This window comes from Oryzias latipes, chromosome 15 (genome assembly GCF_053564925.1).
Source record: "Oryzias latipes strain Hd-rR chromosome 15, Olatipes_Hd-rR_3.1".
Classification (NCBI taxonomy): domain Eukaryota; kingdom Metazoa; phylum Chordata; class Actinopteri; order Beloniformes; family Adrianichthyidae; genus Oryzias; species Oryzias latipes.
Genome location: NC_136251.1, coordinates 24,908,475 through 25,028,564, shown reverse-complemented (window position 1 = coordinate 25,028,564; position 120,090 = coordinate 24,908,475). Strand labels below are relative to the sequence as shown.

At 38.2% G+C, this 120,090-nt stretch overlaps 5 protein-coding genes across 8 annotated transcripts; 3 read left to right on the top strand and 2 right to left on the bottom strand.

Annotated features, from left to right (window-relative positions):
- Window positions 1-4,810: 4,810 nt before the first annotated feature.
- hpse2 (heparanase 2) lies at window positions 4,811-68,903 on the bottom strand. The gene is made up of 12 exons (XM_004077148.5): window positions 68,487-68,903; window positions 66,965-67,119; window positions 64,359-64,520; window positions 25,763-25,936; window positions 24,280-24,451; window positions 22,201-22,248; window positions 16,211-16,304; window positions 14,031-14,137; window positions 13,793-13,907; window positions 10,552-10,697; window positions 8,540-8,686; window positions 4,811-6,228 (listed from the first exon to the last, which is right to left on the bottom strand). Exons 1-12 carry the CDS (start codon window positions 68,759-68,761, stop codon window positions 6,066-6,068), a joined length of 1,758 nt encoding a protein of 585 aa, XP_004077196.1. The 5' UTR covers window positions 68,762-68,903; the 3' UTR covers window positions 4,811-6,065.
- Window positions 68,904-70,583: 1,680 nt separating this feature from the next.
- On the top strand, window positions 70,584-94,125 carry cnnm1 (cyclin and CBS domain divalent metal cation transport mediator 1). Its single transcript, XM_004077385.4, has 10 exons — window positions 70,584-73,077; window positions 80,141-80,284; window positions 81,550-81,690; window positions 81,774-81,943; window positions 82,104-82,203; window positions 83,852-83,997; window positions 84,948-85,191; window positions 86,966-87,070; window positions 90,869-90,964; window positions 91,232-94,125. The coding sequence occupies exons 1-10, from the start codon at window positions 71,607-71,609 to the stop codon at window positions 91,309-91,311; spliced, it is 2,697 nt and encodes an 898-aa protein (XP_004077433.2). The 5' UTR covers window positions 70,584-71,606; the 3' UTR covers window positions 91,312-94,125.
- Window positions 93,016-105,170, bottom strand: got1 (glutamic-oxaloacetic transaminase 1, soluble). Of its 4 annotated transcripts, none has more exons than XM_078932202.1 (10): window positions 103,860-105,170; window positions 96,339-96,520; window positions 96,131-96,254; window positions 95,715-95,827; window positions 95,530-95,634; window positions 95,299-95,449; window positions 94,545-94,710; window positions 94,307-94,449; window positions 93,885-94,015; window positions 93,016-93,317 (listed from the first exon to the last, which is right to left on the bottom strand). In XM_078932202.1, the coding sequence occupies exons 3-10, from the start codon at window positions 96,210-96,212 to the stop codon at window positions 93,192-93,194; spliced, it is 1,017 nt and encodes a 338-aa protein (XP_078788328.1). In that variant the 5' UTR covers window positions 96,213-96,254; window positions 96,339-96,520; window positions 103,860-105,170; the 3' UTR covers window positions 93,016-93,191. The 4 variants fall into 4 exon arrangements, with proteins under 4 accessions (XP_078788328.1, XP_078788326.1, XP_078788327.1 ...); XM_078932200.1 differs by lacking the exon at window positions 103,860-105,170 and adding an exon at window positions 97,683-98,089; XM_078932201.1 differs by lacking the exon at window positions 103,860-105,170 and adding an exon at window positions 97,585-97,667.
- A 1,657-nt stretch (window positions 105,171-106,827) lies between these two features.
- Window positions 106,828-109,739, top strand: nkx2.3 (NK2 homeobox 3). Its single transcript, XM_004077146.5, has 2 exons — window positions 106,828-107,444; window positions 108,493-109,739. Exons 1-2 carry the CDS (start codon window positions 107,054-107,056, stop codon window positions 109,125-109,127), a joined length of 1,026 nt encoding a protein of 341 aa, XP_004077194.1. The 5' UTR covers window positions 106,828-107,053; the 3' UTR covers window positions 109,128-109,739.
- Window positions 109,740-111,792: 2,053 nt separating this feature from the next.
- On the top strand, window positions 111,793-114,392 carry nkx3.3 (NK3 homeobox 3). The gene is made up of 2 exons (XM_004077384.5): window positions 111,793-112,218; window positions 112,719-114,392. The coding sequence occupies exons 1-2, from the start codon at window positions 112,008-112,010 to the stop codon at window positions 113,228-113,230; spliced, it is 723 nt and encodes a 240-aa protein (XP_004077432.1). The 5' UTR covers window positions 111,793-112,007; the 3' UTR covers window positions 113,231-114,392.
- Window positions 114,393-120,090: the final 5,698 nt, after the last annotated feature.

Below are 120,090 nucleotides of genomic sequence, written 5' to 3'. Positions count from 1 at the left end.
TTTACAGTCACAGACCCGTTCACCCATTCACACACACATTCACACACCAGAGGCAAGGTGGAGTTCAGTGTCTTGCCCAAGGACACTTCGACACATGGGTGTGCAAGGCGGGAATCGAACCTGCAATATTACAATCATTGGTCGACCGCCCTACCGCTGCACCACGGCCATGTGTGCAGGACAGGTAAATACATTTTGAATGCTGTTGGCAATAAACCCAACAGGTTTGACATTACCCAATACACACTGTGTGCAGTAGAAGGAAAAATTCCCTTGTACACTCTTAGTTCACAAATGTCATAAATAAATCTAATTTAAAAATTTACACATTTTATTTTCTTTTTTTTTATATTTTCATAAAGAGATGTAAATTAGACGTTTTTTTATATGGTGATGTGTGGCTGTGGAGGAAAATCCATGCATCAACAATTGACCAAAATCATCCACAAGATGGCGCCAAATTTCAATATTTGAAGCTGATTCCATCCTCACCCGTATTGTTTATTTATTTGGTCTTGGGTTGCAAGGACAGCAATCTAAGAAGGATACCCAGGCCTTTATCTTCCTGGTCACCTCTTCCAGCTCTACTGAGAGATACCAAAGTGTTCCCAGGCCAGTCAACAGATACAATCCCTTTAGCATGGTTAGGGCCTCCCTCTGGTTGGACAGAACCAGAAGGCGTCCTGCTGGCTTTCCTGCCACATGGACAAATCCCCTCCTATTGATATTTCTTATGGTGGAGTTGTGGTAAATTTTCCTAGCAGGCTCTCCAGTGGCTAATAGATCCTAAGCAACAGAAAATACTGTTTTCCTTCTATGAGCAAAGATTGCCAGGGCCCTACTTTGAAGCCTGGAGGTGGCGCTCTTCTGTGAGACCCTGGTGGCTGGATCTGCACTCTCGGAACCCCCCTCCTTCCCTCCGGCGCCTAAGTAAGCGCAGGGGTTTGACATTCTTTTGGAAGGGCTGTGGGGTTTTAGTGTACCATGGATTGGAAAAGTGGAACCAAGCAATAAAATAAACCATAGTAAATATTTTCCCTAGAATTTAAAATCCTTGAATTTACAGCTTCTTACATGCTGTACACCATTAGACGCTACTAATCTTGATTTTTTTTTAAATACTTCAACCATGCTCTAGGTCAGTGGGAAGCCTTTTAACCCACAAATGTATTGCCCTCTACATCTTTTAATCCATGTTCTTTTAGAGCATGGATTATAGTCCCGGGAAGTTCTGTAAAATTTACAATAAGCATTCAATTGGAATGAGGACATAGGATATTATTTTATGTTTGCATAGACTCTCCTTCATCCAGGTTGAAGTAGTAACATTATTTATTTTATGTGGGATATTTGTTTATCTAACTGAAAATTAATTTTCTCCTATTACAGCAACAGTTTCATCATGCAAAAAACAAAAAAAAGTTTTTTGATCCGGACCAAATGAGGGAGCAAAGGTTAAAGTTCAAATATTAAAAGCTAGCAAATGATCTGCCACTACATTTCTTTTTAAGTGTACCACAACAAAGGAAGTAGAGGTGACTCTAAATCCTAAAATGCTCCTTGTATGGAGGGAAATTCTTATATAGCTATTGGAGCCGTTCATTGTACTTAAACTGTATTCTCAAGTGTTCGGACACTAGGCCGGTTCTCACATAAGGATCTGATGGATTCTGAAAATCTGTGTTATATCATGTATCTAACCAGACTATTTGGCCTCTGAATGAAGCAAAGAACCCAAAAGCAACATAAATATTTATGTTTTACTACCTTGCTTGGGTCAGAATGGACCAAAAAGCCAAGACTTCTTCATTTCAGACCAACAATCTAATCTGGTACATCAGTTTTTCCGGGGATCCAGTATTCATGAAAGTCTTATTTATGCAGACTCCTGTATATACAGAGTAAACAGCATGAAATCCCCCGTGTTTGCTCACATGGTAAAGGGGCCTTGCACGTCTCAAAATGGATCATTGAGTATAAACAGTTTTAGGTGGGCCTGGGTAACAGTTACCTTCTCTAAAGAGCCACTGTCACGCAGCAGCAGACAGACATGGTGCAGTCCTCTGAAATCACAGAACATTTGGATTATATATAGAATACAAACGAACGAAGGACATTTAAAAAATACAGGAATAGATTAACCCCTTAATGTCTGACATTATTTCCAGCCATAAAAAGTAAAACTCACTTATCTCTTTGCTTTTGAGTAGATGCTAAATTAAAGTAATTTTGAAGCCAAAGTGGTATGATGCTTATTTGCATCAATAGGTGTCAGGGGATTGAAAAAAGTAATATTTAATCTCACCAAAATGTCTTCTTTTTGGTCCTTTTTTTATCATTTAGCCAAATGGTCATTTCTGTTGCAATTTTAAAAAGGTCATATGGAAAATAGAAGCTTTAAAGTCTCTCTATAAGCTCATGTCACTAAATAATCCATAAATGTATTTTTGTATTATCAATATGAAAAATATTAAATTCAGGAATAAATTTATAATAAACTATTTTGAATCATTTTTCTTATTTTGAAAGCCCTCAGTTTTTTTCTTTAATGTCATTTTACTATTACATTTCCAACCTTACCTTTAACAGGTAAAAAAATATTAGCTCATTACATGTCGACATTTACAGTTTGTAAACGTATTTTTCTCTGTTTTAGTATGTTTTTTGTTAAAAAAATTTGCTTCATTTTTTTACAGGTACAATATTGCATTTATGTGTTGGATTATAAATTATCGGATATTTTACAAAATACAATGTAAAGATGTACTTAAAAGAAACAAAATGTCCCCTGTTTTAAAACAAAAGAGAAATGTTTTAGACATATGTAAAATAATTAAAGAGAAAAACTTTTCTTGCAGGTTAAGAAATGTAACATAAATCTGTTATTTGGTGGTTTTTGTTTACCAAAGCTCTAGAATTAATACATCTCATATATATACAGCATTTAGCTGTATGTGTGGTTTATATATGGTTTATATTTATAGTTTGAATTTCTAACTGTTTTTTTTAAATACACATGAAGAGTTTGAGAATGAGAATCTTCTCATTCTTCAGCAGATATAAACAGTTTAAAAAAAATATTTTATAACCATGTTATCCCTCATCTCAGTGTTTGCATCTTTCACAAAAGATTTGTCATCTTTTACAGATTATTTGGTTGCGGCTCTCTGACTAAAGTGGATGATGATGGTTTTCATAATTTTAATATTTAGGGACAGAATCAACTTTACAGTTGATGATTGGACTTTACCTCTCAGTGAGCAACCACTGAGTAAACTTTCAATATAAAATGTCATTGTCATTTCCATCATGAAGAAAAATCCCTACTTTTAACTGAGGTGTTTGTCAAAACATTTAAAATGAATCGGTCAGTTGTGTACTTCGCATCATGTCTAACTATACAAAAACAACTTTGATTTAAGCAGATTGAGTTTTTCATGGTCAAATTTATTTAAATCGTTTACTATTTGACATCATTGTGATAGACAATCTCTATATTTTTGTAAATGATCCCAGCAGGTGAGATGTGAAAGAAAAAAATCTGACTTTGATAAACCGTCTAAAGAACAGGATTCCCCAGTTATTTTATTAAAAAATAACTAATGAGAACCACAGAAATATAAGAAATAGAGACTTAATTTGGGTCACTAATGTTTGACCTCCTTGGTTTGCTTAAGCTTTTGAAAAGTTTTATTTATTTTTTAAAGATGACTCAGTAAGCAGTTAAAAGCTGCAGCAGCACCACTGAACACATTTGAATGCATTCAACAGTCCTATTTAGCCTGATTATTTTCCCCTGACCATCCTTATCTGCTTTCCCTCACCAGGGTTTAAAAATAAACCACAGTTGCATAATTATATAAATGTGCCTTTATCTTTGGCCAACACTGTAATGAGTAATAGACATGAGACCGTCCAGGTGTTAACGAGTCTGCTTAGTCTCTTTCACATCAACACGGCCTGTTTAAAGTGAACCACATGTTAGACGGGGCCCTTCCTGGAGTTCATTTCTGAAACTAAACATTTCTGCCTCTTGCATGAAAGCAAAGCGGCTATTACACATGACTGGAACAAAAATGAAATTACAGGTACATGCTTTGGATCATGGCCTCAAATCGTGTTGGCCACTCGCTGTCATGAAACACTATGCGGCGCTTGTTTTTTGAGCCAAGTTAGACAAAAGACCTACCCGACATCCTTCACCTCCCTTCTTCTGCCCATCAAGCCGATCCCGACTGTCGGTGAGTTAGCTGATGCTGAGCCAAGCGTGGTTCAGGTTTAGCCCATCTGGACCAAAGCTGAAGTCTGGACCTTAAATCCATGTTGGCTCCATGTTTCCCATCAGCAGCTGCCTCATGCAGTGACAAGAGATCACTACAAAGGCTTGCTCCTGCAGCTCCAACATCTGGGCCAGAGAATGTAGCAGTTTGTGTGTGTGCATGAGTGAGTGAGCACTCCATAAACAGTAACTTAAATATAACAGAACCTTCATGAAAGGATGCTGCAAGAATATGACAGCTTAAATTTATAGACTCTGCAAAGTATTGGGTATCTGCTTCTCGTCATGTTTCCTCAGAAGCATAAATCATTTTCTTTCATCTCAATGTTTCTTTTTTGTTCATAAGCTCCTGAAAATCTTGTTAGGGAGTCTAGTTTTTTTATTTTTATGTCAGATTTTCTGAGTGGCATGGCCATTTATGCATCAGTGGCACTTTCCCCCCCTCCCAATGTGTCTTTATTGTTCACTTCATTTACTGCAAATCCTCCAACGATAATGTGAACGGACATAAGCAAAAGAAGCCATAAAGGTATTTGTAAATATTTTATATCAATCTAAACCTTTTTAAAAACATTACAGACTTTACATATTAAAATAATGCTCTCTAAAAAATTATGAACACCCGCAATATTAAGTTAAAAAAAACAACATTCAAAGGCAAATCCTCTGTATATATCATGTCATCCTTCACAACGTTTGAGTTCAGCCCAAAGAAGTGAGCAAGCTGTGGTTTGAGAGTAAAAAAAAAAAGTTCTCTTAAATGAGAAAGTCAAAATATTTTGAAATAAAATTTTTATTTTAGTTGTCCCATTAAAAATACATTCTTACAATTTCATTTAAGAATACTAATAATATTAGTTTATCATAAGAGTATAAAGTATTTTCTTATATAAATTAAATGTATACTGAATGTAACTTAGCAAACTTAAATATTTTATTTACATTAGCTAAATACTTAACAGTAAATCTGTACAAAACCAAAATGTAAAAATGTTTCTTTTTACAAAAGACCTAGCAGCATCATAATGATATAAAATCTAAAACCACAGAGAGACACCTGAACATGGGGATTTTAGAAGTTTTTGATCATAAACACAGACCCCGGTTTTCTAGTGGAGGGGTGTCATAGATGGGTTCACATTGTACTCCTGCAGTTTGTTCTTATTGCAGCACAAGTATATCACGACACACAGGCTGCAATGTTCTGCAGATAACCGTCAAAACAACACAAAAGCGCTCCGGCACAAGCAAGAAGAGCTTTACAAGCTTTTTCAAACAGCAAAGGAGGAAAATATTTCATTCAGTGACATGTCAAACCAAAACATCAGTAGCTTCATCGACACAGCACATGCACACAAAAACACACAGGAGCAAACCAATGAAAATCCTTCCCAAAGATTGTCCGAACCGTGTTAAAAATTGTTATTTTTATTTTTTTCTGGATGCTGGAAACACAAAAGTCTCATAACAATTCCTGCCCTCGTGTCTGGTTGAGTTCGAGGAACTGCGGTGAAAATAAAATAAGGCCTTCATTTTAACGCCATACATGTTTTTGTTGGTACGGGGAAGAACAAGAAAGCCAGGGCTTCTTTTTTTTACGAGGTGAACTTATTTAAACATTCCCATCATGGCAGATATATCTGTGTTTTGCAACAGGCTGGTATTTATCCAACTGTCTTTCTGGATTTGCGTTCTTCGGAAAGGCGTTCCCTGAATTGTCCTGCCGTCTTTTAAGTTTCCAGTCGAGATGGTGGAGAATCCATACATCAAGAACAGAAGGCTGCCGCTATCTTCGACAAGCATATGCGTTGATGTTTTTAATGACATAAAAGCCTATGGTCAAAGGAGGCATTGCTATTGTTCGTCCGGCCCTCAGAGTCTTAGGCTTCAGTTCTGGGAAAGTCTCATCGTCCTGCATGTGGAGCTTCACGCCGTTCAGCTGGACGTGTCTGCACAAAGGAAAAAAAAACAAAAGAGGCTTTATTTCAATTGCATAGTATCATAAACCTATATACACTGGGCTAAATTTGATAATAAATGATTTTATTGCAAATTTTTAAAAGAATAATGTTATTAATATTTTGACAGGAACGACTCAATCTATTATCTTTAGAAAGCAGCTGATGAAATCAATGTTTTCTTGAAACCATCTTCATGCTAAAACATGACGGTCGTATAACTGAGGGGATCAACACATAAAACTGTTGGTCCTAAGAAGTTTGACTTTTAAGACGTGCCAGAATCACAAGGCTGTTGTGTGTGGCAGAGCTCAGACAGTCATAAAATGTTTGCCTGCCAGTCTGGTCTCACTGTTTTCACAGTGCAGTCTGACTATGGAGGATTTGACAGGGCTTTCTCACCTCGTCTTCTACTTTCTAACAGATCGGCTGTCCGCCAGTATTATAATGCTGTCACTTGTACACTTGGGGGTGCTGCAGTTGTACTTTTTTTTTTCCAAATTGAAAAAAATGACACAATTGAGACCTGCCACAAACATAAATATAATCTTCAAACACATTTGGGTTTTTTACATTTAGAATGCATAAAGTATAAACTGTATATAGACAAAAAACACTTTTTTTGTAGTTTGAGACAACAGAAATCTTTGTTTTCTTTGGAAAAGAATAAAAGTAACAACTGAAAAAAGGAAAGGACAACGTTGGTACCTAAAATTTCACATAAGTGAAAAAGGGCAACAATGAAATTAAATTCTGTATATCTTTATTATATTATTAAAAAAGTATTTTTTTAAAATAACCATTTAAATGCAGCTTAATAATGAGAGCTTTTTTTTAAAAAGGTATTCTTTAACTTATATTTTATTTTTTGGGGAGAAAACAAGCCGGCAATCTATGATATGATTATAAGCAGCAGGGTAGATGTAACGTGTTTTTTATTTTACAAACACAAGAAGCTAAAGAACCAAATCAATTATTAGACGCTACAATACCAAAGTGTTATAGGAATTTTAAAAACACAATTTCTGAACAGGGTTTATTTTCTTTACTGCGTGAAAAAGGTTGACTTTAGACAATAAACTTTTTTAACTAAAAAGTGCTGCTGTTTATAGCATTGTAAAGTTTATGATCATGCGAGTACAAAGGCCAGTGGTCTGGAGGTTTTTACAAGAAACAAATTCTATAAAAATCTCATGTAAAATTATGCTTAATAAGGCGAAATTACGAGTCTAAGTGAACTGTTCAATGTTGCCCGTCAACATACATTAAGCCGAACACTTTAAAAAGTCCGACTAGTGAGAAAAGTTTATAGACATCTGGTGTTGTTGAGATGATCATTAAAGTCTCATGCACTGCCTGTGGAAAAGGAAAGCATTTAAAGGCAGAAAAAGGCATGTCGTTAGCTCAGCTGCCTATTAATTGCGTTGGAATCCTGTTTTAACACCTAAAACATCCTCTTTAATAACACTATTATTGCAGGATCATGTCTAAGTCTATATTGAGACTGCATGTTGGTATCGCATAGCTCAAACACAGACACCCACAAAGAACCTGGAGTCATTAGGCTGTTTTTCTAGGATTTGAGACGTAAGTCAGAATAACAGGACAGGGGCTTGAATGAAGGAGCAGGACAGTGAGACTTGCGTTTTTTATTTTAAAGGGAACTTCAAGTAAATGGAAACATGTGATCTTATGGTATGAAATGTTATGTTTTTAGATAAAAAAATGACATCGCTCTCAGGAGAATCTAAATGAATATGAAATACTCGAAGTATAAATAACACATCTGTTTGAGAATTTTTAATATCACAACTGGCACTGTAGAATTTTTTTTCTTTAAATGATGCTGAAAAAGGTTTATTGATGGAAAATTTCTCTTTATGAAATAATGGTTTTATTTAAACCTCAATTTAACAGGTCATAACTGACAAAGGAACCGTTAAAACACATGACTCCCATTTTCTCATTTTAAATAAAATTGGCTCTTCAGATAAGGGCCAGAAAGAGCATGTGCTCCACGAGCGTCTCTGCATGTTTTGTGGTGAGCTTTTTGGAAGAATATGCTGAGCCGGCATCATTTTTTTGTCTTAAAATCAATTGGATTCAGTGCAGTTCTATTTCTACGACTTTATATGACGACTTAATACATAAGATTTTCCATGAAGTTTCAATTTTCTTGACCTCATCTTTGCATTATTTGCTTTGAGTTTCAAAATCATTGCATCATTTTCCATTAAAAAATGGATGGTAGGTGCATTTAGTAGTCATTTGCAAAACATGCAAGAAACAAAGGGAGCCCAACCTGGCCCGGAGCCCATCTGGACCGTAGGGCTGCAGAAGGTACTGATGCACCGTTTTGTTCCGTAACGTCCCGGCCAACTTGATTTTCTTTCTCGACCGATGCAAGTTGATGATGTAAATTGTTATAGACCCCCTCACATAGTTGTGACTGGTATGGCAAAGGAAAAGAGTGAGAGCACAGGATCCAATTAATTTTACTCTGCAATGGAGAGCCACAAAACCCCTACAAAAAGACTGCCTCTACATCTGTTACATCACATACATTACAATGGCACGTTGCATATTATTCTCAATAATTACAGATGACAACAAAGAGGAAACATCTTTTTACGACCTTTCATAATGGATTAAAACACAACCAAACATCTCATTGATCTAATTTGGATCAAAAGCTTTGCAAAAGTAAAAAAAAAGATAAAAGAATGCTTTGAAAAGCAAAATTCCTTTAAGTGCATTTGTCTTCATCAGAGATAAAAAGCCTATATGGTTATTATGAGTCAAATTGTACTTTCAAAGATTTTATCGTTTTAATAAATATCATTAATCTGCTTGCCAATAATAAACCAATGTGTTCACAGGCTCAGGGTTACGAAGGGTGTGAACACAGAGGGCGACTCTTCTCGAGTTACACAGACAACACTGCTTGAGTCTTGCTGCTTAGGGCAAAGCAATGGGAGCACAACTTCATAGGAATATTAGTAAAAGGTAAATAACTACACCAGACAGATAAGACAAACATGATAAATTCCGAAGGCGGCCCAGATTTGATGACCAAGACAACACAGCAGTAGTGAAACCACATGTCAGACCTGGTGCTCAGGGTCAGGGCTGACTTAACCGATATTTCCCTTCCTGTAAAACCTTCAAAATTTCATACTTCCACTTGTTTTTTAATTTAATTGTAAACCATTTACAATTTAAGGCTGCAAGATGTCAACATGTCAGGAAAAGTGCAGGGACTAAAGTGCATCTGGTTAAACTCTAGTATTTTTGGGGAAATCTGAAAAAGCGGCTATGTAAAGTTACTCTCTGGGCCTCATGGATCTTACACATCCAAACCACAAATTGTTTTGATGATTTTTGAATTCAGGCATCACTGAAAAGAGGAGAAAATACAATGCAAACCACTAATAGTAGTAAAAGGGTTGTAAAAGTCCAACTTTAAAGGTTCTAAATCCTTTTAAACCACTAAATGCCTGGCCACATTTACTGTACAGTCTAACCACAGGGGACGCCATACTTTGTCCACTTAAGGAACAACTTTTTAAAACCACACACTAGCACAGAGAACAAGTGAAGACACTTGGAGTCTAAGAGGAAATATCAGAGCCTCATCAAAGAACTGATGGCCGAATCTTCATTCCAAACGCAGCAAAAGGCAAAGAGACAGCGTCTGCAGTGGAGCATCTCATGGGTGCATGTCTGTTGTTTGTATTGGAACTCAGAGCTTTTTCCTGACCAGTACGCTGCACTGAGGTGCGGAGATGTTACGTCTGTAAACGAGCCCTGTCTGGAGTAAGGCCGTAAATCTAGCCCAGTGCTGACAGTTACTGGCCTGGGTTAAATGATAACCTTGAACAGGCACTGGTGGCACTCTGTATATCCTCCCAGCACAGACTGCCTTATTGTCCCTCCCACTCAAATATCCCCCTCCAGCTGATCTGAGAGGGGATAAAGGCCTAGCACGCCTTTCAGCAACTCTTTGACGACAGGGACACAGAACCCACACACCTGATAAGTGATACCCGTTAAGTTTTATAGGCTCTGAGCTGTGAATGAGCGGGTGTCCGTGGACGGCTTATTTATGGGAAGCCAAATGGGCTTGTGAGGGATTTTGTTCTCCCCCACAAGACAATAAGCCTCAGGTGTTTGCAGCGTGACATGGGAAGTTGTTTAAACCTTAGCAGTCACTTTCAGTTCTAAATCTTTGCAACATTCCCAGATCAGCCCTGTATTCATCCCTAGTCTTTTTTTTTTTAAATGCTCAGCTTTGGTTTCAGATGTTGTACATACTTGTGGTAGCTGGTGCAATGGGCGTAGATCCGTAGCTTGTCGCGTATGACTCGTCCTGGTTGCGGCTTCCTCTGCAGACCAGCCACACGGACAGCTAAAACCTTTGGACCAACCAGCTGCTTGAAGACCAGAGAAAACCAATAATCCTGCAAAAGTTTTTCGTCCATTATTCACAGGGCAAAAAGCATAATACTTATTTGAAAATAATAATAACAAACACAAACCTAAGCATCCAAGATTAAAAAAACGACTAAATATTTTGCCTCTAACTGGAATGGGAGCGAGAAGAACCTTATTACCAAGTAAGAACCTTAACGAAGAAAACGTTTGTTATTGCAGTTGCAGAAACCATATTTGCTAAATAAATAAAATTGACTGACTGGAAATCAAATAGACCTACATAAAAAAAGTCAACGTTTTAGGTTGATACTTGATTTTTTTGGTTTGATTGTGTCCGTGTCCCACCGCCCAAAATCAGTTTAGAACTAACAAGCATTACATACCACATCTTTTTAAGATATTAAACTGCCCTATGAATAAAGTTTGGTGTTGCCATTTCTGACGGGTCCACCATGTTGAGCCTAACTCTACAGACTGCACAGACTCAACACCTCTCCATGAGACCCAGAACAACATGTGTTCCTCAGGAAGTTCCCATGCAATCCTGCATATGGCAACATTTAAGGGCTTCTTTTTTCCTCACAGACTTTAACTTAATTTGCTGCCGCGGCATTGAAAGGCAGAGCACAGTATAGAGCCTAATATTGTTGACCATGGCCAGAGGGATGGATGGATGGATATATGTTCAGAGCTGCGATCTACGATTACTTTTTTATAAACAAGAGCTGTTAGCCAACAGTTTTATTGTGAAAAAGTGAATCCGTACTGTATGATTAGTTTAAATTTCTAAACCAATGAACAAAAATCATCAATAAGTTCACATATTTGGATTTGTCACAGCGGCAGAAACACTATAGATGTGACATCATAAAGACTTTTTTAAAAACTGATCCTAAATCTTCAACATTTTGATGGTTTAGCCGTTTTCCTCACTCACTGCCTTCTGTCTCCCCATCTGCCACACACTCTCTCCGTCAAAAGACAGAAAGATAAACACAAAGTGCATAATGAGCCAATATTTGGAGATCCAATCAAAACACCCTAAAAATGGATAGGAAAAAAAGTTGGACATAAAGACATAAAAAACAAAAACTCCACAAGAGAAAGCCAAAACAAAAGCTTCCAATCAAACCTCAGCTGTTAAGGATTTGACATAATTTAAGACAATGAAACAGCAAGTAACAAATTAAGTTTATTGTTTAACTTGGACAAATGAGAGCTGCTCATTCCTCTGAATTTGTTGATTAAAGTACAAGCTTCTAGCATTTTTTTTAAATTCATGTGGGATATTCAATATTTCAAAGCTTTTCATTCAGCAAAATCCACAAACAAGTTAAATCTTCAAGCTTCGGCATATTTAGCCTTCCCCATACAATGATAAAAAACAGCCGTCAACAATCCAAACAAAAAAGATCCACAAAGGAGAAAACAAAATCTCGATCACCCAAAACATGTGAGAGGGCAGGTTAAAGATGGAGGGATGTAGTTTATTAAAAACAGATTGATTTTCTTGTTTTGTGTGTAAAAAAAAATGACTTTACGCTACCAGCAGGCAGAGAGGAGTTTCTTAAAATAGAAACTATGATGAGAAGTTTAGTCCCCACCTCTAGAGGCAGATAGTGGAACAGAAAGGTAAGTGCAACAAGCAGTAGGCAGGAGGATGAGTGTGGAAAAAGACTGAACGGTTGTGTCATTAGTGCGCTGGGGCTTTAGTGAATTCTCCTCCTCCAGGGGAAGCTCATAAATTGTCCCATGCAGAGGACAGGTTGGCTCTGTGTGGTGAATTCTCACAGCAGGTAGGCTAAGATTTCCTGCTATGTTAAAAGCATTGTGATCCTAGCAGGGAGTCACTGTTCCCAGAAAAATAATGCAGACAAAAATAGATGAAAAATTAAGCAATGCTGATTAGATGCTTTTCATTTAGCAGAAATACTGGTAATTCAAAAACAACCTGTGACATTTATATATTTTTATAATGTTCTACAGGACAAAGGTGAAGACTGTTCTCTGCTTTTTACGTGGTTTGTTCAAAATAAAACTATTTTTGATCAAATCCAAACATACACCTTTTTTTCATACTTTGAATCTATTTAAATGATCATCTATATGATCAAAGTAAGATCTTTAACTCTTCTTATTTTTGAGTTTAATATCTCATATTATACATTTTAGTGATTTTAAACATTTTACTTTCCCCAACACCCTATAAAACATCTCTTTTAAAATGGTTCTCTTAAAATCAAACCCTAAAATTGTACATCTTTTTGGGAATCATCTTTGCTAATTTACTCAATTAGAGATGAACTGTTGTTACTGACCAAATACGTACTATACCATTTGCAAATATTCTTATAAAAATAAAAATCATACAATGGGTGGGATCGTCTCCCCATTATTTTGTCTCTCAGAGATAAAAAATACAAGTCTTTCTCTTATTTTTTTTCAAGAGGGAGATTTTACACAATTGCTGGCTGCCCCACTGTGTCTTGTAGTCTAAAGAAACGTTGTTAATGTCAAAGTCATGCTACGTACTGATGTGTTTTAGTGCTGCCCTAACTCCCACCATGCTCGATTGACACGCCACTAAACTTTGATGATAAAAAAAATAAAATGTAAATAATCAATGTACTTTTATTTAAGCTAAAAGAAGACTTTAGTTGAAAATTATGCTTTTTTTTTTAAAGGGGAAGCACATATTGTAATGTGCTTCAAATTTCTGTCCCTGCTTCAGTGAACCACTTGGCACTGCAGTTCTGTTCCACAAAGTGTTTCTATTTTATCCAGCAACCCGTGAAGCAGCATCTCAGGTTGCATGTCTCTCACTGGCCAACTGTTCTCGCGGAGAAGCACAAAGTTGCGATGGGGGAAGAGGGAGGCAATGACACTGTCCTAAGCTACTGATAAAGGGCTAATGTTACATGGCATTTCGCCTCCTCGTCTAACCACTCATCACAACTAAACGGCTTTCATCTCAGCTAATAGCTCCCACGGGAAAGGGCAAGAGGTGCAATGGAGGCTGCACAAAAGTCCAGCTCTCGTAAGACTGATCAGGTTGTTATTGTCACGAAGGTCCGGACACTGAAGTCCAATGCTAAACATTGAACTTACATGCTGAACTTACTGGTAAAGGGTTAAAATGCTGGTCCACGAGGTGAGAGTAGCCATAGTCAAAGAATGAGTGACGCAAAACAACATCAACACCCTGCACAGCAGCAACACCCAGTGTGTTCATCCAGCTGGTAACACACAGAAATGCAATTCAGTGCATAACTTTAGTTAACAAATACAGTGCAAGGGAAAAACATAAACAAATATCAACATTTCTATTTGCATTGTTTTTTATTGGAAATAGTACTTACAGAAAGCTGGCTGCAAATGTGTTAGAGAGATTATTAATGCCTCCTGACCATGCTGGCCCCAGTCCACCCAGCCACACTTTCTTACCCGGAGAGTGTGTGTTTACCACCTGCAGACAGCAACAGATGTGCAGAATTTCAGTCAAAACCTACTCTGAAATCAGCTCTGTAAAAACACTATTCAGCTTTTTAGTTTGTTGCTGAATCATTTAATGTGTAATATGGATGTCATTAAGTATGCCATTCATCTTTTTTGGATTTGTAGTTTTAAGGAAAACCGTTGTTTTTCTTTTTTTAAATCCACTGCTGTTTAAAGACTGCAGTTTGATGGGGAGTCATTAGAACTAGCAACCAAACACTGCTATAGCTGTAGGGGCAGGGTCTGTCACAGGAAGCACAGCGTCTTATCACTCTAGTGTGCCTCATAGAAGGAACACTGTAAGTGCTGTGAGGTCCTAAAGGACCGTATGTCTATGTCTAAATGGATGAATACACAGTACGTTTTAAGGGAAACACCATCTTTTAAAAAGGCTACAAAAAAATTAAAACATATGTCAAATACGATATTTGCCCAATTTTTTTTAAAATATTTTGTCACACATGATTGACATAATTAGACAAATTCAAATTAGTTGCAAAGGACTTAAGGATACAAAATACAGTTTGTTCAGGTCAAAGCTCAATTGGAATTAAATCCGGAGATCAACCGAGCCACAGCGTTACCACATTTTTTCAATGATTCTAATTACTTTGAGACATTTTTTTATTCTTGTACAGCAAAAACCCAGAATAAATGAGGTCATGACCTCAAGGCTGAACATGCTTCTATAGCATCTTTTATGTTTCTATCAATCACAGCAACTTGTCCTGACCCTGAAGCTATGAAGCAAACCATACACAGTGAATCACTGAACCACTTTTGGTATTTGTTGCCCTAATAAATAAATGCATGAATTAAATACCTTTCCAATTACAGCACTAGTCAGATTTTTGCCCGCTTTTTAAGTTTTAGTGTGACAACTCTAAATTAAGTCAATAAATAAATAAGTAAGAAGAAGCTAAATGAATATTCTTTTATGTTATATATTTGAGAAAATTTGAACAAAGAAGCCTTTATTAGAACTTTAAATTATAGCATATCAACAGTATCTAATGTTTATAAGAGATTAATGTCTCAAAAACAATTCTAAATAGTCAAATAAGTAAAATTGGAAATAGATGGAAAAATGGAAAAACACAAGAAAGAAAAATAATGTCAGTTATGTAAATTGAGTTTATTTATTTATTTTATTTAATTAAATTTAACCTCTTAATCCCGAGCTCTTGTTTGATATGCATTTTTTTATATAGTCACAGGGCCCCAGTTAAACAGAATGTGTGCATATTAAAATATTATATTAGAATATCAGAATATAATATATATTTTACCCCAATATAATATCTAATATTAGAATAGCAGAATATTACTGTGGTAATACAACCCACAATGTTTTGTCCACACGTGTGGACGCCAGGTCTTAAGAGGATATTTATTAGCCCTTAAATATAATTTATTATTTGCAAAGTGATGCCAGATTGCATTTTTATTTGGGGAAAGGAGAATTTACATATTTATATAAAAAATCAGTATAATTCCGAACAGGAAAATTTGTTTCTACCAATTAGGAGATTAGCTGTTTGACACTCAGCATTAGAGGGATTTTAATCTCAAAATAGTTCTTGAGTGTGGTTATGACTGCAGCACTCTGCCCCCCAAGGGTTGTGGATGGGCTGAACAAATTTCATAAACCCAAGTGTGTGAAAACTTTTAAAGGGGGTTCGTTTTCCAGGTTTAACAAAGCAGAAAGTGATGACTGGTTAAAACTCACATATTATACTTTTATAATATACATTTATTTTGCAAACACTACTTAAATACTTAAAAATATACATTTTTAGGAGGGGTAAAATGTAATATGGAAATTAAATATTTATATTCTCCACTAAAGGAGTCTAACATGTATAAATTGAAAATAAAAAAAATGTTAAATAGGACACATGTGGGAATTTGAAAATTAAGAGTGGAGAGTCATACTAACAAATCCAAAGGTGTGTTGACATATGCATTTCACGATGTCTGTGTTGAGAAAAAAGATATATCTAGAACAAAATAAAGTTTTAGAACGTAAAGAAAACATAGGTACCTGCGTGACTTTATTAATCTGGACTGTTAGCGTGTCCAAAAGGCGGGTTTTTAGGAAATCCTCAGCTTTCTTCACTCTTCCATCTACAAAATAACTGTAAAAGAAATATGAAAAACACAGAAAGAAACACTGTTTTTATGCCTCACAAAATTAAAAATAAACATTTTTGCAGCATTTACTACAACAAAATGATTTTTGGATCTTACATCTTCATAATTGGTGAAAGTATCTACCTGATCCAGTCTTAGCCTAAAATTAATTTCTTACAATTTTACAGTCAATTAGTGGCAAAACCCATGACTTAAAATACTGCAACAAGCTGGTTAAATGACATCAAGGGCATTTTCTTTAAAAAATGTTTGGGGACTACAAAATAAAAATACACATTATACAAGGCATTAGACATTTCCACTGTTAGGATGAAATAACTCATAAGAAAAACAGCAGCAGAATCATCCAAGCAGTAGCAATAGGGAACAAAATACTTCAACTTCAAAATGAAACCTATTGATTTTGAATGTATCAAAGGCCTGAACTGTTTTTGTTGTTGTTTTCATTCATAGTTAAAGACATGAGAAACATCACCTTAAAGACAGACGTTTCCATCAACCACCAGAACTCATTTTATATATATGAGACATTGGTTTTATACGTCTTAATGCCTCAGAGAATGACATTATTGTAGCCCCTACCAATAAAAAGCACAGCCTTATACTAATTATACAGGTTGTTTTGCATAAAAAATATTAGAAATACACTTTAACCGAGACAGAATGTAAAAAAAACAGAATCCAGGAAATGCATTAAGATTATTGAAGAGCTGTTACTTCTTTAAGAATCTCTTCCATCCTCCACTTGTTACCTGTAACAATGGCACCTGTTTAAACTGGTTAATGGTATAAATGTCACCTGTACGGACCTTTAAACAGTCAGACTGCAACCTCTCCACCATGACTCTTAAAATGAATTTTTAGGTGAAGTAGCCTCATCAGTTTGTGGGTTTGTGGAGGGAGTTAAAGTCTGCGTTGTTTAGCAACAGCCCCAAAGCCTCACAGCTCTTGCGAAGATCTGCATGGAAGAATGGACCGAAGGACTTGCAGATACTTTTTTGCTCCACCACATGCCACAAAATTAGATGACTGGCATGATGATAAGCACACACAAAAAATACTTAAAAGTGTTCTGCACTGTAGTTTTCTATACAAAAAGCAGGGATAAGCCATTTTGCTGTGGCCACAGGTTAATAAAAATAAAAAAATAAAAAAAGAAGGTACTCATGTAACTCCAGAACAGGCTGTCACTGAATAACGCAAAGGTGATAGTGTGTGTGTGAGTTCCTCAGACACAGCAACATACATCTGAACTGATCATCATCCTTTCTTCCATGGCATGCGTTGCAGCATTTTTTTTCTAGTGTGTTTATTAATAAATATGTTTAAGATTATAGCTAAATGTAATGTCGTTTTAATTTAATGAATACATAGGAATAACATTAATCTCAACAAACTATCTTTTTCATCAGAATCAAAACTCCTTAAAATAATGACTCGTAAGACCAAATTGCATTTGTTTCATTGTTCATAATTTTAAAAACTAATAAAAAAGGTTAATACGAAGTAAAAGCGCAGAATTTTTATCTAAGAACATTTTCCAGTGCAAGAGAATATTTCTGGAACCCAATTGTGATCACACTCAAAAACTGGTTATTCTTTCATTTTCACGATAGCCTTAAATATGTTTTACTCTGTATGCCAAAACAAATTAGATCTGCACATATGGACACATTAGGAAAGGACTATACTCTAAAGCCTAACTCTGTTTGTATGAATTTGGATGGATTTTCTAAAAGACATAAATAGCTACTGGTCACAGCTTCAAATGATTGCAGAGAAAATGAACCACATGAGTCACTTTTTGCATTGCCTGAGCAAAACTATCATCAAAAGGCTCATTTGCTTCATAAATACGCTTTGTTTGGGGTATAGTTAAGCCAGAAAAACTCATAAGAACTGATCCCCACCACAGTATTTCAACCATGAAATATTTCTTTTAGATTAAGAAGTAATTAATTAGCTGCTGGAATGATCGAGTAAAATGCAAATTTGAACAGTACAGCTTCTTATAGAGGAGAATCTTTGGTCAACTATTTTTACACGGTTCTCACTCAGCCAGCACCACATCAATGAAGTTTGCTGACTAACACTTCTAAAGCTTTACAAACTCATTAAAGGGGACTGACATGAATGTGATCAAATCAGAATAGATACAAATTTCAATGGCAAAAAACAGATTCTCCATAGCACCAGATGATAAAACGTGTAAAAGTTTAGAGCCCCAAAAAACAGATGCTGTGCTATTGAACATAATTTTTTTTTCTTTACTTGCAAAACAACAAGGAAACAAAAAAGATAACAGTTTGGTTTGATCACAGTCTTTTCTTGGAGTCTCTTCACCAGGCGGTTAGCGCTGATCGGGTAGAAAAAGTTACTGAAGGTGAGTAGAGGAGCTACAAAGTCAGAAAAGATGTGTTTCTTAATGTGAACCAGCAGTGATTGACATCTGTCAATTGACATCTGTCAATCACTGCCCAACAGTTAAAAGATATGTTGCTTTCCTTCAAAATGCCATCATAAAATTTACAGTGCCTCTGTGATGTTTAGACAAGACAAGATCACAAATCATTTTCTTTGTCTAAATATCATGTTTTAAGTTGGTAACACACACGTTTCCCCATGATAGGTCAATCTGAAACTTGTACTGGAAGTATGAATTACTTGATTTTTTAATGTATTTTCATTAAAGACTGCATTTTACAGAAATGCAAATGAAAAAAGAGGATTGTTTTATCTTGGGAAACTAAATAAAAGAAAGCAGTGGAAGCTGTTGGTTTGCTTCATAATAAAATGTTTTTAGCCACAAAGTCATAATTTCTGGAACAGTATGCTCTTTTTACAAGGCTGTGCTAGAGAACACCCAAATTTCAGACTATTTGGTAAAAGGGCACATGTATCTAATTCTCCTTAATTGCTAAAGTTTTCATATTAAAGCCATCTGGTCACACATATCTGACCATTTCAATTCTCAGCCCTGTAGGTAAGATGGCGGATAACTTTATGTACAGCGAAACGCTTGGATGTGGTTGAGTGTTTAACGTGTTTGTCTTTAACCACAAATGTCAACCTGATGGTGGAGGAAATGTTGGAGGATCACCTTTAAGATTGCTCTGCTGGCAACCACAAGTGTTTGTAAAACGTTCACAGGAATCTATCAAATGCTTGTTAGAGTTTGTTTAACACCTAGGATAATAAAAAAAGAAAAAAAAAGTAAAGGATTCTGCTTTTGAATGAGCCCTTGAGAAGCCTGAAAATATATTATTTTAAAAAAATAATAACGTTACTAAAATAAAAATACAATTTTCTTATGAACCAATTGTCACAAATAAAATATTCAGAAAAAACTACCTAATAGATTATATAGTTTTATAAAACGCTCTATAAAACACATTGTACAGCAGCAGGATATTTTAAAGAGCCGCTGCAAAGAAAATTGTGTTTTCGTGTCTTTAACTTTTTCTTGTGGCATTTTTTGGATGGAGGAAAAAATATACAGAAAAATTAAGCTTAAAACTGAATTTCTGAGTATTTCTTTATTGTGTGAATCGAGAGCAGACCGTAAATGCTGTTTGAAAAACAAAAAAATTGTTACGTAGAAAATACTCTAGGTGGGCCACAAGCTCCCTGCTACGCTTCATCCTGATGCATCCACTTGCAGACAACTAGATCCATGTACGTCTTTGTTTTCCCCGTCTGAGCTGGCATCTGGCCAGTGGCGGAACTGGAACATTTTAGATGGGCGGGTGAAAACGGGGGCAGAAGACTTTAGATGGTATCAAATGGGAATGGCAGAGTGGAACGCTACAGGATCAAAATTACATTTCATCATTGTTTTTAAAACCAAAAAAAAGCCGTTCTTTTAGCCAAGGTGCCATTACTATTACCTAAAGTAACTTGTATCAACAATTTTTTAAATATTTTCCTTAATTATGCTAATATTGACTCAAAAATTGGGGGAGAAGCAAGCTTTTTGGTGGTGGTGGTGGGGGGGAGCTACCCCCTTGCTCCCCTAAAGCTCAACCTCTGCTTTTGACTCAAAACTGTACAGCTGTATAACTTCATAATTGCTCGTCATTTTCTTTGCACCAGTAATGTCAGTATGGGGTTTCAGGGGCTGTAGGAGAGCTGTAGGTGCATTTAGCAGTTATGGGTGAGTTATGGGTGACAGGAATGGGGGGTGGGGTCGCTACGTGCCAAAAGCGCCAGCCACAATATGGTATTTAATAGAATGAAGTCCTGCCTATACTGGAACTACATCCTGGAAAATTACACTTTTTCTTTAGATCAGAAGATGATCTGAGTCAATCTTTAAACAGCATCGGAACTGGTTGGTGTAGTTGTCAAATATAGCTTGTTCAAAACTTTCATCTTGCACAATCGCCACCTCATAGTTGTGCGTTGTTTTTTTATTTTTTCTTGAAGGTTCAGAGGAAGGAGCTAAAATTATGAGCAAAGCATTACAATGTGCAAACTCAACATTGCAGAATTTTGCACACTTTATTTCCCCTACAGGTCCATGTCCGTGTGCTCTGCGAACAATCCGGCGAGTTCCCAGGAGCCTGCCTGTTTTTAAAGCACTGCAGCCTACGGGGCACAAATATTATATCCATTCAGGGTTAGTTTTATCAACCTGCCACATGTGCCTTATGACTGATTTTTGTGATGCAATACTCGTCTGTTTCATTTACAGATGTAACCGCTTCCTGCAAAATCTCAAAGCTGTTAACACTTAAAGATTTGATCTTGTTCTGAACTTGTAAAGTTTTCAACTGCTCAGCCAAGGATCTTCTGGAAGAATCACTTTTTGTTTAACTTTAAGAGAATTTTTTTAGGAAAAACAAAAATCCAAAATAAGGTGTAGTGCAAGAAGTGGCATTCCTAAAAGAGACATAAAGGAAGAATGAGCAAACATTCCCATGTTTTGCTTTTGAGTTCAGAATCTGCTGAAAACTAACTGAGACAAGATGCTCCAAATGAGAAACTACAGTGTTATAGCAAAATAATGTCATAACATAATGCAAACTAGTCATCAATGTATTTTAGAACTTGGATGTCTTCAGGCGCTCCATTGGCCCTCAGTCACAAGATGCAAACAGAGATGGTTGAACTTCAGAATCTCTCTTTGAACCAGTTTATGAGGCAGAATTTGTTGCCTAATATGACTGATTTGAAAAGAAGCTGTGTGGTACAATCTGTTCTTTGGACGTACTAATGAATGAGCTTCTGTTTTGTTAGGTTGGCTTCTTTTATAGAGGTCGGCTTTTTCGACATTCTGCCTGGTTAGACTGGAATCTGGACCTTGAGTGTAAAACAGGCTAATTGACAGAGGGAATGATCTGGAGCATATGGTTTGATTTTAACAGTGTGGGTGGTGTTTTTTCAAGCCTTACTGACAGCCCTTCCACCTTCCGTTTCTTACAATTTCTCCTAATTAGACCTGACCTTCACCTCAATGACCTCGAACAGTCAGACGGATTTTGTCTGAGCTCAGTAGGACGGTCTTTTAAAACACATCTTATGTATGTGTGTAAAGAGACACAGAAGCAAGGAGAACAAGGGGAAAAGATCACACCGCTGATATATCTGTGTGCATTCCAACAGTGTGTGCAATAGAAAAATAGCAGGTGGTACTTATTTAAGACACTCTGGCTCCTTTTCCTGTTGCTCCACTTGTAGAATAATCACAAGTTTTTCACATTATTTATCAGCCTTTCTCAGGGAAAGAGTTCACATTGGCAGTCAGGGTTTTTGGATTCCATAAAAAACCTGATACGAATTTATAGTTTGTAAGAAACATAATACATTTGTTCAGGAACTGCATTTCTGTTAATTGAAAAAGACAGAATCAATAAAAAAAATAAAGGGTAGAATACCTACTGTTGCCACGTAACTGCATCCACAACAGAGCCAGCATTCTTCATGAACCTGAAAGTCAGAAAGAATAAAATATTATCAACTACTCCTCAGACTTTTCTCTCAGTCAATATATTTTCCAAAATATCAAATTATTTTAAGGGATAGGACCTGTGGCAATAATACCAATAATGTAAGAAACCATTGAGGCAGGCAGGACGAAGCTCTTAAGACAGATTTTAATCGATAACAGCAAATTTTTTGAATTAGAAATTTGTGAAAGAAAGTGCTTTACAGTTTACTACAACAAAGATTAAAAAAGACGAACAATCAAGGAAACAATAATAAGTGTGCATTGCACACTTATTGAAGACCCACTCCAACGAAAAGGAGGTGTTTTTAACATGTCCTTGTGGCATTTTTCTTATGATAGAGGACATGTATAAACAAAATTATTTTGCATTTCTGAATATTCTTTCATTCAAACCCTTTTGAATCAGGAGCAGCGGATGACAAAAAAAAGGCAGTTTAAAAAATACGAATTTATGACATCGAAAATACGCTGTGTGCAGACAGCTTTCAGTCAAACAACATTACTTTATCTTTCATGTATTATGTAAACACAAATTCACTTTACTAGTTGCTAAGTACTGCCCAACGAATGTACAACAGATAAACTTAAGATAAAAAAACAAATCTAATCGGGTTTGCCTTTCCACAGATGTAATCATGTACACTAACATAGACAAAGCTCGTCTGTTTATGTGCCCATTCCATTTGGCTTTTTGCATCTGCACTCCCACCTGACCAAAATCTCTCCATATTTGGGGCTAAAAGCATGTCAGACGAGCCGCAATGTGTCTCCATATACACCATGTCACAAAAACAAAACTTTCACTGCGGAGGCTTGTTTAGTCTGTGCAGCTCTGATATTTGGACTGTTAAGCACTTTAGTGTCAAATTAATCTCATTTCTTGAGAGCAGCAGGATGGTTGGGTTGTCAAACATGAGAGCCAACCCCTTGTAACAGTGTCAAACACACAAGAATCATCCCGTCGTTAAACGTGACACCACTGACCCACAGGCACTCCAGTTTCTGCACTCCACACCCCCTGAGTCGCTGCTCTGGTCTCCTTATAGTTTACCTCCCCATCCACCCGACACTGCAAGACTACTGATCCTGAATTAATCTGAAAAATGCTATGCAAACTCCTAAACTGCTGTATTTTAAGTTAATAAACCAAACTTTAAACGTACAGCATCTATGGATAAAAATAGCATTTCTTATGAAGTTAAAGGAGAGGTAGCAGACATACTTTATCCAATCTACTAGTAATTCAATCTAATCCTTTCTAATCTCCTTTATCTAATTCTACATTTCTTTAATTGTGAGTATAGTGGTTCAAAATAAACAATAAAAAAACAGCAAAATACTTTCAAACTGGCTACTATTAACATAACATTTAGTAAACTGCAGTCAAATGCTGCTTTAGTGAGCTTCTGCTTCCACTATTTTCCAAAGACAGATTTTTCAATAACAAAACCATCTTTGCTTTCAAGAATTTAATGCTTTTTTTAATCAATGATTGTGGCAGTTACGAGGCAACAACTTTCAGACACTTCAATTCACTAAAGCGGCACATTTTTACAGCAGATGATTGATTTCAACTTAAGCTTAATCTTTAAAATAAACAAAGTAAAAAGGTTGGCTATGTAACAGTCTACTATTTTTTGGCTAAAACATTGACAGCGAGCAGTGGTTCAAAAGGTGCTGGTAAAACGCCAGGCTGAAGCTTTAGCCTTACAACCAGCAGGTGGGCTTTTGCTGCGTCACATTATCAGTCAGATGACACTTTATTTATGCTGACATGGTATATGTGGGGCTGTGACCTTGAATCCTGCAGAGTGAAAAAACCATAAACACCCAACTCTGCTACAAGATGTGTCGATGTGTGTGTGCATTAAACACAGTAAAGTCTTAAACTTCGAAACAGCATACTTTCCACTACCTTCATTCCTATCCTCTCTTTTTTTTTTTATCCCAGCAGGACATCCTAACAAGGAGTGGAATCTTGGCAAATCAGTGTTTTACTGGTGACTCACCCGTCCAGCAGCAGGATGGCATTCTTCCGGGGTCGCCCTGCGTTGGGGCCAAAGAGGTGGGCTCGATGGTAATACCGCACAGACTGCAGCAAGTTTCGTAATTTGGTGTAGTCTTGTGCCAGCTGTGTGCTGTTGACTGCACGGCCCTTCATGCTGCGGTAGGCGTTGGGCTCTGACAGGAAGAGACAATGAGCTTAGGTCAAGCAACAGGGAGCTTGCAAAAGTCTGAACTCGCTATCTTAAAAAGTATCTAACAAATGGGGGAAGATTGGACAAATTGCAGTAGACAGATGGACTTATTGTCAGGGGATCGATCCAAACACAGGGTGGGCCTTGCGGATTGATGGAGACACAGACGGAAGGTGGTAGTTCAACCTTAAAGAGAAATATTTCTTTACAGACCTGCTGCTGCTTAACCACTCAGAGGATTATTGTTTAACTTCCATCTAACCTCCATAAATTTGCTCTGTGTCTGCGCTGCTGGGACAATTTACTTGAAATTATTGCTTTTGTTACGGTTCGGGTCCGCACTAAAATTTGAATATGTTCGAATCCTTGGAATCTGCATCATAGCTTTCCAATTTAGGCTGGAATTACAGTATCTTTTGTGGGATTTAGAGGTGGGGAAAATGAAATATTTGCTCCAGGTCTAATGCCTACCGTTCTTCATCTAAGCGGAATGATTGAAGCCCAAAGAAAATCAGTTCTGACCGAAATGATGAAGAATGCAAAGTCTTATTTTTAAAGATAGTCTTTGTTTTTTCTGCACTTAGTATAAATGGGAAAAGAAAGAAGTGCAAGAAGAATAAAATGCTCTCAGTGGGAAAGTAAAAGTGATGACTCAGGCCTACCATTGATGTTTACATTAACTATTATTACTCAACTTCTGCCAAGTGGCTGACAAGACTAATCTCCCTCTCATTCTTTACAGTTTAATAGCAGAAATTAAAACATTTCCATACTTATGCCAAATATCATGCTCAAAGTATCTGACACACTTTCTGTTGCGTGACACGAGCCCAAACAATGCCCTCAGAACTATTTTCAGACACCAGATGAACAAGTAGTCTTGCAACAGATGGTAAGATTTTCACAGAGCGCTGATCTAAAAATCATGGAGTCCATGTGGGTTTTTGTCATGAGTCAGAAACCACTAGAAATTTTTTTAAACGATCCTCTTTTTACTTTTACTTTCTAAGCTCTCTTCGGATCCGAGCTGCAGAGGTTTACTATGCGCAGTTTTACAGTCTCTGCTTGAACTAGTAACTAGTAGCAAATAGGTGTCAAGAAAAAAACCCTCCTACTCTTCAGTAGAAAACTGTAAAGCATTAGGTAAAGCAGAGTTGCTTCAGCAGATGTATCTATTCTTACTGTATGTGCAGTAATGGATAAGAAAAGGCCACTTAATAAATGACTTTTACTGCATGTTGTATCCTATGAAACTGGCTGCTTTGATGCAGCTGGGGTATGTTGCAGTACTGACCATTGCCCAGCTCCCAGGACATGTTGTACTTCTTGCCAGCGCTGTATTTGAGGAGGCTGAGCGTGGAGGTGGTGTTCCAGGAGTTGTCAGGGTTTCTGTGCAGCGCGTTGAGACCCAGGATCAGGTGCAGACCGGCGCAGTCGGCAAAGTTGTAAAGTTTGTCTAAAGACCTGGCTGGGAAAAACCCACAAAGCAGTTGTAACTTTGATTTTGTTTAATTGATATGGATTCATTTCTACACAACTTGTTGCCACCTTTTGATTTGATGAACAGAATAAATAAACAGAATACTTCTGTTCATTTATTCAGAGGTTTATATGTCTGTACAGAAAGGAAAGGTAGGGATCTTTTATTGTATAATTCATACATAGGGCGCTTATGGAAAAAAAGCTAATTAAGAGAACAACAATGACAAGTAAATCAGTAGCTAAATTAATGTTTTTTTAAAACAAGGTCTTATAAATTAACCAGAATGGATAGTTTTCCAGCTTGGACCAGATCATTGTCAGAGATAAAGTTTGTTGCTAAATTAAGAGTCAAAGTTGCAGTAATCAAAAGCTCAAAACAAACACATTAGGCATAAAATAAATTATAAAGATCTTCAATTTAATAAAACACAAGAACAAAAAAAAAACAAGGATTAAAAACATGCACCAAAATATGTATTGATAAAAAAGACAACTGTAAATGCACACATACGTGACCTCCAAAAATGTGTGTAGTCACCCCCCCAGTTGAACATTACAGTTTGACAGGGGGATAAACATGTGCTTCAAATGATTTTGCTGATATAAGAGGATCCTCTGCTTCCTCTTTGTTATGAGACACACTTCAAGTTGAATTCGAGTTAATTTGACAACAACACGTTGTGCTAACAAACTGTCCCCGGTTAGAGTTGAGATGTGAGAACAGACATATACTGCATCAGTCTCCTCCATCTGACCCCGACTGCTGCATCCTCTACTCTAACCAGCTACCTTCATGTCTTTGTTCACATAAACCTACTCTTAAGTCTTCCTCTTGACCTCTCGCAGCTCAACACTCATAGGCAAAAAATAAATAAAAAAGCTTGAAATAGGATTAAAGCAAGTTAGCGAGACTGGGTCCACCCACTTGTCAATAAAAAAAAAGCCTTTTTAGTGCAGAATTTAAGCTTTAGTAAAACCAGAATAGCTTATAGAGAAAAACACCATTCACAGTTGCTAGAAAAGGAAAAAATACAAAAGAAGCATCAAATGTTTTAGTAATCAGACTCAAAATAAATTTATTTTTGGTGTACGGTTGTTATTTCTTAAATTTAGGAGAATATGTGACATTACTGTCTTGTGGAAAAAGCCTCCAGTGGTCATTGGAGAAGCTGCTATATTTATTTAGGTGTGTGCTTCTAATGTGGAATGTGGACGACAATTTATTCTTCAATAATCAATATGATTAATTGGATATGTCTGGATTTAAGTTCGTCCTATATTTCTTCTTTTTTTTGGTAGTCCAACTTTTTATTTTTTTTTATTTTTTTGTAAGTCATTTCATACAGTAAACAGACTTATAAAAGCTAATTTATTTAACAGTATGTATTTCTGTAAATTGTAAATATACACTTGAGGCAAAAGCAGGTGTTCAATTTGAAATCACACGTGTGCTTATTTCTACATGATAACAGGTTTCTTTCTTCAGGAACATTCAGTGAGAATCCCGAAAACCTGATTTTCCCATCATGGACTCCTGTGGTGAAGTGCCCCACAAAGCTTTAAGCTCTGGCCTCCTCTGCTCACCATCTGAATGCTCACTCACATTTATGTCTGCTGTTTCCATTAGAAGACAATCTTCTTCCTGTGAAAGACAGGATAAGGGCCCACCACAGATGTGAGAATGCCAGAGGTATTTGTTTATATTCCAAAGTGTGACTGCAAACTTCTCTAGGATACTTTTGGCTTTTGTTTTGAAATCGAATATGTTTGGAATCATTCCATTAAGGTAAATATTACCCTGAACTGCGACCTTTACTTCCTATGTTCAATAGCAACCAGATGAAGGCCAAATGATAGCTTCTTCCAGCGTGAAATGAAGAGGAGGCTTGAGTGTAAGTGAGGTTGTCCATTTCCCACAACAACCTTTACGCTGCTAAAATATGCAAAAGGAAAAAAAAAGGGTTCTGATCTTTAAACAAGAACATAACTTAATGGGATACCCATTAAGATAGCTTGATTTTGAGGTTGACTTTAGCTTTTACTACAAAATTTTATTTGTAATCCAAGGAGTTACTTAAGAGAACAGAGAGTTTGCTTGTAGCACCTGACATGGATCAGTTATCTGTAAGACTGAGCCTGATAGAAAAGAAAAAAGAAAGGCCAGTGGTAAGCACTGTCTTGTTGCAGGGCTCCTCAGTTCTCTTAAATAAACTGTCTCCTCTCCATCTCATTAAGAACTACCAATAACGCTATTTTCATGACCGCTATTACCGTAACCCATTCCCTCTGTGGGTAAATAAGTGTGGTGTTTGTTTGCAGGAGCAGAGTTGAGGGCAACAGAAGAGGGAAAGTAGCGCCAGATGTGTCTGGAAACATGAGTGATTCCAGGTCTTTCCTCACCTGAGATCTGAACAGATATCAGTCAGCTTCTCCGCACAGCGAAAACAAGTACAATCATTTTGGGATGCATTGTGCTGTTAAAATAATATTTCCCCATTTGAGGACACAGAGCAGTGTCTCCAATCAAATAAATATCAGTCCTGTCCAAGCTAAATTATTTTTAGACAAAGTATCTATGCACTGAAGCATTCATCCTGGCAGCTCAGGAACAAGCCATGAGCACCAGAGCGATAGAAGCTCAGATCTACCACACCAGACAAGACCCAAGGTGTAGGCTGTGCAAAGAGGCCCCTGAAACAATCCAGCACATAACTGCAGGTTGTAAGATGCTGGCAGGGAAAGTATAGATGGAAAGTTGCTGAGATAGTGTACAGGAACATGTGTGCAGAATATGAACTGGAAACCCCAAAGTCAAAATGGGAAACACCTTCGAAAGTGGTAGAGAGAGCAAAGATCCTGTGGGACTTCCAGATCCGAACTGACAAGGTGGTAATGGCGAACCAACCAGACATTGTAGTGGTGGATAAAGAACAGGGAAAGCCATCGTCGTGGATGTGGCAGTACCAAGCGATGGGAACATCAGGAAGAAGGAACTTGAGAAATACCAGAGACTCAGAGAAGAACTGGAGAAAGCATGGAAAGCGAAGGGGACAGTGGTGCCTGTTGCAATCGAGGCACCCAGGGCAGTAACCTCCAGGCCGGAGCAGTGGTTACAAATCCCTGGAAAGACATCAGACATCGCTTGGGAACACAGCCCCAATGACTACAGGTATCATGTCTAGCCAAGCATCTCAAGGATAACTGTTGCTGAATTGTAAACTAGTTCATTGGTTTCTTTGATTGTTGTGGTAGGGATTGCCCTCAATGCTTCATTCACAGTTTCCAGGAGATTTCCAGGTGGTACATCATTTAACCGTTGTAGCTGGTGTCGGGATTGCCTGGCGTTCATTCTAGACATGATCTTGTCTTTCAGGTCAGTTGCTGCCTTACTCAGCGTATCTGTAGTTATTGGGGCTGTGTACCCAAGCTCAGGGTGGGATTGTGGTATAGCCTCCTCTCTGACCTGTTGTTCTGGCCCGTGGTATTGCAATTGTGTTGTACCGCTTCAATCTCAAGTTGTGATAGGAGTTGCCTTATGTGGATGTTAGAGCATTGAACTACTAGTTGCTTGGCAGTTAGCCTTGACTGTGGGTTTTGAAGCATCCATTTACTCCACATTCTCTGCATGTAACCTCTCTAAATAGGATAACTTAAGTGGTAACATTCCAACAGAACCTTGTTCTCAGATCTAGTCCCACTCCATAAATGCTCATGGTTTCATTCTGTTCTTAAACCCATTTATAACTTGACATGACAAATAGTCATGCAAATATGTGTATATACATATATGCGTATTTGTATATATGCTTATCCATACTTCTGTCCACTTACTCTGTCCACAACGTCAACACTCAACCTCATTGCTACCTCTTGCATATCTGACATGTTTGCACACAATTTTGTACGCAATTTTGCACACAAAATTCAGAAATTCTTTATTAGTTTATATTGTACACTTGTATATGCTGATTATTTAATATTAAATATCGTTATTCCTTGCTATTCTTGCACTGAAAAGATGATGCTTCAATTTCAATGTACAACGGACTATGACAATAAAGCAAATCGAATCTAATCTAATCTAAAATACAACTGAAACTTTAAAATACCCACAACAATTTACAACTCATGCCTATTTTTTATATTATGAAAAAAAATAAGAAAATATGTATCGTAATTAAGGCATTTTTCAGAAAAAATTTGATTAATTAAAATTTTATAGTAAATATTGAAGAGGATACTTTAGTTAACATTTTGATAAAAGAAAAGTTTATCTCAGGAAAGTTTACTTGCAGAAATATCTGCAAATGTGTTAATCTGAAATTTTTTTCAGCTTTTTCTTTAACACTCACAAAAAAGCTGCTGCTGGTCCAAGACAGGCCCGCCATCACCTCACTACAAAACATTTCACGCACTTAGCAGGGCTCTGGTTTTCTGCTTGACAAGAGCAAGACTTTAACCGGATTTCTTCCAAAGAAGAAAAAGGTTACAGCGACCTTCCTGATGTCAGAAGTAACACACATCCCAAATGAATTAAAACTGATAATCACATTTTTTGTGAAGCTGAGACAAGAAAAGCTGGAGGATTCTAAGAAACCTGAAGATAGATGGTGACTGTGAGAAGGATCAGAAGAATTTATGGCTTTTAGACAATCACTTTCCGAAATGGAAGCCATGACAATGATCAACTGTTTCTTAAACACAGATGTATGTCTAGATAATCAGTCAAACCAACCTTAAATTAACTCAAGGTGATCTTTAAACCGTACTTTTTGAGTTTGCATTGTTATTAAAATAAAACAAATCTGCTAAATTACACACACTGCAACGCAGGTCTTCCTACGAGGTCAGACATTACTGTATTCACTCAGCTGCAAGCTTCCCTTTTATCTTGCAAACAGAGTTGGAAACAGGCAAAGCAAACCAAAAAAGCAATGTACGTATGTGCACACTTGAGCTTGCTTGTGTGTACATCTGTTCGCATGCCTTTGTGCGTTTGTGTATAGCGGAAAGAGTGGAGTCTGGATATTGTCAAGCTGTCTATCTGATAGAAATCCAGTTCTGTGAAGCAGAGAGGCTGCAGCATCAGTCAGCGCTATGCCTCATTTCGGCTGCTCTGCATATTCCCTCAAACACTGCAGCACAAATACAATTATGAACACCGGGGCTGAGTGCACTCACACTAACAGCGCTGGCTGGTTTACATACGATTGCATCAAACACATACCCACTTAAAATTTCAAACAAATCCTGCTTGTCTCTGTTTCTTCACCTTCAGTCAGTTATTGCTGCTTTAGTAGACAGGTGTGGCTTCGAGCTGCAAAAAACACCCTCACTACAAATCCTACATTGAACATTGTAGGGTGCTATTCTGATCATTTCAAACTTTTAAAATAGGCTAAATAAAGAATATAATGTGGGAATTAAATTTAAAAGTGTAAACAACAGTGCTGAATTTAATAAATTCAGTATGCTCCCAAATGTAGAGAAAACCCCTGATAAATAAAATGCTTTAAAAGTTTGGCAATTATTTCTTTTGAATTCTTTACATATTTCAACAACATTACCAAATTCATCATAACATGTGGATCTTTTTTTTTTAAATTGTTCTGTTTACATCTCAAATTGGCTTTAAAGACCCATTCTTCTCATCCCTCAGTAGTGTTTTATGTATAATTGTGCCATTTGTAACCAAAAGCAAAGTGTCATCTAGGACAGTGTTTTTCAACCTTTTCTGAGCCGCGGCACACTTTAAGCTTAAAAAAAATCCCGCGGCACACCAGCATCCAGAAATGAAAAAAAAAGGAGAAACTCATAGTCTGTATTGATCTACAGCCCCTCCACAATCTCACATGCATTTTTGTGATAATTATTGCAGAAAAAGCTGGAAGGTGCAGCTGTTTTTCTAAAAGATGTAATAAAAGTTAATTTAGAAGATTTAAAAAAAGTTTGAAGTGTGTTCGTTGTTTTCAAGACGTTTAACAACAGAACTCCTTTTACGCTGTCACTCTCACAACCCAATGCATCATGGGAGATGTAGTGCATAAAAACGGCCGGCGGAGATCGCTTTTCGGAGCTTCATGGTTTTGTTCACTTGTTCCACGGTCTGATACCGGATTCTGTGGAAAGCTACACCGCTAAAGACGAGCTTTAGCTGCTATTTTTGTTAGAACTGAGCGACTTTACGAGCTAAATCGGGACAAGGAAGTGAAGACTTTAACCACTTCTGATTGGGCAGACTGATGACATGTGATTAAGCCTTCAAGAATGATTGGTGGAGACAGGTAAAGGGGCGGGACTTTTCCTAAATACAGCCGGAGCTGCAGCTGAATCGCGCTGCCGTCATTCTTATCAAAATGTCTTTAATAAAATAAAATAAACGCAAAGAAAAAGTATTTTACGATCTTTTATATTCCTAACTCCTCAGTGTTTTATCAGGGCCTGTTTGGATGAACACAGAGCTGAAATCCTGGAGATGGGAAATGTTTTTAGATCAGTTAATGAGGGCAATTTCACACGGCACACGTGACCATCTCCCACGGCACACTAGTGTGCCGCGGCACACTGGTTGAAAAACACTGATCTAGGACATAGTTTCTGCAAAGTAGCAGGAGTTCATTAGAAATTAACATCTGAATTGTGGGTGGGACTATTGGCGGGGAGCAATTCTGCTCCCCCTTTCCATTACCCATAACTGAGCTATTTGTTTACACTCTCTCCCACTAGCTTACAGCCCCTCACACCCCCAATCTAGCATTAACGGTGCAACATTGGTTCAATATTGGAGTTATCCAGTCGTACAGTTTTGAGCCGCATGCCAGCTCAGACAAGGAAAACAAAGAAGTTCATGAATCTATTTGTCTGCACAAGAACGGAGCAGAGTTTGTGGTCAGGCATATTTTCTACGTAACAAATAAGCTCTTTTTCCAACTGCATATTTTTGTCTGCTCCTGACTCAGCAATTTGAAAAGACATATTCATAAAGGTCATTTGAAGCTCAATTTTCTAGATAAATGTCCCTTGTCATTGGAAAAATGCCACAAAAATATTTTTATTTCACCAAAAGCATAACTTTCATTTTTAGGAATTAATAGATTCCTTAATCATTTGTTTCTTTGGGAACAAAAAATGGCAACAGCATTAAACTTTCAAACCTTCTTAGCTTGTTTCTTCTTGTATTTAGTAATAAATATAATGACTTACAGTCACATACAGTATCACCAAGGAAAATGTCAGTCTGGATGCACACTCACACACACAAGCTTGAGCTGAGCTCTGGCTTCCTTTAAAAGCCAAATCAAAATCGAAACCCATAGGACACATGTGCGAACAGGGCAGAGGGCTGTTTAGAAAAATGAATGGTGAGTCCTTTTTTCCTGTTTGTGGACACTGCATGCTTTAGAAACTCTCTCTAGACTTCCAGAGGTCTCAAAAAGGAAAAATGCTTTGATGAATATGGTTACAACATGTCAAACTGCAGACTCACGGATCAATTTCATGCTTTGTAAATTAAAAACACTGATGATGATGATGCAAAAAGACGCAAGCATAAATCATTTTCTCAATATGATACCAGAGCGTAAAAATTATTGAAATTTTTTGTGACAGTTACAACTCGCATTACACTGCCTTGAAGTGTGCGGTGAAACAGACACGCTGAATCTGCTGGGAGAGCAGGTTTTGGAAACTTGGAGATTGTTCATTAATCACATTATTTTTACCATGCCTGAGACACTTGTTGATATTACAAACAGTTTTGCCATATGGACAAAAAGTCATCCAAGCTGTTTCTTGAAAACAATGTGCAGAAAGACCCAACAAGACAAGTAATGAAAGATTTGTAAGTAAACTGATAGAGCATTTAGCAAAGTCCAAGTGTGCTCCATTCATCATCAGTTACCCCTGCATAGTTTGAGTCTTCTTCATGGGTCACCGGGTAATCTTCTGCCTTCTATTTTTCTTTGGAGCAGCTCCAGACCTTCAGTGACTGCAGAGTCACCTGTGCTGCTTGATTCTTCATCCAAACCAGTCAAAACCACACCATAATAGACCTGGAGCAGCAGCACAGAGGGCTGCTACAGGCGGGTTTTACAATGATAGCGTGTTGCAGCTCCGGCTAATCTCGATGTTAACTTGACACTCTGTGATGGGGTTGTGCAAAGGGGGGAAATGTGGTTTTAATAGAGTGCTGTCTGAGCTGTTCCACCAGCATGTTGCTCCGAATCCAACGCCTCTGTGTTTACACACACACACACGCACACACACACATCTCCTCACTGACTCTTCTTTCATACAGAGTGGCTCCAAATCCTACAAAACCATTCAGGTCAAACCACTTTTGTATTGTGGAAGAATGTAAAATATGTGGTGGGCACCTGTTTTCAATTCAGTTCGAAGAGGGGGACCAATGTGCACGTGTGTGAGTGCATGTGCACATGTTGTGAAAATCAAAAGTGATAAAGGAATAACTCAAATCTGTGAATTTGCTGTCAGAACAGTTGTGTGTGTGGCCCTTTTTCTGTGAACCTTGTGTAAAGAGGTGCAGGACAAGTAGTGCGTTCACACACACCCACTTAGTGCTGCTGTGTGTGTACTTGTCTGTATGAACTACAGCCTAGTCAACAGCCTGCAGAAGACAACAAATCGAAGACAGGGAGGTGGACAAATAACATCAACTGTCTTCCACCGGTTATGGCTCATGTAACTCAAACAATTTGTTGAGAGAGCAGGGTGTGAGAGTTCTTCTTACATCTGTTTGGCATGGCGTGTCCATCATTTCCTAGTAGGAAAAGTAGGCCTTATAGATACTAATGAACTCAGTGTTTCTGGCTTGTAAGGAAAGTGGGTGTCCGGAAGTAGAATTTTCCCAGCAGAGACACGTCTTTAGGTCTCTTTTTGTTTGCACTTCAGAGCTCCTAAAACCATAGCCAAAAAGGAAGATATGTCAACATCTAGTGCCATGAGATGAAACTCAATTCTTAAACACACTTAACCATAAATTTCCAGTCTCAACAATTTTCTTTTTTTTTTTTCATTTCAAGCTAGAATTTGAACTAAAACGTTAGTTCAGATTTATTTCAAGAACAGCCTCTCAAATTTAAAAACCCCCATGTGGTACGGTTTGGTGATCTGTTATATTTATGATCGTAATTGGAATAAGAAAATCTTCCCACTTTGAACAAGTTTAAAGTTTGCCTTTCAATTCTCCCAAATGTCAGATTAAAATTTAAATTGTTCCTTAAAACTGCATTTACCCAAAGGATCAGAGTAATTTTACAACAAAAACAGATTGTTGCAGTTGTAGATTTTTTGGGTCCATTGTGTCATTTGTTTTCTCTTGAAGGAGTGGATTCCATAAAAGAAAAGAAAACTCTTTAAGGGACTGCCTGTCTTTAGATTTTTGGAATATTTGCATGTTACAGCCACAGATGCTGAATTTCTGGGACTACTTTTAGGCAGGAGGCTAATAGTTAAGGTAAGGTATTTCTAAACCACCGAAGCAAAAGTCAGTCCAATCAGTTGTCATAAAACTGGGTGTGCAAAATTTGCTCTCTACCTTTGACCCATACCATGGGGGCGAGGTGAGCTGCATCCTACAACTGCGCTTAGGAACTATTTGGTGGTTCAAACTCCCCAAATCTAACTCTTTTGAGCTGAAAGTCAAGCAGGGAAGCATTGGGTTCCATTTCTGAAGTCTTTGGTGTGACCCGACCATGGATTTGAATCCAAAACCTCCCAGTCTTAGGGCGGAGACTCTACAGCTGGCCACTCTGCGTGTGTTAAGAAGTTTCAAATAAAAGTATTACCGTATATCTTCCAATAGTGGCCAGTCTCCAATAAACAGCAGGTATAACAGGTGTTTATTACTTTAGACGCCGGTCTCTAATAAAGGTTGGGCTTAACCCTGGCACAGTCGTGTGGCGTCTGTGGCATTCGTGTTGTAAGCCAGTGTAGTGATGGCCAACAAACGCTCATTCGATTTAGCGTTTAAACTTCATATACATATACAAAAGAACATTCTGGTGAGGAATCTGCACAACAGTTTTTGGGTAAACCCATTAACTATCACCATTCTGTCTGTGATGGAATAAACGCAGGTCTCCAATAGACGACTGTCTCTAATAAACGCTGGGGCAGCTGCCACATTTTTGGAATAAACGCCGGGGCTACTATCAGAAAATATACGTTTAATTAAAAACAAAAAAAGTAAAGAAATTATGGAAAAAACATCAGTTTTACACAGAACAGTAAGCCGTCTTACAAAGTCTCCTCCCAACTCTTTGTCAAAACAATTTTGTGTTTCTAAAGCTGTGTTAACACCAGGTCACCTTCATGCAACCACTTCCAAAGAAAAATCTATGTAAATGCACTTACTTGCAAGTTTCGGGCTTCCTCATTCAAAACTCCAGCATTCACGTATCGCTACACAAGTTTTAAGTCTGTTTTTGGGCTTTACATGGAAAACATGCCTCCTTTTATAGCATTTTGAAAGTTAAACCAGCTGAACTTTGACCATTCAGGGACTCAGATTTGGTAGTGACGTTTGGATGGCTTCTTTTTCAAGTAATGTAATTGCCAAAAATTTTAAAATTGTTCATGAAGATGAAACTAATAATTGTGATTTGTGCCAGGCTGGAATTATATGACACCAAGTCCTTCATATATTAGAATATTGCTGTGAAAGAAAAAGTCTGGAGCAAGATTTACGAGATTTGCACGGCTTTGACATTTTACACCCAGCCTCTTCCAACTGTGAGTATATGTGCTAGAATGGGGAAGCAACAGTCCAGTGTATGCTGAAAGCGTGTTCAAGAATACTTGTTAAGTGCGTTGCTCACATGCCCAGTGTGTACATAGCATTAGACATACAGCTCCACTAGTGACCAGCTGATCTGAGTCAAGGTCAATCTCTAACTTGAGAATTATGTTCCTGTAAAGACATTTGCAGAAATAATTATGCTTTAAATGTCAGCCAGAGGAGCTGGAGGAATTGGGTAGAGTGAAGTTTTGGCATCTTTGCCTTGACACCCGTGACCCGGTGCCAGATGGGCGGAGGAAGATAAGATGGATGGAATAACGTCAGCAAACCATTATTGGTAAAAAAAAAAATTAAGTAGGTAAATTCTTGTTGAACAAAACAGTACAAACTTTAAATAAAATTACTATTATAAGGCTATATAATGGTTTCTTTTCCTCCTTTTTTAATGCTAAGAAATTGTAGAAAGGGGCAACAAAGCAAAATTATATATCACCTTTAAATGGCATATGGCTACTCATGACAGATGGAATAAAAATAAAAAAACTAACTCAGGATTGCATGACCCCATACCATCAAAGAGTTTGCACTCAAAACAATTTCTAATTCCCTTTACACAAAACACTTTTTTTAACTGCAAAAACAGTGCAGATCAGTAATTATCCCAACTTCCTAACAAATGCCTTTTCTGACACTTTGAAATTTATCTCATTCACATTCCCAGCACTGGCAAACCAAGACAAACAGAACTGTTTCTGGAGTATACAGGACATGTGCTACATTTGCAGCTCAACAGGAGTGTATCTTTGATCCCCCCCTGTATGATGAATGAGGGGTATGAAGACCAGATCCCATGGAGGGCAGCAATGCAAACACACACTATCCCAGACCCCCTTTTAGTGCCGGAATAATCACCATAATCACAGCAATCACCCTCTTCTCTTAAGCTATATCCAAACAGATTACTTATACTTCAGTTAAACTGGGGGTCTCTCTTTGGCTGAGCCAGCAGAGCCAAATTAAACTCTAACAGAGTCACAATCCTATGCAAAAATAGTCTTCATGATGAATTTATATCTTAAAATCCTGCAAAACTTCTAATGCTATTGTTATGCTATACACCATCTAAATTAGATCAAATTTATCTGACAGTATTTTAATATTCCGATGTATGTACTTTCAGAATCCCTCTACGGTCCAGCTGTTCCAAATATGATCATCATTGCAAAGGAGGCTTCATGCAGAGCAAATATTTTCAGAGTAAATAGTCGTTTAAGAAGCAGAAGATCCAAAATTACATTGTACACGTCTCTCAAAGTAAAATTGATTCAGAATTTTAGGTTTTTATACATCTGCTTGTAATAAGTTCTCGTAAAACCCTAAGCTAACCCTTTATTGCAGTGAAATAATGATCTAATGCTGCAGCAACGAATCTGTGTAAGAGAAAGAAAAATATCGCAGATCGACTTCAAAATAATGGTTGGTCCCTTTTGAGTTTGTGCAGCAACCCATTATGACAAACTGTGATAGATAGTTCGGCCAGATGTTCATGGAGAAAGAGAAAAGGAGTTTTTCCAGCCATTTATCTTACCAAATACCTCCCAAAGTCTCCAGTCGTCTTGTCATCTGTCTTGTGTTGCTGCTATTCCTGTTTGCTGTTTTGGGAATCTAATAATATATATTTCTTATTAGTTTAATATTTTTAACCTTAGATCATTTAATTGAAGGTGGGATTTTGGATACAAAAAGGTGTATCATAATATATGTTTTAGGTAGATCAATAGAACAATTAAATTTTAAATTTTAAACTTAATTGAAACCACAGAAAACTTTAAAAATAGAGCTGTTGTTTTGTTCTGTAATATGATCTTTAAGTGCAAAGACTTTTTACTGGTCTAGAAGGTATGAACAATTTCTTAAAAATATAATTTATATTAAAATTATTTATTCACCAAAATATGACACAATAACCTAAAAAAAATTGAAAAGATATAAAAAATGTAAAGCAAAATGCTTGAAAACAATAGTTTGGCCCATTTCTAAACTAACACGCTAAAAATAATCTAATAATTTCAGATATTAACAAGAGATTTCCAAAAACTTTAAGTACTTAGCACTTAGTATGCTAGTCTGTCATTTTTAAATCAATAAACAACTTATAATCACACCCAACACAGGAAATGTGCCTTTTATGAGTTAAAAAACAGCGCAAAGGGGAGAAGGCAGATTGTAGTCAATTGTTATTTTCAACTCTCAACTAAACACAAACTGAAATATACACATAGGTGCAGATTAAATAGTTAAAATATTTAATAAAGATTAAGATCTATGCTCCATATGATCTAAAAGTGCCTATTTTTTGTATTATTTGTAATAAACTCCATCCATCCATCTTCTGCTTATCCAGAAATGGGTCGCGGGGGCAGCAGTCTAAGCAAAGATGCCCAAACTTCCCTCACCACGGCCACTTCCTCCAGCTCCTCTGGGGGGACTCCGAGGCGTTCCCAGGCCATCTGAGAGACGTAGTCTCTATCGTGTCCTGGGTCCTCTGCTCAGTGGGACACGCCCAGAATACCTCCCCAGGGAGGCGTCCAGGACGCATCCGGACTAGATGCCCGAGCCACCTCAACTGGCTCCTTTTGATCTGGAGAAGAAGCAGTTCTACTCCGAGCTCTCCGTGGGTGACAGAGCTTCTCACCCTCTCTCTGAGGGAGCGCCCAGCCATCCTACGGAAGGTCATTTCTGCCGCTTGCATAATACTAAATATTAAAATTAACAATGCTGTGTTTTGTCTGAGCAAATATGAGCACATTTCAGCACTTTACCCTAATAGTCTAATTTGGAAATTAAATTCTGGATTGGAAAATGTAGAAATACAGAATATAGAAATATGAAATATACAATAAGTTGTCTCAAAAATACCTGTTTTGGACCAAGTAATGTATTTTAGAAGTTTTTTCTTTTTTACATTATATATATATATATATATATATATATATATATATATATATATATATATATATATATATATATATATATTTTTTTTTTTTTTTGGGAGTCACCATTAAAAGGATCAAATGCACTGAAGACAAGATGTTTACCATTAAAAAAAAGTAACATGTAAAGGATTACAAGCCTTCGACGCCATCCAGATAATAATCACAACAATGCTTTTAGAAGAAAAACAGAATAGGAAATTAGTTTTTTCAGTAAAACAGCACAGCTGTGCTTTGTTTGTTTACAACGAAATAATAACCAACAAATGTAACTGGATTACATGACAGTAGATTTTCATTAAGATAAATATTGATGCCAACTGCAGACTTTTAGAGAAAGACAAAACTCTTTTGTTCCTAGTTTTCTGTAAATAGAAGTTACTTGACAACAAATGAATTAAAAAGTGTGTATGTTTCTTGCCCATTGAGAGAATGTGAAAAGTAACTGGGTTGCGGTGTGTCATCATCTCACACAGTGCTTTTATATATTATTGTCAATTGTGATTTTTTTTTTCTTCTTCATAAAATGAGTAACTGGAAAAGCATTTTTGGTCACAGGTAGGTTTAGGGATTTCAGAAACAGGTATGACATTTGTGACCGTTAGTCATAGCAACATGAGAGACTGTAAATGGCTCCATTAGTCTGTGTCTATTGAACAGTTTCTCCACCAGGACAGTTGCTTCTGAATCATTAAATAAAAATTGTCACGAATATGACACAAAAAAAATAATTTAAGAAAAGAAAACACCTCAAAAATGATGTTTTTGAAGATGGTGTGGGTCAAGCTAGATAAGTTTAGAAGGAGGACGAACATTTGAGTGCAGATTCCAAAAACACAATGCAGGATCTGCTATCTGAAATATTTATTTGCATTATTGCTTCACTCTTTACTCAGTTATAATATCGATGTTGCTCCCCTCTTATTTAAAAAACAACTCTTCCTGGGCTTAAGGTCTCTTTTTTGCTTAAGGTAGGGGTTAAGATCTTCACCTACTAACTTAATAGGTAAAAAGAGTCTCCACCTTCCACAGGTTCATCTTCTCGACCATTTCCATGGTTGCAGAGACTTCTCAAATATATGAGCTAAGCTTGGATCAGAAGTGAACATTTGTGAGCAACAGTTTGGTTTTATGCAGAGAAAGAGAACCACAGAAGCAATTTTGAGAAGGCTTCTGGAGAAGAACATGAAAGGTCAGAAGGAGCTGCATTGTCTTTGCAGATCTAGAGAAAGTCTATGTCAGGACACAGAGATAGGAGCTGTGGTTTGGATGAAGAAGTCTGGAGTGGCAGAGAAGTTTGTTGGAGTTGTTCAGGACAAAGCTGTAGGACAGTGGTGAGACGAGCTGTAGGTGTGACAGAGGATTTGAGGTGGAAATGAGTAACAGCTTTGAGTTCCTTGTTTGGTGTGGTGATGGACAGACTGACAGATAAGAACAAAGGGGAGACAGTGATTATGCTGGTTAAAAGATGCTGACGTTCGAGCAACCAGGAAAGAAGTCTAGAGAAAGACCAATGAGAATGCTCATGGATGTATTCTGGTAAGGAGCGATGTGGATCCGGAGGATAGGATTAAATGAAGCCAAATAATTCACTGTGGGGACCTAAAAAAGTAGCATTCAAAATTCAGAGAGACATGCTATGGATTTCAAAAGTCCTTTTTGTTTGCCAAATATGAATGTTTTTTAGAACGGGAGCTTTATGTCTCAACTTTGACTAGTTAAGTTATGCATGATTTTACAGAACAAGTTTAAGCATAGCTCCTAAAAAACAGAATGATTTCAATTACTTAAGGAAAACGCTTCATCCTACTCTCAAGAAACAAAGACCAGTTGACCTGACAACCTATATGAAGAAAATTCTGAAAGATGCTGCTCTAATGCTTAAGCGGGTAACTGAGAATCTCTCAGGAAGCACACATTTCTGCTCACTTCCCTCTGGTTGTTGAAACTGCAGCTTCCTAGCTGATTAGAAGAGCAGCCTCTCTTCTGTTCAAAGCAGGCAGAGCTTTACATTCTCAACTGGACGAACACAATCCAACCTACACAGAAAACACAGTTGGATGTCCTCACATCCATCTTCAGAACACGCTGAAACCCTGGTGTTTAGACTAAGAGAGGAAGCTGGAGTTTCTGCAGAAAACCCAAAAGGAGAACAAACTTCTCACTAAAGGCTCTACCCTTCTACAATGACTCTTCTTATTCATTTTAAAGCTGCTCTTCAACTAGCTCAGTAGCCTTTTGGTAGAGTCATACCAAAGATGGACCCAATGTCTCCCTGCTTGCCTATCAGCATGAAGGGCTTGGATTGGGGGATTAAACCACCAAATGGTTCCCGAGCTCTGATGAGTCTGGAGCTCCCCGCTCCCCCAGGAGATGGGTCAACAAATTTCACACACGTAGGTACGTGACAGCTAATGGGACTTAAATTTTATGACAAAAACGACTCAAATGGCTAATTAATTATTACCATGACACTTGAATAAAAATGTTTTACGATAGCAGTGGAGCATCATAGCTAACTCAGGGCAGAAAATGTTGGCCCAGCTCTGAGTTCATATACAGAAAAGAACTCTGAATGCATTAAATGGAACAGCATGCAGGGTCAGGCTACAGACGTTATTTGTATAGCATGCTGGTTTATTCAAATCAGGGTGTTCTTCTCTGCCAGGGAAGGGACCGGGCCAAGCCAAAGCCGGACACACATCTGCTCCCGGTTAGATGTGTCGGCTCCTGCCGATTTCACTTGGCCTCATCAAGTCTGGGACACTGCAAGAAGTCTTGTATGCTCCCTTAGGGCTCTGAGGTAAATGCAGCCGAAAATTCAATTCCATTTTTCCTTTTCGTGCCTCCCTCCTTTGACCAAAGCAAATTTCATTACACACTTATAGACTCATAAAATTCCTTCAATAACATGCCGCTATCCCACAATCCAGGGTTCTTCCAAAATGAAAACACCTCAAAAGAACTGTAACTTTGAGAGCAACCAGCTTTTAAAGGGAAAATGCTTAAAACTTTTAGGAATAAATCATTTATGATGACATATTCCCTTTACTGCTGGAAGTGAAAGCTGGACTACCCCTCATGTTTAATCTCCATCGATTCAATTTTACATGCACAAAATAGACATTAAAACCATACAATAAATCCTAATTCATTCATAAATTAGGACGAAAAGAATGTTGCAACTAAAAGTCAAACATTGAGCCTAATAATTTCAATACGTCTTGAAAGATACATATTGATATGCACATCTCAGGGATGTGCATATCTTCTTAAATTATTTTTACCCTCCAACTGTGTCCAAAAGCTGACATTTGCCAATACCAAAATTTAAGTGTCTACAAGACACTAGATTTCTTTTTTTTTTCTTATTAGAAATGCACAACTGCTCGTTTATTGTACAATCACAATGTACCTGACATTTTTAACACACAGCAAGGGATCCTATATGGACAAGTATCACTTTAAAACTTTGAAAATGCATCTGAAAACATTAATTTACGGACAATTGACTATTGTCATTGACTATGAGGAACAAAATGTATTCCTATCAAAAATAAAATGTACCTGAAAACAGCAGGAACAATTACTATGACAAACAGAGCGCTTCTCCTGCTGTAACCACCGGTCAAAGTAAAAAAAAAAAAAAAACACGTTAGTGAATTCTTTCATACTGATAAACTCATTCATTTATTCATTAATTCATCTTCTAAACCCGTTTTGTCCCTTTCGGGGTCACTTTGCTGCCGGAGTTTGTCTCGGCCACTTATGGGCGAAGGCAGGGGACACCCTGGACAGGTCGCCAGACTGTCGCAGGGCCTGATAAAATCATATTATGCAGATATCGGCTAATACCAATACTAGCGCCGATATATCGCTCATCCCTACTAATAATAACTATTTTAATCTCTTTTTTTTTGGGTAGAAAGTAGGGAACATGAGCTGGGGTTAGACTGTCGTGAGACAGATTAGTTGTACCCTACTTATGATGTCACTGATAAAAGAAACCTCATGATAAAAAAACTCCTATTTTGAATTCAAGGTCTTCTCTATCAAAGTATGACCTAAACAACCCTAGTTTTCTATTATCAGATGAGATTGCATTCATTTTAGAAATAATATTTTTTCAAAAATACAAAAATACTCAACATACCTCCAAAAAAGTTCCTTTTTGTGTCATCTCCTTTAGCACACCAGATGCAAGTAAAATGCAAGTGAAATTTTTAGAAATTTGTGACACATTTCGGATGAAAACAAAGAAAAGACTTTCTTTGAAAAGGGAAAACCATTAAAAACTTGCGTTTGCAAATAATAATTTGCCTTTTTTGCTTATGTTTTTTTTTTCTGGTGGAGTTAAAGTTTTTTACATTTAGTGCATCACGCCAAATATCAAGACCAAAGGGTTCTCCTAATGTTGGATTAGGTTTTACATGCACTTCTGTTTTTGAGGTTTATATCAGCTTTATACTGTTAGTCCTTCAACTGAGTTTTGAGTCCCGATGTAGAAAACAAATGGAGGGAGACTTTATTTATTCTTTTTTTCATGAGACTTTAGTCAAAATTCTGTATGTGTGGATTATGGGTCCCCCCAAAAAGTCTGTTTCTAAAGCAGTAAGAGAAAAATAAAAATAAAGATGTGTCTTTAATAAAATATTTAAGCATAATTCTTTTCATTTTCACTTCCAGGACGATTTCCAAATCAAGGACTTTTGCCAAAAATATTTATTTAAAATCGTCAAAAACCACCTGATAATAGACCATCATAAATTTCCTATTAAACCGTTCAGTAAATGTACTTAATATCATTTTCACCTCTTCATATCACATAAAAGTTTCAAACTAGGATTATTGTATTGAATAATGCCACCCCAAATGCACAGGGCTGCTTTAAAGAATAAAAGCCATACAACATGTTTTTCTGTTGTGTTGTAACCATTCATAGACTTATAAAACCTTTCAACACACAGCATCATTTACTGGATTCCAACAAACATAGCTGGAACAAGACACACAAGGAAAACCATTTAAATGCCCATGTGCATGGCCATTTCTATTTCTACTCCTAATGAGCTAATAAACTGTCAGGCCATAAATAATCTTCGGCCCTAGCCTCGATGCTATCTGTTGTTGTTCCCTCAGATCTTCACCACTAAGCCTGATCTGCATCCATGTGTGCTAAGCAAACATAAAAGAAACTAAAAAACTTCCCCGGCAGGATTGCAGATCTTGACAAAAATATTCAAAGCCTTTTCTGATCAAAACACACAGGGCACTGTGCTTCTCTGCCTTTGGTTTACATTTTCCCCGCAAATAAGTCCAAGTGTAAACAAAAACCCACGCGAAAAGCCCTACTGCTCCACTTTTCAAAGAACTAAATGCAAAATAAATTTCTGTTATATAATTCTGTTGCATTCTGTTTCTCAGAACTCTGGATAATGTCGTCCTGGCAGTGGAGTTGTTTGTTATTTTGCTGTTTATTTGGCAGACTCAGCAGAATGTCTTTGTTCTTTATACTAACTGGGCCCCTGCAGTTGCAGATAAAAGAACTCTTGTGCACAGAATTTTCCATACATGTATTAAAGACTTGCTTATAGTAAATAACTTTGCTTCACCTCGTGCATTGATCAAAACTCTTAATTCTCTATAAAGGGACATCCTTCTGTTGCAGTTCTGCATGATGCTCATTGCATAACAGATAATCTGCTTAAACAAAGGAGTCAATCTCAAGAATGTTTAGTCTACAAAAAAGAAAAATTAATCTGCAGTTTAAAAACATGTTGAGTTTTTGATCAATATATTAATGGATGCTGCTTTTTTTTACGTAATAAAAACAAGTTTTATCTTTTTTTCTTAGCATTTGTAGTCTGAGGCTGCATGGTGGTGTAGTGGTTAGTACTTTTGCCTGACGGGATCTTTTCAGTGTGGAGTTTGCATGTTCCTCTGGTGCATGCGTGGGTTTTCTTCGGCTTCCTCCCACAGTCCAAAAACATGCTTCATAGGCTAACTGGTGACTCTGGACTATCCTTCCTTGTGAGTGGTTATTCGGCTTTGTGTGTCCCTGCGATGGACTGAAAACCTGTTCAGGACCCTTCAGTTGTTGGGTTAGGCTCCAGCAACCCCGTGACACCTGACAAGACCATGCAGGTTTAAAAAAACCAATGGATTTCTGGTCTGTTGTCTTTAGCCTTTCAACACTTGAGCTTTAGCTGCCGTTTATTCAATTAACAATTCCAGTGAATTCTGAAGCACAGAAAAGCAGCCTTGTGCAACAATTTACTGCAGTAAAGAGCTCACACAATTGGCATAAATCAGCTAATTCTGCCACAGAGAAAAATGGTTTGGCACCATTATGCAACCCTTTACGTCATGCTACGGTCCCATATCCTAAAATGCCAGTGACCTAAATGCAAGTTTTTCAGCAATTTCGGCAGGTGGCAGCGCAACGGCATTTGTAATCGGGAGACGGCAGTAGCATTTTTTACATGCCACCTGATGGCCGGGGAGGTTCTAAGAAAAAGGTAAAATTTTTACAGTGACCGGATGAGGCAACATCTAAATCAGTGTTTTTCAACCAGTGTGCCGCGGCACACTAGTGTGCCGTGGGAGATGGTCAAGTGCGCCGTGGAGAAATTGCCCTCATTAACTGATCTAAAAACATTTTCCATCTCCAGGAAATCAGCTCTTTGTTCATCCAAACAGGCCCTGATAAAACACTGAGTAGTTAGGAATATAAAAGATCTTAAAATTACTTTTTCTTTGTGTTTATTTAATTCTATTAAAGACATTTTGATAAAAATCACGGTACCGCGATTTAGCTGCAGCTATAACTGTGTAAGGACAAGTCCCGCCCCTTAAACTGTCTCCGCCAATCATTCTTGAAGGCTTAATCACATGTTATCAGTCTGACCAATCAGAAGTGCTTAAAGTCTTCTCTTCCTTGTTCTTAATTCTGCTGATAAAGTTGCTCAGTTCTAACAAATATACCAGAAGACGAGCTTTAGCTGGTGGTTCATCTCTTAGAAAAAAACAGCCGCAACTTCCTGCTTTTTCTGCCACAATTATCACAAAAATTCACGTGAGATTGCGGGGGGGGGGGGGGGGGGGGGGCGCTGTCGATCAATACAGACCATGAATTTCTGCTTTTTTTTTTTAGATGCTGGTGTGCCGCGGGATTTTTTTTCAGGGTTAAAGTGTGCCGTGGCTCAAAAAAGGTTGAAAAACAGTGATCTAAATGATGCCCCAATAATGTTAAGGTGGGGAAGCATAAAAATGAAAGAACACTACAAGTATTATTTTATAGTTTAGACTGTGCAAGGAGAGCCCAATGAAGGTCCAAACCTACATTTTCTAGGTTCTATTCTACTTCTGAGGCCAAAGTCAGACATTTGCATGCTGCTTTGGTTAAAATGTTTTCTAAATATTTTTACGCAGCTTTGTTTATAACAACACATTTTATTGGGTTTAGATAATCTCTTAGCTCTCCACTCTGTCAAGATGTGCTGTACAGCTCGTCACTGACACGGAAACAGAAACTGGACATAAATCAGCTTCCAGAATTTTTTTAAATGCACTTTTTTGTCCTTTTCCTACTACCAAATGTTCATCCCCTTTCAATATGAAACATGAAAACAATCTTTTTTTATTGGTAGCCAGGACTAACCTTTTTTCCTGTTGTCAGTTTAAGCTTTGGGGATACAGAGGCACAGCTGACCCACAATGTGCACATACACCAAATATGCAAAGATGAATTATCTTTCATTACTATTGGTCATTTTCAATGCCTTATCCATGCAGTTATGTCACTAAGGTATATGTTGAAGCAAACAAATTAGATTTTTGAATCTTTTAGTTGAGGTTTTCCTTAAAGACTCAAACATTTTCTTTGTTTTTGACAAAATCTTCCCTAGAAAATGAAGAAGTAGCTTCTTCCCGAATCCCTTGGAGGCACCTACATTCTCATTTTGAGGGAGGTCAGGGGTCGAAGACGACCTGCAGTGAGGCCTTTGATTCAGGCAAAGCTTACTTTCTTCACACTTAAACAAAGCTATACATGTTTTCCCAATTAAGCATCAGGTACACTTTACCATCAAAAACTATGTGAATACTTCAGTCGGATCTTTAATTTATTTGAATATAAGCAAATTTAATGTTGTTTCATGAGCAGATTATATGTTATATTTAGAAAATATTAAAAATGTAATTATATGTAAATAGTATTTTAAGCACTGGTAGTTTCCTTGAAGACGTCAATGGTTACTTAAGTTTGGTTTTATAAACATTTAATTGTTTTTCATTGTTTTTAGTCTGCTATATGTGCCTTATAGCTATTTTAAATCCAACATTTAAAAAGCTAAAAAAGCTTCTTTACGCATTTAAATGGAGTTTAAAACAACAGGTATTGGCTCAGTCGTAGGTCAGCTAATGAATGAACAGGTTTAAGGAATAAAAAATATATTTTGCTGTTTCTTATGAAGACATTCTTTTGAGTTCTGCTCCTGTGTTGTTTTTTCATTCCTCCTTTCATGCTTTTGCCCTTCTTCCAATTCCCTCCATTTCTCATTTAATCCCACTTTGTTCGACAGTGCTCTTGTTTTCTCATTTTGAGAACTGAGCTATGCTGTGAATCTGCAACACAGCGGGACACCATGGAGTGATAGATGGCCTCTGACAAGGTGCAGCACAAGCCAACTAGTCATATGCTCCAAGCGAAAAAAACAAAATTAAAGAGGATTCACTAGTGGCCAGAGAAGAAACAAGCCAAAAATGTTATGCATTTTCTGAACTTTTGAAAAAAATAACAACTTTGGGCGGCGCATGGCAATGTGAGATTAATGAACTTTGAACAAAATTAAACATGTTAGGAAAATGCGTTCACTTAGGATAAGTTAAACCATCCCACATCTTAAAAGCAAATTCTAAAAAAAAAAACTGTAGGGGATAAAACAGAGGATAAAAGTGTGATCCCCATGTTCCTCTGATTCTCACTGATGATGACTGATGAACTCACACAAACTCCCTCCTCTCTCAATGAAAAGGGATTGTTTCCTGGATGACTCGCACACGTCCACAAAGAAAAATGCTCAGTACATTCATATGATACATTTGTAAGTAATAAACGTATTAAGTTCCAGTGGAAGTGTTTGACAGAGACACCACTGGAGCAACAGTCTTAGAAACAAAGTCAGATCACTTCTCTGATGTGCCATTTCCAAATCAAACTATACAATGTGCACAAAATAAGAAAAGCTTAGAGTCAAAATAGCGAAAATTTGGATATGAATTTTTATGGTCAAAAAGAAGGAACATATTTGTAGAAAGTATTATTTGAATATATGAAGATTTACAATGACTTTATAGAAAATCTTCCATCATTCGGACCTTGCTTGATGTTTCAGTATCTTAGTATTTCACACAAACAACATAGGAAATATCAAAAAAGAAGAAAGAAGATTGATTGTAGATTTAAAGTACTTCAGGCTTTTAAGACCTGGTGTCCACATGCATGGACATCACATTGTGGGTTGTGTTACCACAGTAGATAATTCTACTTAAAAATAGCAGGATTGCTTATCAAACAAGAGCTCAGGTCTCAAGAGATGGAGGAACCGTAAGTGTGGATAGCAACTAAAATGGGAATGGGTGAAGAAACATGCCACTCAACTTGAAGACAGAGCAAACTATTGGAAACTAAGGTGTCCAGTGACTCCTTTTGGCCAATCAGTTGTGAAGCAGAAATCACAGTACTTTCTTAACTTTCACCTGGCTTTAGAACATAAAATGAAACATTTGTTGGCATTTAAAAAGGGGAGTTTCTGTTTTAGTGACATGCAAATGCTTGTTTTTGAATGGAGACTATTGTGGAGGTTATAAATGCTTCCCATTCATTATGAACAAATTTGGCATCACTTTTCTGAGTTTGCACATGACACTCCTGGACTTATATGAAGGTTACAGACACACCAATAATGAGATTTGTTGCAGTTCTGCCCAATTAGCACAAACTGGCTGACAGCCGCCGTCAATAATTAGAAATCTGACACAAAACGTATGTTTTTTGCAGCTCTGACGGGAAAGTGGAGGTTGGATGTCATGCCAAAAAAACATACGAGAGGAAGGGCTGCTTTCAAACATTTCCCAAGCATCAGGCTATTAAAATGACATTCATTTGCAGGTTGCTGGCACTTGTCTTGGGGCATATTGCAAACACATGGTATATTACATGTTATGTCCATCCATGATCTAAACAGGAGGTATCCTTGTGATCAAGTGAAAGCAGACTCTGCTGTCTCTGTGGAAGCCATGTGGAGAAAGTAAAGAAAAAAGTAATCAATGCAGCAATCAAGGGTTTGCAGCGCTTACGTCAGTGGTTGTAATTGTAAACTGACAGGTAGAAAGGAGACCATTGGCATGTTAGAAATCCAGCCAAACGAACGTAAATAGGTCACGTAATTTTATATCAAGCCATGTTTGTATAGAGTTCCTTTGTCTGCAGCTACTCGGTGTTACACTTTAAAAGGCCTCCATGTGTGAAACTCTAGTGCTTTGCCACAGGGCTCAACTCAACTTTTTTACTGTCTGCATGAACACAAGTAATCCAATCATGCCAGTTATTTAAAGGATGGTTGTCATCAGAGATGCACCTAAAATGAACAAGACTTTAAACACAGCAGCTGTAAGAAGATGCACATGCTGGCTGAAGAGACAAATGTACTAAATCAAATCACAAAAATCTGTGTGAAAAAAAAGTTCTTTTTACCCCCATGTGCTCCTGTGTGGAATTTCTTTAACTTTGCAGCATTGCAAGACTTAAAAAAATGGAATAAACTGTCGACCAAATTGTTAATTTTGTTTAAAAACTATCTAAAAACAAACACAAAGTCTAAAAAAAACAAAAACCCGAATAATGTCAGGATACCGACCTAACTATAAAAAGAACATCATGTTATACAAACTGAAGAAAGATGATGGAAAATATTTGCCTTTTTCATCATTTACAAATTAAACTACCAAAAATTGACATTTGGTTAATTTTTTTAAGGAAATTGAGCCCAAAAACTAATGATTCCTTGACACAATTATGAAGTGGAATGGCACATTTTATTACACTAAACAAAGCTCAATGTAATGTTGCATGAAGATCTTAGCATTGCCTCACAACTTTTTATCTTTTGGTTGCTAATCTGTGAGCATGTGACCCATAAATCCAGATTACGCCTGTGGCTTTTTTGGTTATAAACGATAAATGTGATCCTTGATAACATTGTAGTAAAGAGATGGAAACCACTACAGACTGCAGCACCTGTATGGTCAAATATTTTAATGGAGGCAGTATGATGATGTGGGACAACACTTTTCTCAATTGGAAAAATCAATGGAGACTATTTTTATACAGATATTTGTTCATATTCTTGAAAACTATTACATATTTTATAAAATCTAAGCATTAAAATAAATAAATTGATTACAACTTTTTACAGTTTATCTGCAAAGCTTGTTAAGCAAAATAAAAACAGAAGAAGAAAATAGAGAATTTAGCTTTTAAATGCAAACAGACTAAATGTTTTGGTTCTATTTTGTTTCTGTATAATCAGATAGTTCCAGTGGATGCGTGTGAGTCTGTAGTAACTTCTAACAGGCATCCCTTACATTTTGTATAACATTATGATTCTGGCTGAACAACAAAAGAAAAAGTTAAAAGGTTAAAGGGTCTATATCATGCTTTTTTGCAGCATTTCAGGGTAAACTATATCCATGATGATACATTACCTTTGGGACATTAAAAAACAACTTTTTTCTATTAAATACTACCCATTTTTTGGCAGCTAATTTTCCTACCCAGAAGACGACTCGATCACTGAAGCCCCGCCTTTTGCTCCATGTGGGTACCGCCCATTTCATGGTGACAAACTAGAGTCGGCTTTAGCAGCGTGTCTGCAATTCGCCCACAAAAACAAACAACATCCAAACTTTTGCAAAGATGGATGTGCATTTTGTGCATCTAAAAGACAAGCGTTGCAGATCACCGCTAGATCCACAGAGAAAGTGGGTGTTTTTGTTAGCCTTAGGGGCGGTGCTGGCAGCGCGGACTCTTCATGGAAGGGGCTGTTTCTCACTTATTTACGTCACAATGTGAGAACCCACTTGTATTGGGATTTTTGGATTGGGAGGGGCTGGTGCTCAGAGAGCAGGTATTTAGAGGAATACTCAGAAATGCTTGAATGGATCAAAATACCACTTTGGGGTTGTTGTTTTTTGTGAGGAATGAAAATGATAATACACCCAAAAGCTCAAAAAGTTGATTTTTCATGACATGGCCCCTTTAATTTTCTTGACCTTATTTGTATTGTTGAAATGAGCAGATACAGATTAAACTCAGCAAAAGGGAGAACCTTTGTGAAGCAAAAGCTACTTTCCAAACCTTCTGACAAAAAACAAAGAGATAAAAATTGTATTTACTATTGTCTATTCAGATCTTTTGTTGTAGTTGTTATTTTACTTGAGAGATCCCAGTGTTGTAATGAGTCTGCGATTTTTGAACATTTTAAATCTTTAGACTGTGCTGGGGGCAGCATCAACAAAACAGATTTTTGCAGCATACATTTTCCTCAATCATCTGCCTCCATGCTCTTTGCAGGTGCTGCTCTGGAGTATTTCCAGTAGTGAGAACATGTCTGAAACAGACCATCTCGTGTTGTGAAGCGTGTGTGTGAAGGAGCAACTGTGGACACACCAAATGAAGAGAATTCCCTTTGGAGTAAATGTATGAAAACAACTTGTGTCTACTGCAAAGAGGTCTGGTTACAGAGCTGGTTTTGAAGAAAAACACCAAAGCGGAGAGAATGACAGATCAATTACCCAGCTCTTCATCATGTGAAATTGTGGCATAAGCATGTAACAAAAGTGATGTCATTCTTTCAGCTGGACACAAATTGTAAGTTTGTTTCAGGGTATCAAGCATTTTCAAGCTGGTGTGTCTCAGTGGGAGGTTTTCTTTTGTGTCAGCACCACATTCAGAGTTGTTTGCAGATAGGATGAGGCTTGTCACGCATAAAAAGGAAAAATTAGACTTTCAAAGTGTGGTACGCCAGTGTTGTGAAAGGGTGTAAGTTAAAGCAATCCATGTTTCTCCCATTCTTGTTTTTTTTTTTCTTCCTTTGTTTTTTTTTTTTTTTTTTTACATCTGACTAACCAAAAGCTTTTAATGCTTAAACATAACCAAACTTGAGTAAACATGTAATTGAAAACATCCAGAGACCTACATGGTTTGCTGTCAGATCTAGATAAACTCCAAGCAGACTTTGAGGATTCTCTTAACTAAAAGGTTCGCTGTTTTGTTTCTTGTTAATGTACAAAAAAAACTGCTTCCAGGACTTTTAGTCTATGGACATTTTTTTTCTTTTCACTGCCAATTGCAGATGTCATTATTGAGTTCAAAAATACAAACTTGAACACACAAATAAACCACACATTTAAATAATGACATGTTCAATAAATAATTATTTAAAGGAATAAGAAAAAGTCAGAAACTATGAATTGTCTCAGTGGAAATTTACCTTCACAAAACAAACATTTACATTTAAGCAAAAAAGAGCAAAGATTTATGATCCTATCAGTGAAAAAGTACTTCAGGGAGCTGGAGACTCATGTTCACAGGTGAGTCAGACCTGAGCTCCATTGAGAGTGTGTGGAATGTGCTGGAGAACAAAAAAAAAAACAAAATCAGAAAAAGTCCAACTTTCAGATACAGTACAAGGTTTTGACAAAAAGAAACTAACTGAACAAAAAGATGCATAAAATTTTTTTTTTATCATGAATTTCATGAAAAAATTCAATTTCATTGTGGCATTATTTATGTTTTGTGCTTATAAGAGAAATGTTCTTATTTTGTTTCATCAAACTTCATGGATATATAGGTCAGAAAGTGTTTCATGCTTTGCCTGGAACCACTTTTCTGTGTGACTACATGTTAGTGTCACAGCTTATAGACCAACTCAGATGAAAACCGTGCTTTTAACATGTTTTTGTGGTATTTTTTGATGGAGGACAAATAAAGAAAATTAAGATTAAAATTGCAATTCTCTGTTTTTCTTTTTTCAAATTGTTTTAAATTAGGAGCAGACAAAAAACATGCTGTTTGAAAAAGATCTTATCTATGAAATAGAAGATACACTGAGCAGGCCACAAGCTCCATGCTCCGTTCCATTCTGATGCATCCACTTGCAGATAAATAGATCCATGTACGTCTTTGTTTTCCTTGTTTTAGCTGGCATCTTACTCAAAACTGAACAGCTCTATAGCTCCAATGCTGCTCGCCATTTTTGATGCACCCCTAATGTTAGGTTGGGGGTGTGAGGGGCTATAAGCTAGCGGTAGAGAGTGTAAACAAAGGGATCATGGGAAATGAGTGAAGTCTTGCTTCCGCACCAACGGTCCCACCAACAACTAAGAGGCAAATTTCTAATGAATTACTGCCGCTCTGCAGATACTACCATGTTGGCCTGTACAATTAATAGCAAAATTATCGTTATCGCGATATCAAACTGTGTAATATCCATGTCGCAAAAGTTGGCAAAAATCGCAATAAATGGTAAACCTTAAATGTGCTGAAACAATCTCACGGCAACTTTAACTATTTAATGAATTGAATAAATCCCTTTATGCATTTGACCAATCAGACAGAGCAGTTCACATTGTTGAACAATCGGATGGAGCTTTTATGTTAGATGTTGCCCTCCTAATTAGACAATGGTCATTTGGAGAATAATTTAAGGTTTTTTGACTCTTAATTAAATTAAACTTTTGCAGTGAAATGGAAATGTTTTTGTTGTTTTTGCTATTTGTTCATGTATCGCAAGTTATATCGTCATCGCAAAATTGATCACTAATATTGCATATCGCTACTTTTCCTCATGTCGTGCAGCCCCACTATCATGCAGAAACTCCTAGAAAAACAACTTTTTTTTGTACAAAAAACTGCATGCTTTTGGGAATGATTTTAAAATAAATTTAAAAAATGATTGGAGTGGGTTTTTTGTGTATTCTTGATATTGTGCTTTATTAATGCTGTGGGTTTGTGTACTCTTTTTCATTGATTGGACTATGAGTCTGGATTAAATCATTTCTATCTATCAATCAATCAATCAATCTTTAATATTTGACCTTATAAATGCATTTCTAAATTACCGTTCTTATTTGTTATGATGTTATGATGATGAATTTACATTGCACAAAATGGGTCCATAATAATCTTGAGTGTTGCTTCCTTTTACATCCGTCTCCCTGGAAGTCCATTGACTCATTTCTGCCATTATAGTCACTGAAAACCCAAAAGAGAATATAATATTTTTGGAGAATATATTATTTTTGCCAATAGGACAACTGGCTGGTGTAAAAGTGTCAAATTTGGAAGAGGAAAGCAAGATATTGCAGAAAAAATGAAAATGAACAGTTTTATAATCACCAAAAGCCTCTAAAACTGCTTTTTTTCCCCTGATGTGTCAGTGGTAACTGAGAGAATGCATTTAACTGCACATCTAAAGGCAGAAAAAAACATTTGAAAAAATGTTTAAATGTAAAATCCATCAAAGAAACTTGGGAAGAACTACATACCAAAATGAATTGAAGTGCTGGTTTAGGTTTCTTTCTTTTGAACGACAATATGTTTTCATTTTCAAGTGAGTACAAACAAAAAGGTAGAACTAGATGCACAGCTGTGCCAGTTTGTTTTGATGGAAAGATTTTCGAGCCATTCCCAGATGTTCAGTGAATTCCCTCTTCTGCGCCTGCTCCTAAAGCCGCTCCTTTCAGATTTTTCACCTTCAGTGTTCCTGCATGTCATTAAGGGCTAGTACCTTCTGCGAAGAAAAGGAATTCTACTTTAATTCCCACATTTATTGTCTCACAGTTTTTCCACAGAACTGTTCCAATTAGAACCCCAACCTACTGCAGAGACAGAATCCTTTTAGGTCAAAACTAATGAGGTGCATACACAACTAAATCTAGACAATCAAAACAAACACTATTTGGTTCTTAACTTTTTATTGATTTAGCTAAATTCCAACAGAATAGTTTGGAAAAAAACAAACTAACAAAACACCTACTTTTTTCCATCTCTTCAGAGTCTAGAATAACATTTTTCAAGTCTAAGGTAGATCTGGTAGCTCTGCTGTTGCTCAAAGAAGAGCTGAAGAGATGTCAAACAAATCACAATTCAATTCCTCAATAACATTTTTGGTAATGCTCGTTTACATGTCGCTGAAAAGTTTATGAATTATTAGGTTTTTGGACCTTGTCCTATTCGTGCAATTTTAACACAGAACCTTTTGGCAAAGCGCGGAACATCTGCGTGAGTTGTAAGTAAGAAGCTCAGGTATTAAAGACTGATTTACTCCCACAGATGTTGTTTTAAGCCATCAACTGATTATGCACGTTAAACATTCTTGCCACATGACACTGTGTGAATGACATCAGACTATAAAACAAAGAAAGTAGAGAGGCTAAACAATGATGTCAGGCTGCAAAGCATGTGCTTCATCACAAAACAAACCTTTATCACATTTTTTAAATAATATTTGTCAGTTTTATATATCTTACAATAAACACGTAAAAGGCCTGGAATGATTCCAAGATGAATTTTGTTTCAATACTGGATTTGTACTGTTCAATTGTCCGTCTTCTGCTCTCACTTTCATTATTCTTCTATTTTTGATAAAAAGTCTAAATGCATTCCCATACTGTAATATTATGTGTGACGCTGTGTTGCATTGCTGATACATTTCTATTGTTTTTCACAGAAAGAATGGGTGTTTACGCTTTAACTGTAACTTATTTAACTACAGTATGTGGAAATCAGCATAACTTTGAAGTCTACTTTCATATAATGAAAGAGAAATATTTTTAAAAAATATGGCATCTACTAAAGTTATCTGTGTTGAACCCTCATAATCAGTGTTCCCAGATTGGGCGATTTTCCACCCAATTGTATAGATATATAGATCTTTATTTGTCATTGTCAAACGTACAATGAAATTAAAAGTGCTTTCTGGTCAGTGCAACATTCATACCTACTAAAAATAATAAAACATACATAAAAATACATAAAAAGCGCTTCAATATGTGTTAAGATTGTTAAAAACCAGAGAAATCATTATAATAAAAATAATTAATATGAAGAAAGCTCCAAAAATTATCATAATTTATAAGAAAAGATCCAGGTTTAATGTTTCCTGGCCGTGTTCAACATGTTTAGTTGGATAAAAACTATTCTGCAATCTCTGCTTGACCTGTAGCGTTTGCCTAAAGGCAACAGGTCAAACAGGAAGTGTCCAGGGTGTGAATCATCTCTGATGATTTTCTTTGCTCTTTTGAGTAAGCGGGAGCTATGGGGGAGAGGGCAGCCAACAATCTTTTGGGCGATGTTGATGACCCACTGGAGAGGCTTCCTTTGAGCCGCTGTACAGCTGCTGAACCAAGTGCTTATTCTGTGTGTTAATACACTTTCTATGGTGGCATGGTAAAAGGTCAACAGCAGTCTTTGTGTGATGATATTTCTCCTGAGGAACCTGAGGAAATACAGTTTCTGCTGAACTTTTTTCAGCAGCTCACTGGTGTTCGTTCTCCAGGTCAGGCTCTCCTCCATGTGGACTCACAGGAAGCAGAAGTCTGCCGCCTGGATCCACGCAGTCTCCGCTGATGAAGAGTGGCAGTATGCCCGTCTTCTTCTGCCTGTAGTCATTAGGTGGTTATATTGGGCAGCTCTGAATTTGCGGACAAAAATTACTTTGGGCGGGTTGACAAAATTGTGGTTCTAATTCCTCGTTAAAATACTTTTCAACCATAGACGTGCGGTCAGGAGAGGCACATGAGACATACCAAACACGTCATTGTCCTTGCCATCATGAGCAACTACTAATGAAGTAAATGTGTGTCCACTAACCTGTCCATAAATGCAATTTACAAATATCAATTGAAACCTTATTTTCGCTAAAGACTGTATTTTGCATATTTCTTGTTCAGTTAGAGCGAAGGCTGCGAGGTGCAGCACCACATGGTGCGCGGCCTTACAGCAGATCTTGCAATTCTATCTAAACTCAGTTAAATTTGTGCCTTTAGTTTACTCAGCGTTACTCAATGTAATGCTTTATTATTTTCTAATACATAGTTGATATTTGGAATTGCATGTCCTCACTTTCCTTTTAATAGTTAATATATTTCACGTATGTCTAACGTTAATTTAGTGTTCAGATCTGACAGAAAGCTGCACCGAAAAGACATGAAATGAGGAAAACGTCGGTGCCTTTACCAAAAAAGAAACAATAAATCATTTGTTTATGAATGCATTAATGTTTTTTTTTTTGTTTTTTTTTTGGGGGGGGGGGATTTTTACTGTTGGTGTTGCAAAATTAGGAAAGGAGTAATCTCAGGTGACATTTGATTTGCTTTTGATTGTTTTGTGTAAAAACATTAAATTCACAATAACAGGTTTTTAAAATCCAGCAGCTCTTTAATACGTTTCAGAGGGACTTCACTTAAATTCACAAAAAGTAGGAAATGCAGGGGGAAAAATCCCCTTTTGATCGTTATAATAAGTTACTAATAAGATTGTTTTTTTTTCCCTGAATGTTAAAGAAAAAATGGAGGGGGGGGGTGTACATAAACTCATGTTTGATCTGCTGTGGTTGTTATTGAAGCTCAATGGGAGTCCACTATTTTATGTTTTGCTCTGACTAGCAGCAAAATTGCAGATATAATATTAAAATATGTTTTTTCAAAATGGAAAGTAATAAATAGAGGATGATTAATTATTGATAATTACATCTAAATAATTAACTTTTTATTTGTTTTACATTACTTTTGGGCTGGAAAACCGTGACTATCTGGCAACACTGAAACAATGTTTCATAAAATTCAATTAAACTTCAGTTTTTATATCTGCAATATTCATTATGTTTTTTATTGTGATGGTAAATTGAATTTGATAAACAGAAATATTGTCAAAAGCTAATGTCAGAACTTCCTCAACTAGTTAAGTTGTATGAGTTTTAAGAATAATATTTTTCTATGTTAAACATATTTCAGTTTTGTAGAAATATTGATTAAAAAAATTATTTTTTAGTGTAGGCCTACTATTGGACCAAATTTGAAAAATTCCTTTGTTTTAAGGCATTAAATTCCATTATATAAGAGCCAAAGAGGCACTGAAATCATGCAGTTTTATTAAACTGAAATACGCAGCAACATCCCATGATGCATTTCTGGCAACAAGGCAAAGCTCTAATAGTATTCAGCTGCAGGATGGAGGACGGAGGTGCAACACCTCTGTACTGGTTTTTGCTTAAGTAACTAAAGCTGTAATTTTTCTGTTGTTGTTATTATTTGTTATTAATACATTTAAATTTTCACTTTCATAAAAAGACACTTTTTTCCGTCTTCTAAAAAAACATTCTCGAGTCCATTCAGAGTATTTTTTTTCAGATGTTACCTATAAGAAAAACATATTATAATTTTTAAGTCCTTTTCTTTTTTGTGGTTTACACATTTAGACATTTCAAAGATGGCAAAACAATTCTTATCTTTCATAAATAACTCATGAAACCACAATGATATTAGCTGAATTAATTCTTCTTTAGGCTTGTTTTAATAGAAGGCTTCAGTTCATGACTTATGTCTTATTTTAAGAGTTACAAAGGCAAAAGGAAAGGCAATAAAAACCGCTGTGGCAGCCTGTGTGCCAAGGTTGCTCTGGCTGTAATAAAGAAATTGCAGGTATCACAGCTTGTAAACACATTTTTAGCAGCTGAGAATTCTTCAAATTTAGCCTGTAGGATTTGCACGCTATAGACTTTTCTGTGATATTCTGAGCTGTTTAATATACATGGACTCGTAAAGCTATTTACCTAGATTTTCAATTAAGTTTGGGTCAGAAAAGCGTGACAGGTTAGTAAAATGTGGTGCAGTAAACGGAATTAAATTAAGGCTACTGAACCGTCAGCAGATGCCATATGTTATTGAGGTGGGAGCCTGACAGAGTTTACATTTGATTAAGCTGAACAGTTTGCATATGTAAAATGTTTTTTTGTCTTTTTTTTAAACACAAAATACATTTCTACCCAGATTTTCAATTTTGGTTAAAATAATATGATGGTTTTGCTAAATGCAGTGCAGTAAACACAACTAAATTAAGAAAACTGCAGAGGTGACAAATATTCTAAGAACGCACAATTTCCTGCTGGCACCGTGTTCTCGTGGTTCAATTCAATTCAGTTTTATTTATATAGCCCCATATTACAACAATATTTGCCTTAATGGGCTTCAGATCAGTAATTGTATAAGAACATGAAATCAGTCATAAAATACAATATTGCTAAACTAAGCTAAACTGGGCATCCCTGCCCTTAGACCCTCCTTCTTGGTAAGGAAAGTGATTTCCTGTGGTCATTTGGTCCAGTTGTTTCACTCCAAGCACGCACTCAGAGCGACGTGGAGCTCAGTCCGATCGGAACTGAACCGTGAAAGAGAACCGCAGGAATCGCACAGAGACCTTAAGGTGCATTTAACCAAGAGGGGTGGGGCCCGAGGCCATGCAGGAACCAATGGGAGGAGGACCACTGTCAAGTAGCCCCACCTCCCAAGATGAACCCCCCCAGATTGAACCCCCCCAATCCCCCTAATGAGTTGTTATGTGAGAAAGGAGGACATTTTCAAGAGTGATCCTTTTTCTTGGTGACCAGAGTCATACTTAAGTCTTAAACGCAGAGACAAGACATTTATCAAATGAATATTTTCTTGTTAATATTGCAGCAAAGTACTAAAAATGACAAAAGTACAACAGTTTATATATGAGGCATACAACACGACTTAAACTTGCATCTAAAGACTTGGGACTTCACTTCAACTTGCAAAAATGACTTGTGAGCATCTAAGCCAAAGGGACCAACCTGATCACCAAAAGCTAATATTGTTATCCAGAGATTCAACATCTCTTTCCCATTTATATATATATAAGTCTATTAATATGTGGCAAAATCATCACCTGCATTTGCTGAATGTAAAACACACCAAACCAACTGGTGTTTGATATTTTTTCTCTCTTTTTCTTCCTTTGTGGCCACGTAACAAAAAAGTTATTGCTATCATGTGAAAAAAGAAAATGAAGATAAAAGTACATGAGAATATAAAGGTGGAGTTCTATTTATTCTTTAACGTGCAATATCAATAGCTTGGGATAAAAAGTCAGATAAGTTAATCAAAAGGAATGATCATTTCCCATTTTCCACAAAAGACAAAGCTAAAGTCCTATACATGCGTGACAGAACACATAGGACACCAATGGGATACGCTTTTCACAGGAAAAAACTAAACGAGTCTTTTGGAAGAAGAACAATTACGGACAAGAATAAGTATGGAGCGAATGAATCTAGATAGAAGAATACAGTCCTGAGTAGACACAAATGACACCGACCATGACCTTGTCTAAATTTGGGGTAATTTTTCAACTTAATTCCCCTGTTGGATTTGAGTGTGCATGTTAACAAATAGTGGCCCCATTACTGATAGCTCTAACAAGACAGGGTCAAAGGCCAGACAGTGGTGAGTGGAAAAGGATGGAAGAAGGCTGTCAAAGGCTGTTTGAACACCACCTGCGTTTATACACACACACATACACACGAGCACGCACTCACACACTCAAACTTGAAGACTGAATCTAATTGTTCCCAGACCATTTTCTAACAAATCTTCAGTACTTGTGTAACAAAGTTTCCTCCTTTCCTCCATCACAGAGATGACTCATTTTGCCAGAAATTCTGAAATATATTAAAAATACAAAAAATAAAAAACTGCTTTATTTTCGCGTTAAATCAATATTTTTATCTGATATTTTTAAATCAGCTTTAATTTGATTTTTAAAGTTCACTTTAGGATATTTAGCATTTTTGAAATTAACTACAGTTTCAGAAACTAACTCAAAAGAAAAAAAAGGGGGGGGGGATATATAAGTGTTAAATTTATCACCTGTAACTCATTTGAGCTTATTTTTCTTCACTATCAAAGAGACAGCTGGTGGGTCGTGCAGTTCAGTCAGGAGAGTAAGTAGTAGCCTTCATGACAGGAAGTAGCATGTTTTATGGGAAACATGGTTTTAATTTTAAAAAACATTAGCAGTAAAGCACATGTGTGAAACTAAGTCTACCTGTCAAAGCCAAGAGACAAAAACACAGACTTTATGCGTGAAGGAAACAGTGTGAAAATACATAAAAGAATATTAAATAAATACATTCAGCTGGGAGCTTTGCCTATTTTAATGAGGTACAAGGTAAAACTACTCAGTTCCCAAATTAAAAGTGTGAAAAGAGATTAAAATGAGACATTTTTTAACAAGGTTTAAGTTACTAATGATGATCATTACAGCTACCAATCAATTTGATTGATGCACGATGTTATATTGAATACAAATTACCTGAACAAAAACCCACCTCTGCAATAATCTAAAATATTTCACCGGAAATAGAAATAAAAGGGGCTGCAAACACTAATGTCACTGATTAGACTGACACTAAAAAAGAAGGACATCATTTCATACATGCATTAAAAAACACGCTAAATTAACTGAAGTAAATGTGTTCAAATTCCCTTTTTATTAATACCTTTGTTCTGACAGTTGATTAAAAAATACACTTAGAACGTGCAGCTAAAGTAGAAAAGAATGCTGCAACATAAAAAGCATCCAAATGCTTCAAACACATAAAATAGTATGAATATATATATATATATATATATATATATATATATATATATATATATATATATATATATATATACATATATATATATATATATATATATATATATATATATATATATATATATATATATATATATATATATATATATATATTAATTAGAGACAGGAAACAGAATTAACTCAGAGACTTTTAATTGACAAAAACAAAATCAAAGCTGAACTAAATACTGAAATAGAAAATTTGAGAAAAACTGAAAGTAAATTCGTCAGCAACTAAATTCATCATTATTTGAAGCCTCTAATACAAGAATGCAGATGAGTGCAAGTAAGAAGTTTAGTCATTTGTTGCCACCCTTATTCATATCATTTAGGTCTGTAAAACTTCTATAAGCAGAAAAATAAATTGCATCATCCAAAATTAACGTACAATGGTTCATGCAATTCATTTTTCACGCCAAGGAGATTTTATGATAGTATTTACATTTCTCATATTACACCTCCGACATGTTGTCTGTTCAAACACTAAAAATGAACATTTCAAAGGTATATTGTGCAATGCTTCTGCTAAATAGTTTCTTTTTTCCCCCCAGACATACGTTTTAGAACTTACTGTCGGAAAACACTGGGAGACAGAATGACAGGCTGGAAGGTGATGGAGCTTTCTAACAGACTTTGCAACTTTTGGAAATTAATGTGCAAAGGTAGAGGACACCTGACACGACCTCTTCCACGAGCCGGTCTAAATTCTTACTGTGTTTGTCTTCCGTGATAAATGCTACCTGGCCGTGTTTTGACTTTTGCACTTGAGACTATTTGAAAATAACCAACTGATGTATGCTGCTTGTATCTCCCTTTATCACTCAGGCGGCCACACACAGGTCACATTGTTTCGGGAAAGCGCACGATCTAACTGAATGAAAAATAACAAGGCGAGCCCACCAGTTCTGCTTGTAATGACCCAAAGCATGACTGATATATTCAACGGAGTTCACTTGGGCTCGATCTGGGTTCTTTGTTTGATGTAATTTATCACTGTCCATTCAAAACATTTGGCCAAATATTTTACATGCCCCTGCATCGACAGTGAACATGGGGTTTTGCGCATTACCCCTGTGTATCTAAACTTTTAACCACTGGAAGAACTTGTAAGTGTGATCCTGGCTTTCACTCAGATATATTAATATATTCTCTATGAATGAGTTGCCAGTTAGTACAGTCAATTCTGCTTCCAAAACCCTATTTTTTTCAAGATGCACAAGTCTTTGTTTTGGATTAAAAAACCTGCTTAAAATCACAACTCCACCACTGAATATTCACGATGCACAGGAATTAAGAAAAGTTGACTCAAAATCCATCCAAAGTTGATCTTATTCCAGTTTAAGTTCCCAGTGTATTCTTTAATCCTGTAATGCTTCATCATTTACATATTGGTCATTTGGTTAGATATCATTTGGAATAAAACTTGGGGAATATTACCACAAAGTATTACCGGTAAATAATTTACTGGCAATCCCATCAGCTTCACAACCCTATCTTTTATTTACGCCTCATTTATTTTCTTCTGCAGCTCTCCAGTTCCCATCCGAGTCGAGCACAATAACAGATATGAAATGCAGCCCACCCAAAATCAGAAACCAAGAGTTCCTTCTGCGGTCAGGCGGCGTTATATGTGATCACGCTGACAGCAAAAATCTTGGCACTCTGTTTACTAGCCGCTGCTGCTTTACCCTTCAATCCGTCCCCACATTCCTGCTCCACAAATTACATTTGTCATTCTGAAGCTGATGGTTTACACTGGCATGCCTTAAAACCTTGCGTGAGTGCAGGCGCATGAATGTGCATGACCCACCGGGTCCAGAAAACATGTCAGGATATGAGTGGGGGCCAAAGAGGCAGTTTGTGAGTGATCTCCTACCTGTTATTGTTATGTTACTGTAGATGTTGGACAGCTGCTCTTTCAGCAGGACGAGCTGCATGGACGCCGCTTTCTCCCTCTGCAGCTCCAACATTATGTCAGGATGGTTGGCAACTTTGCAGCCCTTCTGTTTGTCCAGGGCAATGTCACTGCGCACTATGTCTGCAAGTCAGCAAAAGAAATTCTGATGCTTAATCCATTTGCCTCAGATTCATCACTAAAATACATTTACAGTCATACCTCACATTTAATCTTAAATGTATTTTCAAAGTAAAGCCACATGTTGAAACCATTTGATCCCTTAAAAAACTCTCTACTCCTTCAAAATATATCCATTATTTAAAAGCACAAACAGGTATTTTCAGGTATCACAACTTTGACAATCTGCTTTTTTTGCATCAGTTTAAATAAGGCCTTATCACTGATTTTGTTACCCTCAATTAACTTACGATCATAAGGTGAAATTGTAGACAGGTGTGCTCTCTCGGCAGGTGTTTCTACACAAATGTGAGTAAATTAAGACCAAAATTTCCAAAATCTTGTTATATTAAAAACCGAGATCATGCTCATAGGCGCATCACGTTGCTCAAACATGGACGTATTTGTCAATTAAGAGCAACTGTGATTATTCTTTTGGAATATGCTGCAAAAACAAACACATCACACATATACTGTAATGTGAAAGCGGTGCGTCGCTTTAACCCTCCGGTCGTGTTCGCATTCAGCCCCCTACTTTAGTGTTCCCGGTCAAAATTGACCGGTCTGTTTTAACTGGTCTTAAATTAGCACACAAAAAAAATTTCACCACCAATTTTTTTATTAAACATTCTTTAGTTGAGAACAACATTTAAAAGTAGTGTCTAACGACAATTTGTAGATGTAAACATTAAATAACATCAGTGAAAATACAATTGGGCACTGAAAATGAACTACAAAATGAACATATAATACAAAAAATAAATGGAAAACCAAACACCAAACTCAACAGGGTGTGTGTGGGTATGTGTGTGTGTGTGTTTGTGTGTGTATTCATGCACATGAGTGGCATGTGACACTCAGGTCAGAGTGGGCCTTGCAAACATAAGCATTACATTTGCAGCATGTCAGGCTCGTTTTGATGTCTCTAGGGGCACAGAGGCCACAACGCTTCCTTTTCTGGCAACACTCCAGCTAAAATCAACAGACCTATGTAGGCTTGGAGGTCTACCAGGTCGATTTCTCTCCAGGTGTCCCCAAACACACGCTTCCCCTCCAGATTTGTCATCTCAAGTATAATTCCCTCAATGGACTCTGGTAAATAGAGTTGGAAGCTGGACTTGATGTCATCCACACGAGATGCTGCATAACGCGTTGGTCCTGGTGTCATCTTTATGATGTTTTCCACTCTCGCTCTACCTCCTCGGTCCTGGGGGGATGATGACCAGAGCAAGTGTCCACTTTTGGACTGAAATGTTTCCTCAGGTGCCTGTTCTTCAGGTGCCTTTCCCTCTCCATCTGTTGACTGGTCAGTCTCCTCAGAGTCTGGTTCAAAATCTGTGATGTCTTCCAATTCCGAGACATCCTCCTCTATCTCTGGTTCAATTTCAGTGCCCTCTTCATCATGCCCAAGAACCTGGACCAGAACCTCTTCCACAGAAAAACGCTTCAGTCGTCTACTCATTGTGCTCAGAGTAAAAGGAATGCAAGGCAAACATCGACCTATATATAGTATGGGGTTGTGTAAAAATGATACATTGATTAGTCTGGAAGGTGTGGTTCACGTGTGATAGGTACAGAAGCGTGGGGAAGAAATGGGTTCACATAAAAGACACCTGTCTAGTCTGTGTAAACATATGATACATTGATTAGTCTGGAAGGTGTGGTTCACGTGTGATAGGTACAGAAGCGTGGGGAAGAAATGGGTTCACATAAAAGACACCTGTCTAGTCTGTGTAAACATATGATACATTGATTAGTCTGGAAGGTGTGGTTCACGTGTGATAGGTACAGAAGCGTGGGAAAGAAATGGGTTCAAAAGACACCTGTCTAGTCTGTGTAAACATATGATACATTGTATCATTAGGAAGTTGGTTCACGTGAGAGGATCGGCACATAAGCAGAAAGACATGTGTACCCACAAAAGAAATTGTGTGTGTGTGTGTGTGTGGGTGTGTGTGTGTGTGTGTGTGTGTGTGTGAGAGTGTGTGTGTGTGTGTGTGTGTGTGTGTGAGAGTGTGTGAGTGAGCTGGGGCAGTGTGTATGGGGATGTTTTCTGTATGTTGAATGAATTTACTCTGGATACCCATTCATTTCCTATGACGGTCACTTTTGACCGGGAACACCACAGGTGTAACAAGGTTGATTAAAACACTCAAAATTGAATGAAATAGGTGATCATCACTTTTATATGTTCAAGTACACAGTGTGAAGGATATCATAAGGTCTTGAGGTAATCAGATGTAAAACATAATATTTATGAGTATTATAAGTTGTAAAACGGTCAGATTTGACCCGAACACGACAGGAGGGTTAAACAAGGACCCCAAAGAGGAGACGCCAGATCTTCCTCTGCGCGGCCGGCTGGAGGGACAGGGATCGAAAACCAGACACGTGTCGTGTGCGCTCACCGTCCTCGTAGTTCTTCAGATAATAATCCGGCCCCGGTCCTCGGAACTTGGCGAGGTTCTTCTGGTTGTTGAACTGCAGGAAGTCGGTTCTCTTTCCGCCAAAGCGAAGAAAAGCAGGCGACAGGCCGCGCGCCAAGGTGACGAGCCGCTTCGAGCTGTGGACGCGCGCAGCCGCAAAATAACAATGAGAAAATGTAAAAAAAATAAAATAAAAAAACCATGATGATAAATTAATGACTAATATTGTGATGTAAAATGAATAAATAGAAGTACATGTTTTTGTGTAAATGAGCCCGGATTCTAGTTTTTCAACTTGTTGTATATGTTTAGTTCAAAGTTTTTGCCTTTTACCAATTCTTATTCTTCATCTTATTATTATTGTATTTATAAAAAGTGACAAAACTCAAGATGTTATATGAAATAAAATAAAATTAGGCCCCTGACCTCACAGGGAAAAGAAAGCTCAACCCGCGCAATGGACCAACTTCAAGTCAAGATGCGTAACAAGCACTAATTTATAATTCACAAAGCAACATATTATGCTGTTAAAATTCAGGTGTCAGAAAACAATAAAACACGTTTTTTTTATTTCCTGGTTTTGTTTTGAAAGGGAGGTCTTCTAATAAAAAAAGAAAAGGTCATTACTGAAGAGACTTGAAGTGTAAAACTTTTCCAGGCGATTTATGTCTCGAAAAATCTGAAATTACAGAGAACAAGGTCCGACGCACCCTTTCACAATTTTTCATACAATGTCTACACACAGAAAGAGACGAATCACTCGTGAGCAGTGAAGTGGAATGCGTTTCAACCAAAGAGAATCTAATACATGATGTGTAATTGTTTTTGTCAGTGTTGTGACGTTCCTATAAACACCGAATTAAAGCCATTATGCCATGGTTTGGGGTATGAAAGCGTTGCGTCATGCTCTGGAAGGAGTCTGACACCAGACATCTGTTTAACTTTTTTTGCAGGAGGATATTACACAAAAGCAACCAAAATAACCTTTTTTAAATAAACCAAAAAAGAAGTTTAGAGGGGGTGCTGATAGGCCTACATCCTCTTTAATTCAATCTGAGTTATTATATATATATATATATATATATATATATATATATATATATATATATATATATATATATATATATATATATATATATATATATATATATATATATATATATATATCATTTTTTCAAGTTTAAATGTGATTGTAACATGGATAAAAACTCAGAATGTATCTTATATTTGTGAAACGGGCTGTGGAGTATGAGTATGTGCCCACACGGTAACAGAACAAGCCTAGTTTTGATAAATAATCTGTTTAAAGCTCCGTTGATAATGTGCACACATACAAGACAAATCAATCCTAAAGGGGTTTTAAGTGAGACTGAAATGCGCTGGAATCTCTGTGTGGCAGCTCATACAACGTGGCTGCATGCGTAATAGTTCGAAAAACTGATAAAACCTTTTTTAAAATATATCTTCATACACATTTATGGTAATAATGACGGCTCTTTGGTACCTCAGAAAGTCCAGCCAACCGTCTTTGATGATCGAAGGGTCCAGCTGTAACGAGAGGAAGTTGTCGTTGAGAACTCTGATCGGACTGCGGGTGTTGACATCCAGAAGAATCAGCGTTCTTCCCAAGAAGCCCGGTCGCTTCCCACCAGCCGCAGGTCTCTGATACGCAGAGGAGGAAGAGTACGAGGAAGAAGGCACAATCTGCAGCAACAGAATGGTCAAAGATGCCATCCACTGGGAGGACAAGGGGGATACGCACTGTGAGGATTTGGGCATCTTCTCGAATTGGAGAGACGTAGGGGGATCGGTATGCGTAATGAGGATGGAGGGGTGGAAGAAAAAATAAAATGCTGCCTCAAAGCTCGATGGCGGTTCTTTACTTCAATCTCATCGATCTGGGTCTGTCTTCCTGTCTAGCTGTCTCACTCTCTCTGCCCCCCCCCCCCCCCCCCCCGCCCCCGGGGCGGCAAACAAGAGCGCACGCCCCTAGACAGCCTTCCCGGTAGTGGGAACCAGAAACTGGGCGGAGGGGAGGACGGGGGACCTCCCATTTCAAGGTTCTTTGAGGTATGAGGCTGTTTAAAGTAATTTTCCAAGATTACGCAGATAACAATGAATTTATGGGAGAAGTTGATACATTGTCCTTTAATTAGTGTCAGAGTCTTTTCAAGCGGAAATAAGTGTTCAGTCATGTTATGTCATCAACTTAAGATTATCCTGTAAATCCAAACCTGGAACAACTGCTGTTTAGAAATTCCCCGACATTAAAGATTTCAGTGATGTTTTAGCACTTCGCCCTTATAAATATTATGAGGCCAATGGTTTGTAAAGATAACGTTTTAGGATTCATGTGATCAAAATCGGCAAAGACTGAAGCACTGACCTGATTGTATCAAGATACCTCCCCAAATAACCTAAAAGTCACAGCCCTGGGAAAAAATGCGCGTAAAATCCAAATTTACGCACGTACAATTCTCAGGATCTCTATTCAAATACAATATTTTAAACGGGCATTTATGTCAGAATCCTATTGTCTGCCGCATTCTAAATGGATATATACATGTAAATATGATTTAATGTAAATCAATCTTTAAAAAGAGGACAACATACCCGATGCAGTCATGGCAAATGTTCGTTGACATAAAACTCAAATGAATCTTCAGTTTTTAGGTTCAGGTAGAAATTCATTTTACATGTGATTTACTTTTTCGGACAATGTCCACATGTTACTTTTTCGTCTGTTCTGTGTGTGCTTTTTATCAAGGTTGCTCAAAAGTCTTCTGGAGATCACGGGTGTTTGTAGAAATAAAAGGAAAACAGGGTCCCATAGAATTCACTTCGCAGTTTCCTTTTCCTGAAAACATTAGTTTAACTTCTGGAATTGTATTCTCAAAAATAGCGCAACAAATAGTTGAGGGGATTGAATGAAGGATTTTTGTAATATGGACTGCAAAAAATTACCTTAAAAATATTCTCGAAGAAAAAGTCAACTTTTACGCACAGTGAAGGAGGAGGATCCACACATAAATATGTGGAGTCAAAATACCCGCTTTCTCAGGCCTGTGCAAGTAAAATCAATTCCCAGTGCGGTTCAAACTATATCCTATAAAACTTTTTTTTAGAAGTATGCAGTGTCTATCAGCTTACTTAAAACTCCGTTATGATAGCCTGAACCTGGGAGTTCATCATGTAAAGTTTTGAAAAAAACATTTTGAGTAAAACAAACGTTTGCATAGCCGTTAAAAAACGCACCCAGGACATAATTAGAAGTGTGTGCTTTGCGTATCCTGAGTGGTTTGAAATGTGCAGGACGGGCATAAGTTTTCCTGTGAAAATTGCATTTTAATGACCAGTAAAACACTTTGAAGTCGGCAGAAGTCAAAGAGAATATGAGGCTTAAAAGAGGGACGACTGCTCTTTTTCTATTTTCTAAGTAAACTTATCATTTTCTTGGCAACCCACCCATAAATCAGAACCGAATTAAAATAATAAATATGATACCCTCCACCCCCACCCCCGAAATACGCTCTTCAGTTGTCAGTAAAATAGTTGGGTTAAAAAAAGTTTTACGAAATTTGATTTCGTTTTAGTATTTTATTTTTGTCAAAAACAGGTACAGTTTCCTTTGCAAGGTTTCATATGTTGTCTCACAGGGAACCAAATTACTTATTTACATGTACAACCTCCAAATAAATCCCTTGTTGCTAGAATGACCTACAGCTTCAGGGTCAGAAGTAAAAGAGCCGAGGCATTCAGGCATTTATACCTCCAGAATCCTCACAGGCGCGTCTTTTCTGCGCCTTAAAACAAAAACGAGAAGGAAGAAATTAAAGATTCCCGAACAAAGAATCTTTTCAACCTGTGGAATTTAAAATCTGCACAGTTGAGAGACCTGAAGTTTTTGCAACGACGAAAATCTCATTTTTAAACTTTCTGCTGATGTTACACTTTGATTAATCCAAGTTTTCTTTCATTGTAAATTATGTTAAAGTTTTAGGGTAAAAATCTTCCTTCGGCATCTTTTGACATTGACTTTTTTATAATTATCATTAACTAAGTGAGGTATTTTATGGTTAACGTTACTTTTTTTAATTGACAGTCAAAGTGTCTCTTTATAAAAAAATATAACGATTACTTAATCCATTAATTTATTCAAAAATAAAGGAATTACATTTTAAAAATCTGCCTGCCAAATAAAGTATTGAATCTGAAACACAGACATGAAGTATTTGTCATTTTCTAACTCCGATGAACGGCACTCTCTGAAGCGCAGGAGATAATGCTGCCATCTAGCGGAGACTCCACCACAAAGCCTGGAGCGTGCAAATGCTGCATCTATTCATAGCAGAGGCTATGTTCTTTTGGATTTATCTCTTCTTTTCATGTTCGTAGAGGAACATAGAGGGATTCCTGCAGATCAGATGCTCTGTCTGCTTCATTCATCTTTCATGACTGGGCAGTTCCTTTTTTTTCTATTTTTGGAAACTAGCTGAAAGCAAGTTGCGTCAAGATTTGCCATGTATATTTCAGTATCCCCACCTCCCTTCGCTGACACTATCTCTCTATAAATTACAGTCCTGCCGCTCCATGCCATCCCCACACCACGTGACCCACTTCTCCCATGCCCTTCAGTGCTTCATTCAGCATGATGGCTGCGGATGCTGCGGATGCTTTCCGCTGCATCCTGCATCCGCGTCGGCTTCTCTTCTTCTTTCTCGCCGGCGCCCTCTCCTCCCTGACGCCCCCAGCTGCCGCGCTGCTTGGCGTCCGGCCTGAGGACACCCGGAGCGGAGAGCTGTCAGTGCAGGATGGCATACTGAGGGCGATCGAGGGGAGCCGCTTCATGCTCAGGGTTTACTACTCCACTTTCCCACTTTCCAAGCATCCCAACAGCTTGAACATCAGCGGCAGAGCTGACGCCGCACCTGCCGCTCCGTGGATCGCGTTCATAGAGGAGGCAGGTGGGAGCATCGATGATGCAGAGAATCGGCTGCGTTCCAGAGCGAACCCTTGCGAGGAAGAGACTGCGCGCAGCTCCGATATAGAACTGTTGGGCTCCTTTAGGTCCACATCAAGTCACAACTCTGTTTTGGTGGAGCTTTTCGCTAAAGATCTGCGCAGAAATGAAGCAATTAAATACTATTCTATGTGTGCGTTTGACGGAGTTAAATGGGAACACTTCAGCACCAAAGACTTCTGGTTAGCAGTTGTAGAGAAACATCCAGCGGCTGATCTTTGGCTCCAAACAGGGGTCTCGGTGCTTTTGTTGGGGCTTTCTGCTCTTTGCAGCGGTCTGAACATCAGCATGCTGGCTTTGGACCCAGTGGAGCTGCGCGTCCTGCAGAACAGTGGAACAGAAAAGGAACAGAAATACGCGCGGAAAATAGAGTCCGTGCGTAAACATGGAAACTACATCCTTTGCACTGTGGTGCTGGGCAACGTGCTCACAAATACATGCTTTGTGGTTTGGATGTGCCAGATTTTAGGAATGACAGCTCTTTCAACCACCTCTTGCACTTTGGGGATCTTTTTTATTGGAGAGATTTTGCCCCACTCCGTGGCGTCCAGACACAGCCTCGCCATCGCTTCAAAGACTCTCAGCGCAACCCGTTTTCTGATGCTGGTGTTTTTTCCCATCGCTTATCCAGTTTCCAAGATTTTGGACATCTTGCTGCACCAAGAGATCAGCAGTTTTTACACTCGGGAGAAGCTGGTGGCCATGCTGCGCGTCACAGACCCTTATCACGATCTGGTCAAAGAGGAGCTGAATATCATCCAGGGAGCTTTGGAGCTCAGGACGAAGACTGTGGAGGACGTTCTGACGCCGCTGTCAGACTGCTATATGCTGTCCTCCGACGCCGTGCTGGACTTCGGGACCATGTCCGAAGTAATGCAGAGCGGTTTCACCCGCATCCCCGTTTACGAGAATGACAGGTCCAACATCGTGGACATCCTGTTCGTCAAAGATTTGGCCTTCGTGGATCCAGACGATTGCACTCCTCTGAAAACCATCACTAACTTTTACAAGCATCCTATGCACTGCGTCTTCAGCGACACCAAACTGGATGTGATGCTGGAAGAATTTAAAAGAGGTAACTCTCCGTTCACTCAGGACGTCTGCTCCGCGTGCCTCCCTGCCCTGCATGACTTTTTGTTTTTACGCGCCCTCGTGTTGTGAGCACTTTGGCGCGGAGTGTGCGGCGCCACATGTTTTCAGAGCAGTCTCAAGGCAACCTCCTGCCACTTTAGGAGTTAGATATCCTTTGAAGTGACTGTGCGCTTAAGAAGTACATTTTCAGTGCAAATGTCAGTGTATGCATAAGTCCATTGGCTTAAAGTGGACCTGCCAGTAAAACCCTTTGATCCCCTGAGCAGGGAGAGCCATATGTGGAATGTGATACCATGTCACACAGTGGGTTTGGTTCAGCCAGAGGTTAGAAAGCACCAATAACCAGGACTTAGTTATCTTGGGAATCTCTGCACTATAGTCTCAATAAACGTTTCTCATGCGAGCATCATCTCCTTGACTCAAGCATGGACTCTAAAAAAAAACTTTTTATACAGACTAGGATTGAGGCAGTTAACAAACCCTTTCAGTTATTCTCTCACCTGATAATCACTGGAGCTCTGTCTGTCCTACTGATAGCATCTGTTCTGAACAAGTGTGTGAGCTCCTTGTGTACTCCCGGCAGAACTGTTAAGAATATACTTGAAATCAGCTCAGTGTTATTTACCACATGAAATACGGACAACCAGAAGCTACGGCAGCAACTGTTAACTAAGCATTTCAAAGGGGGTGGTTTATGTTAAGGGGGATTAAGATTAAAATTGGTTTCATAACATAAAGAGCTAAACAGAGGGTCCTAGTGGGGAGGCAGTTGACTTTGGCATGGTCGTCAATAAAAACTGTCATGTCTGCAGTAGGTCAGGAGGTCTACAGCTTTGTCTCATTCAGGATTATGAAAAATGACCTTAATCATTGCCGTCTGACCCACGATTTCCAGCATGTTTGTGTGGCGTTTTGAACAAAGTGCAAAGATGACACCAGACTTCACCTTTAGAATATTAGTGTGTACTTAATTGTCAGCCTACTGTGACTTCCTCCCAGAGTTCTTTTCTCTCTGTAGGTCTTTGGCATCCAAACCTGCAGAGAAACCATGAAAAATTCAGCTTCGACCTTTCACTTCCCCTCTCCAGTGATTCCCACTGTGCTCTCAAGGATTAAAGGCTCCCAGATTGGGCTGGAAGCTGTGACGGAGTCTCAGTCAGATGGGTCATGTGTTGAGGTGAAGTCTTTGAGCAGAGAATTGAATTTCAGTCGTAATTCATAATCACTTTAAGGAAAACATTTTGGCAAGTTTTAAAATTTCTAAATATTTTTTTTCTGAATTTGTTTGAACCTTTATTTAAAAGTCAGATGCAGAATTTTCTATAAGTAAAGAGAAACATTTATGCCCCAGTTAAACTCAAAAAGAGCGGAAATGAGGAAAGTGATAAAGTGTTCAGACATAAACTGCTAAAACTAAACCATACAAGTTACAATATTTTTGCATTTTTCAATAATACGAAATGGTGTTGTCAAAGTGCTTTAAGGATCATATCCGGCAAAATGGTCAAATCAAATTTTTTTTTAAATCCTCAACATTTAAAGGTTCTTTCCAATTGAACTTCCAATGTCATCTAAAGAACACAATGGTGTTTTGAACATATTCTTGTGGATTCTTGGATGGAGGACATATATAAAGAAAAATAAGATTAAAATTGCATTTCTGAATATTTCTTTAATCAAACTGTTGTGAATCAGGAGAATTTAAAAAAAATGCCATTTGAAAAAGAGTTTATTGTGATGTAGAAAGTATGCTGAGAGGACCACAAGCTCCCTGCTCTGCTCCATTCGGATGCATCAACTTGCAGACAAATGGATCCATGTACGTCTTTCTTTTCCTTATCTGGGCTGGTATCACGTTCAAAACTGTACGGCTGGATCGCTCCATTATTGCTAACCACTTTTGTTGCACTGGTAATGTTAGGTTAAGGTTGTGAGGGGTTGTAAGCCAGTGGGAGAATGTGTGAACAGACAGCTCTCAGCATCCGGGAGGAGGAGGGGGGACGGCTTACTCTGTGCCAAGAGTCCCCAACTCAGTGGCAAATTTCTAATGAACTACCGTTAATGTAGCTCTGCTGAAGTTATGTCCTTGAAAACGACACCAGTTTTTTTAATTTTGTCTGAAAATGGCATATCATACGTAAAAGTCCACTGGGAACGCTTTGAAATAGATCAAAAGATCAAAAGGTGATCGGAGTGGGACTATGACAAAGAAGCAGTTTATTTGTGATTAACAAGAAACTCACAAGTTTAGGAAAAATAACTGCAGAAATGAAGAGGAAGGCACAACATCGGCAGCAAAATTGGAGATAAAGACAGACAGGCAAATATAATTTGAAATACTTTATGAGATACTCTATGAGATACCAGACACAAAAGGACACATGGAAAGAAAAAGAAGAACATGTAGCTGAAGGTTAATTGCTTCCTCATTATAGTGAAGTGTCAGAGTCTCAATGTTTGACAGAGAAGTGCAATAACCTGTCAGTTAATGCCTATATGCTGCATTACTTAGTTTACAGTTTATGAGAAAAATCGTCATCCTTTTGGTTTCACAAAATCTTTGAGTTTCATATAAATGTGTTTAATTGTGAAATCTAGCTATATGTGTATTGGCAAGAGTCTGGCGATACAAAACGTATTCTGATATTGTACAGGAACACATTTTCTTTTTTTTTTAAAGTATGACTTCGAAAAAACTCTACCTGAATTTCAAAACGTCTTACATTATAATAAAATTGTCAAATTCAGTTTATGTAATGATCACAATGTAAAGCACTGTAACTGTTTCTCAAAAATAAGTTGCTTTTACCCAAGCAAATTCATTGTGCTTTTATTTTGGTAACTTAAACTATAGAGAGGGAACATTCAACATTGTCTGATTTCCACCACAAATTATATTTCAGTATAAGAAAAAAAAATGGAATGAATGTGCCTTAACCACTAAGGTTCTAAAAGTATGATTGGTGAAATAAAGTGCTGTATATTTTCAATATAGCTTAATGTTGCTTCTCCAGTACTTTTAAACGGTTCAGGAGCCTCAACAGTGCTTCAAAAATAAAGGGAAAAAACAAAACACTGATTCCTTCCAGAAAGAAGGAAGGAAGTGTGATGATAAGTTATTTCGCCGGAGGAGACACGCCCGCTTCAGAAGCCTGGCCACCGGTGGCGGAGCACGACGCCATCTTGGTGAGGTTGTTGGCATCCATATGCTTTCTATTGCCTTTAATGGCATCTAAGTAGCTTTTATATCATATATATATATATATATATATATATATATATATATATATATATATATATATATATATATATATATATATATATATATATATATATATATATATATATATATATATATATATATATATATATTTATACATATATATAAATATATTATATATTTTATAAATAATATATATAGATACATCATTTGTTGTTGTTAAATAAGAGAAACAGTCAGCCTTGAAAGTTCAAACTTTAACAGGACTTCTTACAAATAAAAAAAACATTACAAAGAATTTATAAAAATAATTTCTAAACATTTAGAAGTTTTAGACCTCTTTGACATGTAATTTAAATTATTTAGAAAAGACCAATAATGATAAATAATAATAATAAATCAGCACTTTGTGTAAAGCACTTTGTGTTATATTTTTATATGAAAAGTGCTTTATAAATAAAGTTTGATTTGATTTGATTTGAATAGTAACTAAAAAATAATAATAAAAAGAAATAAAAATAATAAATCAATAAATAATCTTTCACTTTTGGCTTCTCCCATCAGGGGTTGCCACAGTGAAACAACCCTCCCATGAGGATGAGTTGCATGGTTAACTTGGCCATGGTTTTATGCTGGATGCCCTTCCTGATGCAACCCTCTCAATCCAACTGGGCTTTGGACTGGCACAGCAGCAGGGAAGGGAGTAGGGAGCAGCCTGGATTTGAACCCAGGTTTCACGGATGGAAGGCGCCGCAAACCAGCACGAGCTAAACCGGCCCCCTAATATGACAATAAATAATAATAATAATAAATCAATAGGAAGTCAAAAATAATAAATAACTAATAAGTCAGTAAATAACAACAACAATAATACTAATGAGTCCACAATAAGTCCAAAAGTTAACAATAGATCTTCCCTAAAAAAAAAAAAAAGAAAAACAATAGATTTACTTTAATGATTCATGTGAGTGATCAATTTGTGTAACACAGATGCTATGGTGCCGGGTTTCAAGCTAACAGTCTGGCCAGTCTTTTCAAAATCTGTTTCCACAAAAATTCCCTGCAGCATTGAAAGAAAAAAATTATAGTCCTTATGCCTTCCTCCTTCGTGGACTCATTTCTCCGATATTGGCAGTTGAAACCCGCACAATGAACTGGCATTTTGCAAAAATGTGTTCACATGCATGCACTGCAGCAGTAACTTGACCTCACCAAGATGGCGGTGCTCTCCTCCCATGAGGAATCATGTGATGTCTCCTCTAGCGCTAGAACTCATTGGTAAAAACTAAGTAGTTCATGCCTCATAACAACAAAGCAAGCTGGTTCTCGCTGAGATCTTGTAGTTGTTTTGTGTGGTGTAGAGCTGCTCAAGAGGCTGAGTGGGCCTGACTACCAACTAGCGGTCAGAGGTTTAAGTGGAAAACAAGAGTCAGACGCAGAAGGACGCCCATAAATAGCTAAATAAATATCGTCCTGGCAGCATTTTGAATAGATACAAGTACGCCAAATTAACTATCGCGATATATTGCCGAAATTATTTCTTCCAACACCCCTCATAAATGCTGTCGGTTTAACTATTTTTTATGAGAAAATTTGATTAGCTTTTAATATAAATAAAAAAGCATAAAAGTAATAAATAAAAGAAAATAGAACGAAGTGAAATAACTTCTAACAAAAAAGTCATGTCATGTATTGTTCACAAAAGTATGAGAAAAGGTTAAAAGTTTATTTATTCCTACCCATGACATTCACACCTAGAACTTCCAAATGTATTTATTCGTTATTTACATAAATAAATGTGTACTTTTTTACATGCATTACAAATTATAATGTCTGTCGACCAATTTCACTGTGGAATCTCTGATCCTAAACTCCACATTTTGAACGTTTCCAATCTCACAAATGGGAATTAAGGGTATCTGAGATGGCTTTCATCTATGGTTGTACACCAGAAGAAAAAGTTTTTTTTATTTTTAAAAAAGGTCATCTGGACTTGATTTTTCCAGTTTAATGTTACGCCTCGCTTTTCGTCTCTTATCCAATTGAGAAAGCCTTTTGGATAGGAGTTGAAATGTCTTTAACTTAAAAAAAACTAACTCCAGATGACTTGTTTTAAAACTTTTTTCTGCTAACTCTTCACTATTTTGAACTTTCCTTAGTGAAAGCAACATGGCAACAGTTTGACTGTGTGTCAAAACCTAGTTTACGCTTAACACAATTATTTTTTCTCCTGGCTTCTTCCCCTATAGCATGCTGCATAAATTAATTGAGGACTCTAAATTGTCTTTAGGTGTGATTTTTTTGTGGCGAACTGCTGTACTCCACCTTTGTCTAACAGTAGCTGGGATAGGCTCCAGCAGCCCCATGACCCTGAAAGGGATTGAGGGGATTTAGAAGATGGACGGAGTTTATTGTAACAAATTTGTGTTGTGGCAAGATAAAGTTGAGAAACCTGTGGATAATAGGTCAAATAGGCCCGTTTAATGGAGACATTACCTAAAAAACAATAAAATCAAAATGTATCCACATTATGCATGCCAAATTGTCATCAAACTTATTGTGATGTATCTATGCAAACAATTAGTAAAAAACTATTGATGCAGATATAAACTGTGATTCATTTTCTTTCTTTTTTTCAATTTTGCTGAAAGAAACGTAAAGAAAGTTATGTATTCCATGAGAATCCTGTTGATGGAAGCATGTTTTTCTTAACATTTGCAAAAGGGACAGCCGTGGAGAACCAGCATTCACCCCAGGCATATGGATGTGCATGTGTGATTGTGGAAGAGTGTGCAGCCTGCAAGATTATTATGTAACACATGAGTGATGTAATGCAGTGCCCAGGCGCATTAGCAGCTGAGGGCAAATCCTGCTCTGATTCACCTGCACTCTGAAGTCAAGCTAACCTGAGGACACAAAGCAATGCTGCTGTGTCAGGCAGTCGCTCAATTTTATGTACAGAGATGCCTGTCAGTCACTCTTTCATTTTTTTTATTTCTTTTTTGCTTGTTGGGCAGGATTAAAGCTTCTGAAACATTTAAACCCCTGGCACTGATCCCCCCTGAATGAGCTCATCTCCCACAATCTGAGCCTCAGATTTTGTTTAAAGCGTGCAGGAGGAATCTGAGGGCAGGGACATTTAACAAGTCATAAATAAAATAGATTAAATTTAAGGATGAAATTGCATAAATATTGCATAAATATTTGTCCTTGGTGAATCTAAACGGAAAGTTCTTATGCAACACAAATTTGTGCTTTGGCTGTTTTGCTGTTCTGCTGTCCCTGTGATGCTGAAGGTTTGTGGCAACACTAGGCCCCTGTCACTTTGCCTCCGTCGACTCAAAGCAGGAAATGCTGTTGGCGGGCTGTGTCATTATATATGGCAGGCCTGTCGTGCTCAGCTAATCACAGTATGTGGGGGCGTTGCATTAGAGGCTTGCTCTTGGGGCCAATAAAGACTACTTGTGTTGTTTTTTTCACAGAGGTGGCAGAGGTATGGGCAGTTCTTCAGCAGACATCCCCTAACAGATTGCATAATCTCAATGTTTATGTAAGGGGTCAAGTTGTCAAAAGTGCTCCCAGATTAATCCCTAAATGTCGACTCTGTTTTCGTCTCAGAACCCAAACGAATACAGATTTCTAATTCAACCTCCAAGGTAAATTGGTGTGTTTTGCTACAGAAGTGAGTGCTGACTTTCTTCTTGACCCCACAGATCTGTCTGGAAGATGTCAGATCCAGTTATTTTAACGGTTATGGTGCTAAAGGAGAATCATTGCAAAGTTATGTTATTATAACGATAATCGATAATGATAATTCTGCATGCAGGTAAGTCCCACCTGGCTGTGGTTCAGAGGGTGAACAGCGAGGGCGAAGGAGACCCTTTCTATGAAGTGATGGGCATCGTCACGCTGGAGGACGTCATTGAAGAGATCATCAAGTCTGAGATCGTGGATGAGACTGACCTGTACAGTATGTATTAACACAGTCCATTTTACTGCCTGTTTGTTTTTTAAAGACTGACTCTGATGAAATTTGTGTTTTTGGTGATTTTAGCATGTTCCTGTGGCATTATTCTCACAATGGAAGACATATACAAACACAATTAGGCTTAAAATTGCATTTCTGACGATTTATTCAAATTTTTGTGAATCAGGAGCAGATGAAAAAAAGTGCTATTGGAAAAAGCTTCTAGCTGCAAGCTGCTTGCTCCGCTCCATTCTGATGCATCTACTTGTAGATGACCAGATCCATGACTGTCTACATTTTCCTCGTCCAAACGGGCATCTGGCTCAAAACTGTACGGCTGGATAGCTCCAATATTGCTCGCCATTTTTGTTGCAACGGTAATGTTAGGTTGGAGGTGGGAGGGGCTGTAGGCAAGCATGTACACAGATTCAAGGTTTTAAATGGATGATGGGAAAAGGAGCAGGCTTACTCCATGCCAGCAGTTCTGCCCACAACTCAGTGGTGAATTTCTGATGAACTCCTGCCACTCTGCAGAAACCATGTCCTTGAAAAAATTAGACAGGTTTTTTGATTTTGGTTAAAAAAAATGGCATAATCATAATTAAAATTCCACTGGGATTCTAAAATTTCCATCTTATTTATTTAGTGGATTGTGAAAAGCAGCAAAAATTTTAACATAAATGAGATCCATTAAGTAGAACCACAGAAATAATTTGGCCTCTTTTATCTATGTGTTTTTCTCATCAGAACTATTGATTTCATCTTCCCTGTTGTGTTCGGCTCCTTTCTGTTGCATAATTAAATCATGAAAATAAGCGACCCAGGATCCCGGCTAATCTCATAATCTGCTCAATTTTAATTAGCCGGGAAGCCTCTGTGCAAAGATGTCGTCCCCCTTTCAACTGCCACAACTGTAGTCGAACAGAAAATTACAGTAAAACATCTGGCTTCAAAAATATTTTAATGAAATATCTGTCACCACACTTTTAGTGTTTGTTTTTTTCAAAAATCAGAATAAATAATCCCTACAGAGTCAGACTTTGCACACCTTTGTCTATTTCTTCTACTTAGCGTTGGCGTATTTCAATAATCCCGTTAAAGACAAGTCAATTTATCGATTGCACAGAAATGCACAGAAAATACAGCGTGTACAGTGGATCTGTACAATTCCAATTTAGAGAAAATTGTCACAAATTTCTCTTTATTCCATTCCTTCAGAGCTTTTATTCTGTTTCATTTTTAAAATTGCACAATCTTTTTGCTTAAAGCTGACAACCGGAACAAGAGGCGAGTGTCCAACCATGAAAGGAACCTGCAGGATTTCTCCATCTTCAAACTGGCTGAAAATGAGCTGAAGGTGAAGATCTCCCCGCAGCTGTTGCTCGCCACCCATCGTTTCATGGCAACAGGTGATTTGGTTTACATGGATACAGATGCTGCACTTGTGTCTTTTTGTGGTTTTTGTCACATGTTTCCTGAAACTGTTCTGTAGAAGTGGAGCCTCTCAGGCCGTGTCATCTGTCGGAGAAGATCTTGCTGCGTCTCATCAAACATCCCAGCGTTGTACAGGACTTGAAATTCAACCCTAAGAACAAGCATGCTCCTCAGCACTACCTCTATCAGAGAAACAAACCTGTTGACTACTTCACCCTGATCCTGCAGGTGAGGCCACACAGTCTGATTGGTTGGAAAATTATCTCGTTTATGTTTTCATTTGTTTTTTTACTTTATTTTTTAATTCAATAACTATGTGAGATGACTAATCCAATGCAATTCCTACCTCATAAACATGCAGCTTTGATCCAAACTGTTCCTCTTTCAGGGGCGGGTGGAGGTAGAGATAGGAAAGGAGGCTCTGCGGTTTGAAAATGGACCTTTTTCATACTACGGCATGCCAGCACTAATCTCTCCCCTGCATTCTGGTATGTCACTGCATGCTATATGTAATTCGTGTGGATTTTAATGGGGGTCACAGTCATGATAATGGAGGATTGCTGAGTTTGGCAAAAAGCTGTGTTTTTGGATGGACGGATGTTTTTTTTTTCTTTTTCTCTAATTGCCACCCAGCGTCTGTCAGCCTGTAGGAGCAGCAGCAGAGGCTGTGGGAAGAAAGTAATTAAAAGACGTGACTTCAGAGACATTTCCCTGAGGAAGGACATGACCTGAGCTGGATTATATGAAATCCAGCTCAAGCGGTGCAGCAGGCAGGGAGAGCGTCTTCTCACTTGCACATGCTCTTTTCTCATTACTCGTGGTGGTGCATTTCAAAAGTGAGAGAATAAGGATTGTTTTGACGTTATTGAAAATTCAAGAAGTCATTCTTGAAATGAACAGAAAACGAAATCTCAACAATCATTTGCAGTAATTTTTTTAAATCTGAAGTGACTGACTTTGTCTTTTCCAAGCCATTATTCTAATCAATGTCTGACAAAAACAACCATTTTTTCCATGCCAATGATCGGTGGACAGACCTAGAACTCATTTTTTGCAGAACTGCCTTAAATGCTCCTGTGGAGATAAAACAACTAATAAATAAGAATATTAGGCAAGATTTGGTTAAAGAAAGAAATCTAATAAGCAAGAATAGGGAGATGGGGGATTCAGAGTGAATACAGCTAATTTTAATGCATTATTTTTCAATTAAGATTAAAATCCTCCAAAAAAAAAACCTTTATGCAGTTTGATCTGGTTTATAATCCAACACTCCTTTATTCAGAAAATAGTTTTACAACTTGATTCAAAGTTTAATCAAAAGCATTTTTTTTTTTTGCATTTTGAAATGTAAAAGAGAAAAGGGAATGGGATATCAGCTGATCACTAGAATTCGCTAGGATAATAAATTGAGAGTTTACAGCATTGTCATATTTGCACAAAAGCAACACAACCTTCCTCTGTTTCTAGAGAGTCTTTAGAGGTTTATTCACATCCAAGCAGAGCCATTGGGATGACGAATAATTTTTATAACACTGTTCTTACAACACAAAAATTGGAGCATCATTCCTTGGGGGATGTTTTTCTTCTTTATAAGCTGAAAGTCAGGAAAGACGGAGAAATAAACAATGAAGACGATTATTTCTTTTCTTTTCCTTTCAATTCTTCTGATTTTCTGTCATCTGCAGGTTTTAGCGCATTTTCGATGTGGAATTAATAAATGTCACAGGTTAACTCACATTTGCTTTTTTAAATTGGCTAAAAAGACAAAAACTGATCAAGAACCCCAGGGAGAATCTGTGCTCTTTAAAGATTTAGAAAACATTTCTCAGAGAAGGGCGGATAGATAGAAGGTATTACCGTAATACCTCTGATGTCTTGATCAGGTAAACGTCATAATTTGAAAGCATTTTCATGTCATGACACACAGTTTGCAAAAGATATTGCTATATTGTCAAATCAGAAGATAAAAGCTACTTTTGCGTCATTGCTAAGTGAAACTTTACCTTAAAAATGAACCATACAGAAAAAAAAACAGTGGAAGTGATTTTATGATATTTATAAAACCACACATTCTCTACATTTCTTGGGAAATGCAGTCGTGGAAATTGCTAATAGTTAATTTGTGTGGTTTTTCAGCTCGCAGGTGCAGCTCCCGGAGCAGCGGCCTGAACCAATCAGATTCCTTGCTGAGTGGAGGCAGTATGGGCCAGCTCCCGCCTGGGTCGGGACTTTATCTGCCAGACTACTCCGTCCGGCAGCTGACAGACCTGCAGATCATCAAGGTTACAAACAGAAACGCTAAAGCAAAAGACTCTGAAAAATACACACAAAAAAACCTCTTCCATCATTAAAACTCAATAATGGATTCAGCATCCCCTTATTATAAACTTAATGAAGTCTGTAATGTCTGGCAATAAATTGTGATCATAAGAGAGAAAACTATAATGAGCCCTGCTGCAGCATTTTGCTTTGATATGGCCTAATCCCAGATTCTGAGGGAATGCAGACATCCTGTACCCCCCCCCCCCTACACACACACACACTCTCTTTCTTTAATCACTAAGAGTTGATTAGTTCAAAAATGTACACAAACATATTTATCTATAATTATCTATGCTTAAACCAACAGCAAAAATGACTTAATTTTCATTATTTTTATTTTGAAGGAGTTTATCCATGATTTTAACCTATTTTGTTTCACATAAACAGAGAACAGTAAAATAATTTCTGTTAAATGAAGTGTGCTGGCTCCTCCTTCACAGGCTGTGCTTTTGGGTCTGAGGTGCAGCTTTGGTCAGAGCAGCTCACAGGCCTTGTCTTCACATGAATGAGCATAAAATATGTTTATTACATGTCATGTGTGAAGCTGTGGATGCACTGAGTTGTTGCTGGAAACCTAAATCAGGCAGAAGTTACCCTCACAGTGCTTGGATTTTACTGCTTTCTTCTAACAATGACAATTATTTTGGAGCAGACTCAAATGCAGCTGCTCCAGCTGTGCTGGGCTGTCTCAGCTGATTAATTTTTCACGAATGACAGGATTTCAATGTGATGTTTACACATTGATACAAATGTTCCCACGCAACTTACATATTTTAAAACCCGAAAAACATAAAAACATTACACTCCACAGCACACCCTGAAGGATTAAGGTCGTGTCAATACGTGACCCTTCATCACCCCAGATATCCCCTTCGGTCCCAACATGACTAACTGCTGCTCATGTCCACAGATCACCAGGAACCATTACCAGAATGCTCTGACAGCCAGTCGCATCGACAGCTCTCCACAGACACCAGATGCTGTGTGTCCTTACTCTAAAGGGAGGTGTACGGCCCCCGAAGCGCGCTCAAACAGCATCGCCCTTCCCCTGACAAACCCTCACACCCGACTGGGGCTGGCACGCCTTGCACATCTCCACCCCCATGGCGGCCTTCACAGCACTTCGCACCTCAATGAAAGAAATCGCATTGTTCGTAAGTAGAGTACCATGAGCTAGCAATAACATCGCTTGACTTATAATATTTGTATTAAGGTGATTTTATGTCATAGTATGAGATTTGATCAAGTTGTTTTAATAACTGCAGAAAAAGATTTTTTTCTGATTACATTGTATCTCTTCTGTCTTAAAGCCTCTGCTAAAAAATAAGTGCACAGACACCTTAGTAGTTCATGAATGATGAGCTGATTGTGTTGTGTTGCAGTGCTAAATGAAACCTAAGATATATGAACAGCTGGCCTGAATTGCCTTAAAAAAACAGAAAAAAGCAGAATATATGCTAAATATAAGAAAATCTTAAATAAATCTTGATTTTTAATCCCTCAATCCAAAGAATTGTTTGGGAAAAAAAGTTTTGTAGTTCTCATTTTCTCTTTGAGTCAAATACTTTTAATCTTTTTATTTTGTATTTTATATTCTGTGGCCACACACAACAGTAGAGATTTCACAGGGTGAATTTGTTTCTCTCGTCTTTAGCTAAAATCTGAATTTTTGCATCTAAATCAGTTAAGGCAAGGCAAGTTTATTTGTATAGCATAATTCGTACAGAAAATAATTCAAAGGGCTTCACAAAACAGAAAAATGCATTAAAATCACAATACATACTAGTGCAAAGATAAGAAATATACATAATCATTAAAATAAAATGTACTTTAAAAGAAAGGAAAGAGTCTGCATAAGACTTAAACGCTGATTCTCCTTGTTTAGTCTCAGACTCTGAGGTCCTCAGAGTCTGAGATGGTTCATATGTCGGCGCTAACATGTCAGAGATGTACTTTGGTGCAAGGCCATGGAAATACTTGTAAACAAGCAGAGTTGCTTTAAAGTCTATTTAGCTACAGGAAGCCAGTGCAGAGACCTGAGCACAGGACTGATGTGATGGTACTTCCTGGTTCTAGTCAGGACTCGATCGGCACCGTTTTGGACGTACTGAAGCTGTTTTACATCTCGTTCGGGGAGGCCAGTGAGCAGGCCGTTACAGTATTTTAACCTACTGGAGACAAATGCATGCATAAGTATCCCCAGGTCTGGCTTTGACACTATGTTTTTGATTTTGGCAATGCTTTTTAGATAGTAAAATGTTGTTGATGTTACTGACTTGATATGGCTGTTAAAGTTCAGGACAGAGTCCATGATTACCCCTAGGTTTCTGACTTGATTTAAAAGCTTTTAGAAACAGAGAGTGAAGGTAACTGCCGACACTTTCTCTTTCTTCTGAGGACCAAAGACGATGACTTCAGTCTTGTCTGAGTTTAGCTGGAGAAAGTTGTTTTGCATCCAAGCACTGATCTGTTGGATGCAACAACTGAGTGAATCCATTGGCCAATTTTCACCTGCTGTCAGTGACACAAAGATCTGAGTATCGTCTGCCTAGTTGTGATAAGATATGTTATTACTGCAAATTAACTGACCTAGTGGCAGCATGTAGAGCTTGAACAAAAAGGGTCCCAGGATTGATCCCTGGGGCACACCACAGTTCAAGGCCATGCAGTCTGAGACACAACCTCCAATCTAAACAAAATATTTCCTGTCTTCTAGATAGAACATGAACCAACTAAGGCAGAGCCAGGAATTTCAATGCAGTTTTGGAGTCTGTGTAAAAGGATCCTATAATCAACAGTTAATGTTGTATTTAACCATCAAGTGGACCCTGAAAACCGTTGACAGAAAAAAACTAGTTCTTTATCTCCCTTTACAGGCAGATTCACTAACCTGCTGCAGCTGTTGAGACTTTTTTTCCCCCCCAACAGGCAGTAAATCAGATGGGCAGAGGAGTCCAAATGATGCAGTGTTCCTTCGCATGGATGAGATTCCCTACATTCATGAGGACTGGCCAGAGAGCTCTGCTGACAATGGTAGATGCCACTTGTCCTTTGGCTTGAAAGCCTTTTTTTTTTAATTCAATGTGACATGATTTTGGTCAATTTGTAGCTGGTAAATTCACAGAGCCCCAAGAAATTGAGAAAAAATAATCATTTGTTCATTTTCTGATACTTTAAAAGGCGAAAAATGAAACTTATGAAGTGAGTTTCTTTAAATCAAAAGCTAACTTTTAGCTTTATTCAGTTCCGGCAAATATTCCTCCACTTCCTCATCCACCTCACCCTAAAGCAGTGTTTTTCAACCAGTGTGCCGCGGCACACTAGTGTGCCGTGGGAGATGGTCAAGTGTGCCGTGGGAAATTGTCCTCATTAACTGATCTAAAAACATTTCCCATCTCCAGGATTTCAGCTCTCTGTTCATCCAAACAGGCCCTGATAAAACACTGAGGAGTTAGGAATATAAAAGATGTAAAATACATTTTCTTTGCGTTTATTTTATTTTATTAAAGACATTTTGATAAGAATGACTGTACAGTACCGCGATTCAGCTGCACCTTCGGCTGTATTTTGGAAAAGTCCCGTCCCTTTAACTGTCTCCACCAATCATTCTTGGGGAGCTTAATCACATGTCATCAGTCTGACCAATCAGAAGTGGTTAAAGTCTTCACTTCCTTGTCCCGATTTAGCTCGTAAAGTCGCTCAGTTCTAACAAAATAGCAGCTAAAGCTCGTCTTTAGCGATGTAGCTTTGCACAGAATCCGGTATTAGACCGTGGAACAAGTGAACAAAACACTGAAGCTCCGAAAACCGATCTCCAGCCGTTTTATGCACTACATCTCCCATGATGCATTGGGTCATGAGATTGACAGCGCACAAGGAGATCTGTTGTTAAACGTCTTGAAACAACGAACACACATCAATCTGTTTTTAAATCTTCTAACTTAACTTTTATTGCATTTTTTAGAAAAAAAAAACAGCTGCAGTTTCCAGCTTTTTCTGACACAATTATCTCAAAAATGCATGTGAGATTGTGGAGGGACTGGAGTTTTAGGGCCACGGTGAGGGAAAAAAATTCTGGCCAACGTGGCGAGATTAAAGTCGTCATGTCGACTTTAATCTCGCCATGACGAGAAAAAACTCGACACAAAGTTTCGAGAAAAAACTCGTCTTGTCGAGATAAAAGTCGAAATAAAGTTTCGAGATTAAAGTCGCAATGTTGCGTGAGAGAAGTGAAGCTGAGTCTTTCAGGAGTATTCAGTGTTATGGCTAATGTTAGTGAGCTAGTGGCTTTGTATTTAAGAGTTTACGACAGAGTTTTATGGCCACAAAAAAAGTAATTTTATTAGGAGATAAAAACTCGTAAATTTACGGGGAAAAATTCATAGATTAACAAGGAGAAAACCCCGAAGTTGTCCGTTTATCGGAGCCTAGCTTGAAGATGAAATATGTGGAGCCTTTTGTGAAGCTTTATTTCCGGATTATAGGTTTAAAACAAAGAGATTCTGAGTCTTTTGGCGACTCAAAATCAGATTATTTTCCGTGTAGCAGTCTTTCCGGAGTTCGGTGTCAGTAAAGCGGAGTTTCATATGTAAAATAAGGAGCTCAGAGACACGTTTGGGTGTAGAGGACCGCTGCAGCCTTTATTCTCCTTTTCATTCACATAACCTGAAGTTCATCTGTCACATTACGTCATGAACCTGTCATCCCAACACCAATGCAGAAGTAAACAGTGTTCCATACGCCCCCTCCTGCAGATGAAGCGACCCGTTTGATCATTAAAAAACAAAGATGAATGAAAATAGTCTGTTACAGTGGCGGTTCTACACTAACTTACTCCCTGGGCGAGTAACCCCACCAGCGCCCCCCCCCGCCGACACATACAAAATTTGACAACATCCTCTTGTGTTCCCTATCCTCTATTTAGCCATTTTACTCAAAAAATGCATGAATTTTCTAGACTCGTATTACAGGGGGGTCAATCTCAGTCACACAGGGGCCTAAGTTAAAAACACGCTTAAGGTTTTGAGTCGAAGAAGGTAAGATTTACTGAACTACACACTAAAGCTAAACTTTTAAACCTTTTACACTGAACTTTTTGAACATAAATATGAATAAAAACAGGAACATTAATCCAGAATAATTCAAGTTAAACCTTAAATAACTTGTAATAATTTGTTCTCCATTTAAATATATTCTGTCAAAATTATACAAATATGAACATGCTGCAGGACAAAAAACAAAGAAAGCCTGGAAATATTAATAAGAAATTACATATCAAATAATTCCATTTTTTTGCTCTTTCATCATTTTTTAGAGCATTTTTTTTAGAGCTGGACTCCTGCTTCGTTTTTAGCAATAATTTCTTAATGTGTGACGTCCTGTGTGTGTCTTTGTGAAACATAACAGAGGGATTAGATCTAAAAAATAAAACTTATTGTGATTAATATGTTTAGGTCTTATAAAACATTAAAGACTAAATCATAGAACTCATCAGTGGGATTACTCCAAAAATGTTTGGCATTTCCCTAAATTTGTGCAACACCAACAGTAGAAATCCTCCAAAAAAACTCAATCCTAAAAAAATGGTCTGCGCTCATCCCCCCTCCCCCTCCCCTTCCCTCTGACACACGCGGCTCCGTCTCTATGACGGGAGGCGCAGCTGCGGCTCAGAGTTGATTGTCAGATAGAAAAAGACTCCCAATCACCTGTTAGTGTGATTCAGCCAGCCACCGGCGAGTTGCGCTCCCCTCTTGAGTTTTTTGACTTATGTTCCAAAGACTACCGCAAAGAGGTGTGGCCGCAAGCGTCTTGTAGCAGAGGGCGGTGGTCACGTGCGCATCGGGTCTGCTGTGTCGGAGCAAAGAATTGTGGGAAATAATCTCCATTGCCTGCTTTTTTCGAAATTGGGTTGAGCACGGATGTTTGTTCTGCCTAATTCCTTTTCATGTGCCTGTTTTACGTTGTTTCACTCTGAGGTATTCTTTTTTTTGTTTTTTTTTTGTTTTTGTTTTGCACCATAAGTGTGAAGAGGAAGTAGGAGGAAGAGATTCTTAATAGTCTGATGTGTCAAAATACCAGCATTAAGTGTCGGTTGCTGAAGCAATTTCAAATTAAAAGCGCCAAGCTTCCTCTTTGAATTCAGTATGAAGCACATTATGCGTAACGCATCAGGCACGGCAAATGCCGCCCCCTATGATGTGCCGCCCTGGGCGACCGCCCACATCGCCCATATCAAAAACCGCCAATCGGGCTGCAGAGATCCTGCAAACCAACCATCAATAAATAAAACTTTAATAACTTGTAAATCAATCAAATGAGCCTCCAGACATTTGGAACGTTATCAATAAACATTCAGCTCACCTGTTAACAAAGTTTAGGTGGTCTGCTCTGCTGCTGCACGGCGTTCACCTGCTGCTCTGCATGATGCTCACTTCCACAATAATCTCGTAAATTTACGAGTTTTTTGCGACTTTAATCTTGAAACTTTATTTCGACTTTTATCTCGACAAGACGAGTTTTTTCTCGAAACTTTGTGTCGAGTTTTTTCTCGTCATGACGAGATTAAAGTCGACATGACGACTTTAATCTCGTCACGTTGGCCAGAATTTTTTTTCCTCACCGTGGCCCTAAAACTCCGTCGTACAATACAGACCATGAGTTTCTCCTTTTTTTTTTTTTTTTTTGGATGCTGGTGTGCCGCGGGATTTTTTTAAGGTTAAAGTGTGCCGTGGCTCAGAAAAGGTTGAAAAACACTGCCCTAAAGTATTACCTGCAGTGGGTCATTTAGATCCACTTCATCCGTTTATTCACATCTTTTCTTGTTTTTCACAGACGTCCTGACAGAGGTGTCCACCTCTCCCTTCATCAGCTCTTTGTCTCTGTCCAGCTCCGAGGAGAACATGGGGAAGAAGCTCCTGCGCAAACTGAGTGCGTAATTTGCCATGACCACCGTGTCAAAGCTCACCCACACATAAGCGTCAGATGTGTCTGAACTCTTCCATCAGCCGCAGCATTCAATTCGAGGGTCTCTTAGCAACAACGCATGTGCCGTGTCCCCCGCTAAATAGCGGTTTGCTGCGCCGAGATAAATGCATTTTTCTTTGTTTTATTCTAAGTGTTGAATGCTTTGACTCGTTTTTAGGTAACAGTACAAATTTGTGACCTGAATTCCAGCATCTTCTGTCCTGTTTCTAGGTAACAAGAGGAGGAAAAAGTCTCCGGATGAAGAAAAGAGTTTGGAGGAGGGTTCAGAGCAACCGCCAGTGAGGAGCTAACACAAACTGTAAGGAGGAGGCTGAAAGCATGCGACAGCCTCATCCTCATCAGTATTCCCTGGCTGTCCAATAACTTCTTTTCCAGCTCTGACTCAACTCTCACATTAGACTGCTGTAGCCCAAAAAAAAGAAGGAAAAAAAAAACTCAGGATGACACAATCCCACCTTTCATCCTCTTTGCTGATCACAAATACTGGATTTTATCAAACCTGAAGATTAGATTTTAGCTGTCCTAGCATGGGACTATAGCTACAGTTTGTAGTTTATGTTAAACTCATTCAGTATTTACCCCTTTTTATTATAAAGGTAGCTGCATCCACATGTTTTACAGAAGGTGAGATTTTTTTTTCTTTGACATGAACCAGCAGATCTGAGCCTGCTTTGACTTTTTACCTGATGAGTGGAGGACTGCAGTCTCAGACCATGCTCAGATGTTTTTGGTGAGGCAGTTCCTACATCTTGAAAAGGATATTTGCACAGGGAACTGTCTGGATGTTGCCAAAACGTGAAATGACTGCCAGGAGGACCAAAACTAGCAAGGTTTATAGGGTAAAAGCCACAAACAAGAGCACAACTTTTCAACCAAGCCATGAAACAATACATTTATAGCCTAAATGAAAACATATGGGGAGTATTAAAAGAAAGAAAAGCCACATGGCTTCATGGAAATAATCTTTTACTTGGTGATGTGATCTGAAAATAGCACTGCAATTTTTTTGTTATTGTTGCAAATTCTGCTTGAACTGGACCTTGTGCTGCAGAATGCATCCACTCCTATAACATGAGTAGTATTCTGTATGTAGATGATACGTTTCTGTTAAACTTACTGTCCTTTCCATAAGCTACATCTGAATACATTCAGTGGAGCATATCATTAACCCCATGTTTGTGGGTTCAGAGGTTATTTTACCAGAGCTGCAAACATAAAGAAGATAGGAGGGTTTAGGGTCTCTGGCTGCATGCATACTGCCCCTATAGATTTTTTCATATGCATGCATATGTAAAGGCTCGGTCTGCACCACATTTTCCCTCTAAGGTGTAGAGTTCTTCTTGAGAATAATGAGTTTAGGTAAGAGCTAGAGCCTGCTGCTCACTGAATCAGGACAAAACAAACACAAGAGCAATAATAAAACAAAGTTCAGCTGTCTATCTGCAGCACAAAATCTTACAGGCACACTTATGTACATTTGCCAGCCAAAGGCAGTGACACACACGCTGACGTCAAGCCACCGCCTCCATCAGAACATACAATCACGCTCACAGGAGGTGTTTGGGGACACTCAGCCTGACAGGCTGTGCACATTTCATGCGCAGCATGCTGCACTGCAGAGCTGTCCATAATGATGCAGCTGTACACACAAATCCCTCAGCAGAAGAGTGCTGATGTGATGGCTGAGTCTGGGAATTTTTGTGAGTCAGACGCCTCAAGTGGAGAGCATTCACAGTTAAAGTCATTTTATTTTTAAAGAGTGACCATGTTTAGGTTAAAGTAAAAATACGCAAAGATCCAAAAATATATATTTAAAAAGAAATATGCCTAATATGAATAAATCTACTGGATCATTCCAGTAGATTTGTGTTTTATTGTGTTTATTGTGTTACAGTGTTTAATTTTTACTTTCTATATTTTTCCAAACATTTTTTTTGTGCATAAAATAGAACTGAGCCTTATTCATTCAAGCTTAATGAAGAACAATGCAGGAAAACATTTATTTATCTTTATTGGAATAAATCATTCATTCATGTCAGTGTGTCTCCTAAAAGTCGTCTTTATTGCTTTACTGTCCACAAGAAGATAACACATTAGTTGATCATTACCATGTTTGTACCTCAGAAGTCTTGCTTAACAGTGCTGTGGTGGCACAACCAGTCAACAATAACTAGCTGCTACCTGTCAGAACCAGAATCATCGAGAGCACAGGTTGATCTGAAGTCATGACACCTGTGTCATTCCGGTCCAAGCTATCACAGAAGAGTTTATCTACACTCTGTGGTCTTGAGTTTTCCTGAAAACACACACGTGTAGATTCATTAACGTATCTGAGCAAAGTAGCAGTGTGGGTTTCTGAGGACAAATGCTTCAGTCACTTTGATCCCTTAAATGCTGCCTGAACTGGAAACAGGATGTTCTGTTTAGGAAAATATCATATTTAAACGTTTTTGATTCTCGTCCGCATATCTGAGATAATGACAGGACAGCCATAGTTCCAAACAAACCTCCACAAAGGTTCATGTAATGACACACTAACTTACAACAAATGACAGGAGCAATAAAGGACAAAAAAGTTCCCTGACAGGTTTTCAGCAGGACGGAACAAATCACAAATTAAGAACATAAATACACAAACAACATCTACAGGGATCCTGGGAATGTATTCGTTCGGCATTGCATAGCACAATCTCTGTGAAACAGGACAAACTGGGGCCTGAGCTGTCTTTGTATCTGTGCAAATAAGAACTGCATTCATTGTGCAATAAACTGTTGTGGAAACGCCGTCCCCGCGATGGGAGCAGCTGGTACCCGTGCAGCACGGAGCGCTGGGAGCTCTGCTCACCACATCCCTCTACTGCACCTTGGTGACGGCCTCGTGGATAGACTCAGCTACATAGTTGATGTTCTTGCTGGTCAGACCACACATGTTGATGCGGCCACTAGCCATCAAATAGACATGTTTCTCTTTTATCATGTACTCCACTTGTTTTGCTGCAGGAAAAAAACACCATCGGTCAGTTTGTGTAAGGATAACCTTTAAAGACATGCGTGTGCTAATAATTCCAAACTGGAATTATTAAATAAAAAAATCCTATTCTTAATTTTTGTCTCTTTTTCATTTTCTTTTAATTATACACTTATTAAAAAGTGGTATCTCAGATTAATGTACCAAATGTCAAAACTCCGGTTCTCCTGGAATCCAAATAATTAATTTTGGGAGTATTTTTGTGAAATATTTACTGTATGAGTTTATTCGGAAATGTGTGTTTGAGGTGAACTTACGGTTCAAGCCTGTAAAGCTAAACATGCCTATCTGGTCTGTGATGTGGCTCCAGGTCCCTGGTGTACCCAGAACTTCAAGTTTTGCTCGAAGCTGAGCCCTCATCAGCAAGACCCTGTCAGCCATGGTCTTTACGTTCTCCTTCCTAAAGAAAAACAAACATCAAAAGAGCATCTCTGTATTAGATTTGGGCTTCATGCAAAGCAAAGCTAACATGATGTAAAGATTTCCTTTGCTGACCATTCAGAGAAGAGGTCAGGTGAGGTCAGAGTGAGGGAAACTACACGAGCTCCTTGAGACGGCGGGTTGGACCAAGTGATCCGGACGATCTTCTCCATCTGGGAGAGAACCCTCTTTAGGTTGTCGGAGTCACGAGCTACAATGGTCAGGTTGCCCACACGCTCATCTGGTGATTGCACATAAAACAATATTTCAATCTTCATATAAGCAGCCATTACAGAAAAAAAATTGATTCTGCGATAAATCATGACATTTCATTTGTCAATATTTGTATCGATTGAAAATGCTATCATGCCGATCTGTATTTAATTATTTAGGGGCGTCCGACTCTTGTTTTCCACTTAAACCCCCAACCACTAGTTGGCAGCACCACACACTGAGCCTCTTTGAGCAGCTCTACATTGCACAAAGCAACAACAAGATCTCAGCCAGAAGCAGCTTGTTTTGTTGTTATGAGTCATGCACTACTTAGTTTTTACTTGGGAAGGATACCTATCTGGAACTCAGTGCCATGTTGCTGCCAGTATCATATAAGAACGCAGATTGTGGTACTTTGTAGCGTGTTCAGATAAGAACGAGTAAAGCACTGAAGCTTTCTTTTATAGAAAAAAAAGAAAAATAAAATGTGTTTCGCTATAATATTGTGATATGTATCGTATCGTGGGACGCATTTCGGGATAGGTATCGTATCGCCAGACTCTTTTACATAAAAATGTAAACCGCCTCACATTTGACAGGTTTTTCTGTTACTCACTGTAGAGGCCAAAGTTCTTGGAGAATGACTGAGCGCAGAACATCTCGAAGCCTTTGGAGACAAAGTAGCGGAGAGCCCACGCGTCCTTCTCCAGGTTCCCTGAGGCGAATCCCTGATAGGCTGAGTCAAAAAACGGAAACAGCTTCCTCCTCTAGAAACCAGCAGGAAAAAAGCTTAGAACTTCAAATAATCTACCATATTATTTGTTAACAATATTTGGGAGATGAATACCATCATAACTTCAGCTATTTTCTTCCATTGCTCCTGTGTTGGGTCTGTTCCGGTGGGATTATGGGCACAGGCGTGCAGGACAAAGATGGAGCGTTCTGGACAACTCTGCATGAGATAACACGAGGAAAAAAAACGTGAACTACAATAAAAAAAAGAATGTAAACATTTGACTGGATCTCACTGACTTCTAAATCACTGAGAAGGCCAGCCAAGTCGAGGCCTCTTTTCTCTGCATCCCAGTACTTGTACGGACGAACGTCCTCAAACCCAGCGTTGGTGAAAACACCATTGTGATTTTCTGAAACAAACAAATTTCAAATGCGATTACTGTTATTGTATTTTTCCTGCAGATAACAAAAAGATTGCTTTACGGGTGTTGCACATATCTAAACTGATAAAAAATGAACATTGCTGATAAAAAGTGATAGCAGGAGGACATATTTCCTAATGCAAAGCTTTAATCACTTCCCCAGTTTTGATGCTCGTCGTTGTAGAGGTTCCTAACGAAGCAAAGTCCTCACATGAGGAACTTTACTCATAGATAGGCAGGTTTGTACTCTGTGCTGCTTCACTGTTTACTTTTGTGCAAGTGTGGGCTTACCCCAAGTCGGTGCTGACACGTAGATGGGTGTTTTAGTGTTATTGTTTCCATTATAGAATCGCCTGAGGAACTCTGCACCCATCTTCAAAGCGCCGGTACCCCCCAGACACTGGACGGCCCCCACCTAGCCAAAGCCAGAGAAAACTCTTAGCTTTAATGCAACCAGATAAGAACCAGAAGGAGTGCGGGTTTGTTTGGAAACACTTACCCTGTCCTCCCGGATGGCAGGACTGTCGTCTCCAAGCGCGATCTTGGAAGCAGAGGATCTGAACTCGGGCAAGCCCAGGATGGGCAAATACTCGTGGTTTAGTCTGTCATCGTGCACAATGAGCTTCTCCACCTTTTTAACCACCGGCAAAACCCAGGGCTTGCCTTCGTCTGTCTTGTAAGCTGCAGGAAGCATATTTTTCACAAAGAAGAAAAAGAGAGTCAATAGAAATAGGCTTTGGTGCGTTTATGTTGCAGAACAAATCCCATTCATTTGGGGATTTCTGGCCTTTCACTGAGCAGGAATACTCATCTTTCTTGGATGATTCCCGACCATATAGCAACACATGCGAGCTAATAGTGGAGGATAGAATTCACATGCTCCAAATTTAGATAATTTTTTAATTAGTTTATTTAAGAACTTAAGTTGCAAACAATTATACAGGTACATGTTATGCCTGGGAGTTTTAACTTAGCCTTCTTGTCGCTCACTATTTCAATAGAAATCATATTATGATAGTATTGTAATTAAAAGCCGTCTGAAGCTGATTCTATTTCTTTTTCTGAAAAGATTTGTTGCAAATACATCCTGTTCTACTAAGCTGAACTGCCACCTCTTGATAAAACGTTTGCAATAATCTCTACAGGACAGATATCACTTTTTTGTGCAACACCAGCTTGTTCAATATTTTAGGATTTTTTTACATGTTTTTGTTTAAAAAAAACATAAAAAAGAAAGTCATTTGTGAATTTAAAATGCAAAGAATGGAAGAAAAGGGCTTTTTTGGGTTGTTAGGAGCATTATGATAATCACTGATTGATATGTGACAGTTTGCAGTTATTTTTGGTATGACGGGGCTCTGTGGCCTAAATCCACTGCAGCATCTGACCATCTGCACACACAGAATCCAAGGATCACTTGAATCAAGGAGCTCAGTCCAGACCAGACAGTCTTGCTCTTCTGTGTTTGTTGATTTATGACAATTACTTTGCAAAGAAAGAAAAAAAAAACATTACTGAAAATAAGCATTTTCCCTTTTTCTTGGATTGAGGTCAAGAAGGGTTTAGGATCATAGAAAACAAAGATTACAGAACATTTGCCTCTTTTTAAAACTTTTTTTTCCCATTAAAAAATCTAGCATTTTAACAGTAAAAAACATTATACATATTAAACAATTTATAATATCTAGTAAATGTATCGAAATGTATAATTAATGTAGGATGAAAATAACTCCTGAGCAGGTTACATTAATCTCATCGGTCCCTTCAATCGCCTGGCAGAGCCGCTTCCACGGCCCCGTTGCTCCTGGTAACCGTTACCATGGCTAACGCCGCGCCAGCTTACCTCCAACCCCGAGGTTCACCTTATTGGGAAACGGGTCGTTGTTAAAGTCCTGCGTTAGCTTGAAGACCGCAACGGGGGCTGCTTGTTGGACATCACGGAACACCGACATGGCGTTTTTTATTTTTATTCTATGTATTTTTCTATGTATGAAGTCTGGAGCAGCCGTTACGGTCACAGAGCAGCTAGCTAACAGGATGTCAGACGAGTTTCACCTTCAACTTGGGATAAAAAGTGGGTGTGAGCGGCTTTAACCAATAGGAATTCAGCTTACTTTGACGTATACGCCGTGCCCATCTCCGTATTAATCTGTCGGTCAGGTCAAAGTTCAGGAAAACGCACGGACATGAGCCATTGACCAATGAATATGTCCGCCGCGTGACTGACAAACATGACGACAAATTGTCTGCGCTTCATTGTTTATCATGCTGTAAAGCATATTGGCCACTAGATGGAGCCAGAGCCCGGAAGTAGCAGAGCAGACGCACCGTCGAGACCAGCTCTGTGCACAGTGAAGGCAGGGGCTTGTCAATGGGGACCACATCTCTGTTCATGACAAACAAAAAGGACAAAAATAAAATTTTTCCTGTTATCAAAACATATTAAATTGTAAGTAAAATCTTATTTGAACTAAAAACTGAGGTTGTTCTGCTCATTTAAATCCAAATGACAATAAGTATACTTCCCATGCTTAAATGCAAAGTAAAACATTAAAAGCCTGTTTTTTTGTTATCTTGCCCCCCCGTTGTCTTAAAACGTCCATGCAAAAGAAAAAAATGTTCATAAATAGCTTTACTTATTTGAGAAAGATGACTTTTCTCTTTGCTTTTACTGCTGCTGCCTCTTTTCTACTGTTTATTCTTTCTGTCACTTACTTGATTAAGTAACAGAGCTGTAAAGCTCGAGTAATTTTGCATGTATTTGATATTGTAAAAAAAATCTAAATTTGATTTTTGAGATTATTAAACAATAAAATAGATGGCTGCTTCAAACTAAGAAATAAATATATAAGATAAAAAGGCAAATTGACCCAAATTTGGCAAGCATAAAAAGTATTATCATATATGCGTGTCTCCCACCCAAAGTCGGTCTAATTTAGCAAAGCAAAGCATCCAGACAAATGGTACGTTTGGTATTGAGTGAATGAAAGCTGTTTAAATGAATGTGTAGAAGTGTCTTCCCAAGTTCTTTCTGAGGGCCTCTGCTGAGATATGGTGTAAACAAACTGGCTCCCCTGTGCTCCCCCCATGGCTGCAGGAGCTGAAGTGGTTGATAAAGACTTCTCCTCTTCCATAACAAGACAAGAACGGGTTTCTATTGGCAGTATAGACTTTAAGTGTTCTTGTCTGCAAACTGAATTTTGAAAAAGATCATTCTCCCTTATAGTTTTCAATATATAGCCAGAGTTTATTTGGATTGGAAAAGGGGCATAAAGCAATCCCAAGACGTGTTTTTACGCATCCAGCGTTGCGCTTTGGGAAATGTTAAAGCTGATATTGAACAGTGTTGGAAATGAAATATGCCAAAATTATTTTTTTTATCCATCTATCTTCGACTCTTGACTAGTTTTGTGCGGGATCGCAGTGGTTGCTGGACCCTGTATGATCAGCTCTTTTGTCTTCCCCACACTCTTCTTTGGCATCAAGGGCCCCCACTACCGTCTGTACCCCATATTTTCATCCCATTTGCGAAGGCCCTATTGGACAGATAACTGTCCCGACTTAAAGTTCATGTCACAGAGAGCGCGCCTCTTGCGTAAAAATGCATACCAGACCATCTTCAGGCGCCGCAGCCCGTTGTAGTTTTAGTCCAGCAGAATTCCCTTGCTGCGCTCAAAATCTCCCCTCCATCGCATTGAGCTAATGTTGCATTCACATTTCAAATTTAGGTAAATTTAAGTATGGCCCTGGATGTTTTAGGTAAAATAAAGACATCTTCTTTGGTACGAAAACATTTGTTGAGAAGAGAAGCAAAGCCCGCTACTTACGCGCACCAGCAGAAGGCTGTGTGCTTTCGAACTGTTGCCACAGCGCGCACCCCCGTGCGCGTGTGTGATGGCTGAATACATCATCTTGCGTATCACGTAAGATCGTTCAATGAAAGATTTATGTTGTATTTAAATACTTGGAAGAAAAGCTAATGTGGTGGATTTCTAAATTAACACATACTCATCCTTAATCCAACAGACGCGTGAGCTCACAAAAGGACAACATTGATGCATTTAAATGCGCTGAGCACAGTTAGCACGTGTTTGTGTGGAGTGGTAATGTGGGGGGCGTATGCAAATATTCTATAATTTATTAAACAAACCCACAATTTATGTAAAACAAAGAGGCGAAACACCATTTTCGGTGTTCCAATGCGCTCTTCATTCTTTCCAAGCCCCGGGCAGCTGCGTCATGCTGCACCTGACGAGAGCGCAGACCATCGCTTGAACTCAAACTTTGAGCACTGAAGCTCGTGTCGCAAAAAAATAGGCAAAACTCAAGCAGTTTAGTCCATCTGCAAGGATCGCACTCTGTTTTCTTCTCTTCCATTGAATTGATTAAACTCCACATCCTCGCCTTCCATTCCAAGTTGGTTTAACCCCAGGCAATTTCGGCATGTTTTATTGGGGTAATAGTAGGCTAACTGAAATATAGTGTTTATAACTATAGAAAAATGACAGATTGATCACGTGAAAAACAAATACAGTTGGAAAATTTGATAATAGAGTTTCAACGAACCCGTTTATTCGTTTTTTACGCATGAAGACAGACCAGCAGATGAGCGCACCTGCATGAGTTTTTAGGGAATCTAAAATAAAGTTTCAAGAAATATGAAATTTTGATCAATTCAACATTTGTTTATTGCTTTGGGAGGCTTGCTGAGCCAATGGGGATTTGATAATTGCAGGTAAAGTGGTATTTACACAAAGTTGTTGAGGGGGTTGAGGCTTTGAAGTCTAAGGGGCAGCTTGCCTCTCCTCCAAATACACCCCTGCCAAAAGCTGCTTCCACAAACACATTTTTGACAGTTTTCATTTTAAGTGGACACCTTGAAAAAAACAAACATTTTTGTGTGTAAGAAAAAAAAGATTTTAAAATAAGGTTTCCGAATTTGTTCTCATTTGTGTGGCTCAAAATTGACAGAATATCAGTTGAAAAAGTCTTAAAATAATTTAATAACCCTAAGATAACTTGTATAATTTTGTAAGTTGACCGTCAAAAAATATATGTTCATTTTTTAATTATCTTTACTTTCTTTATCTATTTCATTTTAGAAATTTTAGAAAATTGACATTTGAATTAAATGCTCAACATTCAAGCCGTAATTTAACAATGATATAGCGTATTGTGTGTTTGGATCCTGTTCTCTGACTTATCTCATGAAGTTCTCATAATTCACTTTCACCAAACCGACCCCTCCCCCTCCAGTCATCATTCATTTCCCTCTGACAGTATATGTTTTCATTCTTTCCAAACAGGTGAGGGTATCTTGTACACGAGCTATCACTGTCAGCCTGACAATTATGGGATTTAAGCTTTCAGAAGAACGCTGGGGGCCCTGAGGCAGGGTTTGGTGTGCAGTGAAACGGCCCCAGGGCCACCGTCTTTGCTGTGATGTGAAGTATGAGTCAGGACTGGCAGTGACAGACGCACATCCTGGCAGAAGAGTGCTGACAACAGGAGTGTGTCACATCACCGAGCCCCTCAGACACACATCCCCTGGGTGCCTCCTGATTCATCTTGGCATCACAACTTATGTGGCAAGTTGGAAAAATAAATAAATACAACAATATCCTTTAATTGATAATACTTTTTGTTCAGCAGAAAGTGCTGACACTAAAACATACAAAGGCACGCATTCAGGCACAAGACAGCCACATTCCAGCTGTGGTATCACTGAAACACAAACACGAGCGTGTGCACACACTACTGCGCATTCCAAGGGGGGCGTTGCGGCCCTGCTCACACGTCGTGGCCCCCGCTGTCTGTGGGTCACAGATCTGTGGTGAGTGACCACCTTTTTAGCTTCCCATCCTGTTTGTTTTCTAAAGACAGCGTCATCAATTCTTTAACAAGGGAGCAGACACAGCAACAACAAAGAGCACAAGACCTCCCTGCGCTGCCCGCTGACTGACAGAGCATGCATGCAGTAACAGATATCATTCATCTGTGTGGATGACTGCACCCCCCCCCCCCTCCTCCATTGCGTGTTGTGCAAATCCGGAAAAGGTCTTCTTTTGGTACGACTTTCTTTTTTTAAAATGTGAATCTACAGACAAAAGCAAAGATCAAGACTTCAAGGAGATTTCAGATAAATCAAATGAATTCTCTCCAGCGACTGAATAAATGCAAACATTTTAACCTATGTTATCTGAGCCGTCATCAGTAATGCCTCGCTGCATATTTACATTTCAAGAACCGTTCCCATGCAGCTATGATCTCCATAACGCAGACACAAACACGTGTTCACATCTATAAAGACGCTCTTCCGCTCGTCCCAACTTGTCTACAGACTTAAATATATCAACATATTTCGGGAATTTTGTTCTCTTCATTATCTATGCTGAAAAGAGATGAAAATAATATTCTGCTCCGAATCTGATGAAAAACTGATAGAAAACTAAAACTTTTGGTTGATTTGCTGTTTTGTCTGAACTTTCTAACACTTCTTCTGCTCTTCTTCTTCTTCTAGGTGCTCTTTGGTTTCTTGGCTTTAGCATTTTTCCACCAAATATTTCAGAAATAAACGGTGCTCAAACAGTTTCAGATGTAAAATACGTCTGGTTGATTAGTAAATGCATAGTAAGTATAGCAACAATTTGGGTTTTTTTGGATTATTAAAAGAAAAATTCAGAAATGGCACAGATGAAACAATTCTTTCATAACATCAAATGGTAGTAAAGCTGAATAAAACTGGAGCAGCTGCTTTGATTCAAACAAGACTGTCATTTTTGTTTGAGACAGAATTACTAAAGTTTGCTAATAGACTTCTGTTGCCTTTTTGAGACCTTCAGGCCGTGAGGCTGGGTGGAACCACAAACGCATGATTGATGTTGTCTTTTGGCTGACTCCAGCGCTCCAGCTTCAAAAAAGCGTTTATGCCAGGACACAAAGGCGGGAAGTGGAAGTCTTAGCTCTGAATTTTAACTCCAAATGCTTATTTGTTTGGCCTCTACAAGGTTTGTCTGGTATGATCTCAAATTGTTGTTGCCATCAGGAGGTAGAGATTATCTCATTTCACTCTCGTGGACAAGAAGGTCAGAGGTCAGGAGCAACAGGGAATGAAGATGTCAACCTTTAGCAATGTTTTTGTTTTGAATCTGATTATTTTCATCTTATAAAATCATTGTGAGACATTTCAGGCAATATTTAATTTCATATTAGGTTGCATACATAATAAATGTCAAAAAAGGAACTTAATTTCAAATTAATCTCCTAATCTTTCATTAGGAGAGATTCTTGGAGAGGTTTTTTCAAAATATTTTGAATTGTGTATGTTTCTTTAGATTTGAACAATTAAAAAAAAATTGTTTTAAAGCCACCAGAGATCTAGATTCTGCTCTGTGAAGCTCCACCTCCTGCTGTGTCTTTATCTACATGGCTGGAACCACAGCAGCACAGAGGATAACCTTATTTATGTTGCATGTTTCCTCCCAAACCAAATTCCCAACACCATAGATCACAGATATTACAGCCTTACATCCCCCTTGTTCGCCGTCATATATACAAACACACACCTGCTGGAATAAGGCTGTCTGGGAGAGAATTACAGCAGCCTAATTTATGAGACCCATGGGAGGGCAAAGGGCAGCAGACCCAGACAGCCCTGACCTCACTTCCTCCTTGCAGGGTCTCCAAGTTCTTAGGAACCAGGTTTAGTTTCAATGTATTGCTTTTTTTTCGACACACGGCCTAATTAAGAGATCTTTTCCCGAACTGGTCAACACGCTGAGCCCTGTGGGGCAGCTGGAACACGCAGGTCAGTGAAATATCAGGCACTCTCGAAGCTGATAAGTGGGTGAGAACAGGATTTTCCTGAAACTCAGATGTGGCCCTGAGCTCTCCTCTGGCCTCCTTGTTTCCTCCAGTGAGAAAGCGCTGTCATTCGTCAATCGGGCTCAGGCAGGGGCACAATAGCAAAGTCTGGGTCCAGGCTGCTCACACCATCGCACAAGCTGCTGATAAGACTCACCTTCCGGGACCTAGAAGAACCGAGGCTTCGCTCACAACAGCTTGGTCCTCTGCCAGTCTCACTCCATGACCATAAAATAAAAAGGAAAGGGAAAGTTTGTGAGAGGCAGCCTTGACTCTGCATGGAGTTGAACATCTTTCTATCACTTCAGGGACTTTTATTCTTTCAAGGTGTTTCTATTTTCATGAAGTTGCTTAGTAAAAGTAAAAGAAAGTCAAGAAGGTCAAAACAGAAGAACATTTTCCTGATGAGTCAATTCATTATGAAACTATAGCGTTTAAAGGGCATTTAAAGTTGAATGAATCAGATTTGATCACACTGTCAATCACACCAATTTCCTTGTCGAGGGATCAATTACAGTTCTATCGAGTTCTAGACTGTTTGGATCAATAAATCCATCCATAGGTAACATGAGAATCTTTGACCATTTTTAAACAAATATTTGGTTTTGTTTAAAACCTCTTCTGGCACAGCAGTATCTTCTCATTGATAATTGGGCGGGAATTGCTGCATAATTCTTGTGCTAAATATTTTTCAAGTTTTCCAACCTCCACTGAATTCAAACCAAACAAAGGCAGAATTTCTGTTTCACTTGTAAAATTAAGAATTCAATAATCACTGACTAAAAATTAAAATAAACTCTTTTTGACAAACTTCATGGTTTCATGTGTCGTTTTCTGCATACATAAGAATTAATGTGTATGATTAACAATTGAATTATTTACAAGTGTATGTGGAAGTGTAACGACTAATCATCCTAAGTTTTATATACATACATACATACATACATACATACATACATACATACATACATACATACATACATACATACATACATACATACATACATACATACATACATACATACATACATACATACATACATACATACATACATACATACATACATACATACATATATATGTGTGTGTGTGTGGGGTGTGTGTGGGTGTGTGTGTGTGTGGGTGTGTGTGTGTTTCGTTTTATTTTTCTTCGTTTGATTTCTTGAAACAAATAATTTCTCCTTTTTTTTGCCACTTAAAAATACAAAAAAATTTCCAAGGAAAAATCCACCTATGGTGAAGTGAAGATGGATTCCATACATTAATTGATTTTTAAGCTGATCCTTCAGAACACGTGCTTTAGACATTTTCTTTATCTGCAGCAGCTGAGCTGCACCATTTACACACCTGTCAATATGTTCAATTAGAAGGCCATTTTTAAGCTTTAGACTCTTTATTTTGTTGACTTTATAGCTTATTCTGTCGAACAACTGGATAGACTAATTTTTAAACATGAATAGGAGGGAACTCAGTGAAGTTACAGCTTTTGAAACTGTCAGGAGCGCATGCGCGTCCGCTAACCTGCGCTCCGCTCCTGACCTTCTTGCTTATCGCGATGATTTCTGAAATGAAGATGATCTATTGTCCAGCACCGAGGAGCTGCTTGACACTCTGTGAGAGTCTGGGTTTTGTTACAGGCAGGAAACAGACTCTTCCGCTGCATAAACACGCGGCTTAACTTGACCACTTTTGGACTGGCGGTGACACGCGAGGACCGTGATGGTCAGCTCTAGGCTGGAGACGCTGCGTGCGCGTTGTTCGCGTGCGCGCCGATGCTGAAAGCTGCAGAGCCATTAGGCGATTGAGGCTCTGATAGGGATGACGCTTTTAACAGCAATGTAAACAGAATTGGTACTTTTGTAAAATCCATTGATCCGTCATAATGACTCCTAACACTGTGGACGGAAACGTCTCTAAAATCCATTCTAGTCATTTGTTAATAGAATAATATCAGTTTTGTTTATAGGGATTGATCAAAAGTAAATATTTGTTGAACTGATTATCACAAATCTTAAAAAATGTAATATTTGCTTATTTGTCATCAGAATACCTGCATGTAAACCTTTCTCATTGTCTGATTGTTCGAGTGGCGCATGCGTTCTTCAACTTTTCTTCAAAAAAGTTATTTTTTGGGCTTATCACTTTGACTCTGGCCGAGGAAAGAGGTGTTCCGTTACAATAAGCTAAAACTAAAAGAACAACAACAAAACATGTTAAAATTTAAAATTTAAAAGAAAGCTTTACGATTTAATTCAGGAAATAAAAATATCTAAAAATAGCAGAAAAATGCATAAAATGAATAATAAAACTATAGATACATTTAAAAGCTGCAAAGACATTTATTGGAAAAAAATTTGACTTAAAAATCTGTTCAGTAAAGTAGCTGTGATTTATTATTTTTCATCATTGTTCTAACTATTGCTTTTATATATATATGTGTGTGTGTGTGTGTGTGTGTGTGTGTGGGTGTGTGTGTGTGTGTGTGTGTGTGTGTGTGTGTTTGTGTGTGTGTGTGTGTGTGTGTCCTACAGCTTTATAAATGATTATTTTGACTTTTGTTTAAACGGAATGTGACTGCACACGAATTGCTTCTGCTAAAGTTTTTCAACGTAACATGTCTCTTATATTCGTAAAATGTTTAAAAATGTACTCCTCTAATTTGCTTAAGCTAAATTTGCATATGGAGGAGACTTGGTTAAAATAAAAATGCAAATTCATTTTTCCTATTTGGTTTTCCAACACTATCTGGATCCCAGAGGAGTGTTATCTTGTCTGCGGAGGATGCTGAGACAGGAAACCAAGATATGCGTAATCTTTGACCCACCGCAGCGGTGATCCTGCTCTTTCATATCTGCCGAATTATTCCATTAGGAATCTTGATGTTTAGTTAAAGGGAAATCATCTTTTACATACAAAGAGCAAAGTCAGATAATCTTGAAGAAACAACCTTTGTTTTTAAAAGTCAACGTACCTTTGTGTGTGGAGGCGATGGTGTCAGTATTATTTCATAAACGTCTTCCTGACGCGCAGGTAGATCCAGAGAGAAGCGCGCGCTGTGAGCCCCTCCCCCGATTCAGGACGTCACAGAACGAGAGAGGACCGCGTCTTAGCTGACCCAGCTCTTTCTCCAACCAAACAGGACCCACCTCCCGTCATCTCTCGGCCCCCCCAGTCATTGACAATCGGCCAGCAGAGAGGGATGTCACAGCTGAGTGAAAGCCAACCTCCGCTGGGCTGCGTGAAAAACAAGACAAACGGCGCATTTTCTCAGCTTGGCGCGTTAACTTTTAACTTTTACGCACCGTGAGGACCCTTTGAAGCTTTGAAATCTGTTTTCAGCTGCTGGTTACAATGATTCCAAGTCCGATTCTAGCTTCCTCCACCACGCCTTTTTCTGTAAAGGACATTTTGAAGATGGAGTTGCAGCAGCAGTCCCAGCAGCACCAGTTCCAGCTGATCTCCTGCTTAGGTCTCTCCGGCGCGCTGTCGCAGCCTGGAACCCATCCTAACAAATCGTTCGGCTCTCATTCGCCGCCTTCCTGCATGCTGGCAGGAAGAGACAGCCCCAGTCCCATCAGCTCCTGCCTCTCGGAGAACGACGAGAGGATGTCGTACCTCAGCGGGCTGAGTGCTCAGGATCGCCTGGTGGAGTCGACTATGCCGCTGGACGTGTTTGGCAGCACGGCGCCGAACAACACGGACGAACTGCGTTCAGAGACTAACCAAGAAGTCAACGACAACAGTGAGTATAGCTTTATTTTGACCGAAAAAACAGGAGTTTATGTTCACATCTTAGAAAGGTTACAACATACAGTCCTTCTTTTCCATCAATATCTCAACACATATATGGACAAAGTTGAATCAAACTGAAAAAAACAAACAAATTTTTGCTATTGTTGTCATGTTTTGTTGGTTTGTTAATACAGCCATACAATAAAATAAAACAAAACATAAAATAGCCAAACCTTTGTAACTATTAAAAAATAAACAAACTAATAAAAATAACTTAGAGTTCTACTTTACAAAACTCTCCACGAGTTGTCTACACAGGCTTATGGCTTATGGCACTTCCGGATTTGTTCAAGTTGTTTACGCACAGAATTGACATTCATTCAAATTCACGATTCTAATATAACAGATTGAAATGTTGTACTTATATTTAAAAAATACTTTTATGATTTTTTTTACGTAATTATTAATCCAGACAATAACATTAATTAAATATTGTGTGTTTTAATAAATGTTTTTATCAAAAACATATTTTAAACAAATTAAAATGTTAAACAAATTAAAATGTGTTTTTATTTATCATAATATGTTGTATTTCTCATGAAGAAATACAAAATAAAAGAAAAGAAAGAACATTTACGCACATGAGTTTGCGCGTTTTTCTTTGATCCGCCTTTTCAAACAGATGGCATGTGCTATAAGAAAAAAATTTATCAATAAGGAAAATCTTTTTATGTATTTCAATTGTAATTTGCTGTTTCCATTTTAATCACAGCACGACAGAGTTGTAAATTAGTGTTATGGTGATTCTTAATGTTTTCTTATTATTATTATTATTATTAATATTATTGTTTTTATTATTATTGTGTCTTTTTTAATCAACATCAGGCTACATGTACGGATTCATCCCATATTGGAATGACTTCTGTTTTGCGTTAAGCTCAATAACATTAAGTCGCACAGCTCATACTAATGTGAATGACCGTTACTTACATTTTGAATAAAACTCAAAGGTATTTTGCGCGTTGTGGACTCCTCTCAAACCCTTCTTCCATCTGCAGAGGGATGCAGTGCGCTGCTGCGGCCCGACTGTGAGGATGCAGAGTCAGAGAAGTCCTCCACCAAGCAGCCGAGGACCAGGAGGAAACCCCGCGTCCTCTTTTCCCAGGCCCAGGTGTTTGAGCTGGAGCGTCGCTTTAAGCAGCAGCGTTACCTGTCCGCTCCGGAGAGGGAGCACTTGGCCAGCTCCCTGAAGCTCACCTCCACCCAGGTCAAGATTTGGTTCCAGAATAGAAGGTACAAATGTAAGAGGCAGCGGCAAGACAAGACTCTAGAGATAGCGGGCCATCACCATCACCACCCGCCGCCACCAAGGAGGGTCGCTGTGCCGGTTTTGGTCCGAGATGGGAGGCCTTGTCTATCTGGATCACAAAACTACAACCCTCATTACGCAGTTGGAGCTCCAAATCCGTACTACAGCGGCTATCCGACCTATAGCTACAACAACTCAGCGTACACCAACACTTACTCTTGCACTTACTCCAGTTTACCCGCTCTTCCACCGACCCACACCCCTACAAATGCACTGATGACCATGAATCTGGGGAATATCGGTGCGCAGACCCAAACCCAGGCTGCTCAGGGGCCCGTGGTCGCACCCTGCCAAGGAACTCTGCAGGGGATCAGGGCATGGTAACCCGAACTGAAGAACACACCCATACTGCAGACTTCATCATCTGAAGCAGGAAATAAAAACAGTGATAAGCTTCTACATGGAACTGTAGCGCACGGCAGGCTCATGATGAAGACATACAACATAAAAGAAAAGAAAGAACATTTACGCACATGAGTTTGCGCGTTATTCTTTGACCCGCCTTTTCAAACAGATGGCATGTGCTATAAGAAAAAAATGTATCAATAAGGAAAATCTTTTTTATGCATTTCAATTGTAATTTGCTGTTTCCAATTTAATTACAGCACGACAGAGTTGTAAATTAGTGTTATGGTGATTCATAATGTTTTCTTTTTTATTGACATTTTCAGCTTAACACAGCGCGCCGTGGGTTTCACCTGACGACTTTGTTTTTCATTTGGGTGACACTAAAAGCTCACAACTATGATGAAACACTAACAAGACTGAGTCTGCGTTCAAGTGGCAAAAGCATCAAGATGAGAAGGATTGGTCGTGGAATTAAAGGACGCAAACATCATGTCAAAAATGTTTACTTTTCTGATTGTCTCTGCGCATGCGTTTGTCTCTACATTTCCCAGGAATTATTTGGGAGAAAATAAAAAAAAAAAATTTAAATGTTGGTAATATTTATAACATTTCTCATCTTAATTTTTTTTTCCATGAGAAAAACACCCTTGCTTCGAAGACAAAAAGCAGAAACAGAAAGAATTAAAGGCTGAGTGTCCGGTCAAGATTCAGCGATGGACATTAACCAGACAACCAGCATCCTCGAGAATCAAGAGGCTTTTTGACCCACAAGTCATTCTTAAATATTCTTGCGGGAACATTAAACTACAACGCCCATAACAACACTAATGTAAAGAAAAACTATGAGTAAATTAAATAGTTAAATCTTTGCCCCACATGTCAATCCATTTAAGATTCTAACGAATCCGTCCTAAAACACACTTTCCACACACTATCTCAGCTGAAGGAGGGCTTAAAACAAATGCCTTCACCTACACGATGAGACGGTCGACCATGCTATTAATGGAGATGGATGGCAGAGTAAACAGAGTGTTAGTCTGCTCTGATAGCCTCCCTGTCCATTTCCTCTGGCTACTGCGCTGCCGGTAGGACATACCTGGTGTCAGCTCTAAGTGCTGCACAGTCACTAGTGTAAATAGAGCTGGCGACAGGACGGCGATGCCTGAGGTCGCAGCGGCTTTGCTGCGGCTGCACTGACAGGAGCTGGCGATCGCTATCGCTGGGTTTCCAAAGATAGCAGCTCAGCTGCTCATCGCTGCTACACAAGTGGGGAGTTTCCCAAAACAGAAAAGCCTAATGGCGACCGCTCAAGGAGCTCACAAAAAGAGCTTTATTCCAAATATAGAGGGGAAGAACGTTCGAGGAGGAGCTGCTGCAAGGTGTCCGTCCTGGAACTGCTTGGCTGTTTTTTTTATAAAGAGGAACATTATACAAGTTTCTCATTATTTTGGTAGAGCTTGTGGTTTAATTAAACAACGCACTTTAACTAAAATCTTCAATTAAAAAATGTAAAAAAATATATATGAACTGAGAATCTGGATGTGTGCGTAAAGTTGTGTAACATTCTGGATTTACGTGGAAACAACACGTTCAAAGGTTTTTACGCATTAGCTAAATTCCATTTTTAGGTACTCTCTAATATGTTTTTACACACATCTAAGAAAATATTTAGTTTTTGTTATAAGGTACGTAGTGTAAATATAACAGACTAAAGAGTTTTGTCAGCTCAAAACTGTAGACAGAGGGGAAGAATTCCATACATTTTGATTACAGAAATGACGGACCGTTGTGTTCCTTGCGTTAAAACATTTATGTTTCCAGTGCTGACATGTTTCGTCACCCTGAGCTGGTTTAGCTCTGTAGAAAGGAGAGTGACTAACAAGAAAGTAAGGAGAAAAATAGCGACACGCTGCATCTTTCATAGCGTCTGCTGACTTCAGGTTGGAGTCGTTATTGTGTAATACCGTAGGTGGGGGTTCGTGCGCCATAGTTGCATAGTAGTTACTCTCACGCTTTACTTTGGATACAACGAATCCTGGTCACATGGCGGCGCTACTCGCCTGTTTTGTGCTGACAGTTAATCTGCAGAAAAGTGGGATTTTAAAATATTTAAATGTGACTTTTTTAGGGATTGCCACTAAGATACCATTATGCTTTTTAAAAAAGTAAAATCAGTAAATAAAGAACAGACAGTAAAAGAGAAGGGAATGTCAACCTAGAAAAGTTCTGGAACACGTTATAAAATGAGTTTTTAGGATGGATAAAGATGCTGAATTTCACACTGAGCCACCTTTTTACGCACAGTTTACGCGTGCATCTTTTTGCTTTGCGCAATACAATTGGCAAATTAAATCACATGTTTAAAGGGTAACATGCGCATCCAAGTATAAACAATCTACTTGTGTTAAAAATAATGTTGATTTTTTTTTACTGCAGATTCTGAAATATCTGTCTGCAAACAAGAACATAAAAAGTTTAAGTCTTGTGTATATTGTGTTTTGTTATTACAAGGCAGACAAGCTGGTTTTAGAGCTCTATTGTGTAGTCAGTGTCCCGCTTGTTCTACTGGACACAGGGTGACCAGCTTTAAAGCTGGGCGGCGCGAAGGAGGGACCACGCAAAGAAATCAGCCTACAAGTCTTAACTTGGGCTGCTGCTGAGACAGTCTTGACAGCTCTTGATGTTCTCTGCTCACCAGCAGACGTATTCACAACAACTGAACTTGAAGGATCAAAGAAAGCGGTGGGAATTTGAAGTCGCAAAGACGTTTTGGATTTTTCCTGCGCCGCGTCCCTTGATGCCTACCTGTACAATTTATGCGCGAGTGAGGAACTCTCCGCGCTTTCCTTGAGAGGCATGACATCAAGCTTTTCACCTTTTTCTATCAAAGACATCCTCAACAGGCGTTACGCCCGGGGAAAGTCTGGCTGCACCGATGCAGAAGAACTGCGCACTGCGGATGCCAGTTGCATCCTTCCGGAAAGACTAACACCTCATCCAGGGGCGTCTCCAGGAAGCCGACCCCTTACCTGCAAGGAGGAACCCTTTGAGACTGAGGTCAAACAAGGTGGGGAGATTTATTTAAATAAATGTTTGCGTACGTTTAGATTGCAACTGGGATGACAAGACACTTGGTTTCTGCATCAAGCCCATGGCAACCGATGAAATGAAAGAAGGTACATTTTCACCATAGAACAAATGACAGTTGTGCATTCAGATTAACCATAAAAGAAACTGAAACAATTAGTTTTCAAAACATGAGAAGGAAATCACTTTCTTCAAGCAAATTCTTAACTAAACAGAATCTCAAACAGAATCTCGCAAAATCTGCTTTAAAATCTTTTGATAAATAATTGGTCAATTTTACTGTAGTTTTACTGGGATAAATATGTGATTAGTTTAAGATATAGATTTATTGATTATTATTTTTGTTTTAAAACACAGTAATGTGTTTTGCAATAACACAGCGCTTCCAATCCATAAAAGAGTGAAATAAAAGTGAGCTCCTTTCATCCCTGCAGAGATTAAATGCATTTGTTCTTGCATTTTTTTATGTTGGAACCGAAGAGTTTTCTGAGAAGACGGACGAGCATTTCCAAACCCAGACGCGCGCAGAGGAGGAGGGCCACCTCCAGCGCGGGGAGGCATGCTGCTGTCCCCAGGAGAACCGCCAGCAGCGCAGGCCGGGAACGAAGAAGCGCTCCAGAGCGGCCTTCTCTCACACACAAGTCCACGAACTGGAGCGCCGCTTCAGCGCACAGAGGTACCTCTCAGGCCCAGAAAGGGCAGATCTGGCGGAGGCCCTGAAGCTCACAGAAACGCAGGTAAAGATCTGGTTTCAGAACCGGAGGTATAAGACTAAACGGCGCCAGGTCGCAGCTGAAGTGGCGGCACTGAACCCAAAGACCGTGTCCGTTAAAGTCCTGGTGAGAGACGAGGAGAAGCAGCACCAGCGGGGCGCTGCGGTGCACCTCCCCATGAACGCGCCTCTGTACCAGGAATACCAGTACTACCCCTACCTGCACTACTACTACCAGCCTTGGAGTATGGGCAGCATGCCGTGTGGAGTGATGCTATGAGGTCTGCTACACACTGTGAACTCTGCTTCCTGTCATCAGTTTTGAAACCTCTTTTTATGATTCTGTATATCTGTCCAACAGAAGCCTTGATGCATTGGTTCAGAACACCTTTAAGCTTTTTTTTTAACTTTACTTTTTAAATTTAGATATTGGGATTTCATTAAAAGGCATAATTATGTTAGCAAAAAGAGAATCCAACAGCATTTGTTATATGAGACTTATTCAAGAGTCTTGTCAATGCATTTAATTAGTACTATTTTTAAGATCTTTAATAAAATAATTACTTGCTTTACTCATCTTATTTTTCTCCAACTTTTTTTTAAGTCAAATACTTTTGGAAATATTTTTATTCAGTTCAAAAGGCTGGAAAAATCAATTTGATTATAATCTTCCTTTTTGGATTTTTTGTTATGACAAAATTCTATTTTTTCTTCAAAGTCAGAAAATCAAACTGGCTTTTTTGAATTTGGTGAAATCAACCAGACACTGCTTAAACATATTAGCATCTTTAGAAGTGACTGTATCTCTCAGAAAGTTTTTTTTTCTTCCTAATGGAACCTGTGGAGCTTATTTAGATTTGTATGGCTTCACAATCCACTTCAGAACTAAGGTCCGGACTGTGGCTCTTCTTTATTTTGTGCCTGTCCAAGCTTTAACTTAAATATTCAAAGAATTTATCAACCATCTACAAGATTTTATTGAGTAAGTAGATTATGAACAAATCTTAAACTTTTGCAAACTAATTCAGGAAATAAAGTTTCTTAAATTTTAAAGGTACTAGTCATTTTTACTTTAGAGACACTTTGTTGGTGATTAAACTAATTATTTTATCCTTGATTGAGTTTCTCTTTTGAGAAGTCGTGGGTTTAGCCCTAATCTTTTTAGCCAAAGTTGATTTGGGGAAACAAGGATAATGTACAAACACCTCAATATGTCAAATGTGAATGTGTAGAGGGTTTTTGTGAAGATTGGATTGTGTTGTGTGGTTGTGCTGCATGTGTCAGAGAGGGTCAATAGACCGTGGAGTTGTTTCACCATCCAGCTTTCCTGCACACGGAAGACTGCGCACATTCATCAAGCTTTACTCAGAAGACTACACCCCTATGTTGAAAGCATAAACACAACTGACACACTTGAAATAAAAACATAATTCATACACAAAGTGTCTGGTGTGGCTTCCCTCTTATCTGGTAGGATTCACAGGTCAGACTGGGTAAAAATGTGTTAAGTTGGCACTGCAAGTTGTAAGTGTAAAGATTAGAATCTAGAGTATTTTTAACAACCCAACCAAGACAAAATCAATAAAAAATGTTTTTTTTTTTTTAAATGCTGTGTTACCTTGGGGGAGGAATACACATAATCAGTGTTTTTTTAAAATCCTACTCCAATCATCCTTTTATGTATTTTAAAATTGTTTCCAGTGGTTTTTTATTTATGATTGTGCCTTTTTTGGCCAAAAATGTAAAAAATCTGACGTTTTCTCAAACATAGTGTCTGCAGAGCAGCAGTAGTTCATTAGAAATTCATCTCTGAGTTGTGGAGACTTTCCATCATCTTTGTTTTCCCTCCCCCCTTCTCGCTTATAGCCCTTCACACCCCCAACCTAACCTAACCAGTGCAACAAAAATGGCGAGCAATTTATGAGCTATCCAGCCTTGCAGTTTTGAGCTGGATTGCAATTCAGACGACGGCATGGATCAAGTGGATGCATCAGAATAGAGTGGAGCAGGGAACTTGTGGCCGCCGACTATAGCACCTACATCACTGTTACAAGATTTCTTCAACTACATTTTTTTTGTTTGATTCCCAACGATTAGCATAAAGAAATACCATACAATCATGAAAAAAATGCCACAAGAACACAAAAAAACAACAATTTCTATTGCAGTGGGTCTTTAACAATCTGTTTTCTAAATGTGTTCTACTGTTTTGCTGAGCAAGCAGTGAAACGATTGAAAGATGATTGTATTTAATTATTTTGGGTGAACGCTCTTCCAAGCTTTTATGCCATTTGTTTCTGTTTCTCTCTGGGCGCTAATCAAATGTTCAAAAACTAAAGAGGTTCGACGTTTTCTTTATGTAAAATAGGTACTTAAGTTTCCCCTTTTCCCCCCACTGTCTGTTTTTGCATGATTTATCACCTCTTGTACTGTGGCACCGGCCCAAACCTCTCTTATCGGTCGCATCAAAACATCACTTCAAGTTATCGTAAGTGGTTGTGCATAACAGGTTTGCAGGTGGGAGGAAGAGCACGTCTGATTTGAACTGTGAACTTCTAAGTCTCGAATCAACAGAAGTCAGTCACAGATAGGTGGATTCAGGAATTTCTGTTAGAATTGGAGACGGAGCTGCATTGAAGCCACCAGGTATTCCTTTTTCTATGAGCTCTGATTATTCACATTGTGCTGATGAATGGTTGGTCTGGTCATGGCCGCCTGCCGTGACTAGATAAGGCTTTGCTTTCACTGCGCCCTGTTTGTGATGTGAATTTCCATAGAAGACAAAGAAAGACGATGATAAAGTGAATGTCACACAGCCAGTTATTTGATGCAGATCCATAGGTGTTTCAGCACATTGCAACTCACTTGTGCGACGTAAAAGCCTGGACAGTTTAGAAAGCAAACAGACACTATAGTGTCTGATTAGATCTAAAGGGCCTATTTGTTTGCATCACATTATTTGCTTAACTTCATGTTGTTGACAGCATAATACAAGAATAAGTGTGGCATTCACACTATATGTTCATATTTGCAGTATAACTTTTGTCCCATTTTACAATAAGACACTTCTTTGTGCAAAAGGAGCAATCCAAAGTGTTGGTTTAGCAAACGACTTTGTTACAGATGCTGAAGAGGCTCTGCTTTGCCTTGTTACCTGTCTGCTTTTTTTGTGCGTCTTTATGTCTGCCTTTTTGTCAGTATATCTGTCAGCAAGGTGCCGGAATAAAGACATGCTCACCTCTTTTCAACTCCTTTCAATTCAGTTTGGTTTCAAGTATAAATGGAAACAAAAGGCTGGATAGAACAAAAGTAAAACATAAAACAGGGAAAGGAAAATGTTTAATTTGGTGGGTTTTTGAAAAATTATAATCGAAGACTGCAACTGCAACTGGCATCAACTGGTTTAGCTGAAAAATAGGCTGAAAGCAGAAGTTTCTGCTTCAGCCGTATACATTTCCAGGTTTGGTGTTATGCTGACCAGAGGGGGTCGTTAACAAACTGTTTATTACTTAACATTTGGGTTTTACTTTGCAAATATAATCTCAAAGATTAAAAGTAAAATATCAAACTAGTTAACTAACTTTTAAAATGAAGGTTAACTCATACTGGCTTGTTCATACTTGACTTTAGTTCCTCTGTTAGTCTGATGTGTTTGGTAGCAGCTGGATGGCTCAGTTGGTTGAGTGCAGCACTGGCACATGGAAAATCAGGGATCCGATTCCCAGGGAACTTCACCCAGTGAGGGACTTTGGACAAGTCCCTTTGCTCTACGGCAATAAAGGGGCACAACTCTATGTCGGTCCGGTTCCTGTTTTTAGTAAAAAAAAAAGCCTGTATTGATTTTTTAGGATGTTTTGCAGAGGAGCAGTATTCATAAGAAATTTGTCTCTGAGCTGTGGGCAGGACTGTTGGTGTGGAGAAACCCCGCACCCTTCCCCTCCCTGTTGCTGTGAGTTCTCTGTTTAAACGCTCTCCCCACTAGCTTACAGTCCCTCACATCTCCAACTTAACATAACAAAAAATAGCGAGCAATATTGGAGCTATCCATCTGTACGGTTTTGAGCCAGATGCAAACTCGGACGAAGCAAATGAAGACATACATGGATCCGTGAATGCATCCAAATGGAGCAGAGGAGGGAGCTTGTGGCCTGCCAAATGTATTTTCCACATCACAAAAAAGCTCCTTTTCAAACAGCAATTTAAAAAAAGAAATACTCAGAAATGCAATATTAATGTTTATTTTCTCAAAATTTGTCCTCCATCATTGGAAAAAACGCCACAAGAATATTTTAAAAACATCGTAAACCCAATGTTCATGGAGCTTTAATACAAAAAAAAATGTACTAAATCTGGTTTGAAAACCTTTCAAATAATTCTGCAAAGGGCAGATCCGCTTACCAAAGGATTACTAAATAAATATTTATTGAATGTAACTTTTTTCTGTTTCTCATATTCATGTCACATTTAAGAGATAAGCATGTCGGTGCTTTCTTTCAATGCAGAAGAGTTTCAAAAGTGTCAATTATAAATTATTAACCATAAATCCCAAAATCAAACTTAAATAAATAACTAAAAATATCTTCCAATGTATATGTTTGTGTGAAACCTTGAGTCGTTTTACAGCTTTCTGGTTCCAGCCCCACTTATTCATTTAAAAGTGGATTAGAGACAGTGACATTGTGTGACTCATGCAAACAAAGTAAGTTGGGCTTCATGTTTTCTATAAATAGACTTACAAAGCAGAGAAAGAGAGAAAAAAGAAAAAGAGCCAGCCAGAACAGATGAGCGTGTTTATCCATCATCAACTTTCATAACACTAGTTTGATTTCAATAATGCTTGTTGATTCCACTGGAAACAGGTAATATCTCGTTGTTGTTTTTTTTGTTGCTCCAGAACTTGTTCAGCTGAGAGGAATGTCTGCAGAGGTGGAGGTGCCACTCTGGTGTGTAGAACAGCAGAGGCAGCCCTCATCTAATCCATGCATGACTGTACTTTCAAGATACGCATCGACAGAGAATGCGTTCAGTACTCCTGAGCAGCAATTACACATTCATATCCGATGCGCCTTTTGTTAGAGGTATCAACCACCCTGAGTTCTTGTTGATTTAAACACAAGATCTATACATAACAGCTGCATGCACCGAGTCTGAACGAAAGGATTTAGAGCTCACGCGACAGGGAGAGGCTTCCCTTTTCACCAGTCTTTTCAGAAACTCCACCACTTCTTTGCTCCATCTTAAAAATCAGCTACATGTTTGACTTTTGGGGGAAAACAGAGAAGCAGTGTGTGTTGTAGACTCAGGTCAGGACTCAGGAAAGACCGAGGTCATGGTTAATACCCCTGTTTAAAGACAGATCTGTGACCCTTTGACCTCAGCCTTGTCTCTTTCTTGTGTACACACACACACACACACACCCAAACTGGAAATAATCCCACCCAGAGGACTCTTCAGGCTAGTCCCTGAAACTATTAGCAGATAGCATCAGTGCATGGTGGAATGTAAACATTTACAGTAAAGCTAAAAGAACATCAACTCCCCCTGGGGGAGGCACATCTATCACACAGTAACCTCATCAGCTCACATAAACTCTCCCACTTTCAAAAGGAATTAGATGTTGCACCTTTCTGCTCAATTTCATTTGATAACCAACACAGACTGTTTAGTTTCGCAAGGTTACTTTTGTGGAGTTAGAGTCAAGAGGTTGATTTTAACAGATGATTCAGCAAGTTCTTGTAGTTCAAGTGACAAATCCTGCTGATTTAAAGCTTTAGGTTTTTCACATTGGGATACGATGCAAAAGAGCTACGTCTTTCAACATGATGTATGCGACGTTGCATCTGCAGAAATAGGAGTTTGGGTCATTGCAGGGAGTTAGAAGACTCAGCCCATCAACTGCATAAAAAGACAGCAATGATGTTTGTGCTTTTATGAATTTCAATTTGTATCCGTAAAGTGGTGTTCAAGCTACGTTCACATCACCTTCAGCAACGCACATTCAAGCGACCAATTGTCAATGACAAGTCTGTGTAAGCGTGTACATACGTGTATGAACTCTTGTGTTCACGCCTCGCCACGTGACTTTCAACAACTGTTTCAGGCTCTACATACAAAACATGTGGACATTGAATATGCGTTAAAAAGTAAAACCAGGTCAAAATTTGACCAATCAGGGACTCGGATATGGTAGTGACGCATGGCTGGCGTCCCTTTTCAATTGACAGAAGTGCCAACCGTTTAATAATTTATCATGGAGGAGAAATTATTAATTGTGTTTTGTGGCTGGGCAAAATTATATGACTCCAAGTCTTTTTTTTTCATACATCGGAATAGAGCTGTGAAAGAAAAAGCCTGGAGCAAGATTCATGAGATTTGCACCGCTTTAACCTTTTGCTGCAAGCCTCTTCCAGCTAAAGGTGGGGGACATGTGGTAGTATCAGGTAGATTCACAATGCGCAATTTGAAAAAATGCCTGCGTCACATGCCTGGTGTAAGTGTAGCTTCAGAAAGAGATGTTAATCTGAATGTCTGACCCGATCACTTGAGGGTTTAATTGTAAATAATACAGCAAAATTTTGTTAAAATTATCATTTAAACTGAAACTAATACGCTAAAATATTTTTTTTTTTTACAAATGTAGGATTCTTGCATGGGTATCCTGCTGAAAGCTACCATTGAGTTCTGAAACCAGCCTTCTCACAATAATTACATTTAAAACTATGAACAGAAATATTTGAAATATTTCATTTTGGGAGTTACTGTTCCGTTGACTTCATCAGAAAAGCAGGAAACCACAGAAGTAAAACATGAAAACAGCAAATTCCCTGGAGCGTTTCCAGACAGTGAATGTTAAAGCTCTTCAATCTCCCTCATAACCTGACATTTCTCACTCATTTGGTTATTTTGAAATTAGTATTTATCCATCATAAACCTTTTGCAAACAAGGAAGTTTCCCAGAGAAACTACACAAACCTTGGAGAGTGTAGCTTTTATTTTCGTGAGAAAGAGATTACAGTACTTCAGAGTGGCTACAGCTGTAAGTTGTATGCATGAATTGCAATGTGCCGAAATTTCCAGACTTCATTTTTTGCTTCCCAGGAGTCTGTCAGCACACTGGTTTGGTAAAACATGTGGAGGCTT

Excerpts from the sequence above, each read along its gene's own strand:
- nkx2.3 (XM_004077146.5), top strand. The coding sequence starts at position 107,054 with ATGATTCCAAGTCCGATTCTAGCTTCCTCCACCACGCCTTTTTCTGTA. Across the intron at positions 107,445-108,492 it reads CCAAGAAGTCAACGACAACA|AGGGATGCAGTGCGCTGCTG; the intron begins GTGAGTATAGCT and ends TTCCATCTGCAG.
- cnnm1 (XM_004077385.4), top strand. The coding sequence starts at position 71,607 with ATGCCCTTCAGTGCTTCATTCAGCATGATGGCTGCGGATGCTGCGGAT. Across the intron at positions 80,285-81,549 it reads GGATGAGACTGACCTGTACA|CTGACAACCGGAACAAGAGG; the intron begins GTATGTATTAAC and ends TTTTGCTTAAAG. Across the intron at positions 83,998-84,947 it reads CAGACCTGCAGATCATCAAG|ATCACCAGGAACCATTACCA; the intron begins GTTACAAACAGA and ends TCATGTCCACAG.
- hpse2 (XM_004077148.5), bottom strand. The coding sequence starts at position 68,761 with ATGCCCAAATCCTCACAGTGCGTATCCCCCTTGTCCTCCCAGTGGATG. Across the intron at positions 67,120-68,486 it reads GGTTGGCTGGACTTTCTGAG|CTCGAAGCGGCTCGTCACCT; the intron begins GTACCAAAGAGC and ends GCGCGTCCACAG. Across the intron at positions 8,687-10,551 it reads CATTGCACCAGCTACCACAA|TCACAACTATGTGAGGGGGT; the intron begins GTATGTACAACA and ends TTGCCATACCAG.
- got1 (XM_078932200.1), bottom strand. The coding sequence starts at position 97,791 with ATGTCGGTGTTCCGTGATGTCCAACAAGCAGCCCCCGTTGCGGTCTTC. Across the intron at positions 96,255-96,338 it reads CTGCCATCCGGGAGGACAGG|GTGGGGGCCGTCCAGTGTCT; the intron begins GTAAGTGTTTCC and ends GGCTTTGGCTAG. Across the intron at positions 93,318-93,884 it reads TCCACGAGGCCGTCACCAAG|GAAAACTCAAGACCACAGAG; the intron begins GTGCAGTAGAGG and ends GTGTGTTTTCAG.
- nkx3.3 (XM_004077384.5), top strand. The coding sequence starts at position 112,008 with ATGACATCAAGCTTTTCACCTTTTTCTATCAAAGACATCCTCAACAGG. Across the intron at positions 112,219-112,718 it reads TGAGACTGAGGTCAAACAAG|AGTTTTCTGAGAAGACGGAC; the intron begins GTGGGGAGATTT and ends TTGGAACCGAAG.